Here is a 139,231-nt window from a genome sequence, read left to right on the forward strand (position 1 = left end):
CAGAGCTCTTGTTCAGATTCTATTTCATACTCTGTAAACTTTCTGCCTTCTTCTCTTTTGCTATCACTTAATTCTGTTTTTTAATATTAGTACTACTGTTCTTGGCTTTATTCCACCATTTTCTAGATTCTAAACTGAGACAAGTTTTATCTGGTACTGTAAGGCAAATACCTATGATATGAAGCTAGTAAATTAGCCAACAATTCTCTCTTTTGACACACTTTCCTGAGTTGCCAAAAGACTGTAGCTACACCTTCCATATTGGGCTCTTCCTCAACCTGCATACTTAGGTAGTGCAGATTGAATCAATTCAGTCATGTATAAAAAGAGAGAAAAGTCTTTCTTCCTAATTTATCTGGAAGAAAAAAATATTCCTTTTTCAAAATTATAACTAATGCTTTCCAGCAAGATTTGAGGACTGCTGGGATGGGATAAAAGGAAAGCACTTTTCACAATCATTGTGAAATCTGGAGAAAATACACCCCTTTCTACGAGTTATGACTCTATCTATGCATTCAGAGTAGACCACTTAACTGTACAACTCCTCTCTCCTCAAAGAGAGGAGACTCTATACTGTGTACAATGAACTTTTCACAGACACATCTAGTGATTCTACTTGTTCCCTGGAAACAAGAATGATGAGCAGTCAGAATGTAGAGTTGCACGGAAAATCACGCTGAGGTTGAGTGTTCTTGCTTCAGGCAACTGAATACTGGTGCTGGAAAAGGAAAGGATATGCCCATCTCTGACACAGTCCCCATGGGATATGGAACATTCAAACAAGACCAGAATTTCATACGAGTTAATTCCAAGCACCCACAGCACACCCTTCAGTTCATCTTAAAAATGCCCAGCCTACAGGACTACAAATGAAAATGTAGAAAGCGAGGCATGCTTTGAACATACTGTATAGTAGATATCAGCTTTTTAACATTTAGGCTGTAGGCATCTCAGGCCAGGCACTACAAGTTACCAAAGAGCTTTGACCTTAATTTATCTGTATTTTGATCATCACCTTTAAAGCTAGGGCAATGCCCTTTGCACAGCTCACTTGAGTATCTATGAGAATTAATGTCTGAGGAACAGATAGTGTTCAAAGTACACAGCAGAAATGTCATGAAGATCCTGCCAGCAGGTGTGGCACAATCTGCTGTAAATGAGGTCTAGATTTATGAAGAGAATGGGAATAAGTGAACCTCAGGCAGCTACGTGACAGCTTCCCATATGCCCTGAGTTGCTCAGACACACTTCAATATCTTGCTCTGTATGCCCAAGTCTCTCCTGTCTGATAATGGCCACTGGGAGATACAGCTGGCTCCCATCACCCCACTGTGGCAGCTCCTCGCTCAGACCCCATGGGACCATGGAGAGAGGAGACTGCAAAGTCTGTCAATACACTCATACACCTTACAGGGCCATGTCCCATCCCATAATTTGTCTGGCTATTGAAGAACTCCTTGCATCACTGAGAGATTACTCTGGATGCTGACTTTGTCATCACATCATAGATTCAGTACTGTGAGACTCCTCTTACTGATAAATTCCTCCTTTAGTCTATGGGGCTCAGCTTGATTAAGTTTGATTTAATATAAAGCAATGCATTTTAAAAAAAGTTTTAAACTCCTGGTAGACTGCCATAACTCTCCCTGTTAGTGCTTGCTCCGTTGAAAAGAAGCAGCAGCCTGTCATATTTCCTTTTCAGAACTGGCACACCATAAGACTAACCAGAGAGCCACTCCTCAGCATCAGGCCTATGGCCAGGGTACACCACAGAAAGAAATCACTGTGAACGTGCTCTGGGTGAATGTCTTCTCAAGGGATGAAAGTCTGGCCCAGAAAAGACAACAGGGAGGAACTTTCTGTAGTGAAGCTCCAGAATCAATCATCTGAGTCTCTCCTTCAAGTAGGGAATCAGTTTTCCATTTTGACAGATGTCTCCAGGTTTGAGGACTCTAAGGTTGATACAATCTGATCATGGGCTTAAAAGCCAAATGCACACCCCATCTTGGTTGGAATGAAAAGGAAAAACTTTTCCCAGACAGTGAATAATTTTTTCTAGCCAATGTTTTGGTGTACTTTTAGATAGAGTTAAATGCTTCAGTACAGATGAAAATGCAACACAACAAAATTCTCAAAGTAAAAAAAAAATGATAAATTGTTGTGCATTTTTAAAGTACAAAGAGCCCAGTGTATTATGTTTCCACAGACTTTATGTGTATTAGCCTTAAAATTTTCCCTTCATACAAGAGATTCCAGTCCCACAGTCTTACCACTGCTGTTTGAACGGAAGCCCCGGTCTTACTCAGCATGAGCTGTTTGGTTGTGTTCAGGGGAATAACTCTATCAGAATAACATGCTCCTTGTAGACTCCAGTAACATTACTGCATGTAAGCATCTGAATTTAATTTATATTTTCAAAAAAATTACAAGGGCTTTTTTCTTTTTTTTCAATAGACAGTAAAACACAATGTAAACAGACCTCCAGAATTAAGTAGCTTTTGTGGTATTTTTAAAATTATTACTCTAATGTGAAATATTCATCCTCACTCTTCCTTCCACACCAGCTAGATTGTTGTAGTAATTTCTATAATTAATACAGGTAAAACCAAAGAATTTCAATTTTTTTCATTATAAAGGAATATGAGACTCACAAGTTTTAAGCTTGAAGGCCTTTGTTTTTAAGCCACTGGAAGTTTTTTTTTCACTAAGGCATATTAGTCATGAGCTTCACATCAGCCGTAGAGGATCTGTAACATCTCCTTTTCCTGCCCTGTAAGCCAATATGGTTTCACTACAGGTAACATAAAAAAAGAGAAAATAAGCTTCTGAGGGCTTAAGTCACCTTATGCTGTATAACTCAGGCTCTGATAGGGACTAGCCAGCTAACAATACATAAGAAAGAAACTACAGAATTACAGAATTAATTGAGAACCAGTTTTGGAAGTTTATTATAAATGGTGATATAACTTATTCTTCAGCTGTGCCAGGTAAAGTATGCAGTATGTATTTAAGCTTCCTATCCATCAGCAAGGTAACTAACAACAGTAGCCCATAAACCAGCCTAGAACCAATCCTGCTTCTAAAAGACCTGTAAAGACAGCTATTTTGTGACATTCTGTACCCAAGAAATTCTCTGCTGTCCAGAAATATGCACAGAGCCTGAGAGCACTGTTTCTGGACAATGTTTGCAGAGCACCCAAGCACGCCTGTTCCCTGTGTCAAGGGTAACACAGGCTTGTCAATTTGATCAATTTAGTTCTCTTACAGATGGAGACATTTATAATTTGTTATTGTTACTGTTAAAACAACTGAGGTTTTGAAGGCAGGAAAAACCCTTATGAAATGAGGTTTCTGAAACATGACCAAGCCAAAGCCACCAAAAATAAGTCTGGCCTGTCTGCAAAACAAAATTCTTATTCTGTCTCAGTCCATTCCCTGTGCTGCAGCTATGCTTCTGGCAATACAAACTCACCTTGCCACTTAATCACAAGAGGAAAAACAACCTAGCCAGCATCAGGCCAGTACTTGAAGCCCACATCTTAATATAATTCTCCAAAAAGATAGGAAAATGCTAGAAAAATAAGTTGGTCATTTTATTGTATTCCTCTTCAAAGCAAGTATATACAGAGGACAGGGTTTAGAAACAGAATCAAAAGGCACAAACTGCACAAACATGCACTGACTTCTGTGACTGTACTCTAGGTTTACGTCAGGAGAAGTGGAGGATGTCATGTGGCCGACTGACACTCAGCAAATGTCAAGAGAGATTTCTGAGATAGCAGTTCAAAAATTAGTGTAGCTTCAGACCCTTGTAGTTTCATTTGAAGAGTTAACATCATCCTTTCTTGGAAACCTCCTGTTTCCTCAGTAACTACTGGCTAGAATCTCATCAACAAATTAATTGAACTGCGTAACATAAAACTAATTCTGTTAGGGGACCTTGGAGTGGCACTTGAAAGAAACTCTGAACACAAAACTCTGTCCTCTTTTTCACTTACATCAAAACCACACAAAACAATGTTTTCACAGAAACCATGATAAAGAGAAAAGGAAGAGATCTTCAGTTTTTCTGTGAAGGATCCCACACAGGATATTTACTTGGCCAGTTGATGACTATACTGAGAGAATTCCAGACATGTGGGTCTCAGCTAGGAAAGCCTTCCCTTCCTTTATCCACCCACATATATCCACTTTGTGCTACTCTTAAGGAAGATTCAGGATGAAAAATAAGAATTATGGGTGAACTATTTGACATGAATATACACTCCGTGCTTACTCAGGCCTCTTGATGGATTGTCTTGAGAGTAAATGGGAACCATACAATTTTCCCTGGACAGAAGGAGATGCCAGATGTTTACATAGTGATCAAGTTACCACTGAACTTTGCTGCCTCTACTGAAGAGAGCTGTATATTTGATCCTCCTAGAAGGGGGTTCAATGTCAAAGAGGTCACAGGTTTAAGCTTAAGTAGATTGGATGTTAGTAACCATAAAGAACTCAAAATTTATCTAACAGATCTTATCAGACAATATGCCCTTATTTCTTCTTCCAAACACCGGGAAATAAAAAGTGCTGTCATAAATGAAGACTTCTGATGGCAGTTTCATACTGCTATGACAGTGTTGACCATGATTCTCTCATATCCTCTACAGATATGAAAACTTCACATCAAGCTTCCTTCGTTTTCTTCAAGCTAGTAACTTTGCTTGAACATTAAAAATTGAGTAGAACATAACTAAAAGCACTAGATTGCTACAAAGTCTGTACTCAGAAAAAAAAATACATTCCCATGCTACTTAAGAGCTGATAAAATCTGTCTTCAAAGTATTAAGAGACCATGTGAGGTATACAGCTGTCCAAAGAGACATGACTGCAACAGTTCAAGTCCTTATTCTGAATTGAGATTAAGTGTCTTGTGAACCTAGTGGCCTTTCAGTTGGAAACACAGTGTTTATTCTTTTTGGTGTGAGAAGTCAACATTCATAGCAATTTTCAAATCATGTGACCTTCAGGAGAATAAAGAGCTGATATTCGCACTTTGTCATAAGTCAGGAAGGATGACTTCATTTCCTGATGGCTAAATTTACTGTAACTATCAAAAGTGACTTTGAAAAAAGAAGTTCCAGGAGCCCAGGTCTTCCCGAAAATTTATCACAATGGAAAAATACAGTAATTTACCCTTCCTCCATGCCTACACCTCAAAGAAAAATACTATTCTACCTACTGATCACAGAGCTCTACCAAATGTTCCAGGCACTCTATTGTTCTGGCCTGGTTTACTTTCCTTGCTGGTTTTAGTCTTGGAGAAAATTCATCACTGAAAAAATAATTTAAAAAAAACCCCTTTCACTGTTTTTCAAAGAACATATATGCTTAGGCCAATAGTAAGTTTAGATACGTGACTAAAATTAAAAATGAAAAAACAAAAACCTCTTCAGATGCCAAGCTCAGAAAAGATTATTCTGTCCCACCTGGTCCCCTGATTATGCATCTTACATCACTATCCTTGTGATGATTGCAAGTTATGGAGCTCTTAGGTACAGATCCCACATCCACAGCCACCAAGTAGCTGATTTTCTCAAAGACTTGAAAGGATGGACTACATTTCTAACTATTTTTAATTTGAAAAATTGAGCTTTTAAATTGAATTCTTAAATATATCAATGAGAAAAAAAATTTACTTCCTTTGTTAGAAAGCAATCAATTTAAAATACATTCTTTGCATTTTCAGCATAAATACTCCAGTATTTGATGGTCAGTATCTTTGAAAGCTGCTGGTTTCATCACTCTGGGACAAAAAGTGAAGCACATATGTTTAGTGCTTGCCTGGTTAATCTGCAATAAGATTTCTACAATTATATACATGTTGTAATAGCCACATATCAATCCAGATTCTGTCCCCAGTCACAAGACTGAGGATGCTTGAAGCTTGGTTGAAACCACCCATCAATTCTGGCTAAATAAACAGCTAACTATAGTTGTATGTTGACAACTGATAGATCTGTAAAGGCAGATTTTTGTGGAAAAAAAAAAAATCATTGGAGAAATAAATGTTCAACTTCACTGAGAAAGCATTTACTTAAACTGCAAGCTGTTGACTGTATTTCAGTGTTGAACATTAATGTGTAGATAACAATCATAACCAAATGTATTGCCTTTCTAGAATCTATAAGTCCTATTTTCTTTTTTTTTTTTTTAATACAGAAGGTACCAAAAAAAAAATATTGCAGCTTATTTCAGAATAGCCCTATCATTTCTTACCAAACGTTGATCTTCATAACAGTTACCTCACTGTCTGGGAAGAGACAGAAGGGCACAGTTGTTTTGCATTCTGAAATTTACTGGTACAGAAACCAAGCTTGTAAAGAAGGTGCCATCAGTCACCTAGATTTTAACTCTTGCCTGTTGGTTTCCTTCCTAAAGAATGGAGTTGGGCGATCACGAAAGGACTTCCTGTGTTTTAAAATTAGTATTTGCACAGTCTGATGGAAATGTAATGATGGGTCTTTGCTTCTGGTAATTGTGGGTTACACTGTCACAGCATTTTTCAAAGGCACAAAGGCTGTGGGGGGTAAATGGGGAGGATGTGGCCACCCCATTAAAAAACAAAGTGGTGGGAAGCTGTCAACTTGACTGAGGATGCTTCCCAGAAGGAGCAACAAGCTGCTGAGGTTCACCATAGAGCCCAGTTTATCTCCCACATGGAACTGGTAGGTGTGCAACACCTTCCTCACCCTCTCCCAAATATTTTCACTCCTCTGGTTGAGTGAGTATTCAATGATTAAGAATATAAATAAAGAGAAAATCCACATTTTGAGGGTAGGTGTAATGCCCCACTACGAACAGAAAGGTGTGACTGCATTCTTGATGGCCAGGCTTCCTTATCTCTAGATAATCATCAAGGTGAAGCATGAAGATCAAAAAGGTGATTCAGTGCCTCTCAGCCATACCTTGGAAGTGCCTGTCTCTTTCCTTCACCTAAGAAGAAGGGTACAACAATTTTCTTCTGAAGACAGGCCCTTCAGTGAAGAGGCAGAAGCTGACCTATAACTTTCACACCACAATCAGCCCCAGGCAAGATTCCCTTTCCAATTGCTTTTGAATGTGCGTGCCATGGATACATGAGGTATTTTGGCACAGATGCCACCTGGAACAGTGCTGTTTCGCAAAAAACCCACCTTAAAAACGTTGAAGTTTTGTGCCAGAATGTTTGAAGTATACTGAGAGAGCTAAGGCTTCAACTTCCAGTGAATCCTCTTATTCGGTTAGCAAGGCATTTATTTGTCTAGGTGTTTCCTGTTACTGGAATAAAAAGAAAGAAGCTAAAATATAGAAGACACCCTAAAATGTGCTGTCATTTGACATCACCTGCATGAGTGTAATGCTATTTTTTACTTTGCTGGCAGAATACATAAACTCCATATTTCACAACTGTATAATGGCCCACCTGATTTTAGCTGCAGATGAAAGCACAACACAATTCTGCAACAATTCAGCTGATGACAATTATAAGCTACTTTTAAGGCTTTTAAAGAAAATTGACCAATTATCCTGTCCCAGTAGATTTGTCCTATATCCTCCGAAATATCCTCCCATGTCCTATATCCTCCCATATCCTAAAAAAAAAGGCATTTCTTTTTTTTTTTTTTTTTTTTCTGAGAGATAGCTACATACAGTATAACCCTTGTAATGCTACAATTGTTTTTATAATCACTTTCATGGCTTTGTAATCTGTTGTATTGTTGCTATTTAAATGCATGCTGTCTTTAGCCATTATCTGGGGCAGAAAGCAAAAAATAACTTTCCTTAATTGGTGAGAATTTTCCTACAGACTATCTATCTACCTACCTACCTATCCATCCCACACCTAGAGCTGACAGTCTCTAGACAGATTGCCCAAAACACTGTGAATATGAAGACTTGGCAGTCATGAAATGAATGCTCAGTGTGCTGTTCTTGTTAGAAACAGTGTCTGGCAGAGGGATGAGCACCTTAACTTCACTCACTGACATTGCTTCAGTCAAAATTTTTTATATAGTTTCCCAGAACAAGATATAAGTTCTTTGGATTTGTTCTGAAGAACAGTTTTCCTCTGTATGATCACAAGTGATACATGAAATGATGAAATTGTGGCCACTCTTGTGATGCTCGCAGGTCAATCATAGTTCAGAGGTTTCCCTTTGTTGATGGATCCATTACAAGAGTAGGAGACATTATTAAGTGAAAACTGCTGAGAGATTTCTGAAACTTGCCAGCTTGTTCAAAAATCTCCAAAAGTTTTAAATAGCATTTATGTTGTTAGCACCAACCAATAATGCAAAATCAAACATAAAACCTTCATATTCTTTTCCCAGAAGTTCATTCTCATGTATTCATAAAATCCACCAGCTAGAGTGCAAACCATCTCTTTTTTGGGGCACTTTTCACTACTGGCAAAATGCCATTATGGATGTGAACTGAAAAGTAAAAATTAACTCATTAACTGTAACAGTGCATTAATTCTATGATGTATCTATCATCTTGCAAAGCACAGAGTCAGTTATAGACACCTGCTGCCAGACTCAGGAAAAGAAATCACTGTTAATCTGCTTAATTGCAAGGCTCCTCTAGCTCCCAGCATCCTTTCAGTGCAGGCTCATGGGATCCCTGTGGTGCTATCTCTATGCATAGAGCATACATGCAGCAAATCTTTGCTTCCTTCCGAGGTAAAACAGCAAATCAATTGATTAACAAGATTTGTTCCTACTTAAGCTGTGGAAGTGTAAACAGGATGGCTTAATAGTGATCTGCAAAAAATGAAAAATTAGCATCTCATTTAAATCTCTGTTCAGTTGAAATACATGTAGCCTGTCCAGTAACTAATGAATTTCAGATTTACCTTTGATAAAGCAGTGTCAAGGGGAGAGTCTTGTATCAGAGGTCATCCCAGAGTGTTTGCTCCCCAGACTCAAGTCCAGCAGAGCCGTGGGCTGTCCATCACTAGTGAATGCATTACATTCCACACTGGACCCTGAAAAATTAATATTCTCTCTTATTCTGGGATGTGAAATAACATAATGACCCTCGGTGAATGCCATGTTATAACAAGGGATCTGCCATACTATGACCAGGTACCCGTGCGCATGGTGCAAGAGCAGAGGAAGGCTGCCTGGCCACCTGCACGCCCAGGGGTGGCCACCCTGAAGAAATGCTCAGGAAGCCAAATGTCCTCTCAAGTAAGAAACCTAAAATGCTGCTGCATAAACTGCAGCCAGCAGAAAAATGTTATGTCTCCCTGGCTGAACTTCTTTGCATGCAGGATGGACCCTGGACAGAAATAAAACCAGCAGGGAATTTATGCAGCTGCACTCATCCACTTACCACCTGGATTTAGCTGCTTCAGTCTCTTTATCATGTATCTAAAGTTGTATTACACATATCTGCATTAAGCCTGAGACAAGTGTTGCATATTATTTCCCAATTCCCATGCCTGTTTGCCCTAGAAGCACGACAGGCTTGCCCTGTCTGGTAGTATGTAACAGAACTGACAGACTTTCTTTGTACAGTACAAAATGGTTACAGACCTCATTCAGACCAAGTTTCAACCATGTCAGCAGTTTTAGGGGCCACTTTGTGACTGTAAGGAAAGATCTCCATTCTCAGAAAGCAGAGTGGAGCTCACCTTGGAGGAGCACCCCTACATCCTATGCACTGGACTCCACTACCTTTAAACAAAGCCTATTGCCTGCTTTACTGCAAAAGTGGACAGAAAATTAAGTCCTGTCTGATACTTTGCCAGCACCAACTAAATGGAAGAAAAACTTGGAATTGTTTCAGCTCGTGAAGGACAACCCCAGGTCAAATGTCCTCGTGGCAGTTTTAACAGTCCATGGTGTTTTCCTGGTTGAATGAACAATTTCATGGAATGGAAGAACCACACTTCTTGTGTTGATCCATATCCTGGAAAGATTGCCATCCTTGGTATAGCCAGCCACAAGAGGTCTAGCCTCCAGTCACAGCCAGCATTGCAGCCAAAATTGGAAAATTACTATCATGTGAAATGGGAGAAGAGCTATCACAGAATTTCCCATATGTTACATTAGCAAATGGAAATGCAAATGTATTTAGAATCATAGAATCACAGAATGGTTTAGGTTGGAAGGAGTGTTAAAGATCATCTAGTTCTGATCTCCCTTCATGGGTGTGGGTACTTTCTACTGGACCAGGTTGCTCAAAGTCCTATTCAGCTTTTTATCCTTCAATAAAAGATGTTTGTCCTAGATGTGATACAAATTTAGTAATGAAAAAATAAGTTAATTTAAAAATAGTTTATACTTGGTTATGCTGTAAAAACACTGACAATCAAGGTAACTGCTGATCACAGCAAAATAAAACTTTAATGTTAACAAAGCAAAAGCATCCCGTAGGGGAAAACATGTAAACATCTTCATCTGTATTTTATCATTTAACAATTGCACAGAAAACATGGTTAATTATGTTACTGTTAAGATACCAGAAGTAACAGGAGGAATTACATTCAATACATACATAAAAATAAAAAGAAATATTCTGGATTTTGTTTGTTTATTTCTGCATTCTAAAGGTGTCTAGATGTGCATAAGGGATAATAAAATGTTAGGAAAATATGTCAAGATTTGTTCAATTAATTGTGATAGGACTAGAACTGTCAGACCTATTGAAAAACATACAAGAAAGTTTGGTCAAGCTTCACTTGAAGCATTAATAAAGACTCTTGAACGAAATTTGGTGTCCCTGAGTTACCTAACCAGTTCTGCCTCTGGAAGAAGTGGGAATCCAATCAGGTGAAGAGATTTGGTACAAGTTAGTAAACTTCAAGTACGCTTTTTTCTATTCAAAATCAAGAATTTACAGTCAGTTAATGCAGAACTCTTTATCAGCTTCAGCTGATTTGCTCTTGAAAAGAAAATCTTAAGTACACTATTTTTTAACAACACCTAAAGACAATTTTGCAGAATTATTTAATTAGGGTGGTAAGGGGTTTTGTAACAATAAAAACCTCAGAAAATACATCTTAACTCTGTCTCTTCAAAGCACTTGTATCTCCATTGACCTCAGTGATAATGTGTTATGTACACAAACTGTCCAGGATCAATCATTTTAAAAGTTCAGTATTTGATCCATTCTCCAAAGACACATGCTGCGTTCAAGCAGCAATACAGATAAATACCAAACAACAACTAAACTAGTCCACACTGAACAGTACCATCCGTCAGTATCTGAAAGCAGATTCTGGACATCTGAGCAAGTGATCAGCCCCAAATTTAACATTGCACATAACTGCTTCTCATCAACATAGAAGCTCAGCACAAAGCTAACAGAGGGATTTTTCTGTCACACTAGGGTTAATCAAACAAAGCAAAGATCTGCTGTTTCATAGTGCAGAAAACCCCTTGCCCAAATTAGTCCTTCTTTGCTGTCTAGGAGAAATGCTCAAAGCCTAAAAAAATCTGTGCAAATAGCACCAGAAGAAATACTCACTCTGCTCAGCCTGCCTCCCACTGATGCCACAGAACCCATCAGCAGTGGGACATAAACACATTGTGTTAGAGGAATCCCATAGCACTCCATTACGTTCCTCCATGCCTGATAATTCACACACATGGAAGTGACTCGCACGGTAACTATTAAGTAAATAATCAAATTATTCACTCATGCATTAGAAAAATGCATAATAAGGCAAAAAGTGATTTTTCTATGCTAAAATTTGTGAGCATAAAAAAATAAGATAGCCCCCAGTGGAAGCACACAGCAATTGCTGCCTTGTTGGCAGACAGCTCTTAATTTGTCACTTACTAGCAATACAGTTATCTGCCACTCTCATGCTACAAAAGCAATTATTTTAGCCAAATAAAAAAATTTAATTTAGCATATTTAAACAATATTTTAGGGAAAAAATTATCTCCTTTACATTCTGGAGCTATATAAATATTTAAGATTCAGGCAAATTTGTCAAAATACATAAGTACATCACTCCAAAACATTAAGGACTATGCTTATTCATGCAGTTTCAGTTCAATGCATGTAATAGTAGCTCATCACTTTGCCCAAAGGTTATGTCAAGCCCCACGAGCTCTAAGGAGAGCTGGAAGATCACATGGCAGGAACTGGGAGCTGGGAAATCAACTCATGTTACTTGTAATGTCTCCCACCACCAAAGCCCAGTGTTAAAGGAAGTGTTTGGGCAGCTGACATTCAGCAAATAAAACAATGCTTAAACTTAATAGGGAGAATAATTTTAGGAAAATAGCACTGATTTTGATTTTGTACTCCCAGGGAATACAAGATTCATTACCTAGGTTGTTCCTACATGCCTTTTATCTGCACTAATAAGTCCTAGCAATATGCCTGCATGAATAGTTCATAAAGAGTCATTACAGCTTTAGAAAAATCTACTCTAAATTTTCCATTTTACTTGAGCAAAGTAGGTAGACATGAAATATCCCCCAAAATTAAAACACTTTAGCTATTTTTTTTCATTTTATGAACAAATGACACTTTAAGTCTCAAGGCAGAGTTGTTGAAGGTCATACTTAGCATGAACAAGTGTTTCCTAAGTGCATGAAACAGTTGCACACTTCACTGTTTGTTGGTCAATCCATTCGTGTCCTTGTCTGACACTCTCTAAGCCATCTGACCACCTTCAACTAATTTTTGCCAGAGGAGAAAAAGCCTCAGAAAATCTTCCAAGTTCTCCAAGGATCAGCAGCTAGGCCTCTAATAAACCAAATGTTAACGTCTGGGCATTTGAGAATGACTAATAGCTTCCTGCTTGCAAGAAAACCAGATTTTATTGTGAAAAAACAAGCTTGGAAAAACCTGAAAAAATAACAGCAGATGAGACTAGCATCCTTCAGACTACGTTGGCAAAAATCTTGACCTAGTCTGCCTCTGTCCACAGTGAGTAGCTAGAAAGGTATTCCCTCTTCCGGAAAGACATGCTGAGGAAGGTCTGACTCAGCAGATCTCAGGTGAAGAGGAGATAAATCTGTTGCTTTTGATGGATTTTGGGGTTTGAGGATTTCACCATCTACTCCATCTGGGAAGAAAAGCCTCCATGTGATTCAGACACTGAACAGTAATGTCTGGGATGTCTGCTGTCTATACCGATCAGCATCCATCCTTGCTGGCTGCAGCCACTGCTGGCTATTCCTTAGAGCAACTCCTGCAGTGCTGTACAGCTCTCATGAACAGATTGAGGGCAGATACCATCCTCAGAATCTGTATTTTTCAAAACAGGTAACCTTTGTCATAGAGTCTTTTCCAAGGAAAAAAGCCTTTCCAAGACTAGTAAAACTCTGCCACTTTAAAGCTCAGGCTACAGCAAGCACCACAGCCTCTTTCAGCAAATTTACATCTATTCTTCTCAGAAGGGCTGATCTGAAACAGCAAAGTCCTAAGAAATTACTCACCACCAAGGAAGTCTGACCCACTGCAGATGCTTTCATGTGCTCTTGGATAGATCCCCACCAATGACTTCTCTGTGAGGTGTTGCTGCTCCCTTGTCCTGACAGGTTTCAGGCCTTAAGCCTGATCACCTACTCAGGTTCAACTCCCAGACCCTTAAGAGGCAACTGCATTACATTCAGTAGAGGACACAGTCTCTGGGGAAGATCAAAGATTTACCCTGGTGTCATGCCATAAATTCACAGCCCATTGAGCCAATATTTCCTAAAGCAGAAGTAAAGAAACACAGCACAGGCTGCTTTCACCACCAAGCTCCACCTGCATAGACAGAAGATGATGTTAGCCCACTGATGTCTGACACTGACCACACAAGTCGTGCTCCAACACGTGTCCAGTTCAACACATGTGGTTTCTCTATTACCTCCTTTCAGCTGCTTTTCCCACCAATTCATAGCATGGATGCTGGATGGAAGATGGAGAAAAATCTGTGCTTCCCTCTCACAGGTGACAGCCCTATAGAGTCTCCTAAAGGATGCTGCAACGTCAGAAAGAGCAGTGCATGACCAGCACAGGACAACCTGTTCTTCTTTCCACATACCTGCAGGACCAGGGCAACTTGAAACACCCTCTTCAAGACTAGGTCTTGGCAGCTCAAATTTATTAATTCTGGTTGACGGAGCCCTGATTCAGAGTTGATGTACTTTAAATGGCAACTGTGATGTGGTCTGGATGTGAGAAAGATTGATTACCACTAAGAGATTTTATAAATCTAATCAGCCTTTGTTCAAGGCTGACCCAGCAATAATGCAGTTCTTCTCAAAGTATTTACATATTGTTGGAAGTCTCTTTTCTAGAAAGGAAAAGAAAACTCAGTGATCAGTTGCTGAATATATTGGTGAGTCTGGAGCTTTTATACACCAAGTTTCTTGTGGTTCATCACCAACTGAGATAACACATTAATTAGACAGTTTTAGAAAGGAATCCATTCAGCACACCACTTTTATTTCAACAGTAACTTTAGATATTAATTCTGTTTCATTCCATTATATATGACGAATCTTTCTTGCAATTTAAAATAATAAACTGTCAATTTGAATTTCCATAGCCAGAAAAGACTGCCATAGCATTCTTTTTTTCTGAGCTTGTCTTAGCACAATGTAGTTCAGCTTACAGAGTTTCATTCCACCTGCATGCAAGAAAAAATTATTTGACTATATCCAGATACCAATACAGCTGTTTTAGACAATAAGGATTAATCTAGAGCCTAAGGAGATTGTCAAACAGACAGCACTGCACTCAAAAAATAAGCAGGTGATTGAAAAGTTGTAAAAACTATCTTAAAACATTTAGTTTGTCATGTCTTAGAAAGAATCCTGCTACGGAAATCCCTGAAAGGGAAAGCAAGGAGATTTGAGAGAATCCCACTCAAGATATTTCACATCCACATGAAATAACAGCCAGTTCTGTGCCTAGTCTCTTCTGTCAGTTCATAATAGTGTTTTGTAACTAGAGAAAAAAATGACAACACAAATTTGAGACATGGAAAAATGCCAGTAGTTCTGTTTATTCAGCATCGTCTGTGAAATAAAAGATTTCTACACTCCTTAAACAGGTTTATTGTTGCCTCACATGGGATTTGAATTTAAGTGCATGAAGGTACTTGAGATTTTTTAAAATCTCAAACTCATCTTTATATGTGGGAAGGCATTTGATCTAAATAACGAAATTTATCACTGATAGATCCTCTGTAGAAATGTATGGGCTATGAAGCAATTACAATATTAAAGGTTCACACAAATTGAATTCTTTCATCTTGCCATCACTGCTTCCTTTTTCAAGGGACCTGATAAGCCTGCCTTTTTTGGTAGTTATAAATAGTTATGAAAAGAGAAGGTTTTGTATTGCTGGAGTTGAATTACTCTTCCATTTTTGCCATTTATTTTTTATCAGTCTAACAACTGCCTACATTTGTATAGGCCAGTATACTTTGTCTCTCGAATCAGAGAATGAAAATTATCTAGTATCTGTCCTTCCTTTTCTAAAAGAGATGAACACCTCGCTGGAACAGAGGCACATGACCAAAGGCCAATGCTTTCAGGGGTAAGCATTTTGAAAAGTCACCTAAGACACCCGAGAGGTTGTGAGAGCAGCTTATGTTCTTCTATCAGTTAAACAGGCTGGGCTTTTTGGTTTGGTTTGGTTTGGTTTGGTTTTTAAGTATCCAAAATATCCAGGCCTTGAAGGAAATATTTTCAACTTTCACATGAAGCTGGTTCTTTTTTTGTTTCTTTCCTTTAGTTCTTTGTAAGACAATGATACAACTTTATCTATAAAAGAGCAATAAATGTTTGAGACCTGGGGGAACTACAGACCTGTCAGCCTGACCTCTGTGCTGGGGAAAGCTATGGGGCAAATCATCTTGAGTGCCATGCAGGACAACCAGATGATCAGGTCCAGTCAGCAGGTCCTGCTTGACCAACCTGATCTTCTTCTACAACAAGGTGACCCACTTAGTGGATAGGGAAAGGCTGTGCATGTTGTCTATCTGGACTTCAGTAAAGCCTTTGAAACAATTTAGCCCAGTATTCTCTTGCAGAAACTGTCTTCTCATGGTTTGGCCAGGTGTACACTTCACTGAGTAAAACACTTGTCTGCATGGCTGGGGCCAAAGAGTTGCAGTGAATGGACAGGCTGGAGCAGTGGGCCAAGGCAGACTGTATGAGATTAAGAAGGTCAAGTTCCAGGTTCTGCACTTGGGTCACAACAACCCCATGTAATGCTACAGGCCTGGGGATGAGTGGCTGGAAAGCTGCCCATTGGAGAAGGACTTGGGGGTGTTGGCCTACATCCAGTTGAATATTAGCCAGCAGTGTGCCCACATGGCCAAAAAGGCAAACAGCATCCTGGCTTGTATCAACTATAGTGTGGCCACCAGAGCTAGAGAAATGATTGTGTCCCTGTACTGGGTACTGGTGAGGCTGCACCTTAAGTACTGTATTTAGTTCTGGGTCCCTCACTACAAGGACGTTTGGATGCTGGAGGATGTCCAAAGAGGGGCAGTGAAACCGGTGGAGGGTTTAGAGCACAAGTCTTACAAGGAGCGTTTGAGGGAACTGGGGATGTTTTATTTGGAGAAAAGAAGGCTGAGGGGAGGCCTTATCACAGTCTACATGTACCTGAAAGGAGATTGTACCAAGACATCTTCTTCCAAGTAACAAGAAATATAACAAGAGGAAATGGCCTCAAGTTGTGCCAGGAGAAGTTTAGATTGGATATTAGAAAAAAATTCTTCACTGAAATGGTTGTCAGGCACTGGAACAGGCTGTCCAGGGAAGTGATGGAGCCACTACCCCTGGAAGTTTTTAAAAGATGTGTTGCCATGGTGCTTAGGGACATGGTTTAGTGGGATATCGACAGTGCTCGGTTAGCAGCCAGATTTGATAAACCTAAAGGTGTTTTCCAACCAAAACAATTTGATGGTTATCCACACACAAATAACAGATTTTACATACCCCACTTTAAAGTTCTGCTTGTTATCTAAACTAAACTAAGTAGGAGGATTAGGCTCCCTGTTTGTGAACCAATTGTTTTTCTTTTTTTCTTCATTTAGGTTCAGCTGAAAAACTTTAATAAATTAAAGATTCAAAAGGGTCAGTAACAGGTCCAGAACACGTCCTGCTAACCTCCACAAGCTGTTCATTTCCCTCTGCTTTGCCTATCTGTAAAATACTGTTATTTCTTGCCCTTTGTACTCCCAGTATTGCTGTATGCATCACAAGAGCAACTCAGATTTCTAAAGCACTTTGGGTCTGGCAGGAAGCAAGGACAATTAAAGTGTTGAAAGGTGGGTTTGTAGAGTTTCATAAATAGGCTGCCCTGGCATCATAACATTTTCTTGTATACTCTTGAATAACATCCTTATCAGAAAAGTATGGAATGCTTGTTCCAAAAAGTAAATATTTCTTAAAAGCTCTCAGTGAGCAAGAAGTTATCAACAAAATCACATTTCTCTAAAATAAGTAATTTTTAGCAAATATTGTAGTTAGACTGGCAGACAATAGCAGAGTCTTATAACATCAGTGAGCAGTACTAAACACTTTAAAGATAAAAAATAATGTTACTTTTAAGTTCTAAAGTACTCTTGGAATACTGGTTTTAGGCATGCATATACTATAACATATTAGTCACACAACAGCTAATAAGTAATGCTTATGCATTAGCATATTATGACCTTTTCACAAATATGTTAGATTTCTCATTACTATAGGTGCAGTACAGAGGTTATTTTTACAACTGGTTCAATAGTACAGGAGCCATATATTTGGCAAGACATTTAGGATAGAGTGGCTCCCTTCTGAAGCAAACATGGAGAGGATAAAGTACTGCAAGCTCAGGTGTGAATATTTCTGAAACATTTAAACATTCTCAACAGTTAATCTATTTACAGAGCTCAACATAATAAAAAGACATAGAATACAGGAGTCTGGAAGTCAGATTACCACCAGCACCTCCTACAACTTTTAGTTAAATTCAACTACACTCAACTGCACCAATAATCTCCTCAGACAGCTGAAATGTAACACTGATTACTGTTTTAATGACACACAAAGCCATAAAGACTGACCTTTGCAACTTCACATTATTGGTAATGTTGTTTGCTTGTGACATTTCATGTATAGCACAGAAAGTGATATTCCATGTAGATGTTTTAGTGAGAACCAAACAGCCTGCAGGAAGTCCTACTATGTCTTAATGCTTGGAGCAAAGTTGCCAAACATACATTAAAAATAGATTCTGAATTCCAGGCAAATCAAAGCATATTAAGCATGTAAATACATTTTAATTTGTTACCTAGAAATAAATTCTGGAAAATATTTTAAATTGTTACTTTTCTTTCTTTCAAGAAGCTTGAAGCAGGGAATGACAGATTCACATAACTGGTTGGAAAAGACCTCTAAGATCAATGTATAAGTATAATCACTAAATAAACTGTAATTTAGAAATTAAGGGGGGTGTAAAATCCTACACACAACATAAAAACACACTATGTTTAAAGACTTTAATTTCTCTCATGCTGAGGAAACACAACATTCGTACATATTGTCTTTGATGATGCGAAAGCTTCTTTTCCTCTGATCATGAAACAATGCTAGAGCCTCAGGCCTGATGTGAGGACAATGTAACCCCCGCTCTAGCATGCAGGGTTCATAAGCACCAAAGTCCCTCAGGACAGCAGATAGCACTCTAAAGGCACTTGAAAGAGAGAAATCTTTTAACTCGGGCAGAGGCTGGTCCAGCTAAGCTCCTTCAATGCAGTATTCATATTTACACAGCTCCAACACTAAAAGAAGGAGCTGTTGGGATTAATCTGCTAAGAAATGGCACAGCATTCCCTCAGCAAGTGGAGCTGCAGTTGGGCATCACTTCATATCCTCGCCAGCATCTTGCAGCGTGCGACCAGCTGCTCCCACACTGATTCCAGAGCTGCTGCAGACCAGTATGCCTCACATCATCTCAGAAGGAGAAGATACAGTTCTGGACTCAGAACACAATCCCAGAAGACCAATCAGGCTATTAATTCCATGACTATAAATCATGCATAAAGCTGGGATTACCCTGGTACATGAGCATTGGAGCAGACCCTGCTGTGAAGACAGGGGGTAAAGAGCCAACACTGTTGGATGCCCTGTGGCAGAAGACGTGTTCTGGACTGGTCCTGCTGCAGGTGACCAGAGACAGCACTTCGGTTCTCACCTGAAAAATTAGTCAGGCACTTCTGAGTGACCTGGATCTGACATTCTTTTGATCTTGGTCTGTTAAGCATTAGGAGGAAGCTTCTGCTTCTTCAGCTGGGAAACAGTTTTGCCTGAAGCTGTCAGTGCACATGCTCCAGCCAAAAACGAGACATGGACTTCCTGCGGGGTCACTATCCTTGTTATCTAACTTGACAAGCCAGCTGCAACTGGAGAAGACTGGCCTTAGGGAGAAGACATTGGTTGATTGTAAAGATTATCCTTATTCTTCATGCAGAGCTGTAGGTAGATTGGAATTGGACTCACCAGACACCTGTCTGACTGACAACCCCATTCCTTTGGCTAGTTTCTGATCTTTCAGTTCATCTCTACCCATTCATAGAATAAAACATTATATAAATACACAGACTTTTCCTGCAGCATTCCCATAGTCTTTCCATTAATGGACTGCAATAGCCTAGAACTCACAGCCAATAACACAGTACAGGAATACAGTGCCCCTGGATCCTAAGGCTGATTGATGCATGAGGAGATAAGACAAGGAGAGCTCCACCAACCCATTGAGTTGAAAGTTTTCTGCACAACTCACAATAATTGCAGTAACACAGCCTTAGTTTACACATAAGAAAATGTTGTACATACAGCTTTCCTTTGCCATGCATGAAAAGAAGATGATTATACGTTTTGCCTAGGAGAAAGCTTTCTACTGGAATCTCAGAGGAGGAAGAGGACCTTCAGATAGGTTCTGAAGATTCCTTAGAACTGAATTTTGTTTCTGGTCATTTCCCTGAAATAAGACAGTAGGTAGATTATTTTTGCTTTTTATTACTCAGTACTAAATAGGAATGAGTATTTTTCCACTAAATGCAAAAAGGCCACATTCTGAGCCTTACTGCAGTCACATTAAGTCTTAGTTTGAAGACATTTTCAAATTCCAATCTTATTGTTTTAATTATTGTTGTACAAAGAACCAGAAATATGCATCAGACTCAGATTCAATTTAGAAGTTGTGCCTGGAAGAGACAACTGTTGCACAAGGAGGATTAACTCAAAATACAAGCAGAATATGACTGTGGAGATGTCCTTACGCTTTATCAGGTAACAGTCAGGAAAAGACAGCAGTCATTTGCTCTCTCTCAGCCAGAGGCCATTCAGAGACCAAAATCATTGACCACCCTGTAGCCTGGGAAACCCAGTTCAGCTGTCCTCTCCTGGAGTGATTGACTCAAAAAATTTTGTTATCCACTCATTTTGATTCCTTACAAAAATGAGTGCTTTCCAGTTGTTAAACTGTAAGAAAAAATATGCTAGGTAGAAGATACGGAAGATTTGGAAGGCAGTCAGTAGCTTGAAAAAGCCAGAGGGACAGCTAAATAGCCAACTGGGGATGGAAAGACCAGGCACAGTGATTTAAAAAAAAAAAAAAAAAAAAAAAAAAAAAAAAAAAAAAAAGAAATCAAGCCAGAGACCTGTTTTCTTTATTAGGTAATTAGCAGTAGACTCAACAAGGAAACAGAGGCATCTTTCTGAAGCAAAACAATGCCACAGCAGGGCGCTCCTTAACATTCTCATTGAGTAGTTGTGTGGTGAGGGACCTCTTTAAGCTCAGGAAAGGACTGGGACTCTAACACCTGTTGAAGCTCACATGCTGATCAACATGTTGAATTTCTGGCTGCACAAGCCAAGCTAATGTGCATTGCTCTGATATGATCTGGTACTGGGGACACCTTCAGACTCTGACCCTGTTGCATAAGCAGCAATTAGAGACACATTGCCCTGCCAGGCAGAAGGGAGTTTTCTGGTTTCATCATTTATTCTGTAGCACCTTACAGCACTGTACTTGATTCATATGGGTTTCTCCAGTGACATGCCTCCGTTCAAGATACTCAAGGACTAGGTCATTTTTCTATCAAACACAGAGAGATTATGCCTAATTCTCTCCTGCTGTCCTCTCTCTTTTTCACTCCGTTAAACAAGCAGACAGTGTTTGGTATATGAGTAAGATATGTAGTGTAACAGAAAATATGCTAGAAAGGAAATAATTACTAATCACTGCTTTTTGTCCAAGAGAGCTAAAATGACCTATTCCTCATCTCATAAACTGAGCAAACTACTGACTTCAAGATATGAGAAACTATCCTTGCTCCTTTGTTTCAAACACAGTTTGATTTCTGTAATGAATTTGAGGAGCAAATATGACCTGGGCTGAAAGAGAAGCACACAAGAACTACATTCATTCCATGAGCAGAAGACATGAATGAGAAGCAGACACAAAACCTGAGAACATAGCCTAACAGTTTATTTTAAAAGTTTAATAATTTTTATATACGGGACTCAAGAGAGCATCAGCTAGGTTAACGTTTTCCCTAGACATACCAGAAAGGAAGTAAAATGTAAACTACTCTTAAAATAAAACTGTACTATTGCTTTGGGCAGCAGGAAGATAAAAAGTTAATCAGGGTTCTCAAGTGACCAATAAAATGGAAATTAATTACAGATGTTAGGGGCCTAACATTATCTACCAGAGTTAAGAAGCATCAACAACCTTATGAACACATTAAAAAAAAAAGAAAAAAAAGAAAAAAAAGGATATGCCTTTCTTATACTCCATTAAACCAGTTGGATGTCTCAGTATTTCCAAGGCTGGATATAATTTTGTGACAAAGTAATTAATTGCTATGTATGCTTCATAGTTTGCACTGTGAGCCACACACTCAGTGTTCAAATGTTTTGATTTATGAAGCTTTAATTTTGTGGTGGCCTGCTTTTGCCAGGAATGAAAGGAAGTAATCCTCAAGCGTCAGCTCACCTGAGCAAGTTAACACCATGTATTTAGAAGGGCTTCCCTTTTACTATCCTCTGACTCAGGGGCAGCATTATAGGCTTCTTCCTCCTGAAAATATAACTGAAATAGAACAGGGACACTTTACCATGAAAATTTATTAAAAAAGCAGAGCTGTAAACAATATTCTTCCATAATTCCAGCTATAAATTCATCTCAGATGCAGGGCAGGGAGGAACAGCCTCACTCTAGTCCTGCCAGGAAGAAATTGGTTACTGGCAATACAGTTATCTAAAACAAAATACACTCTCAGGACGGCAGAATTTAATATTGTGCTAATGCTTTGAAATATATCCAGCCTTGTCTTCAGAGGCCAGGAGACTTGCATCAAAGAATGGTACCTACTAGACAGATCTTCTAAAATTGGCACATAAGCATACACACAGGCAATGTCTGAATTGGCAGGTAATCCAACTCAGTGCAAGAGAACAAGTTAAAGAAAAGGCTGCTGGCATAAGGCCTCTGCATCTGCATGACAGCTTCTACTTCAGCCTGACTGTAGTCTGGTTGGTTGGAGATGGAACATTCCCAATTGTGGTCAGCTTGAAGCTGTCCAATGGACTGGTCCATCCAGCAATAATTAGATCTTCCTTAGGACGATGAAGATTTGGTGCTGTTAATTTGAAGACACATTTAGGCAATGACAAATAACTCTTCTCTCCTCAGCGTATTATCCATCACCCCCAGGACAGCATGCCTGTGGCATTTTAAGTGATCTAGAGGATGAAGGCAGGTTTGTACTCTCATAAGCATTTAAGTTTGCTTCTGTGTGCCCACAAGACAAACTCCCAACTAGGAGGGAAAAAACCTCCGGTGACAGCTGGGGCTGACTTTGCCAGGGCACCTCAGCAGCCAGGAACTCTCCCACACCAACCCCACCCCACAGCCTGTTATCTGCCTATTAAGACTTTTCAGAGCTCACCTCCTGTTGACTCTAAAATTGCTGGAATGACATTCAGTCACAGAACATTTTAGTACATTTTAGGAGTCACAGAACATTTTAGGAGCGTGTGGGTTAGGAAGGCTGTCCACCACTCCTCCACTGCACACTGCTCCTCTGAGGATCTGACACAGGTATCTGATTCTCCACAGGACTTTGACTTTCATTAAAAACTTGCCAACCCTCCTTGGAAGCGGCATGGTTGAGGTGACACCCCAAAGCTACATCCCCCCAGAGAAACCCAATCACAATGAAACACTGAAATCCCACTGCAAGCTTGAAAACGTTAAAAAATTTCTACGTGTGCCGAAAGGCTTTGATTTCTCTTTCTCCCCTCACCCTCTGCTCTGACAAGAGCTTCTCCAAGTGTCAGGGCTCTCGGTCAGAGAGCTCTGGGTGCGCCCAGCCAGCGAGGACCCTACTGCCAGCCGTCCCGGGGCCACGAACGCATTCCCTCATCCACGACTCAGTCAGAGACTTTGACAAACGAAGTGGTTGCCTTGGCAAACTCTCACCATTTATTTACTTTGGGTATTTGACCAGAAAAGCCGTGCGTCAGACACCTTGGTTAGCACTTCGTGAAGCCCCCCCACCTTCTCCGTAGCTCCACGACTGCCCCTGCCCTAAAGCCCACTGACAGGAAAAAAACTTCGGCGGCTGCGTGAGGAAGGCGAGGGTCACACAGACGGGGGGTCTGAGGGGGATCCCCACTGCACCCAACGGGACCCAGAAGGGGGCGAGGGTGTCGGACAGGTGTCCCTGCCCTGCCTGTCCGCTGCCCCCCGGCCCCGTGGCGGGCGGGGGTCGCAGAGCGGCGGCTCTGGCGTCAGGAGGAGCCGCTCGGTGCCGCTCTTTCCCCCGCCGCCGCCAGCCCGACCATCTGCCAGCGTGTGTCAAACCCACGTGCTCCGGCAGCCGGAGCCGGCGAGCGGCGCCCCGCAGCCGGGCCCCACCGCACCGCCGCCGGCCCCGCACCACACCTCGCCCACCCGCACAGGTACCTCTGGCGAAGGCTCTCGGCCCCGCACAGCGGCCTGCGCCGGGCCCGCGGCAGCGGCGGGGAAGAGGAGAAGGAAGAGGGCGACGTTTTCCTGCGCGGCGCCGCGGCCGTCGCCCCGCCGCCGGCGAGCGTCAGGAGGGAGGCGGGAGGGGGGGGGGGGGGGGGGGGGGAGGCCCGAGCCCGGCCCTTCCCCTGGCCCCCGCGCCCCGAGGATGGCAGCGCTGCCCGCACGAGTGGCTGGCGGCGGTGTCCCTCCTCTTTTTTTTTCCGGCAGCAGCAGCGGCGGCGGCAGCGGCGGCGGAGGATCATTGTTGTGTGGGAGGAGGGCGGTGGGGATGGACTTGGTCTCCCGGGTCTCCTGCTAAGGCGGCAGCACAGCGCGCCCCGCCGCCCAGCCAGCACCCGCCAGGGCCGAGCCGCGGCGAGCAGGGAGGGACTGGCACCCCACCCGCTACCCCGGCTGCTTTATTTTTAGGGGGCTCTGCTGCTCCTCTCCTTCGCCCTCAACCCCCCCACCCTTCGCCGCTCGCACACACGCACAGGGACACGCACGCACCCTCCTCTTCTGCCCTTTCATCCTTCCCCCCCCGCCGTCCTCCCGCGCCCGTCTCCCGCCGCGGCAGATGCGCTGGGGGTCACCGCGCAGCTGGGACTATGGTGAAATTTCCAGCGCTCACTAACTACTGGCCCCTGATCCGTTTCCTAGTCCCTCTCGGGATCACCAACATCGCCATCGACTTCGGGGAGCAGGTAAGTCAGCGCCTGTCCCGGGAGCGACCCTCGCCCTACCGCAGGGCCGTGCCGGCGGGGCTCGGCGCTTCCGCGGGGAAGGGAAGCAGAAACGGGCTGGGCCCTGCGGGGCTGGGCAGGGCCCCGCCGTCCTCCCCCGGCGCATCGCGGCGTCGTTGGGGTCGCCGAGCGGCCGGTGTTGCCGTGCGTGCCCCGGAGGCGGCCTGAGAGCGGGGGCAGCTCCGCGCCCCGCTGGATGCTCGGGGAAGGACAGCGGGCTAAGGGTTGTTTTTTGGGGTTGGGGTTTTTTTGTGTGTGTTTTTTTCTTTTCCCTTCTTCTTTATTATTATTATTTATATATTCCCCTTGTATTTTAGTATTATATAATATGAAATTACATAATGCATCTGCCTGGGGCTGGTCGTGGTTTATCCCACCCGCTGACAAGGATGCTCAGGTGCAGCAGCAGTGCAGGGCTGCTCCAAGCAGCCCGCAGCCCGCGGCTGGTTCTTCCCGAGGAGCCGGCTTGCCGAAGCGTGGCGCGGATAGGGAGGAGGCCCGGTTACCGCGGGCCGCAGCCGAGGGGCGCCGCGGCTCCCCCGCCCGGAGCCCCCACCCCGCCGCGCTGCCGCAGCGGCCCCCGCCCCGCATCCCTGCCTCCGGCAGCCCCAGTCGCGGCATCCCGGGAAGGGAGCGGCTTGCCGGCGGGGCTGGGGGCAGATGAGCGCCCCATCTTCCTCCGGTGTTTCGTGAGCCGGGAGTTCGCGGTGGTGGCCGCAGGGCAGAAGGCTAGAAAGGTGGGGGTACAGCGGGAAGAGCTGCTGCCACCGTACTTCAGCCGTGAACAAGATGTGTGCGCTTCAGCCCCGAAGACATTTCCCTAGCGGTGCTGGTGACCCGAGGCTGTGTCCCCTGTCCTGGGCAATCAGAACGCGCCCCGGCGTCCCTTGACGCGCAGTCACAGCCCTCCTGCTTCATCCTCTTAATCCCTGCTTGCTGCGTTTGCACCAAAAACATGTTTTGTGCTTCATGTACCCACTCCTTCTTTGCCCGAGGTTTCCACGCAGGGTGCTTGTTTGCCACAGCGCTGTGGTCTGGGGAAAAACTTCCTCTCTGGTTTCACTATTTATGACAGGTAAGGACCAGGTCTTGTGTCAGGCTGCACTATAGACGGCCTGTCATTATGTTTTTAGTGGGGCAGTAGACACTAATAGTTACTCATAGTAGTTAAGACGGGCAGCCACAGTAAGTATTGCATCTCAAATAGCTTTTGCCCTTCTCCTAAGTCGCTCAGTTTTGCTGAGAAGCTCTTGCTTTCTAAGCAAAATAGGTGCTTTGCCCCATGATTCTTGAGCAAAGACAGCAGAAAATTAGTGGATACTTGCCCCCTTTTGTAAAGAAGAAAGTGAAAGGAAAAATACTACAGTGGGAAAAAATAGCTAGCATTAATCATCTGTTTGGCATGGCTCTGTTAATTGCATTTTGCTTCCTAGTCCTTTAAATTTAAATAAGCTGTGATACTAAAATATGTAATTCCATCCTTCTCTAACAACTGCATACTTTCCTAGTAAGTCAGTCTCCTATAAATCACTCGGGGGGGGGGCGGGGAGAGAAGCTAAAGATAGAAATGACAAGGGAAAAGGTGATTTAAATGCTAATAACTGTGTCACATTAGTAGCATACAGCAGAAATTAAATTGAAAGCAGTTCACATAGCGAACTGAGTATGACAGGTGCATGTATACAGTTTGCTTCCTACAAGGTCAGCTCAATTAAAAAAACATGTCAGCTGGTAAAATAACATACCCTTGACTTCAGTCTGTTCTGGACCAGGATTTCAAAAATTAGCAAGCAAGAAATAACAATTTTATAAGTGAGGGGACTTCTGTCTGGCTGGGTACCAGTGACATGCAAGAGATGCTAGCGTGTGGATAATACATGTAAGCGCTTTCCTAATCCACTTTGACAGCATGAGGAACAAATTATCTTAGAAAATGTGTTTTATTTCATAGCAAAATCATAGGATTGGCCCTCCAGGAGAACTGAGGTTATTCCCTTTCTTAGATGGCAGCCTCAGGGGGTGCTTAAATGAAGAGGGAGAAATCTTATTAAACAGACAGGCTCCCGCAGAAGTCCTCGCTCAGGAGTGGGAACTGGAAAGATGGTTTTCTTGTACCAGCATAGTGGGAGACTTGCCTACACTGAAATCAGGAAACTGAGGCAGGAACAAAGTTTGTGCAGGTCTGAAGAGATGCTCTTACAGACAAAAAGACAGGGATTTTATTTTCCTGTACATAATAAAGGAAGTTTTTTTTATTCTTGTAGGGCATTATTATTGGACATATCTTGATGAAAATTGCTGGCTTCTGAGCCAGTAAGCCCCGTTTCTGATCTCCAAAATTGTAATTATTTTAATAAAAGGGCTTAATGAAAACAACATAGAAGAATGTGCCAACAGATAGCTCTGAAAAGGCTGCTGTACCTCCTGTGAATGTATGCTGCAGATAAAATAGATTTCTAAGAATGATAATGCAAGTAAAATTTGCACAAAATCATGTTACCTTCTCTGGGCAATACTGTAAAAGAGACAGGAGAACTACAGGTCAAAAGTAAGAAAGGAATGTGAAAAAATAGCGAGGGAATGGACCTTGTCTCACCAGGAAAGAATACATATTTAAGAAATGCTTTATATGTGTTGTATTCATACATTGCTCTCTCTCAAGTGGGGAGAGTGTTTGGAAGCAGTGTTCAAAACAGTTTTTTAACAAAACCCAGTATTACTAGTTACCTAAAATTGCAAAATGAGAAACAAAGAGAAATATCTATTTTTTTTTTTAAATTACCCTTTTTTTTTTTTTTTAATTTGAGAGGCCTTTCTGGGTGTTGAATAGTTTTATTCAATAGCAAACATCACTAGGAAATTGTCTATTCATCAGTCTCTAGATTTCTTGCTACTTAAAAGGAAATTTACAGTAAGGCTACAAGGTATTTGCAGAACATATTTTATGACTGTCAGCCTTGACTCATATGAGATGTTTTATATGACAAGTCTGTTTGGTCTGTGGTAAGTAAAAAATGCTGGAGTGGTGCTCATGAGAACTAGCGAGGTCATCTTGTGCAGTCACTTCCAGAACTGCTGTAGCCAGAGAAGAGCCTTCTGTTAACCCTTGGGCACTAATGCAATAATGCTTTAGGACAAGTTACTTCAGTCAAATGAGCTAAGCTTATCTGTTCACCTCACAAAACCTTCTTAAGAGAAGTAACTGATTTTTTTTTTCTCACTAAAAAGGTATTTGTGATGTATGACTAGGTAAGTTACCAGATTAGAGAAATGAACCACTTTTAACTTATTTCCATTATTTCCTTCTGCAGCTCATTTACCTTGCAATTTATTTAGAGCACTACATAGTATTATGAAATTAAACGCTGTATAACTTTCTTCGTATATTTTGGCTTAATCAGTTCCTTCTGCACACATGATGTATATATTTTCCTCTGGTATACACATACACATAGAAATACACAACAGAGCATCTTCATGTTAAGAGCTGAACACTTACCACCAGACCAGAAATTCTCCCTTTCATTCTGCTTGTGATAGAATTTGACTCACAATATCTTACCCAAGTAATTCGTGTTTTATGTAGAGCTCAGCTGTTGGAGAGCAGAGTTTCCATTAAAAATCCCAGCTCCCTTGAAAACTCTTGCTGGATGTGCTTGCTTGTAAATAAAAAAAATGCTCCCATGTGATGGAGTGCAGCACAGCTTCAAACAGCTCACCCAGCAAACAATACCACCGCTACCCTGTGAGCTCAAAAATCCATCACCACCCACATTAGTTTTGCTTTTAATGCAGGTTCAGAGCTTCTCACATGTATTGTGGTGGGCCGATTTGTAATGTATGTTTGTATTTGCATTAGCATTACTATAAAGGGGGAAAGCGAGGTGCATGTTAGTTCACTAACTCAGAAGTGCAGAGTCAGCCCTAGATAGCGCTAAATACTATTTGCAGATGTGGCTGGCAGCTCTCACTGCTGCTCACAGAGTGGCAAAGGCCAGGCAGAGAGCAGTATTGTGAAATCTGGGGATGTCTTCAGTAGTCCCTTAATTATCAACTGGAACAGCAGAGGAATATTTTTTCCTTTCTAGCTGTCACATGGCCAGCCCTGAATCATTAGTTTCAATTGCTGTCAGTGGTTGTTGGTTGGACAGTGTTATTTGCCGACATAACTGTTAGGTATGCAGGCATAATATTGCTCAGCCTCTTACAGGTCCTTGGAAACTAAAACCTAGCAAGCAGAGTCCTGCTGATGCTTTCTTTCTCCCGAGGTCACTCGGGTGCTCCAGTCCTGCAGAGACATTGCCCTGAGCTGCGCATGGTATAGTAGTTGGGATCAAATTGCCATAAAGGAAGTGCTAAACGTTTTGGATCCCAAATTATTTTCCAATGACTCCTTGAAAAACAAACTGGTTTTGGGGTTTTTTTGGGTTTTTTAGGTCTTTTGTTGCTGTTTTTGTTGTTGTTGTATGGTTTGTTTTGTTGGTTTTTTTTTCCTTAAGAAGTTTTGCCAGGAAAGGAGAACAAGTCATGAATAATGTATCAAAAAGAATTAGTCCGCTTACCGTTTGCCCCTGCTGCTTGCAAACTTAGTAGGGGGTTAAACATTTTGATTAATGCTTTATGAAGCTCATTTTTGGGGTAAGTATTATTGCCTGGACATTCAGAACAAGCAGTGGGAGAGTTCACATTCCCAGCTGCTCCCTGTGGATTTAGGCCAAGTTGCGCAGCCTTCCCGTGGCACAGTTCCCCTGCCTTTGAAGGGTGCCTAGGCACCTACCTGTGTGTCACAGGGGTGCAATGAAAATTCATGTGTCAGAGCTGCTCCAAGATGAAAGGTGCAAGGATGAGTGCAAAGTACTCTTCTTATTGCTGTTGTGAGAGGTCAGGGACTCTTTCAAATCATGTAGGACTTTAGTACCATATAAATAAGAAAGCTAACAAGGCCTTATAATTAGTATAGACCATGACTGTATGTTATGGCTACAACCCCATTGTTAATATGGAATGTTGATGGAAGTGCCCTCTTTGTTTTAATTTTATGTGAACTATACAGCATTCAAATTTAAATGAAATTGTGTTAAAGAAGCAAGCATCTACTAAGTACGTTATCAAGAATTTTTTTTTTTTTTAACATTTCAGTGGTAATATCTAGAAGGAATTAATTTCTCCTGCAGGATTCACAAACCAAGTAGTCAGGGAAGCAGCTAGGCAACACCAGTGAAATGCACCTAACTTCCCTGTTTGGAAGGAGAAAATCCAAGTGAGACCTAATGTGAAGGACTGGAAACAGAAATGCACCTAAAGTGGTAATTTTCAAGATTTGAGCCTCAATACTGACTGCAGGGACTTTCTTCTAAAGAACATGGCTCTACTGCACTTTGCATGCCAGCCTGAGCCCTGCAGCCTTTACTCTTAAACAGTGGTGCACCAAGCAATGGGGGGGTTTCAAAACTTGTGTTAAGTGGCCTGTAGACCACAGAGACAATTCTTGAGACTCTACAAGTGATTAATTAGGCTTATAGGTCTACGTTGGTTGCAGCAGGTGTTGGATACCAGGCATTGCATTCACCAGTCACCCAGTATTGCTGGAATTTCACAGCGAGCAATACCCACTGACATCTGGGAAGATGTCATAGATCTCATTAAAAAAAAATCTCATCTCATTTGCAGATGAAAGCCAAATCTCAGCAATTTGCTTGTTGTCTTAAAAGTAACAAAGTCACATACAGCGGCTAAGCTAAAATATATTTGCATTTTATACCACATAAGGTGCAAAATAATCAGTTTATGAAGAGCAGCAGGCCTGTCACCACTGAATATTTCAGATGATACTAGAAGTTATGAGGATGAATCTACAAATAAGGAATCCATCACCTGCAGTGTTCCATGTTTCCATGGTGTGAAATGTATTATCTGTGCTGTGCCTCATTTGTCAGCACCTTCTCTTTGTTTTCATCCGACCCTCTCCTTCCTTCACAAACTTCTCCAGTTCCCTGGGTCCCGATCCCATATCCTCCCACCTCCAGTGGCTGTGTCAGCACAGCTGTAGGGACTCCTCCAGACTTTCCTAGGCTTCACTGTTAAGAATTGGCAGGCTTAGAACCAGATGATACCCGTTCAGCATATCTAAAGTAGTTGATTAAATATGTAATTTCAAAGATTATAGCCTATTTCCAGGAAGGGATGGAAGAAATAACCCAACTCTGCACCAACAAGCCACTAATTCTGAAGTATAAGAATATTTTATTCTAATATTTATATTCTTTTTATGAAGACTATTTTAATTCATCTCAGAACTGTGGGTTAAGGTGGTACTTGTCCAGTAGGTAGTTTGAAAATAAAACTTAAAGGTCTGTGGGGTGGAAACAATTCTCCCTACCAGAAGAGTAATTCAGGTGGTAGGAGTCCAGGTGTATTTACAATTTTGCCATGCAGTCCCAAGGCCAAGTGCCTAGGCTGAAGGTCTCCCTCTGAAGATAATCTGGTTCTCACATCACTGGATATTCATTGCAGAAGGGTCGTGTAGAAACTGGGTACTTCCAGTGCTTATTGCAGAGGTGGTGAAATTGGGTTTTCCTCCCTACCCCAGCAGATGAAGACAGCATCAGGAAGGACAGTTGAAAGTACCTGGAGACTAATTTTAAAACATGAGCTTAAAACCAAAATTTTGAAAGGTTTAACCACCATATTCTGCATCATGGAGAGAAGTTCTCAAAGTAGAACATTTGGTTTTTAATTGAACTGACCATCTGATTTGCTTCAGGGGGGTTCTTTTGGTTGCATTTTCACGAAGCCAAGAAAATTGGTTTATCTTTGCATTTGATTTTGTCTGAACTAATTTCTTGTTGATCTTTGCTGATTTTGCTGTCTGGAGAACTTGGTTGTATACAAAAGCTTATATGACATGACCTTATGGCTGTTTGAAGAGAAGTGATTTTTTAAATGCAAAGGCATGCACAAGCTCTGAAAGTGCAGATTCTATCTATTAATTGACTTCCTATCTTGATTCTAGACAAGACATTTACCTCTCTCTCTTTGTGTCAGTTCTAAAATAATGATGTGTTTTGCAAGGAACTTACAAAATTTATTCCTTCATGTTTGTAAAATATGGATATAAGTTGCTGCATAATTAGAAAATTTAAATATATCTTCCAGTTCACGCAGAAACCTCCATGCATAAAACCAAGCAATTCCAAACAGATTTTGCTTTGTAGCTGCTTTCAGAAATCTGTGATGGTTTTAAATAACATATATATTACTGTTGGGCTCAATTTTAGTTTAAATGGGATATCAGAGCATGTGTTTCTTAAATAAACTTATGGAAAATCTATAATTACTTTAGATTTTAACAATCTTTCTGATGTAATGCAGAATAAAAGTGCCTGCATGAAACATTAACCAAGAATAATTCCAGGTGTAAACATATCTTGCTTCCAAAGTGGGTTGAAGTACAACACTGTTATTTGCAAAACCACAACTGATTTTCATACCCTTTCCAAGACCATTATAGAAAAGGACAAAGGAAAAATACTGGAGAGTTAAGAGCAGCTTGTTAAAAAAGTAAGTGCTGCAATGGCATGAAATCTCAAGTGCCAATTTGTTTTCCCAAGATGATGCCAAAAGTTCACCATTTCTTCCGTGGCAGGAATGTCGCTGTTGGGAAAAGAGGGTGGTCACTGTTGCTCAGCATGCTCTTGTTTCTTTACTGCTGTAGTGGTTCAGCAAGAGTTCAGCTTTCAATGTGGGAAGTGAATAAATTGCAAGATGCAATTGGATTGCTAAGGTTAAGGTGCTTGTCTTGATTTTCTGAACCCAGAAAATTTGCCAGTGGAAATGCAGAAAAAAATCACAGTTATTCAAGCTGGGGAGCGTATCTGTGTTAACATTTTGTTGCTGTTGTTACCTTTTTCCAACTCCTTATAAATACTCCCTAAGGTGCAGGGTTCTGTGGGGCAGAAAGCTCACCTCACGGAAGCACATGCCAGTGTGTTTGCTGACAAACACATTTGAAAGGCTTTTGGCAGGGAGTCAATCTGGCTTCTTGGCTTCTTACCTTTGTTTTATACTTAAATTAGTGAATGAAGTCAGATGCAGGCCATAACCTGAGCTTTTGTGTGCTGGCCTTAGATTTTTGTGGCTGTATGGCTTTGATCTTCTCTGGGTGAAGACAATGTTGACTGGAGTGTTTTTCCTTCATTGAGCTACAAGGTCAGTGTGTGTAGGTATAAGGGGTGCAACCACACTGTTCTTTCTGTTTCTTGTTGGGGTTTTTCGTTTGTTTTGTTTGTTTTGTTTTGTAATTACAGTATTTGACATTTACTTCTCTGGAAACGCGGCGTTTATATTTAGATTGTATTAGTCTTTTCCCTGTTTGCTTCCTACTCAGGCTGTGGTTCTTTGTGCTGTGTGTCAGTGACTTATTCCCATAACCTTTGTTAGTGAGCAGCATCTGATGATGAGCTCCTGCAGCCATGGCAGGCTTAAGGTGAGATAGCCATGATCTGCTTCCAGCAGCTCCCTCCTCCTTGCAAAGACTTTTCCTTGCCACAGCATACCAACCATGCTCCAGGAACTTGGCAGCCTTTGATGTCAAATATGCTGCCCTGCAGATGAGAGCCAGACTCTTGCACAAGTCCATCGTTCCCATTTCCTCTGTAAGCATCTTGCCAATTAAAAAGCATTTAGCCTATTTGAGAAGAAAACAAGTAGTTAGCAGCCTTACTGGCCAAGAAGACACTTCTCATTTTCAGTTCTGGTGATAGGGGAAAAAATGTCAGTTATATAAGAGCAAAAACTACAGAAATGAAGCATTTATAGCTTGGACAAAACAGAGAATTTGATAACTGTTTGCAGTCACATGAACTGCAGTGTGGTCATGAAGGAGAGAAAATGGGGTTACTGCTGTGCAGAATGTGGCCAGGGACAGCAAGAGAGGTTGGGGCAGCTAAAGCCAATTTAGACTGAAAAGGTTTTCAGATTATTTTTCCAGATAAAAAGCATGAATTGTTGTTCCCTCTCACACACTGCTTTCTTCTAAAATCTGTTGGCATGAAAAGTGCTGTGCTTTAAATGGTGTTAGGTGGTGGTGGTGTTTTACATAGGCTCCTATTCAGTGAGTCACCAAAAGGAAAGGGTGTTGGGATCAGTGTAAAGTGCTGTACATGGTGGGTCAAACCTGCAAACCACATATTCTGGTGAGGGAGGGAAGCAGCTTGTGAACTATGTTGTCCTCAAAGACTGCACTCTGGAAGGGTAGTGTATTTATGAGCTGTTAGCATGACCTCTTCCTATTAAATTGTACATACTAATGTAAAATACACAAAACCTGCAACTCAGAGGTGCAGGAGTTCTAGTATTAAACAATTGTCTCATAGCCACTCTACTCTTTTCTATATGGTGCCTCCCAGATTCAATGTACAGAGGTCACTTACTGGAGAAAGAAACCAGAGTTACCTAGCTAAGGAAGTACTGATTCCAAAGCCCTTGTCTTGTTCATTTTGGAATCTTAGCACCTGAGTCTCCTCAGCTCTGCTGAAGAGGAAAATCCCAAATGATACACACTTACCAAAATGCAAGGACTTTTCCAGTATGAGAGAAGTAAAGTGCTGAGACTTCCCAGCACAGAAATAAGGAATATCTGAACTCTTCTATTAAACTGGAGTCTTGCTAATTTTTTTTAAAGGGCGTAAAGCCCATAGCTGCCATGAGACGAGACTGCAAGCACAGGAGACATTTCAGGTCCTGTGATGCCATAAATTGCTTGCCCAGCCCTGCATCCTTATTTGTAGATCCTTTGTTATGTCTGGTTGTCTCATGGGGTGTTGGAGTGGTTTAGTTGCACAGGCACCCACAGGGCACTGTCACCAGGTTAAAGCCTGCAAGTGCAGCTTCTGACCCTGCTACCAGGGAGCCCATCCATTTCACCCACACCCTGTTGTAACTTACTCCATTCCACTTTCACCCCAGTGTGGCATTCTGGAGATGGCTTTGAACACTAGGATTATTTTCAATCCCCTGAGCCCAAGCAGTCACGTAAGGAGATGAGTTCAAACCAGTCACCAGCTCTACCTGGCAAGAGTGAACATAGCAGGTGAGGTACTTGGAAGAGCACCTGGTTTTCCCCATTTGCACATGCTGTGGTGTGCCTCTCAGACAGTGGGGAATATATCTTCCACTCTAAGTATCTGGATCATCTTCTTCATGAAATTTTATTAAATTTTATTTTTTGCCCTCTTTTGTTCATGGTTTTTTGAAGCCCACCAAAATGATCCCATTTGTCCTTGGTTTTGCAGTCACAGGGACATCTCTGCTTATTTTTTTTCTGCACTACAGTAATGCAAAACAATTGGTGATGCAGGAGTCCAAATTTAGTAGGATAGCAGTGTCAGCTTCCCCTGTGTTTTTGTTGGGGCTTAATGATTTCACAGTCTTAAGCATTTGTTTAAAAAGGGAAAGGAAGTCAGAACCACAAAACATTTTTTCAGATCTTTAATGCACCAAAGGTAGTCATCCGCAAAAAGCTTTCTGTTTGCCACAGGTAAATACAATTTTCAAGTGCTTCTTTAATACAAAAGGTGCACACCTGCACATGCACACATACATACTGTGCTGTGAGCAGGAGACTGCTTTTATAGGAGAATTATACACTGAGTGGTGCTAAAGTACTGTCTTGATTACTCACTGGCCTACACACAGGGCAAAATGGTTAAGGAAATAAGGACAAGCGCTGTTCATGGGACTGCTTAGGTGACTACACATGCACCATGACTACACATACACATGTCCCTTGTAGTCTGAGCTGCCTCTGGTTAGATGCTGCTCTGGTGACTGCGTGTGCAAATACTGCTTCATTTTTGAATCAGTGATTTTGCACATGGATTTCATCTTTCTGAAATGTAACCTTGCAAGTACTCTGATTAGTGCACTACTGTTCTTTATGTACTTGCGGGCAGTCATCTTACTTCAGAGCTTTTTATTTCAAAGCATGAAAGCATGACGACCTTTCAGCATTCACAGTCTTGCTCTTAAAGGAGCTTTCTGAGATGGAGTCAATGGTCTACTGATTAGAACATGCTCCAGGACTGTAATAGTCTTAGGAAGAGCTTTCTTCAGCAATGCCTTCTGGATCTAATATACAAGTAATGTGGGGTTTTGTCTTCTAATACTATGCAGAAGCCAATGTTTCTCTCTTAAATAAATTTATGAACAATCACAGCAGGTAGCCTGCTTGACATTTTCTTATTGCAGGCTTGACCTGTTGGTGAGCTTTGTGCTGCTGTCTGGAAAAGGCCTGGATAGTTGTAGGCTAGCTTTTCCAAACCCCAGTATGCTTTTTCTGTCAACTCTGTATTCCTACCACACTGTGGGTGGTTGCGTCACTGCGGAGAAAACAGCAAGCAAAGGCACAGTTATTGCCTCAGGACTTTGTCAAGGGAACCTCATGTTAAGTTGCATATTTGTGACTTGAGCTCCAAGGGCTTGGTCATGCTTGCAACAATCTGCAGATGTTTGGAGCCTGTTGTGTTCTGTGTGCACCCACTGGTTCAAAAAGGAGGAGGTTTAGATTAAGGGGGAAGCTTCCTGCAAGGAAGGAGAGCCTGACAATGTTGACTTCAGAAGTACCAGTGCATCCTAGGAGTCCTGGTGCCCAGCAGATGCCTGTCTTGGGTCATGAAAGCTTTTCACTACATTAGAAATGATGAGATGCTTACAGATGAAGCATCTGCATGGCCATAATTTTATCACTGATAGCTTGCTGAATAATGAACTAGATATTTTTTTCTCCCTCTGGAAGTGTATAAAGTAGACAGGGGAGGCATGCCAGTGTAAATTTAGCTTAACAAGAAGGCAATCAGGTTCTCTATGACCAGCACTGAGAAGATTGTTAAAGCAATACTCATCCAGCTGGCAGTAAAGGATAACCCATGCTGAACTGCAGAAAAAAAGGGAGGAAAAGACATGACTCACTAATATTCTTGACCTTTTTTCAAGAGCAGGTAAGAATAGTAGTGGTTTCTGAAGCCATTAGATAGGAATACAGTGATTTCTAGATGAGTTTGCCATGCATCCTGAGAACTCTGCATATGGAGTGTTATGGTAAGAAATAAACAAACTGGGTAGGCAGGGAAATGATTATGTCTACAGCTGAAAGAAAGATTTATTTATTTATTTTTTACTCTTAACATGCTTATAGCATTAGGGACCCTAAGCACTGTTTCACTTTTGTGTTGGCACAGCATAGGGGTTAGGGATGCACAGACAGCTTGGAATGGTTACAAAAGAGGATTAGTAGCTGTTTTGCAATAGGTTATTATCAAAGCTGCTGGGAGTTGATTTCAAAGGCAACTACAAGCATGAGCATCTCATGAGTATCATCCGTAAGGAATAGTGTCTCTGTAGTCTCATGACATTTAGCATCAAGTACCTCTGCACTTTCTTCTTTCAGTTTTGGCCAGATAAGATGCTATAGCCTCAAAACTTCTGTGCATACCCCTCTGTTTTGTGATTCCTTTGTGAAAGAAAGAAAGCATCCCATTGAGAAAGAGAGGAAAGGATAAAAAATAGGGATCTGTGTACAGTTCAATCCTTTTTTCCCTTCCATTGGTCCCCTGCATGTCAGCACACTGACACAGCCCCATTAACCAACAGTCTGGCATCGTCAGCCTGCCAAGCCGAACCCAGAAGGATTGAGCATCATCAATCTCAGCTTTTACCATCTTTTTTTGACTCTTTGTTTGTTTTAAACTGGGTTTTTTTGTTTATTTGGTTTATTTTGTTTTGTTTATTTGGTTTTTATTTTTTTTATTTCAGCCCTGGGTTGGGGTCTCCCATGCTCTCCTGTGGCTTGTGGCCCTGGACAGCTCCTGACTGTACTGACTCTACAGCCTGCACCCTCCTCTTCACCCTGACACCCATTTGACACCCTTTTGTTCTTCTGTAGTAGACTGTAATCTTCTAATATCTGCTTCCCTGCTGGCCTCTCTACTCTTCCTTTTCTGTGCCTGCTCAGGGGCTGCCTCTGGAGCACTTCCCGTTGACATTTGCAGGCAAGCAGCCCACTGTAATCATCCAGAAGGGTTCCTATTGCCTGCCTGCAGCAGATTCCTCCCTTGCAAATGAGGGGCTTGGTTCAGCAAGAGAAATGCTCAACTCAAATCTTTTTGATGTTTGTGGGCTTTAAATGTAGTCCTGAGTTAAGCTCAGGTATTTATCTCATATGAGGCATCCAGGCTTCAAATGAAGAACATGAGCTTTGTAAAGCTGCAAAACTATCTAGCCAAGGTTCCAAGCTCACCTCTTCAGATTCCTCCAGGCATGCAGTTGCTATACCAGATGTACATATATGCTATGTACACCTATGTGTACCAGTATAGTACCATAGAATGTACTGCAAAGCTATTTGTACTCCTCCCTTTGCATGCCCCCATGTCAGGGCCAGCTCCGGGTCAGTCTGGTTCAGTCCTCACCCCAGTGGCTTGGTTTGAACTCCTGCTCAGCAGGATGCTGTGTAGGGCAAGCAGTGAAATTTTTCTTTCTGTTTATTGGTTTCAAATGGCACGTGATAAATGCTTGCTGTCCTCACTGGTGGTTTTTTTAAAGAAACTGCAAACTGAGGTCAACATGATTATTTGCTCACTAAGTCTTAAAACCAATTTCTGGATCACAGACAAGAATAACATTACCTACATTCCTCACATGCTGTTCATCCTGCCATAGAGGTCTCGCTGCTGTAGCTGACCAGTGATGTTTTCTTACCTGCAAGGTCAGAGATAAAGATGTTGGAATGCTGAGAGACTCTAATCTTAGCAAAGCCTCTTTTGGATCAGAGAGCCCTTTCATGTATCCTTTCAAAGGCAATCTTTTGCAGAAACCTGGGAGAAGCATTTCAGGCTCAGTCATTTTACATGGGCATGGATGCATTGTGCAGGCAGTGTGGGTGTTGTGAATCAGGTGCTCAGTGTAGGCTTCAGACAGAAATGTATCCACTGTGAACCTGTGCATCACTTGAGGGACTTCAGAGCTGTTTGTAACCATTCTTAACATCATAAATATTTTTAAAATGCTATATATAGTTTGACTTGAGACATTTTCAGGTCATAATTAAACTCTGAGGCCCTTGCCAAATTGAGGATGGATGGCATGAATAGCACTGTGTGAGTCAGACCTGTCACACGTTCTAAATTAAACTTGTGCTGAGCCAACATTGATCTTAAGACTCTTTTTGAAAATCTTCCTACCTAACAGAAATTGCTGGTAGCATTTCTATAGAGGATCATAATGAACGGGGGAAAAAAAAGCAGAAGATTGGAATAGAGTAAGGAAGCCAACAAGCCAACTGATGTAATAGAAAGAATCAAAGCATGAAACTAAGAGAAAATATTCTGAATAAAAATGTTAGTGAAGCAACAGTTTCAGTCGCAGGTGGATTTTGGCTTGGCTAGCACTTTCAGGAGCATTCAGGTAGTAAATCTCGAAGTCTAGCAAAGCAGGGTTGTCTCCTAACATACAAATAGGTGTTTCCCTTCCTAGGCACTGCAGGCTGCCTGAAGTATTACTACAAAGGGCTTCTGTTCTTTAGGGAAAAAAGTAATACTATGAAATATGTGAGAATGACATAAACATGAGAAGACTGGAAATCTTGGAGGATTTATCTGATGACCTCACTCCCACTGGAGATAATATGTGCCCCAAGTGAGATTTCACTGGGGATACTTTGCTCACTTCTGGCCACTCACACTTACAGCATGTCAATTGAAGCTTGTTCAAAAGATTGGGCAAGAGAAGCCCCAGCTATTAGTTTCTCCATTTTTCCTCCTATTTGAAAGACTAGAAGACCTTTATGTCTGTATCCCGCTAAATAGGGGATGAGCATAGTTTTGCTGTCTGTATATAGAGAAGGATATGTTAGCCTACCAGTAAACAAGAAGTAACTAGGTAGCAATAGCTGACTGAAAAGAACCTGTGAGTACCTTTAAGCTGGAAATAAAGAAGGCTTCATGCTGTCAGAAGAATGAGACTCTAGAAAAAGCAGAGGCAGAAAAGCTAAACTTTTAAGATTGACTGTAATGAAGGTCATCCTATTGCTTGTGTGCCTGGAGCACAGCAAAGTACCAAAGCTTACACCCTTGGAAGTTGTTTTTATTCCATGTGATGGGAAGATAGAAAGCAGAACCAGGATCAGGCAAGCTATTGTTTTGTGTACATACAAATGTGTACATGCCCAGTGGATGGTCAATATATATACAAAAAGGAATGGAACTGAGTTATTTAGCAATGGAGTGGAACTGCTAGAAAGCAGATGATCTGGCTTTAGCTTATTCTGTCCAGTCATCACCTAAGAGAAACTTCTGTTCTGTTCAGGCCTTAATTTCAAATACTTTTCCCTTCTCATAGTAAGTTTTTTAATTTATCTGAATATGTAGTAGTTGTAAAGTACTGTTTTTCAATGTCTTTTCATTTTTTTTTTCCATTTTTTAAAATTATTGCTTACCTGAGACCCGCACAAACCTTCTTGCTGTTTTCTGCAAGGAACAACAGTTCAGTGGGATGCACGATTCCCTGGAACATGAGGCGTCCCCTTGGCCAGGGCCGCAGAGGCAGGGTGGCTGCTTCTGCAGGGCTGACGCTGCTGCTGCTTCTGGCACCAGCAGACAAACAAAGCTCTGTTCATTTCCTGATCCAGCAGAATAAGCTGGGGGTTGGGGATGGTGCAGAAGAGTGATGAGCTTGGAGATGGAGGTTGCTCAGTCAAATGTGGAAAAATGTAAACCAACATATATTCAGGTTCATAAAGAAGTGCTTTCAGTGACAACACACTAAACAAATTTTGCAAGGTTTTGGCAATCACCTCTTAATGCTGTCCACAGGACAGCTTATCTGTTGATTTTTGCTGATTTGCATGCTGATGATAAATCAAAGCTGAGCGTTAGTTTTTGCTTTGTTGTTGCCATTGACCTCAATTTAGGACAATCTCAGAACATGAAATACCTTCCTTTTGTCCCATTGCTTAAGTCTTCTTCCAGCATTCCAAATGGCAGGCTGGTGGCGTGTTTTGCAAATCCTTGTAAACTTTGCTTCTCTGGCATATTCTTAGGGAAAAGCAAGAGTGCCAAAAGTATGCGTCCAGGGAGGGAGGCACCCAGGCTGTGCTGAGAGCACCAGGAGAGAAATCCTAAACTCCTGTTGGCCACTTAGAAAGTCTCAATCTGTACATTTCTGTCCATTTGGCTGTTTTGGTCCTCCTGAAAGCAAAGCAACCATTACTACAGTGATATTAGAAAAAATCTCTCACAGGTTTTATAAGACACGGTACTTTCAGAAACGCGTTTCAGAAGTGCAGACATTATGTTTGTTGGATTCTGAATAAATGCAGCAACAAAGAAGCCATATTAGTGTTGCTCTAGTTAATTAAAAATGTAATCTTAAAATGTTTCCATGATGTGACTACAAAAATGCGTCCTGTAAGAAGAGCCAGCACTGACACATGAGAGGCTTACTTCTGTGTTTGAGAGATGAAGCATTTTCATCTGGCTGAGTAGAGGATGAGGGGAAAAGGAGGTGTATTTGACTTGGGGATTTCTGTAGCCTTTTTAGCTACACCACATACCTGCTGGTGTCTGAGAGATGATTGAGCACGGTCTAATTACAGTGCTGACAGCAGATGAAAGCAAATGGCCAGACCATGAGGTGTGTTGTACCCTCTTTGACCTACAGTCATCCTCTTGGCCTTACTCGTTGTTCAGCCGTGCCAAGGGGGAATGGCCAGACAGAGGGAGGGACAAAAGGCTTGTCTCACTCTGCCCACTGCTGTATGTGCAGAGAGGTAAATCTTCCCACCACCCATCTTCTTAAGGACTATTTTGCAATCCTGTACTTTTGTTGTAAGGGGACATTTGTATGATGGGACTGGCCACAGACCCTGGCCCATGTGCAAGGGGGCTGTGTGGGCCTAGCAGTGAGAGGATTTATTGAATGCATTTGGATTACTTACTACTGGAACTTAAAAGATTTTTGCAAAGTAGTTTTCTTCTCCAGCCATCTCCATCCCTGGGTGTCTCAGGTGCAAGCTGGATTTCTGGTAGTGTACTTGGTTGTGCAGACTCTTCCCACAGGCAGAAGTACCTGCATCTAGCTGCATTCAGACTGTGTCCTCATGAGACAAGCTGTTGACCTTTGTGTTTTTTTGTCAGGGAAGGGTTTATTTTTCCACAAATAGTAGCAGATCTGTTTACTTTGTACTTGCATCTTAGACTTGGAAAGGTTGAAATCTTTCTACAGTGTAGCTGTAAAAAAGTAGTGTAACTTTTCATTACTAATGATGTCTCATTGCTAGAGTAATGCACAGGGAAATGGGTGCAGATTTGGCATTTACCCGAGTATGTTTGATCCCTGAGCAGTCAATATGCTCCTTGTAGGTAGGTAGAAATGTAGAAAGCGGAAAACTTTTTTTTTCCCCTCAGTCTTTTAAAAAGAATGATCTTTTTCAGTCAGTGTTGATAGTGAATTAGAAATTTGCTGTATCATTGTTAACTAAGCAGAATAAAGACAGTCTTTCTGGAAATCTGAATTGCTGCAGCCTGTGCAGAGAGATGTCAGTTGTTCCTCAATGTCATTATGAAACTTGAGAGCCATCAGAAGTGATCCTCACTATGAATGTGAATATTGGGCACAACTGTGGGTTTTCAAACTGAAAATAGAGAGACAGAAGTCTGGGAAAAAGAAAGAAGGGGACTATCACATGACATAATAGCAGCTCCAGTTCTTTTTGGCTTACTGGCTGGTTTTGGCTGCCTGTATTATCGGATACCCACAGAAAAGATACGTGAAGATCCATGACAAATAAGTGTGCTCCTAATCCAAGGAGGTCAGTGAAGTTTCCATGCACTCGGTGGGAACTCTCTGCACACTAACATTGAAGCCATGCAAAAAACATGACCCTTGAAAGTGAACAGGAGGAGGAGATTTAGGAAAGGATAACTTATCTTGTTAATGACACTGAAGAATAAGACACTCAGTAGAAACCCAATAGTATCAGTGGTAAAGGACCCATTACCCCTGTCAAGGATGAAAAAGAAGGCCTTTAAGAAAAAGAGGCAATAAATTTGCTTTCCAACTCCTTTATCACCCATTATATAAAAAGCCTGAGGGAGCGAGATCTTACAATTGGAAAGTCTTAATGTCCCAAAACTCAGCCCAGACCTTGGAACAACAGCTATAGTCATCACATTTCTTTGCTTTCTGGACAAAGAACTTATTATGTAAAAAGCAGAATAAAACTCAAGAGCCTGGGGTATGCCAATAAGCAAATATCCCTTTACTCAGACAATAAAAGATCAAGAGAGAGAAACAAATGCAAGGCTTCTAACAGCACTTCCTTAACCTGTCCGCATAAAGTCATTTTAAGATGCAGGTCCACCAGTTTTTCACCTACAGGGAATACACCACTGGTGCCCTTGTAACATCAAAGGCCATAGTTTTAGTGATGCTATGGTCTCTGTCAGAAGTTTAGGCTGTATCTGCTTTGGGTGGTATCTGCTTCTTCACATAGCACGATATTGCTTTCTCTACTGAAACCAGAGCTGAGTGGTGGATTAGTGGTGTTTCAGAAGAGAGGAAGGGCTAGAGAAAATACTGATTGAATCATTTTTTTACTGCATTACTGCCTCAAAAATAACCTTTTTTTTGTACTAATTGTACTGCTAGGACTTGTTTGCCACAGAGTAAGAACTCAGCAATGAAGGAGTTAGCCAGCACTTATTGACAGAAAAAGAGACAGCAACTGTGTGTGAAAAAGCATCTTTACTTAAGAGCTATTACCAGATAATCCTAATGAGGCTGCAGGATGTGAAATGTAGAAAGCAGTAGCCAAACCTCACAGATTTTAATCACACTAACAAAATGAGGCAAAGGGTATTCTTTTCTTCAAGTGCTCTAAAAGCCTGGTCTTATTCGTAGCTGAAGGGAACTTCTGTGAAGAAATCATTATTTTTGTTCTAGCAAGATGCAGGATTCCCAGAAGAAATAAGGAAACCACTGCATCTGCCTCCACCAGGTACCCAAGGAGCGTTGTTCCCAGTGCCTCCTTCAGAAGAGATCATTTTTGCCCACTGGGGGTCTGGGTAGTGGCTACTGGGAAAGACAAGCTAAGACCTGAGCAAGCAAAAAGCTGATGCTCACTATACAAAAGGGTGAGATATTTTCTAGGAATAAAGCTCAGATAAAGCTGATCCCTCGTAATGTTAATACCATGAAAATTAAATTCAAGGCAGAAATCCTGACAAGCACATAGTTTGTGTTTGAAACTCTAAATCGAGAACTTCTCTACATGAGTAATTCTATTTTCCACAATTTTCTGTACAGATAAATATTTATATTACTTACAGAAGAGCAACAAAAAGTATCTGACTATATCCAGTCTTAACATAGTTAAAACGAAGGAGGAAGGCTAGTTAGGGCCATGAAACAGACTGCTCTAAGGTTACAGCTGCTACATTTCACTTTTCTTTTTGGAAAGTGGGTAAAGAACCAATGTTTCAATATTGTATTTTCTCAATTATATTTATAAAACTAATAGCTGGAACAGAAGACAGCATTAGTCTAGCCAAATTCACTGACAGGTAATGAAGAAACCATAGACAGCTCAAGCTCAGAAAGGCTGTAAAACAGCTGAGGAGAGCAGACAGCATCAGTTACAATATTATCTTTCAAAAAAAAGGTTAAAGAAAAATTTTGAAGATGATGAGATGATACAAACCTGTGCAATGTAAGGTCCCATTAAAAAAAAAAAATCTCCACAGTGAAATTCATCTGTATTTGGGAAGTCTGTCTTTTACTGTAGAATTTCAGTATCTATTAAGTATTGAAAAATGCAGGCTTACAGATACTAAACCAAAGCTCAGTGTTCAAATTCATTGTGCTTATGCAGAGGAGGGATTTCTCATTGTGATATCTTGGCTCACATAATGCATCTGTGTCCAGAGAATTTAGACTCTGAAAACAGGACAGCTTCTGTGTTTAAGTAAGCTTTGCTATAGCCCAGTTACAGCATTCTGTGTTTTAACACCAACTTTCATTCTAGATCACTTAGACAGTGGTTTCTTAGTACCTGAACGCCTGGGATCTTCTGTTTTAAAAAGAACACTAGAAAGTACTAAATGTTTTATTTTAATGTTCTTCCTAGTTTGTGTGACACTGCAACTGTAACCTCGTATTTGCAGTTACAGAATTAGTCAAAAAAGATTGCTTCAGCAACCTGAAGCCTCACCTTTTCCATGTGAGCTCTTCACTTCTGAAGTTCATGCTTTGCCTGCTCGCAAACATCTGCCTCCAATTTCTATGCAGATGCTCTTGATCACATGTATCTGAGTCATGCTTCTTCTAGAAAAATATGTAATTCATTCTCTAAATATCAAGCTGATCTGATGTTATACTGAACTGCCTCCTATTCACTGCTTCCTTTTTCTGGGGTATGACTTATCTGAGTGCTGCTGCTGCAGTCTCAGCTTCAGTGTCAACACTGAGGTAATTCATAGCCCTCTAGTTGGTATAATTTAGGATGAAAAAATTAATAAAATGCGTGTCTCAGAGAACCTCACAATCCTAAGGAAATTCCCTCTTCTGAAAGAAAACCCACTTCATCCCCCCTAGATCTCAGGACTTCTTACCCAAACAGCACCTAACAGTCTTTCCTCCCCTACCCCATCCACCACTAAGGGATGCTTATGCTGCTGACACCACTTGTTCTCACCAGGATCCCAAAGCTTTCTGTGGCATCTTCAATATAATCAGCATGCAGCAAACCAAGCCACAACTTAGCTCATCTGTGAACTGGGGAGCAGTGACAAACAAGATAACTTAGTGACAGTCTCCTGCAGTTAGTTTTAAAACTAATTTCTGCTTACATAATTGGTTTAATTGTGAGGTCATCAGCTGAGGAATCAAAAGTTAGGGACAGAAGTACTGTAAGCAAATATAATTCACTGCTGAATGTTTGTCACAATTAAGAACTCCGCTTTCAGATTTTTCTTCATTTAGTGACTTGTCACCATTTCACCAGCTCTACTTATTATGTGGAGCTGTGTGATGCAAGTCATGTGATATTTTTCTCAAGTTCTTCCTCCCTGTTCAATGAATGCTTACCTGATCTAAGAATAAATCTGAGTTAGTATGTAAATACTTTCCTTTTGCTGCAGGCTGTTAGGAAGATGCAAGTTCAGCCAATTGTTTTGTATGTATGATAATATGAAATCTGTGCATTGATTTTTTTTTTTTTTGCTTGCTTTGAACTCTAGGCCATTTTGTATTTCTAGCTGCTGATAGCAGAATGAGGCTGCATCTGACAACAGAAGCAGACTTTAGAAGGCAAATTATAAATAACATATTTGTATTATGCCCGAAGAGATGATTCTTGCTTTCTCCTTCTTCCCCTCAAGTTTCACTTTACAGTTCATAACGGCCATTCTTCTGCTCTTCACTGAAAAAGTGAGAACTGCCCTTTGCCAAAATTCAGGTTAATGTTTTTGAGCCAAAGGAACAAAGAGAATTGAGAATGTGCCACCTGGAGAACAGATCTGCTATGGATGCAACACTTTAGTAGTTCAAGTTCACTTGGTCATGAATGTTCTGTAGTGAGCAAGGGTTGAGGAGCCTCCCATGGACCCAGGGAGCTGTGCATCTAATGCTGCTGAGATTACTACAGGTCTGGTATACCAGAGGTATAATGAGGTAGCTCTGAAGCCATCATCCAGCATCTGGTGTTACTGCTGAGGTTCTTATTGAGACTAAAGAGAAAACCTGTGAAGTAATTTAAGAGGTTAAAATATCTCCCTTCCCCCTTTCCCCACCACTCAAAAAAAAAAAAAAACCAAACAAACCAAACATTGGCATTTGCATTTCAGAGGCTTGACTGTGGCAGAGGAACGTGGTATTGCACCATTGCTTTTGCTCTGCTTTCCTCATGACAAACACGAGTGCTGGCTACTGCGGAGTGGAGAAAGGATTTCTGACTTGTGGCTTTTGGAGAACAGTGTAACTTGTGAGCTGTGTTTCAGAGATTATGAACTCTCTGTAAGCACCTTTATCATAAAGCAAATTCCATTTTGTTTGTAAGTCCAATCTCCTTTTGCTATCTTAATTACCTCCACAGTCCACATTGGGATTCAGTTGCAATCAGTGATGTTGCAAGAGTATCCATAGAATATCACTAGACCTCGATGGCCCTTAGTTATCAGTAAGAACTTCTCTTGCCAGCTGTTTTCAAGAGAAGAAGAGATACAGAAGGCATCTATGCCAGTGAAGGTCCCTGAATACTTTAAGGCTCCCCAAATTCCCTAACAAACAATGATCAAAAAAAGCTGGGAAATACAGACAGCTCTTCTTGTTTTCTCTAGTTCTGTCAAAATCTCTGTGCTGTACCTTCATTGTATCTGCTTCTGTACTTACAAACTAGAAACCAGAAGTTGCATAAAAAATGTAAAGTCTAGTATTTAAAAAAATGACGATGGTTGTGCCTGTGTGTGTGTATGTAAAGGCAGGCATGTGGGCTTGAACAGGGATGTCTGCCTGGACACTTGAAGCAAGAAGTTCTACTTTCTTATATGTTAACAGACTGAATTTGTGTGAAAGAATTATGTCTTAGAGCTACTGGGGAGAAGGAAAAAGTTCACCCCTATCACTAAGCCAGGACAATGGGAAATAAAAATACACAGGTCTACATGCAAACTCAGTTTTATGGCAAGCATACAACTCTGGAAAAATTATAAGTTTGTCTCATTAGCTAATTAAAAATTGATTAGGTATACATTAGACACACAGAAGCTCCCAGAACAGCAAGCAGATCCAAATTTGAAAGCCTGTTTATACATTCATTTTCCCTTTCACTGATGTTATCAGTGATGGCTGATACTTCAGAATCAGATTTTGGGTTAGTATTTGTCAACACACAAACCTACATATTCAAATAGCAAGTCATTGGTGACAGTTAACAATTAGTATGGCCTGACTTATGAAATGTCAACAGCACTTAGGGATCATCTCTCCTCCCTGCTGTTTCAGGAGATATAGGTGTTATTTACAGTATTTCTTCAATTATACCTTAATTGCCATTCCATCTCAGTGTAAGCTGATTCTCCTAACATCCTGGTTTATCTTTGTCTCTTTAAACTGCTCTGCCAGGAAAGGTTTTGCAATGTTAAGTATTGTGTTAGGGCTCTGAAAACCAAGTTGTTCAGCATAAACGTTAAGAATTTCGGCTCCAAGAATCTGGAAGCTTTCTCTTTTATGAGGTGTTTTGATTTATGCCTCAAAGCCACCACCAGATTTGATGCCACTGGGCATCTCCATTCATGTGTGGAAAAACACTTACAATGGTGGAAATATAACAATATTCAGCTAGAACATACTAATATTGTCAAGCAAGTCTAACTCAATAAATTACAGGTCATTTCTCCCTTTAACTCCCAGCTATCAAGTGCATCCTGCCCCACGTCTCCGTCTGGAGGTTTTTTCCCAGCTTTTCTCTTAGACAGTGTCCTGTGACCTCAGTTGTTTCTTGACAGTTAAGTCTCTCCTTTCAGAAGAACTTTTGGATTTTCCATTTACAAGCAGGAGAAAGCTCTGTCTTCCATGCTACCCCTTAACTTCCTACTTCATGGTAGCTATATTTTTAGGCCTTGTTCTCATATGCCACGTTCCCATCTAAAGATCTGAGGAAGAAGGAAGAAATGGTAAAGAAGAATAAAGTCCTCGCCTCACTTAAGTTCTGGGATCAGACATTATTACACTTTTGAGAGGACACCAAGTTCTCAGTATTAGTATTTTAAAGGGAAATATGCATAGAAATGGTTATGTGACTTGCACACTTGCAAGTATGCACTGAGATAGAAGTGGCTTCCCACTCCTACCAAATATTTTGTACCTCCTCAGTGATTTGAATGAACAGTGGATTAGGTAAACATGTTGAGTTGCATAACAGAACAAGGGAAAGACAAAGATCCTTTGCTTCTATGATTGCCAAACTGTTTGTGAGTGACAGCACAAGTTGAGTTAAACATACAAATTCCTTCGTTCGTAAATATGGATGTTTTTCAGTTAACTTTTTCACTTCCATAGTAGTTCAGAAGGGCATTGGGCTTCACTCTGTGTTACAGCTTTTAGCATGGAGGAAAAGAAGAAAAGTGGAAAGCAAGGTTTGTAATTTCACAGCACAGCAATAAGCTTTCTCTACAGTCTTCATATTTATTTTTGGTTGTCATTTAAAAAGCAACTACGGAGCAAATTTTCTCTTTTACCCCACCTAATAAGTAAGCCATTATTGATTTCAGTAGAAGCCATGAGGTGAAAATAAATACTTCTCGAAGGAGAATCAAGTCCATCAAGTCCACAGCTTTCTGCTTGAAATGAAATAATGGTAAACTTAGAAATTATTTAGATTTGCCATATATTAATTTAAACATCGCCCAAATGTACCATGTACTTGAGTCTGCAAGTAACACTGTCCTGGTCAGTGTCAGCCTGATGCTGGCACATGATGCCTGCAAGCAGATGCTTGTAGTGCTCCACTGACTTCAAAGCAGCTTTGTGCATGCCTCAAGAGATTATTTCATGGTCAGGCATGAAGGCACTCAGTACCAATCAAGTATGGGTGAATGTGGCTCAGAGGTGGAATAGCAAAAGGCACTGAGCGTGGTTTACAGATCCAGTCTCAGGTGAATGCATTCTTGTGTCCCAGCCTGGGATGCCAAAATGCATATTTTGTCCAACATGATCCTGAGTGAGTTTTACTATAAGAATCACCTCTCCTTTTTTCCATGCAGTCTTTCCCACAGTACTTCCTGCTCATCTGTGCTTCTATTCAGCTTCCCTCAGCCCCTTCACCTGCCTGTCCAATTTCCTGATGATCCATGCCTTTCAACTGCTTGACAAGCTGCTGGCCTGCCAGTGCTCTGAACTGCTCATTTTCAAGAGCTGGCATGTCCAATGTATTTAGTTCATGAATAATTTCTTGAATTCACTGTGGGCATCCATTTCATTTCCATGAAATTAATTTCATCATCTACAGCAACTACTCCCTGGTAACGTTTTAAAGCTTCAACTTTCCTTTTACTTTTTTCTGTATTGCACTTTACTGCCCTTTACTGCACTCTTTGTCCCTTGTTGGTCTCCTTCCCAACTGTTGATTATTCATTTTCTGTTTTATTGCAAACACCTCATATCTTGGATTCCTCTTTTAACATTTGCCTTTGCAATCATACCTGTTTTCAAAAGCTTTTTTACTGGTATTATCTCAGATTTACTGTGCATCTGACCTCTCAGCCTTCTACTCAAGATATCTAGCATGTGGTCATTCAAATCTACACAGATTCTATATTTATTACCACCTTCAAAGCAAAAGTTCTCTCCTCAAAACACATATTGTTAAAGAAGAAAAGAGACCAAGTGGGACAGTCAGTAGGAAAAACACATCCAAATGAAAAAATGGTATTTTGCAGCATGACCTGTATATAATTCAAATACTTTTTAGCATATGCAAAAACTGCCCAGGATACATGGCTCTTCTACCTTGCTCTCTGTCCAGCTGACTGTACCCCCCTTGACTGCTTCCCTTCCCCTAGCAACACTATTTTTATTGACATTGCAATGGCAGTGCCTGGTAACTGTATCCTGTATTTCCTTGTACAGCAGCACATGGCTCTTGCCCTGGCCCTGCTCTAGGAGTAGGTTCTCCTGCTCCATACACTGATTCTCTGCAATTATTTATATGATTGATGGAGAGAGTCAAAACCTTGTTGGAAACAGGGCAAGCCAGTCTTAATAGTATTCCCAATCTTCTTTTTGTCAGTAAAAAAACATTCACTCTAGTAGTCTGGGTAGAATTTGTGGGGATAATCAGCAATTACAATCATGATTACTAATTCACTGCAACAGTCCTGGAACATACTGTTTCCACTCCTGGATTGTTGCATTGGCATTTAAATTATTAAAGCTGCATAATAACAAGTCATAAATTCCCCCCAGAGGACCTGAAGCACTCTGACATTTCTATTAATGAAAATACTTTAAAAAATATTTTAAAAATACAGAAAGTTTAAGTGAAGGAGCATGCAGCCATGCTAATAGGTTGACTACATCTCCACTGAATTTAGGAAAAGATTAGCAAGTTTAAAGTGAAGAGAGCTTACAGGAACACCTTCGAGAGCATTTTTCATTTCTTCATTAAGATACGTGTTTATGTAAGCTCCTCAAGCCAAACTCAGCCCTCGTGAGTTACAATTTTTATGGAGCACATTCGTATTGGTTTAGTACAAACTGTACAACGTGGCTCTGCGATGTGTTTTTCCAGTCTTGCTCTTTTACCCCCCCCCACATGACTCAGTTTGGAGCGAAGCAGATGGTGGTGGTTCCATCCTGGGCTGCTTCCTTCCGTCCTGGGCAAGATTGGGTTTGTTGTGCTCGGCTGAAGGTTAGGGAGGGTCGGTGTCTCCCCCCGAGTTCCCTGCCAGGGGTGCCAGGTGGGGGGCAGCTGAGGGGGAGTGAGGGCCCTGCCTGCTTCCTGGTATTTTCCAACTTGAATTTAGGTTTATTGCAGTCACTAATGGCCTCACCTGAAGAAAACACTCAGGTTTGCTCTGTGATAAGAGGACCCAGTCCAACGTTGATCGACAAAGCCAAATAAATGTTTCTGTGGAGAAATAAATGCCCACAGGGGAGGCTGGGCTGTTAGAGGAGGGGGGTGACATGGTGGGGCCCCAGGGCCGGTGGGGTCAGCCCGCTAGTGGCCAGCTTCCAGCATCTCAGCAACCAGAGCTGGGGTTTTTGATCTTTATTTTAAAGAAAAGACCAATGATTGTTCAAATACGGTATTGCAATTTGCCAAAAAAAAAGAAAAATCTTTTGAGCCAGACATGGCATTTTTTTCACAGAGATTTCTTGTCAAAACAGCATACCCAGCAAAACAGAATCCACAGGTAAATACCTCACTGTTGTCCCTTCTTCTGTCAAAACCTGTCTTATTTTTAAGCCTATTCCTGTCAGGTAGTTCCTTGTCCTGAGCTTTCTGGTCTACTTATTCATGCAGTATTTTCATCTACTCTTCCCATGGAAAGTCACTTAAAATTTACACTGGGACCTGATGGGGGAGGTGAACAGAAGTAATGGTAGACAAACTTGGTGGAATGGTTGAATAGCAAATTGCTCCTGAAATGAGAAGTCAGCTTTTTAGGATAAGCCAAAATGACCCCGGTGCTCCTGCTTGCCAGAGGAAAACAACTCACCACTCCTGGGTTCAACAGTATGGTGATAGGGATAAGGTTGGGAAGGTAATAAATATCTTGACCCAGCATCAGCTGAGGGATTTAGACTGCCTGCTGCTGAGAGCCTATAGCAGCTGGGTGCCTCATTCTCTGGAGCATTTTTGAAAAAACAAAAACCTCCCTCTTAATAGCTCTGAGGAAAAACACCGAACATTAAAAAAACAGATCAGTTAGTGATTTATTTGATGTCCATTTATTAACTTCTGTATGCATATTCCAGATATTATTTGCTTGGACACCTCAGAAATTATCTGAAGAGTTACAGATGTAAGAGTGTGACTTGATGTCATTTTTCAAAAAAAACTAACCCTGCAAATGCAGACTGATCTGGTCTTATAATTTGTTTGGTCACCATTCTTTTTAAGCAGACTGGGGTTCCATAGGTATGTTTTCTTCTTTTAAAGGCCTTCAGAGCTCAGAAGGCAGGTTATTTCTTATAAACATATGTGCATGTTTTGTGCATACACCTCTTACCTCAAGGCACACATCAAATATTGGTAAATACATCTTGAAGTTGGTTACTGGAGTGGTGTGACTAAGGAATAAATTTGTTATCAACACCAGAGCAGCCAGTGTTCCTCTGGTTATCCATCAGTGTCCATTCAGTTGTCATCTAGTCTAGCAGCTCCTTCTGGCAGTGTGTCATGTTTGTTAGAAGCTGGTGCTGAAGGGTGTTTGTGGAATAACTTGGTGCACTGGGGAGGTTTTGTCTGTCTTCAGTATTGCCACAGCAGTGGATGGCGGGCTCACATGCCCCATATTGACAAGAAGGATCATCACATTTTTGTCAAAGCTCTCATACTGCTTATATCTTCTTTTATTCTGTCAAACTGAAAAGAATGATTTTTAGAATTCACATCTGAATTTACAGAGCTCCAGTTTCACTAAACTTTTATTTTGTAGAGGCTTGCACAGACCTTGTTTTTTCGGTTGTCTTTCCTCATGGAGGTGCTTTGCTCCTCCTGCCAGAGTGCAAAGCCTCCTATCATTTTCTGAAAGTCCAAGCTTTTACATGCAGAAATCAGATATCCAGATCCATGCAGTTAAGGTCGGCATAGGGTATTTTTTATTTCTATACAACCAGTGCATTTTGCACTCTGTTGTTTAACTCCCAACATATGTTGCTTATACGGAAGGTTGTAGGTGTCCATAACTGGACAAGAAAGGGGACCAACTTACTGCACTTCAGACTGTGTCCTTAAAACTCTAGGATATGTTTTCTCTTCATCAAACAGCTATTCCTTCTACAAGATCTTGTCACTTGCTTATCTTTCTTTTTGTTACAGTGTCTGCTTTTTCCCACTACTGACTGTATATGTGCATTCCTACACATATGCATCTCCCTGTCTATTACACCAGTATTATCTGCAGGCCTGTATTTGAGATTTGTGTTTTTCTCAGCAGTGAAAGAGCTACAAAGTCCTTTACCTTTTAAAACTATTTAAACTAAACCTAAGAGAATCAGATGTCGCTTTCTGATGAAGAACAGGACTTAGATACAGAGTTCTTCTTTTGCATATGGAGCCTAATTTGGTTTATATGATGGTTCCCCTTGTGATATTCAGGATTTGGATCAGTAACCTGGGGACACATCACACTAAAGCTTTTAGCTGTGCAACCTCCACTAGGATACTCTGTGCCTTCCATATACTATTCTGCTTCTAAGCTGTTGCAGTGGATGCAGAAGTGATTTAAGGTGTTTGGCTGAAAGGTGTAGCTCTGTCCTCCGGCATAGCTGTGTCACAGTTGTCATTTATTTTCTCTCCGCCTTTATCATGTTCCCTGTAGCAAGGCTTAGTTAGGCAGCAGCCACTATCTGACTACACATAAATGTTTACCAAGGTAAACAGAGTCTTAACCTCTGCTGTTGGGGGGATGTTTCTGTTAATCTAGGTGCAAAGTAATACATGACAGTGGCAGCTATTTCTAGGCAGAGCTACCTTTAGGGATAAAGTGCATACTCTGAGCAGCTTATGTGAAAGGTGCTGTTGTTTTTTCCATTATACTTTGTATTTCAACTGGTGGTGCTGCTGAATCAATTTTGATTCCCGATTTTCTTTTTTTTCTTTCTATTCTTGCTGTGTCACCTCACTGCTCTCTGTTTTTCAGATATCATGCCAAACTCATAATTAATCCAGTGTCAGAGGAGAGCAGTAAGAATTACCACAAAGGAGACTAAAGCAAGGTACAGTTTGTCAATACTGGCAGCAAAGGAAGCAAATTCTCATCTTCTCCCACTTCAATCTATCTAGCAAGTCTCCTGGGTAAATTATTCATGCCGTTTCCCCCAGGATGTGTTGGAAAATGTGTAGCAACAGCACAGCCTTGCCTGAGAGTTGCTTTCTTCCCATAGCCTTTCACACACACTGCAAGGGATGGCTTCCTAGGAATGATCCTTTTTTAATACTTTGACCTCATTTCATGCAGCTTAGTCCCTGCAGCTGCAACACACACCTGACAGAAAGACTACCATAGTAAATACAGCTTCATCTCTACTGTTACTGGTGTGTACATTATTCCCTCCTTTGCTTTTTCTTTTTCTCAGAAAGAAATCAAAGGATGAAGACCAGCTGGGAAGACTCTCATAATTTCATATCTTTTTTTCTAATTAGCCATTAGGATCCTCCCAGGAGTCTCCACAGGGCTGAGTCTAATCAAAGACAGGAGATGCCGTAGGGAAGCAGTATGCTCATTCAGAGAGCGTGCTTTCCTTCTGACACTGCTGGTACTTCCTTTCAAGTCCTTCTAAGTATCCTTTTAAGTCCCTTTCAAGTATTATTGCTCTTTTAACCTCCCTTTTTTCCTGCTACTATCAAACAGCAAAGGAATAGGAAATCTCAGTAGTTTCTTCAGAAATCACAATACCAAGGGGAAAGACTGGAAAAGAATATCCTCCTGCAGCCCAAGGATGAAATATCTGCCTATTCATCTTTAAAAGCAAACTCCTGAACGACAAACCAAGTTACCAGCCGTTTCTATATACTTAGATTTAAGATGTATCTTTTAAAGTATGTAGGTTCAGTGTAATGCCAGTGGTATGTTATAGTTGGGTCATTTTGTATGAATTCATTAGATAATTTTACAGTCAGACTCTGGTAAGAAACAGCAACAAAGGAGAAAACTACCTATTTTTAACAAAATACAATAAGATAATGACCAACAGAATTAAAGACAAGAATCCTATGTGGACAGTAATAGTAGTAATTTCATATGTATTTGTGTGCCAGTATAGTGAACATCTCTTAATGGAAGTCATCACGCGTGGTCTTACACAACAAGCAGACAGAAGCAGACATTGTGAATTACTTTTTGAGAAGTCATTTATGTGAAAAAACACAGGTTTCTGGGTCTACTGCTGTAGCTGAGTCAGACTTTTTAATTGTGATACAAAGAGAGATTTAATGGCAACTTTTTAATATATATTTTATTTGAGAAAAAAAATTACTAACATGGAACTCTATCCTCCTATAAAATCAATCTGGGTCATTTCTCAGCATCCACTGAAGGTTAAATGTGATGGAGCTATTGGTCAAGGAGCACAATTTCTTTAAAAGCAGATACCATTTACCAAACATCAGCAGGAAAGAGAGATGCTCCTAGTTGTCTAAGCAAGAAGGCACTCCATTTGGTGAAAAGCATCCAGAGATGGGTTTTTTGCCAGTTCAGTAATGAATTCTGGAAGAAATTTGTTTTTTATTTAAAGCAAAAACTTTGGTTTTGCTAACTAAAAAAAAAATGCTAAACTAACAATCACTTTAATTAGAGATTGGGAATCCATTCCCTTCTGTTCTCTGTAAGCAGTTTTTCTACTTCAGTTTCCATCCCACTTGCTTTATTTGTACTTGGTGACTTGGAAGTGAGAAGGTATAGAAGCAGGAGACTTCTTAATAGCAGTCCTCTCTGACTTCCCACTTCTGTAGTACTACTTTCTGAATTGAAGATGAATGAGGAAGGCAGCAGTGTGCACTACAGCTCTTTGCAGAAAATGAAGTCGGTTTTGTGTGTGTGCATAAGTAATCATAATCACAGAATGGTTTGGGTTGGAAGGGACCTTAAAGATAATCCAGCCCCAACCCCCCTGCATGGGCAGGGACACCTCCCTCCAGACCAGGTTGCTCAAAGCCCCATCCAGCCTGGCCTTGAACACTTCCAGGGTTGAGGCAGCCACAACTTCCATGGGCAACCTGTTCCGATATTTCAAATTAAAGAATTTCATCCTAATGTCTAATCCAGGGCTTGCTGGCATTAATTGTATGTTATTTTACTGTTTCACTTTCTCTTGAAGTCTTCAGCCAGTGGGAAGGAGGATGTGAATCTCTTCTCTCTTCCAGAGATTTTATCTTCCCAGGACAGTCATAGGCTCTTCTGCAAATACGTGCCAAGTTTCCTTCACCAACAACAGCAATTCCCTTCCATGTTTTCCCTACAGTTCACTGCATCACAAATGAGCACAGTGGTACTTAATTTCTCTCTCTCTGCCTACAACCACACTCTCATCTCCACTGGATATTTTTATTAGTTAGATGTTCAGTGTTTAGCTGAGGCCCTGTTTTGTAGTCTAGTTTGCTGCAGTAGCCCTAATTGCTGTGTCGGCTCATATGAAATGTAGTTTTTATGCTGGTGAAAGGCAGATTTGGTGTTCCAACAGTAACAATTTTAAATGTGAGAATTCCCCAAAGAAATTCTGACTTTATGCTTACATAGCCCTTCGGAGCTTTTTCACAAAGGATATACACTGTGTGTTTTCATCCTTTTTCTAGATAAACATGGATCCACTGAGCCACATACACTTTCAGTGCAATGGAAAGTTGTTGACAATGTTTTATTTTTTATCAGCAACAAAAAAGACCGAAGCCCAAGTTTTGGCAGGCACAGAAAGAGAGTTTTTTAAATGACCATTTTGGGACATCCTGACATCCTTCTCAGTGTACACTGTCTTCCTGTTTATGCCCTTCACTCCCCCAGAACCCATGGGGAAGGAAAAAAAGGCTACAGCTAATTTCAAGCCAACCTATGGAGTAAAGTGGACGATTGAAAGTAGTTTTGTGGTAAATATACACGTCCTGCTTAAAAATAAATAATTTCTCACAGCAATGCCTTTTCAGCTTGATGAGCTTCCAGAGAATGTTAAGGGCTATGACAAGTTGGCATTGCTGCTTTGGTATCATAGCAACTCAGCAAATCAGGACAGCGCCCTGCAACAATGAATCATTCATTTAGAAAAGATATCTCCTCTTTCCCTTACTTGTGAAAGATCTGTTCCTTTCAAAAGGAAAATTTATATCCACCATAGAGACGTGGGCTGCACAGTACCTCATGAAGCGCATGCAATAGGTTTGGAGGGACTGCTCGGAGCTCTGCCTTCTGCCAAGGCAGTAGGTTCTAAAGAAATCTGAAACAGGCAGAAGCAGTAGCTCTTTGGGTAGCTGCCCCTTCTCAAAGCTGCCTCCCTTCAACCTCTCTTTTTTACCTGTCTTACTGAAGGGAATGAATATCAGATCACTATATCCTTTGGTTTCTCTTCTTCTAGTAAGGTAGGTGAATCACCTAGTGAACCAGCAGCAGAAAGTAATCATACTGCCAGTTAGTTATTAATGACCTGCCTCTAACAAGCAGGGGAAAAAAAAAAAAAAAAAGAATAATTATTTTCTTACTAGGAAATCCCAGCTGGGCACATTACTAAGAAACACATCAAAAGACTCAGCTTAAAACTCAGATTTCCAAAGCTCTATTAGATACCTTTGAAATTAGTCAGGTGGTTGAGAATCTCTGTAAGAAGCCATCTGAACAAGAAGCCTACAAAAAAAGAAAAGTGCCTTTCCAGACCTTATGAGCAGTTGAAAAAGTTAATAATAGCTTGGGAGCCTATGCTTTTGTCTTCATTTGATGTGCAGATTAAAAGAGAAAGTTTTAGACATACTTTAAAAACAGCAGTTGAAAAGTACTTCCTCTGATGCACACAGAACTATTCAGATACATCTCTGGTTACAGGACTATCACTGTCTCAAATACAAATTTTAGTCAGTGCATCTCAGCCCGTAGGTTTATTTTGTCCTCCTTCCATCACCAGAGAAGACTGGTAACAATAGTTTCAGTTATCATTATTTCCTCATTAAAAATAAATATGTGCAGTGGTGCTAAGCAGTGTTCAAATACAGAGGTGGTACACAGTGTACTAAAAAGTCTGGTTCATTGAGAAGCAAGGAGATTAGAAGAATGCAGTATTTATAAAAATTGTGTTGTTTGACTTCCAGATTCTTAAGAGATGCACGGTGTATGTGCATTAATTTTCTGTTCACTATCCTGAAAAAGTTACTGGCTTTCTAGGGAATTGCTTGTACTCTCATCCTTCCTTGGTAAATAAAGGAAGATGGGTTTGAGAGGTTAAACTCTAACAGAAAGGTCTGTGAAGGTTTGAGTGTTTGCTAGGGAAGGAGACAAACCACTTTATTTTCCATTTCAGATTTGCTCCAATTGTTCAATTGAGCTTCAGCCCTAGTTAAACAAAACTTCAAAGTAGTGGTTTAAACACCACAGCTTGGTTTGGCTTCCAGATTAGGACTTTGAAAGTGTTACTAGAATACATAATATAATTCTGGGTTTGAGTTTTTACTTAAATGTGCTTGGTTTTGTGTTGCTTGGTTCTTGGTTTGTTTTTTGTTTGTTTGCTTGTTTTTAAATTAATGCCATCCTTTGTCTCTTGGCTATTAGTACTTCACCGTGCCACCTCTGAACAGAAAACATGTAACACTGAGTTTCTGTCGCCAAAGAGGAAAGCAATTTCTTTCTGTAGAAGCCATGTGACTGCTTAGATTATTTTATCACCTGCAAATGCTCTCTTCTCCAATGCTCTTTCTCTTTGAAAGCTTTTAGGCTTTGCATTTCTAGGGGGCAGGATGTTAAGTTTTCATTCATCTTCTGCCAAATTGGTCATATCAGGTCTGGCATTTAAAGTCATGCCTACCCTCATGCCCATGAAAAACTGAAGACACTTTCATAATTTAAAGGAAATCTTAGTCTTGACGACCTTTTCCTTGTAGCAGATTTTTTTTTTTTTGGACTACAGCCTCTGGCCTTCAAGTGTTGTATCAGATTTTTCCACTCGTGTGCTGTGAATACTTAGTCATCAGGAAATACACTGCCAGACAAATCAAATCATAGTTCTGCCTTTCCTGTTGTCACTTTTTAGTACCATTCTTTGAACTATTCAGGCATTAATGAGTTTTTCAGCAATGAATGCAGGGGAATAGAGTTCATGATTCCCCAATGAACTGCTCATCACTCATCATATTCCTTTAAAGGACTGAAAAAGTGGAGGTGATGCTCTCAGCCTTTAATTACTTTAAAGATGTGCAAGCTTGCTTTTTCTTCTTCCAGACTTTTACAGGATGTTTATCCTCTCTTTATCTGTCATTTGCTCCCTCAGACATGCAGATGAACACCAGTCCAAAAGGGACAAAATGAGTAAACTGGTTCATGGACTGGCCTGTGGTAGGAAGAGAAGAAAACTGTAAGAAACCTTTCCGTCTGGGTCTATTTGGCAAGAGAGGAGAAGGAAAATAATAGAAGAGTTACTATCTTCAGGAATCCAAGCCTTCTGCCCAAGAGTGTATTAAATTTAGAAAACTTATTAACATACCACAAAACCCACAGGACAGATTTCAATTGACTCCACCTAGCTTTTGGTGGCAAAACATCCTGGCCACATAAACCAATGGAGCATTTTGTGTGGAAAGGTTGGCTTCAGCAGTTATTACTCACAAGTCAAAACAGAAAGATTTATTTCATTTTCCATTTCAGTTCTCCTCCATCTTACAACCTCAGGAGGAGCCCTTCCTTCTTTTCAGTTTATCCAGATGCAAATACTTACAGAAAATAGAAGGTGGTGAAGACTCCTCCCTGAAGCTTCCTTCTGATGCAAAAGCCTGTGGGAAGGGATTTCTGAAGTCAGAGAAAATGCTTGGGATTCACCTTTGAAACTTCTGCAGCTGCTTCAGAAAACAAACGCAGCCACTTTTATGACTGAGTATTTGGCCAAGTTTGTCCCACTGTATACACCTTCTAAAAGTAATATTTCAGATCAGGTAAATATATTGGTTTAAGGTGGGCAGGCTCTGGAGCCCATGGAGATCAAGAGTCATACAAAAAACAGAAAGTCAAGCAAAACTGGGGTAAGAATGGTGATAAGGAAAATAAGTATTTCTTTTTGTGTGCTGAAGTAGCAAACTAGCTTGGATCTTTTTAGTTCCTAGCCTATGGAGTGATGTTGAGCAAGCCTCAAACCACTTTGAGGAACTATAGGAGGTTTCATGCCTTTTCTCTGCCATGTACCCACTTAAAGTCTTTCTGAGATTTAAGCAAAAGAAAGACACAGATTTTGCCACATTCTTACTGAAAGAAAGTTCAGAGCCTGCACCCTTCCAAGTCTGAGCACTATATTGAATGCAGACTGTTCATGATATTTTACTTCTAAAAAATACAACAAGAAGTCTTTAATCAAATTCCTCATTAAATTGGCTTGCAGCATACATACAGTTATCTCTGTCCTATCTTTTAATATATATCCATCTGTTCTGTTTGCACATGTAGTCAAGTAAGAACAGTGATACTGATAAAATACTGGTTTAACTGATGCTAAAGGAGATAACCTGGGGGCAAGACTAATAAAAGCTGAAGCTGGCATGATTAAACAGAAAAGGAGGTGATACCAATAAGTGTAACAATATTGAACAGTACTGGAAAGCTGCAATGTGCAATGTGAACACAGTTTACAGAGAAAGAGGAACCTGGTGTTTGATGTAGTGGTTTTAGGGCACAGAGAGGTTGGGATGATGCGATTGTGACTTGTTGCTCCTTTTAAACTTCTGAATTTGTCCTGTTACTTGTTGAGGACAGAGGAAACGAGGAAGCAAAGAAAGAGGGAGCTGCAACCATAGTGTGTGGAGACAGCAAGAAAAAGGTGGAATATGAAAAAAAACCCAACAACTTCCCCCTACATAACTGAGGTACTACACATGCATACGGTGCTCACAGCAGCACTGAAACATGCTGCCTTTTGTGCTAGAAAACAGATGGAGAAGAAGGGGAAAACAACTCTGGGACAGGACTTGGAGTACATACTCCAGAGCCCCCTGCTGCATTTGTCCTAGGGAGCATCTTCCACAAAGGGGTGCAAGCCCTCCTTGGTTAAGAGATGTTTTTTTGGGGTGTTTCCTCATCTTCATGCTGTGTTTTGTACTGAAAGAAGGGGTGAAATTGGACAAGAGACCTAAGTGACATTAGCACCTGTGGAAGTAATTAAAAACTAATATGCAGGCATCCTTTTGGTTTTCCAGGTCATGTTTTCCCTACTTGCAAGCATACGAGTTATATTCTACTGAGAAGAATTATGCCACATATCTTTTTGCCCTTGTTACCTCTGGAGGAAAAGCAGTTTTCTCTTTCAGTGGTTACAGAGCTGCCTTCTAAACTACAGCCAAAATATATCTAAGTCCTCCTTATAAACATTTGTTCAAATGCCAGCACGGTCTTCTGAATTAAATGGCTCTTCTTCCCTGTTTTTTCCATCATGGTTATGTTGAAACAGAGCAGCCTCTCAGCCTTCCCTTTGCTGTGGAAAACAAGCTCTTCTGGTTTCCTCTCACTTGATCAGGTTTCCCAGTACCCCTGGATCAGCTTAGTAACCTTCCACTGAACTGGGGATGCTCTGAAAGCCTCCTTGATTGGGTGTGGAGTTACTCCTGGTGTCGTCTTAACAAGGCCTTCAAATGGCGAAAATATTTCTCAGTCTCTACCAAAAATGCCTCACCAGACCCATTCTCGATTGTATTTGCCTTTTTCCATGGCTGCATCACACTTTCGGTCAGTCACTTGGCAACGTGTTAGTACACCCAGTCTAACCAATGAATTCCTGGCTCCTGGCAGAAAGTCTTGTTATTAGTCCCCAGTATTTGGCTTGGCACTTTCTACTTTTTTTCATCCCATTTTTATTAAATAAGTCTCAAAGTCATTTGTACCAGTGGTGCTTACTAGATTTGCATCCTTAGCATATGTAATCTGCATAGTCAGAGACTTTGTGATATGTTGAATGAAAATTAACTAAAATACTTCAGAATATCAGCTTGATCTTCAGGAGCCCCACCAGTAAATTCCTTTGAGGCTGGTGTTTCTCCTTTCAGCTTTGCTGATTTCATTTCTCTTTGAGCCAGCCCCATAAGCATTTCAGAGGTCCTCTTCTAATCCATGTAATTATTCAGTCTGATGAATCCTCTCCTCTGTGATACCATATCAGATGCTGTTACCTAATCAGATTGTACAAACACCAGCATGACAAATTAATTAAATCCCCTGCAATTTCATGCACTGGTTCTTTCATGCAGTGTGGACTGTCTAGCTGTTGTTGTGTGGACCTGCCATTAAGCATACTGAGTATAGCTTCAGACCTCACCTTTGCCAGTGTTCAACATCACTGTCATTGCTGAAAATTAAGTGGTGAGATACTCATTTAGTTTTGCAGTATTATCATTTGAACCATTTCAGGTAATGATAAAAGGAGAAGAATGTTCTACTTCATTGGACATTTTCTGAACAGTTCAATATGTTTTTCTCCCTTGTAAACACCACTTGAAGATCTCCTACTGGATATTTTTGTTTGTTTGTTTTCAGTGCTGTGATATGCAAGCTTGGTTGTTTATGTGATGTGGGCAAAGTATGTAACAGGGTCAGAATGCACTGGAGTACCAGTGCCAGCAGAACTCCCACAGACCTGTGCAAAGGCATCCACAGCAGACTGGGATTTTTTGTGAGCTGAAACTAGCAGTCCTGCTTCCCACTGACTTGGTAGCATTCCACCATGAAACCCACTGTTGCCTCAAAAATAAAATGTGTGTGTACAGCCATATAGGCTTGTCAAAACAGTGTTTGCAACAGGCGTGCAGCTTTGTTTCTCCCAGTTGACTTCGTTCTCTCCTCTGTCATCACTGCTGTCAGTGCAGAGGTAGAGATGTCTGCTACAGTGAAAAAGAGAAAGATAATGATGCTATGCCAAAGCTATTCCTTGCAAGTATCTTTTGTTCTGAAGTCTTCAAGTCTCCTCCTCAGTAAGCCTAAAAAGACTTTTCTCATGACATCTTCCAAACCTGTCTTCTCCCTCTATTCCACATCTAGTAGTGCAGGCACAACTGCCTGCATGGATGGTTTCCTGCCTCCCTACTAGCAACAAGTTGCTTTGCCATCACAGTCTCCCTGGATGAGCTCACCATGTGTGCTGAGTTCACACTGCTGAGCATCCCAAAGAATTCAGTCTTGGTACCAGATCAGTAAACCTTGAGGTCCAGTAAGGACTGTGATGTTGTGAAGCATAAGGACTTAGACTGTATATGCAAGGCTTAAAAACTGAGAATCCATTCTTGCACTGAAGCTGTGTTTCTCTTTCCTCTTTTAGAATCTATTCCAAACTACTTTGTCTTGATGGGACATCATAATATTCTATGGCATGACATATTACTGGCACTGAAATGACCAATAAATGTGTGATACTGTTAACATCAAGTTTTCTCTAGGAGCAGGAAGAAGAAAAGGCTTGTGGTTGATGGCAAATGACTAAAATGCCCTCTAGTAAATATGATTAAAGGTTTTTTTTGTCTAGATCTGCTATAGGCTTACTTTGCAGTTTATTAATTTGCTGTAGGAAGACAAGTCAGCCTGGAATCAGAAAGTTGGAAAGCTCCTTAGTTTTCAGAGTCAAAGGGATTGTGGCTCGCTCAGCACCCTCTGTGCAGCCCCCTCCTATGGCACCTTGTCTTGCTTCACACTGCATACGGTAGTGTTATGGTAAAAATCCTTTTTTAGTTCCTGTTGCTTTAGTTCTTCTGCTGTCCAGAGAGGAACAGTAATCCTAATCTGAACCAGTATTTTTATGATGTTTTTAAAATTCTTTCATCATAGCACAAAGTAAACTGTGGAATATTCCAAATAAAATTCCTCTGGAATATAAACTTACCTGCAGTTTGCTGTGTTGAGAGTCAACAGCACCCTTTAAAATATACTACCTTGGGAATATTAAAAGCAATATTAAACACAAGAAAGCTAATCTTGGCATCCCGACTTCACGAAGAACTGTACTGCTCCTTCTTATATTTAATTTCATCTGCTTAAGTTTCTGAGGCTAGGCAAGATGAGCGAAGGAGGTCACAACTCATTACTTTTTTTGATGTCTTCTGGTAAGACACCAGGAAGGAGAAGCGTTTAAGGAAAGTTTTTCCTCAATGGAAAAAACACTTTTTGAGTTGCAATGAGTTCAGAGGCTATGGATCAGGTCCTACCATTTGCATAAAATAGAATTTTAAGTACATTTACTTAACATACATGAAACATGAGTTTGAAAAAAGAAGCTTATGTTTCAGATTCTTACCATACTACTGGCTGGAGCCCCATCTTGAAAAGTCCTGATGGCTATTACAAAACTATAACCAAAAAATATAACGGCCTGTTTCAAAGGCTTTCTAATTTTTTTCCCCTTTGTTTTCTACTTCATAACCCTTTTTCTTTCCCTGAAATGCTTCTGACAACATGGCCTGATATTTAATGCATCTCCACTGGCTCCTCCAGAACACTGCCCTTATGCTGTCTGCAAGGGCGGCTGCTTTCCCACCAGACATGGATGTTCCTCAGAGTCACCACCTTTCCATTCCTGAGAAACAAATGTTGACTGATGTTAGTCAGGAGACTCAGATGTACTTCTTTGCATACTCAGCTTCACAGCTAGTTTGGGTTAAAGGCTGTCACCAGGTCTTTCAGGAAGACTTTCAGGAAAGGTGCTCTGTCACTGGCATGCTTGATGCAGGGCTAGTGCTGGGACGGGGTCTGGGTTTAGTGTTTGCATTGTGAGCCTTGTTTACAAGAGCATGCCCCGTGTTCTGTGTCTTTTCATCCCAACACAACCTTCTGGGGTTAAGTAGAAATCTTTGGGCTTTACTGTCATCAACAGTAGATGCATAAATGTTCTAGATCTTTCTCCAAAAGTCTGAGAGCAGCAGGGGAACACAGTTGTGCCAGTCTAGCTGGGGCTCAGGAGTTGATCCCCAAATTGGGGGTCAGATAAATACCATGACTGCAAGATGTTCAAACTTTTCTTCTTTGTTCTATGCTATTTGGCTTTCAAGATAAGTATGCAACAGAACTTCAAAGTTGTCCTTTAATTTTACAATGCCTAAGATTCAAGGTTCTTTGGTTATAAATCGTCCACTTTCAGAGAGAAAAGGCTTAATCCAGTAGATACCACTGTGACAAGCATCTGCTTCCTCAAAGGCATCTATATTAAAAGGAATCAAGATAGTCTTCTGGGGTAAAGACATTACATTTATCGGTAATAAAACGAAAAAAAACTTATTTTCCTCAAAGTCTCTTGATCAACTCTTTTTTACTGGTAGTATTTGAATATGTAGAGTGGGCCTGCCTTTTGTTCAGAGTGAAGTCACATAGCTAAAAAAAAGAATTAGAATTCTTCACCCATATTTTAATGCTATCTATTTAACAGATTGCTAACTGAGTTAAAGAATTATTGCAGCTCAGCTACAGCTATAAAATAAAATTCTTGCACTCTTGCCTGGAGTTGACAAGTAGGTCACACTGGTAGCAATGATAGGAACAGTTCTCCTTCACTGTAACCGCAACAAACCACTTGCTTCAGTATCAAACACTGGAATGAAGTTGAAACGTAAATTCAGGTCTTCCAAAAAGGGAACATAGAAACAGTAAGAGATTTGCCTCTACTTTTCTGTTTCTGAAAATACAGTCTTTTTCTTCTTTTCTTGGGCAGTTTGGTCTTACCCCATGGCAGGACAGGAGATGCTTTTGAAGTTAGTTCAGCTACCTCTCTTAGACCAGAGTCAAGGGAACAGCAGGAGTGCACTGAGGTCTGGCTCAGCCATCAGGCAGGGAGCGTGTGTGTACCTATACCCATGCTGCAGTGAGAGCTGCTGGGGATGCAGCTGAGGATGAAGAGGGTGAGGGAAGGAAAGCATGAAGGTTTGAAGCATCTGAGAGTGGACAGTTGTGAAAAGCTGTTTTCTGATATACCACCTATTCCTCTGTGGTCTAATACAGGATGACCTAAAGAAGGCTGCATCTGTTGCTGTTAAATCAACCCACAATCAAGAAATCCGTTGTGATTTGTATGTTTCCCCCTAGAAATAGGCAAAGAAGTGTATTTTCCTGTGGATAGGGCTCCAGAGCTCACTAGGGGTTAAGAATCCTGCCCTATGCTATTATCATTGTAGAGTAACCATCTTCAGGAGGTTCACTGCCTGCAAAAAATTTAAGGTGCCCCGAGGGAAAGACTTTTTTTTTGGTTCACCTAATGTTCAGGCCAGACTGTTCAATAGAGGGCTCATGGCACCTGCTTTCACTTTGGTCTCCTCACATTCATGTTTTTGACTGTCTGGGACAAAGAGATTCAAATAGAGAGTTTAAAAAGGTACATACTGTGCAGCAATGCAGAAGTCGTTAAATACCTGGAGTTAAAGTTCCAGTAAGCTGCTTTTGAACATCTGTTTCTTTAGGCTCATCATGTCCAAATGACAGTGTTTCGGAGGACCATCCTGCAACATTCGTACGGCTCTTAGGCTGCAATTCCTAAGCTAGAGCACTTACATTCCACCAGAATATAACTTGGGTTTAGCTCCAGTTACAAATTTTCCCTTGTGACCTATGACTAGTATGAACTTACTCTGTCCTGCTCTGAACAAACATTAAATTATCAGGAACATGACCAGGAGGAGTCATGACTAAAACCACCATACTGCATTACTGTAAATAAATTTTCCTTTTTTTTTTTTTTTTTTTTGCAAGTATACCTTCCAGCCTTTGTTGTAAGACATCAACTAGTATGGCCTGCTTCAAAATATTTCAGATGTTGCTCCCACTACCACTCTACAAGGTCTGTTCCTTTCTGCCTGAAAATAATGATTTGTCAAGACCAGCACAGACTAATTTATTCCTGACCTGCAACTGGAGACTTGGTAGTCCTTGTCCTTTCCTGGAACTTACTTCCCAGAAGTGTTCTACAGTGGCTGGGGATATCCTCATCTCAGTTTTTCTACCATGCAAGTAGAAAACCAGAGTTCTGCCAGAATCACTTTGTGCTGTTGGCTTCATTCATACATCTCCAATGTTTATATTCCAGTATTGTGCACCACCCCTACCAGAGTTTCAGCATTATATTTACCCCAAGATGGTACTCCCACTGCAGTCCAACCTGGTGGCCTGAGCATCATCACATATCAGAATCATTTTTGGGAGCACTTAGTGGTTTTGCCTGGCTTCCCTGCAAGCCCGAACAAAGAAAGCCCAGCAGCCTCTAAGTGCCAGAGTTTCACCAGTGCAGAAGCTGGAGTCTGTGGAAGTGTGATGCTGAGCAGACCATCCACTGCTTTCTATCAGTCCATCTCATCATGCCTTAAAATGGAGTATTCACTGTGAATATTACTTTTGGTAGAGAAACAGCTCTTCTAAATAAACAGATCAATGGGCATAGAGGATGTGTGCAAGAAAGGGTTTAAGCCCTGTTGTTAAGCACCAAGGATGAAGCCATTAGAGGTTTCCATGCTGCGCTTCCCTGAGGACCTCCAAATATAACATAAGCTATTTACACATATTACACCCACAGTTTCAGAAAGTAAAGCTGAGCTGAAATATGTTCTTTGTTTCCTTCATCATTGCTAGGCCCTACCACAGTTGTTAATACAGTCAGATAGAACACAGGCAGTTTGGGTATGTTAGCATAGAAGAACACTGGGTTTCAAATTCTGTCCCCCAATGCAAGTTTTCAAGTTTTGTGAAGGCAAAATACTGCTACTTGCAGAGACCATCAGCTTGTCTGTAGTCATGTTGGTCATTTTATTACCTGTGCATTCAATAGGCTGCAATAGAGAATCTTTTCTTTTTTTTCTGTTTTCTTTTCAGCCTTGGACCTTGCTTTGTATTTTGCCCTCTGGCACTGAAGATTTCAGCAAAGGAGAAACTGTAATTGTAGATAGAGAATTGTAGTGAAGAATTAACTGAGTAAGAGTACAGGCCATACTACACGATCAAAGCAAGCCAGCTCAATTTTTCACTCCCCACAATGGCAACTCTGTCCCCCTTGGGAAAAATCTTGGCAGGTTGCCCATCTGAAGCCAATTTTGTCTTTCATATTAAAGCAACCCAGAGATAAATTTTAGCCATGCTGAATTAATGTTTTACTTCCTGCGTACTTCCCTGCTCATCAGCAAGAGGAGAAAAAACAAACAAACAAAAAAGAGGTATGGAGAGGTTAAAAAGAGATTAAGCAAAAGAAGACTGGTTTGGGAGTGGGGAAGCTGTGAAAGGAGGCTGTTCTCCCAGTAAAACCTCAGCACAATGTCGAGTACCTCTGTGAAAGAACAGCAGATAGTCTTTTCATTGCATTGCTTATCACTTTTGTAATCCAGGAGTAAGGAAATCCATTATTTAATCAGTGACTCAGACAGAGAGCCTACTAAGCAAAATTACCCCTTGCACCACAATGTTTCAGCATCAGTTTCACTCAAGCTTCTTGGAATCCCTCAGGTTTTTAATTGAACTTAACAAGTCAAGGTCTAGTGCTTGCATAAAAAAAAATAAAATGAGCTAGTAAGTTTTAACTGTGCAATTTAAGTCAAGGAGTTAGAGGGAGTAGGTTAGTAGAAAAGTGTTCACTGCTGTTCAAAGGATGAGACAGCACTGAGCTTAGATACCAAGTGTCTCATGATGGTAGGTGCTTTGTTGCTGAAGGTGTCTGTAGAGATGCTGTTAGCAGAACTCATTTCGGAACTACTGCAGCACCATTTACAGTTCCTCAGTTAGTGGAGGAATCCATCTAATCCGTGTCTAATCACCAAATACATATATAATTATTTAATAGTGTTTTTAATTTGGATTTTGTGAACCCAGGTGTTAAGTTCTTAAGTTAGATTAAACATCAAATTATACCACATATTTGGCATAACCAAGAACACTTGCAAAGTTACTTGTGACTGCACTTCTGGTTAAGACTCACCCCTGTCAAACACATAGAAATATAAGGCTTGCTCCAACTCCGTGAGTGCTTCCAAGTCTCTTCTTCCCTAAGGAAGAAGGCTATCTAGGTACTGCTTAACAAATTCTGAATAGAAGCATTAGCTAACAGTTTTGGTGAAGATCTAACAGGATTAATTATTGCTAGGCATGTAGGGGTTACTCCAGTGAATCCCTTATTTGGGTTTTTTTTCTCCCAGTGTATTCAGGAATAATAATTTTTTTGTCTCTGTAACTCATGTTCCCAAGGGATACAGAGGAAAAGCTTCAAGCACTGCTATATTTTCCAGTTCTCTCTTTCACTATTGAATCCAGTAAGAACAGAGCATGTCTAGACTGGTTTAATTTCATGTTAATTAGTATTTTACCAGTATTTTCAGTATTGTGGAAAGCTACTGATTGCAGCAGCAGCAATTGGACTCCGAGCTGCCCTGGGATCACATAAGCAGCAGGAATCGGGTTGGCCTCTGTGGCTTCCTGCTCTTTTAGGTCAAAGAGGGTATTTTTAGTCTTGCTTGTGTAGAAATAATATTGTGCTTCCCTTGGTGAAAGATAGGGGGTTTCAGAAAGAATTAATGATTTCAAGAGAAACTTCATAGTTGAATAGTTAAAAACTCCATGCACGTTCCACCTGGAAAAACCCATGTGTAATACTTTCATCGTGAGCTGACTTATTGACTTCATGTCATTGGATACCGAGAGAACTAGTCGAGCTATTTTTAAAAGGAAATGTTAGCCAATTCTGTCAACACCACCTGCAAGAACAGGGAGAGAAGTTCAAGGTTCTCAAAACTTAGGCTGTGGGCATAGAAGATCAGGTTTTCTGAGAGAAAAGATGTACTGTGGAGAATGTCTGCCTGTTGTCCTGTCTTCCTCTACTCCCACATCTTTGTGATTATTTCCCATTTGTTTTAAACAGATACTAGTAGGTCAAATTCTAGACACAGAATTACTGGTTTAGTGAGACCATTGCTTTCTGCAGGTGTTGAAGTACTGGAAAATGCTGTAATAATTGCAAGGTCTCCAGTGCTTTGCAGTGCATTCACCAGCTCTAGAGAAAGGAAATTACTGTCTCTATCCGCAGCTTTTTCCCCATTCGACAGAATAACTTTAGTTGCATCTTAATAAAACTGGTGCAAAGAATAAGAATGGAAGAGAAATAAAAATGGATACAAATGAGAGGTTTTCTTGCAGTGTTAGGGACTTTGTTTACAATGGGTGTCTCCAGCAGCGGAAACTTCAAGTTAGTATTTAGGCTGGTGATCTGGGTGCCCTCTATTTGTTGCTTCTAAGCAATTAAGACATGAGCTAATCTGGCAGCTCTACACTTGCAGTCGCAGGCACTCACACCTAACAAACTCTGCTTTGTGTAGCCCAAACTGTGCCTTGCCTTGCCCAGCCAGCAGCCTGCTGCAGGGAACAGCTGCTTAATGACAGACCTCAGCCAGCCGTGCTCCCTGCTCCTGATGCAGCAGCTGATGAAAATCACAGACCTCAGATATCTTCTGCTCCACTGGAGTTGGGCAAAGCCCTAGAACATAACTAACAAGTCTTTGCTGGGCCACATGGGGAGGTAAATGCTTTAAGAGTAAGCTAATGGACAGGAGATAATTGCATAGTGTACTAAGTACGCAGGTAGGGATGTACTGCACTTTCAGGGATGGTTGAGCAAGCAGGGATGGTTCTCAAGTCAAGCACAGAGGCCTTATTTCATTAATATACATATTTTTTGTAATCACCGTAGCTTTCACTTTACTTTATAGATTGCTCTCTATTTTACTTTTTTTTTGTTCTTTTTTTGACATAGTGCAGTACTGGGGAAGATGAAAAACGAAACTGCAATTATTTGCCTTTCTTCTTCCTATGCCCAGCCACATCACAAGTCAAGAATTCTGTGTGTTTGCTCAGCAGTCTCCTTACCTCTCCTCTCTGCAGTGAGAGAGAACATTTACCTAAGCTTAATGAACAAAACCAGAAGACACTTGCTTCAGTTTGCTATTAGCCTTTCATCACGTACAATTAATGTTCATTAAATGTCAGAGACTTGGTTGCTTTGCATATTTTGCCTAGCAGACACGTGGTGGCACTTCCAGGGAGCTCTGAATGACCAGGAAAACTCCACTAACAACAGAGGGGTTGCGATTTGCAAGCTACACTTATTTTAGTTTGCTGCTGGCTACTGATGAATTTGAACTGCACTGGGAAGTAGGGAGGGAACAAGTGGCAGACAATAAAAGATACCTCCCCTGATTCTGACATTTTCAATTTTTGAGTAAGTAACTTGCACTTTAGTTAAGTCTGAAAGTGGTTTAAGGAAAAAAAACTATTTTTGCACACTTTAGTGTCCTCCCTTACAGTCCCACTGTCCAAAACCATTTTGGTCCCATCCTGCACATTATTACTGAGGCTGAGCTTCACCATCTTCTGCATCTTCACCATCTTCTAACCACTGAGCTAAGTGTCTCATGAGTTTATGTCCCAAAGGGATCAGCTGCTGATTTGCCAGAAGGTTCCCATCACAGGACATACATTCTGGGAAGCTTCCACTTCATTGTTTCACAAAACCCAAAAATACCTGTTTCCATGGCCATACTCCAACAAAGTAACCCTGACTACCAGTTCTGTGTGTAGCAAAATAAGTAACTCTAACCAATAGCAGCAGTAGGGTAATCTCTAGAGCATCCGTGAAGTGGTAGGATAGTATGTGCAATGATACTAAAATATTTTGCTGCAGTATTGAGAGCCTGGAATTTGATTGTTGACTCCTGCAGAGTTTGCTGGCTATAATTATTACATCTCTTAAATTCCGTGTAGGAAGGAAATTGAGAGTAAATGCCAATAATTTGTCTTCCAAGCAGGAGGACATGGGATCTTGATCACTATTAAAAGGTGGAAGGTATACAGGAATAAGCCAGATGAAGGAATAAAAGGGAATTTTACAGATCTGTGCACTTGGGAGTCTAGTGAGAATGTGTCATCATGGAGAGAGCAGCAACCTTAATTTCAGGAGGAGAGAGAAACAAGAAGTATTTCATTAGAGACTGAGTTAATGCTAATAAAAAGGCAATATGCCAGAGTTGTGAGAGACTGACAGGTACAGGACCTGTGTAGATTACATTTGCTGCCTGAATACAATCAAGCCTTATAACAGTCCTCGATGAGATTTAATTTATAAACATTAGAAGAAGTAATATCCTGAAATATGCAACAATAAATCATCTTGCTTTTTAATATGGGGGTAATGTGAGGAAGAGAACAGAGCCTTGCATCTGTGAGAAATGAAAAAGGAAGGAAGGAACACTGCTGCAGATACTGTATCACTTGTGATTAAGGCAAATATTCTTCGTGTATAGGTACACATAGTATATGTTTGGTCCTCCCCAGTGCTTTCTGCCACTTAAAAGTAATCAAAATGGAATTTGGGGAAGAAATGATAGCTATTCCATAGGGCATTTTGAAGAGACAGATAGCCGACCTCCTAGTTTTCTGTGTCTCAATTTATGTCTCAATTTTATTTGTCTGTACTCATAGGCTTAGAAACAAATAGCTTTTGAGAGAAATGAGTCTCTGGCCTCCACATGAAGAAGCTCTGAAGATAAATAAACTCATCCTGGAGTTAGCCATACTTCTGTAACATAATCACAAATGCTTTTTACCTTTGTGGATGAGCTCCCCGGGAAACACTGAACAAAAAGCTTGCACACTGTTTTGAGAGTAAACATCCCTTTGAGTTTTACCTTAAAATACATTTTGGTAAATTGATTAGCATCAGTCAGGGGAAGTTGTATTGCAGTGGAATATCTCTGAGATGTTGATTTTGCCTCTGTCCTGTCACTGTATGAGCACAGCTTGACTAAAAAAGGCCAGGAAAAGTTAACAGCTATGACCCCACCTCAGGGGATGGCTTTGTCTAGAGCTGTCAGTGGGAATGGCAGTGGTTTTAGTTCTCCTTCATACAGTTATCAGCCATCCCCATTCAGTATACCAGTATACAGGGAATGTGTCCTGAAAGGCTTCCCACTGTTATGGCTTATAGCTCTCTTGATCTCAGGATCAGTGTTCCCTACCACTGTGGGGAGGCATCCATCTGCAGGAACTGGTTTGTCCCTCCAGGATTGCTCACCGTCAGAAATATTTTGGTGCTTTGTCAAGAGGAGTTTTAAATGAGGCCTGTTTTGATTTCACTGAGCCTGTTTTCTTTGCCCTGTTCCTGTGCTGTCATCTTCTGCAGCCCCCTGTGGTTTTTTGCATTTTTCTCTGTCTTTTTACCCTGGTTTTAAGCAAGGCAGTAAGTGAAGTAGGGCAGCATCCCATAGCTACTCTTGCAGCTGCCTCAGCACATCCTCATCTGCAATGAGAAGGATTTCCCATTTTCACTGACTTCACTATTGCCACTACTGTTCTAGTTATTCCAACACCCAAGGTCAAGTGAAAGCTGTGAATACTCTTAAAATGTTATTTCTGTGTTAAATTCTTTATTTAAACTTATCCCAGGACACACTTTAATACAGTCTTGATGTTGGAAACTGCATGGATAGTGTCAATAAGTAAAACAGAGGTCCTGATCACGGCCACAGAGAAGCAGGCACTTTGGGTAAGAGCGGGAACCTTGTTCATTCTTGCTTTTCATTGGTGCTCAGGAAGGTGAAAGGAGAAAAAAATTGCAACTGATTGCATTCTAATTGCCATGGCTTGATTTTTTATTCCACTGGATAAATGGGCTTCTTTCCAGGCCATATTCTCATTACTTAAGCAGGCAGAATAAAAGCGATTGAACTTTTGGTACACTGACTTCTTTATTTTTTTAAATAAAACCAAAAGAACTGCATTTGCAATTTCTTTTGAATTACAAAGCAGCAAGAGCCAGAAGAACTTCAGGTCTCATTGTCAGGGAACTCCTAATGCTCTTCCAGCAATGGCCTCCCCAGAGACAGGCCCTATGCAATGGGTGTGTCTCTCTCTCAGGGCAGGCATCACTTCTTCCTTCAGAGGAGGCAAGACTCAGGACTGCTGTCTTGCTTGGAGACTGGAAATGGTTCAGGGCTGAATGCCACCTCAGCACTTGCAGCACTGTGGCCAGGGAAGGCCTGGGGTGATGATCTGCTCTCTCACAGACAGCTTGAGTAAAGGAGTCTGGGGGGGGAAGACAAATGTTTTAATAGTGGGCTAATAGGAACTGACTTCAGATGTCATTGCAGTCTTCTGACACATGACCTACAGCAGATGCTGACCCAAAATTAGAAATGCTGAATTAGGGCAAAAGCGTTGTAAAACAAAACAGAACAAACCCTAACCAACCAACCAAACAAACAGAAAAGCCCAAAGCAATGATCACTCCTCAGTCATCAGCTTCAAGCTACATGGTCAGGCACCCTGCACCCCTTTGGGGCTCTCTCTTCATACACTACATCTGGGCATTCTTGAGCCAGAGAAAAGAAAAATGTATGTGCTATTTTTACAGTGGTTTCTCCCACTTCTGTATTTATGCCCATGGGAGTCTTACACAGACCTGTATCAGAGCAGTAACTGTTTCCTTCTAATTGCCTAAGCAGTGGCTCATGCCTCTATAAAAAAACCCATCCAGAAGCAGAGATGCAGATAGGACAGCACCCAGACAACACCAGCAGGGTGGTCTGATGATGCCATGCATACAGAGCATCACCTGTGTGCAGAGTCCTTCTGGCAGTGCAGTTCCTGCAGCAGTGATGAGGGGAGGCACAGCAGCCAGAACCAGGCTGGTAGATTTAATACTGAAAATTTCAATGTGACAGGATTTAGTAAATGAAAACTCAGCCAACAATCATCAGCAGAGAGATTATTTGACTCATGAGGATGACTGTCGCTTGTGTCAGCTTACTGGTTATTTTGGCTCTACCATTTTCTTAGGGGAGGGCAAATAGGCAGAAAGATGTAGGGGGAGAGGGAACTTGTTACAAATGTTCACCAAACCAAATACACATTTGGCCATGTTACTGTCAAATTGAACAGGTTTTTGATGTCACCTTCAAGTAGATAACTAGTTAGAACAGACTTGAAAACATCTCAGGAAGAATCCCAGGTTCAAACTAGCTATAAGAATGTGCCAGCTTCCAGCAGGTCACAGTCTTCTTTTTCAGGATTAAGCAAAAGGAGGACTGACAAGAATGATATTTCTTGGATTTTACTCGCTTTTCTTTGAAACACATGCGCTAGTCAGATAGTGACTGCATAGTTGATGGTTAGTTTCAAGTGAAGTAGCAAATGTGCCATTCTAGTTAGTTACTGACTACTGAAATTCTGTACAGTATGTAGGTAATAAAACATTTTTAAAACCAGAAGAAAATATATACAACAGGTATGGGTTTTCTCAGTGGATTTTTTTTTTATTGCTTTTCTGTTACATACCCAGTACAAAGTAAAACATCAGTCTCTGGGCAAGGAGAATCATGTGAGAAATTATCAAACTTTATACCAGCTCAAGAGACAGACTTTGAATTTTTGGCAATAGAAGTGTGTAGCTGTAGAGTGGAACTAAACCTTTATTGCCAATGTTACTGACTGGTGCTGAAAGCTCATTCAAAATAGGACAAGCTAGATTCTCCACATTTTTTTCAGAATTGTTGTTTTTTAAATCACTGCCTTTGTATGCGAAAGTTTATTGAATTCATCCGTTATGCACAGCTTAGCAATTTAACAGAGGTCTCCTATGTTCCTTCCACGAGGCTGAAGCCAGCTGCAGTACCCAGCTGTAAAGATGTGGTTACTGGCTTTAAATGTCGTTGAGTGTATCACTTGGTATTGCTCTGACTTGAATCTTTCAAATGGGAATTTAAAAGTGTAAACCTTCTTTCATTTCAGAGAACATTAGAGACAGCTCAAACTTAATAGTTGTTACTGTGTCCTCCAGTAAAGGGTTAATCTTTCTAATGATAACATAATGTTTTATAGAAGACATTACATATAAGTAGCTGCAAATCTTGGTGCCTGTCTTTTTTGGGAAATGTTTTAGGAATATGACTTACTTAAGCTAATCTCTTCATGTACCTATCAGACCATGCTCAGCCTGGAAGTGATGTGTGCTTTTCTATGTTACTTCTAAAAGAAGGGTCAGCAATAGCAGTGGCTTTGTTTGAATCATGTTTAAATGGTGATTTACTGTGACACTTTCACATACTATCATATTAAGTTAGCTGTTCATTGTGAGGTGAAGAAACTCAGAAGAACGTGCCACATTAAATAGTCTTTCTTCCAATACCAGTATTTCTAGTTGTCCATTCATGTTTGATGTGAATAAGCCAGCTGAAAGTAGGCTGGCATCTGAAATATGTATAATCAAGCTAAGTTTTCTTATTGTCAATATTATTACCTAGTTCTGTGTGATTTCCTTGACAAGCTACACAAATCTTTGTAGCAATATGTTCTGCTGTGTGTGAAACAAACACTCAACATAGATGCTACTGATTAAGTTTTATTGATTTTTTTTTTCACACAAGAAATACACAAAATAGAGTCAGATAAAAAATCGAGACCTTACCCTGATTTATATTTTTCTTCCCTTATGAGAGAATTAATTGGAAAACTAACAGGAAATTATACTGGAAGATGGCCAACTGCATGGCTGGCGTGCCATGAAAGATTAAGGGTCTTTGTTTTTCATATTGCACCCAAAGCATCTTTATCAAGTATCTGAGTTTTCTTGTGAATTTAAGGATATCAAATATGACATCAGCAGCTTCAGTAGCAAAAATATTGTAAGGCACATGGAGTGTAAAAGCTACACATGTTCTCATATAGTGCTTGAAAGCTTGAAAGCTTTTGCATTGTCATCTTGAAGTGAAAAAGGAAAGGAAAAAGTGAAAAAGAAAGTGAAAAAGGAAAAAGAAAGCCACAGAAGCAAAACCATCTGTACACAGCCCTGTTGGTTCTTACTTTCCTAAGGAACTTTCCAAAGAAGCATTTAGGAGGACTGCTTGCTCAGGGCTAGCCTCTAGTGTATTTCACCCTGGCAGCCAACCATTCCACGGGAGTATAAATTAATGGCAACATACCTCTTACAGAAGTCCCATTTGGATTTTGTCAGTTTACCTCACCTGGTACACAATGTGTTGCTGGGGAAAATCACTCAGAAGTATCTATTTGGCTGTCATTTGTTCATACAAAAGATCATAGTGCAGCCTTTAAATCAGAGAGGGAGAGAAAGAGGAGTGCTCAAGTCTGTCTGTCCTACTTAAATGGAAAACTTATCCTGGGGCCAAAGTCTAGTTTTACTGGCTTGAGGACTGTACTCAGGAAAGATTTGTCTCTCTGCAGAGGGATCTTAGTGCTCTGGACAGAATCTGATTTCTTAAATCCATATTTATCCCAGAGATCTTGTCGGAAATGGATTACCATCTTCCACAGACCATGGGATTTGGTTGTTGTCCAAACAAGGAAGGAAGCACTTGTGGAAATTATTCAGCTCTTCACATGTGACTAAAACATTTAAACCAGACTATCTCAAATTGGTTAGTCATTTCTTTCTAAATTGAAGTTGCCACTGTTAAGAGTGGCAAAAAAGCCATGATCAAGGAACCCTTGGTATGGCATAATCTAAGACTATTTGCCTGTTGCTGGCAACATCAACAGGGAGATTCAGCAGCTTTAGGAATTTTAAATGAAAATATTATAAATCTGGGTAGATCCTGATATTAATTACATCATCATGAGCACCATCACCAAAAAAACCTGCTAAACTTGACTATTCAGATACTGAAGTCTTTTCCACAATTTTTTTAGTACAGTTTTGTGCACCCACTAGTGGTTTCGACATCTGGAAGTTAAATATATTTTGAACTTTTATCAGTGTGGTAGATAGAGTTATCTATAACCCAGAAAAGGTCACATGTAGCACCTGAGAATACTTCATCTCCAACACGCAGTCTTTTCAGAATGGGCAAATGGGAGCAATACAGATTAAAACATTTGAAGCCTCAGGTGTTCAGGTCAGAGAGATTTGGCAGATATCACAGAAGTTGGTATCGTCTACAGCTCTTGACTGGGTTGACGGTGCAACTTTAGTTTCAAAAATTAAGCATATCTCATAGAAAAAGTGGAAAAGAACAGTGAGAAAAAGTGCTCATTTTTGCTATGGGTGAGGTTTCTTTTGAAGTCAATGGAATTTGCTTTCTTGTATAGTCTTTATAGGGAAAAAAAGGTCAAAAGACTGCAACAAAAAGACTGTGTTTACATTTGAAATGGAAAGACTTCATCATGATTACCTGATGATACCCTGCCTGTTTTGTTCATTCAGAAAAAGCAGTATTAGAACTGTTGTGTAATAAAAAAGTGGATAGATTTAGATTTGGAGGGTGCATTGGAGAGATGTTACTGGTTGGCCTCATTGCCATGGCCTTGTCAGGACACATCAGCTGTAGCCCACAGGAACAAAATACTTATGAAAACAAGTCATATTTCATCCTTCATGCTTTCTGAATCTAATCTTGCATTAACAAGCTGAGTGTATCAGATGATTGATGCTGTCACACTGCAGATAAAATTTGTCATTCTGTCATTTTTATTCAATATATTAGAAGCATTTTGGTGCAAGCTGGAATCTGAAGCAATGTTGCACATTTTTTTCTATGGTTCATTTTATTAAAAAAAATAATCCATCTAATTCTCAGTGCTTCATTGGCAGACATTTTCTCTATGCTGACCTGGAATCGATTAGTAGGAATGTCTTGAAATGCATGTGCTATATTTCTTTTAAAATATGCTACAAGGAGTTATAAGAACATAGGATCAGAAAAATGTGAAATATGTGAAAGGAGAAGAGATATGTATAGTCATGTGCCTGTTTGGCCTAGTTTCATAATAAACATCATGAGACAGTATTAGCTATTCCCAACAGTTACATGAGATGTGGTGAAAAGCCTATTAATCCTGAAAAAAGTTCAAGCTCCTGAAATTTCAGCATATAATAGTGTCAGAGTTTTTACCTGTGCTGGTGGCCTACAAGGACTGTGCTTTGTTCAGTTCAGGGCTAAGGCCCTGAAGTGGCATTTAAATGGTCTTATCTGTGATTACTACCAGGTTAAAAAAACTACTCTAAAAGGAATAAAATTGACTTCAGGTATAGCAAGAGTTTTGTTACATACTCCAGAAATAGGTATTTACTTTTCAATTTTCACTTGAACTTACCATCTGTATGAAATTATGCAGTTTTCTGTGTCACAAGTTACTGCTGTTGAACCCAGAGAAATAAGGTCCATCTCAGAGTGGAAACAGTGAGAACTGAACTTGCTTGTTCCTGTAGCAACTGGATGCAGACCACTGTTTCTGATATGTTCCCACCTGTGATCATGCTACATGATTCTCTCTTTTTGTGTTTCAACAGGCCTTAAACAGGGGCATTGCTGCTGTCAAAGAAGATGCTGTGGAAATGCTGGCCAGCTATGGGCTGGCATACTCCCTGATGAAGTTCTTCACGGGTCCGATGAGTGACTTCAAAAATGTAGGTCTGGTGTTTGTGAACAGCAAGCGAGACAGGACCAAAGCAGTTTTGTGCATGGTTGTGGCAGGCGCTGTAGCTGCTATATTTCATACCTTAATAGGTAAGGTCACATCACAACTAAATAATATGTCATTTCATTTGTTTCCATTGCCTGTTCTTCAAACTGATGAATCTGTAGGCTTACGATTTCATTTGTACATGCAACAGGAGATGCAGAAGAGATTGAATCTCTTGGGCTGGCATCGTGCCCCTCATGCGATTTTTATTACTTTTTAAGAAGGTTGTTAAGCAACAGATTCTTCCTCCAGGGCTTGCCTGCCTAGTTGGTCAACACGCTTCTGATCTCTTTCAGTCAGGTGTGTGAGCAAAACTTTGACAAGGTTGCATGAAGCTGGTAGCTCAGTCTTACTGAGGTAGGGATGTTCAACAGCAGGACTTCAAGGTGTGCTTGGCAGGACTGTTTGTCGGAACTCAGTGGTTGGTCTGCTCCCTCTGCACTTACTCCTTTGCTGCTTATCTCACAGTACAAAACTCTAAGCAAGTAGGTGCCAGTATTGTCATTAAAATACTGGGTATTACTTTACTAGCAGTCATCATTCACCTCTCTTGAATAACTAATCTGTAAGAGAAGCAGTAATTACTAAAAGCAAACTGAGACCAGCTCCATGGGTGTACTCTGAAGCAAAGAATACACAAGCTGGTATGAACTGAACATAAAAGTGAGGCAGCCACAGGATTTGCCAGTTCCTGAGAGCCTGGAGAAATGTGGTATCGACCAAAGCATCAGCCAGTAACTACAACAATAAAAAGGCATGGCATCTGGAAGACTTAAGCCTCATCCCCTCCAAGAACCAGATTCCCTGCACCTTCTGCCTCATTCCACTCAGCTGAAACTTTTGGACCTCAGCAACAAGAAACAGGAGATGCTGGAGGAAGAAGCAGACAGTGCATTGCATTCAACAGGTACAGTCCTAAAAGCTGGTAGCTTTAAGGGATGGGAGGTGGGAGGTAATGCAGCAGCCTGTGGAGGTATGTGTTGGTTGGTTGAGTAGGGCAATCAGCAGTAGGAGAGCATTCTGTCTGAGACAGAATGGAAACTCAAGTGTGATGGTAATATCTAAAATTGCTGTTAAATTATGGAGTGGCCTGGAAGTGGGGTATTGTTCATTATCAAGCTATTAGTATTTCAAGAATACTGCTGGTCAGCATGCAGCTCCTGCCCAAGTTCATACAAGAGCCATCTGGTAAATACAATATACATTTACTCTATGTTATGGTTATGATAAATACAGTAATGGCTCACTAGCCATGGCAAGTTCATGCCAGGGATAAGCTGTTGCTCTTTTCATAAGCAGAATCCATGCATTCAAGTTAAGTTAAGTTAATTCACCTGTATTGATAGGTCACTTCTTCAATATGTTTACGGTTGAGGCCACTTTATTGAGTCAGTGTTATAAATGTGCGGTCATTTGTACATTTGCCTCTAATAATTTCTATGCTTGGAATGTTTCTTCAGCTGCCAGAGCTGCTCTTCTGATTGTTCACTTGTTTTCCTGACAGTGCTGATCAAAGTGTTTGGCTTTGACAGCTGGATAAAGAAATACTTAATAATAACATTCTATTTTAACTTATGATAGATTTTAAGAAAATTTAAAGTATAACTATCAAATTTCCAGGTGAAAGACATAGCTGGATTTTCTATGTGAGACTTCTTACTGAAAGGAGTTGTTTGGGGCAGCTGTTGGAAAAGCTGGCAGCTAAGTTTCTTGCATTTGCCTGGAAGTAAATCCCTGCTGAGTTCAGAACCTCTGAATTGACCTCTGCAGATAATAGGGGGGAAAAAAGAAAAAAGAAGTATTTACCACACTTTAAAGACCTGAATTAAAGGGCTTCACACAATCTTTTAGCTGCTTGTGGTGGCAGATTGCAAAATATTTTATAGTATTTGAATTTGTCTATGCCTGAAAATATGCAAAGGCCACAGCAGAGACTGGCAGAGCGCCCAAGAGAATGGAGTTAGTCAGATTCTAGCACCAATTGCCTGGGTGTTGTTGCCAAGTTTTGTGTTCCAAGTTTCCTCTGAACATGTTTCAAATCCTGATTATTCTTCTCTGACCCACAGATACACAACCTGCCTAGCAGGAGGAAGAGAAGGATTCCAGTGACAGACAGGCAGCCTCCTAGCACCTGCCACTACTCCTCAGCAGCTGCAAGCCTATCACAGGCTATCTACAGGAGACAAAAATACAGGTTACTGATGCTCAGCATATGAAAAACAGAAACAAATAGAACTCAAAGGACTGAATCCCTTTCAATGCCATGTGTATGGGGCTAAGGAACATGGACTATTGAAGCCTGAGAAGAAACAGGGAACAAAAAGCCCAATGAAATAAAGAGGAGTACCGAAAGTCAGAAGGAAGAAAACAAGTGGTGGTAGAAACTGTGACCACAATGAATCACCACATTTCCAACTGTGATAGAGACTATTTGCAGTCTGCACACACAGCTCCTCACAAATAGCAGCCTCTAGTTACTTAAAATATCAAAACAGACCATTTCACCCCCCTGACTCATGCTGCAGTGCTTCAGCACCAAGCTCTACACTACTGCTCCCCCACAGGGGATAACACAGTCCTCTGTGGGAGTGACTGGCTGAACCAAATCACTTGAACTCTCAGTTGCAAGCCTGTGTCCCTAAGTCATCATCACCCCACCACATTCCCATGAATGGCTTCAAAGTCCTCACCAGCATTGCCTAACAATTCCCTGTGCAGGTAACAGTATGAACTAAGAAACAAGTTGACTTCACCAAAGGAATTTGAAACCATATTCTCTTCCCACTTACAATGCTACTGCAAGCATTGGTCAGTACATTGTTTCTGCATTTGCTGTTTCATTTGCCATCTAGAAATGGAAGATAGTATGCTGCCTTCCTTGTCTTGTGCCTGTAGCTGCTGCCACCAGTTGAGGTTTCCCAGTTGGAAGTTTGCTCTGTAGCCAGGGTCTGAAAGATATCTTTATTTCAGAGATTGGCTTTTGGTGGGGATACTGGTCTGTAAGAGGAGGGATTCTTGATGCTAAGCCTGCCTGTGCATATTTTTGACATCTTACTAAATTGTAAGCTTGACAGAGGAGAGAAATTACTTATATAGCACTATTCTAACATAATGCATTTCATGGTGTTGCTGGTAAGCCCTCCATACTAAGTGGGTCCTTTTAACACCATAGTCCTGAAGGACTTGCTCGTTTTATTTGGCAATAAAGAAGCATCACTCAGCCATTCACTACTGAGAAATGGTGTGTGGAGAAATTTTATTTCAGTTTGCATATTAGTATTGCTTTCTACAGCTCCCTGAGGTTCTGTAAATGAAATGGCAGAATTTACTTTGGGGAAATATTCTCTTTGCTTAAGTAGACATCTTCAACTTGTGCCCACTACACCTGATTAAAAACTACATGATAGATCATTTGTCATTACTAGGGGGAAAAAAAGTGTGGAATTTCAGTAACCAGGCAGACCTGTGACAAGCTGGATGGTCCAGATGTGCAAATGGTTTGGTTTGTGCATGTTTATTACTGATAAACTGGCAAGTATAGGCGACCCCCTGCACAGATTTCTCAGGTGAAAATTTTTAGCAGTTGCCAGTATTCTGTATTCAGAATAATTCAGTATTCCACTTACTTTTTTGAACTTCCCACATGGGTGGTCACTGTATGTACATGAAAGATCTGCCTAAGAAGCAAGACATAAATGTAATCCCACCACTTCCAGTGTCACACTAGTGGAATTTTCTAGAGACTAGGAGTTACAGGGTAGCTTATGACAACCTGAGCTATTTTTTCCAGTCTTTCTTCTACATGTCCATTGTTCTGGCTTATGCTAAATGTTCTACCATGGAAAAAGATGATAGAACAGAAACACAAATCAGAATATGACAGGCTTGGTTTTTTTCCTTTTTTTTGGCCATGTGAGCCATCTTTCTGACGACTAGCAAAAAACACCTTAACCCAAAAACATTTTCAGTTTTTTTTTTTTCACCCAGTAAAGCTAATACTGACATCTGTAGCTCTTTCTGGAAGTAAATGGTATCACTTCCTATGAAGCACTTCCTATGAGGGCTTTTTTTGGTTTTGTTTTCTTTATAATGCAAGTATAACATACAGAGTAGTAGACAGCCCCAAAATGACTACAGTACAGCTAATTGTTTTGAGACTGCTCGCATCATTTAGAGGGTGTTGAGTTGTTTTAACAGTCTCTGAAGTTTATGTGGTAGTAATTGTGCCTATAGAGAAATATTCATGTGGGGAAGAAAAGAGATCCAATTAGGTATGCAGTTTCAGTGTCCTTTCTTAAGCTTTTGGTTCCTAAAAATCAAATAGAAATGCTAAAAGCAATTCCAGCTTAAGTTCTGTAGCAAGACTAATCCATAGACATACCAAAATAAATGAGGTATTACAGGACAGTAAACAGGCAGCTTGTCTTTGGGTTGGATTTCCCTGTTTTGGTTGAAATGATGCAAGGAATGGGAACAGCCATCTGCTTTAGATTCGTGTAATATTTTTCAGCTCTGTTGTCTGTGTTGTTAATTTTTGTACTGTGCTTCATAATAAGTTTGTAAGGTTGGCCAAGGTTAAATTCTAATTACATCAGCAGTTGCTTTATTCGTAGCTCAGAGACACATGCCTGTATACTTGTCAGTAAACCTCAGCTTGCTGAGACCATTTTCTGAGGATAGAAACATTCATTGACATTCATCTTAAAAGTGATTATGTGCTTTCACTGACATGGGGAAGAAAATAGTTAATTGTTTTAAAATTAGCTTTTAAGTTTAACCATTAAAATAAAAATCACATTTTTAAAATGCAGTTAGACTTTTTTTTCCATAGGAGAGAGAAAAAAGAATCCTACATCTTACAATGCACAACACTGATATCCTTAGAAATTCTTAAAATGTGGTTCTGTGTGCTGTGGTGGTATAAGTCTCCTGAGACTGCCCTGCCAATAGATCTACAGCCCTGTGGTGAACTATCTGTTCCTAAAAGTCAGTCTTTCATCACCTGACCACTCTCATTCTGTATTTTATCTGGAATGGTAAAATTAAAACAAACAAATAAACAAATACACAAACAAACCAAACATCTCAATGGCTTTTTAGAGCCAAAGAAGTTACTTATATTTCATTTTCTAAACACTAAAAAGTCTCCTCCTGGAGAAGCCCAGTGCATGAAGTATGTGGAGAGCATGGAGGGTGACTTCTTCATCAGGCTGTCTTCCCAGCATTGCTCTGCTGGTGGAGGCCCCTCAGCACCTGAACTTCAGTTTTGTCAGTCCCCATGTGGGGAATAAGACTGGTTGATTTCCAAGTGTTTTATTTCAGGAGAAGTGTGAGGCAACTTGAGCTAGACCTTAAAAGTGCCTCATGTGCTTTCCAAACTTCTCCTTCTCATTCAAATAAGTCGACTCAGAAATATTTCTATACCTCCTTGCTGGAATAGCAGCTTTCCACAAGGACTCACCATGCAAAAATCAATGCATAACAGAGAGTTTTCAAAATACTGAGCATAAATTAATGTATAGATTTTCATGCAAAAATAAAAAGACGTTGTACTTGATGTGTGACTGGATTACAACAAGCATGTGAATACTTAAAGAACTAAATTGGCCTCCCTGGACTCAGATGAGATTGGAATCCTATTTTAAAGATTTTCCCTAAGCCTGTTCAAAAGGAAACAAAGCTTGGAGTGCCTCAGGAGAATAGCTAGGAAACTCTGGTATTAGTCAGTGAACACTAATATTAGACACCACAAGTCATTGTTCAGATGAAAGATATTGAGACAGGGACCAACATGGGGAAAGAGGGAGCTTTTAACATTTTAGCATCTTTTGGCCAATCAGGCTATCCAGAATAAGACTTGTGCCTTTTCCCAGTGCTGTCATAACACCTAATTTTTTACCATGCATGAAAAGGTTAACATTCCTGAAGTACCCCATATGAAGAACTGTACAGTGATAATAGAGTTGTTATAAATGGAAAGTAAGATTTTCACATTTGAAATAGTTATCTTAGGAAGGACACAAGTAGAAGAGAACTGAGATAAGATTAACCAGGCATAAGTAATTATGCCATTACTTGTGTTGGGAGGTTGACTTTGCAACCTTATCATTCTTTTAACAGCTGTTGCAAGAGTTTAGAGGAAACTACATCATATGCAGGTCTGTAACATGAAAGGTTATAAACTGTTTGGATTCTTATACTATTTGCATAGTATGTAAGTCCCCAGAGTTCAAAGTCTCCATCATAGCTCGTACTTCATTATTCCTGGTCATGGGAAGGACTCTGGGATTATTAAAACAGCTGGATAACATGAATGCTAACAAAAATGTAAGCAGTTCTTCAGAGAGAGATGTGGTGAATCCCTGTGTTTGTGCTGTCTTCAACTGAATGCCTTGGGAAGAGGGACCTGGCAAGAAGCAAGTTGCCTTAGACTGAAAAATGTTGTCTTGAAACAGAACAGCAAAATAACATCCTGGTGATCAGAAGTGACAATCCCTGATTTCCAGGGGTGCCCTTTTCTGACTCATAGCTCTTGAGATGCCAGGCCTAGATAAGGAAGGAAATTAAGGCTGGTCAAGGCTGCTCAGAGACTGCACAGTGAACTATACAGTGCCCTGAGAAGTCCCAGCAGAGGTGAACATTAATGTAAGGGAGAGGCATAATGAGTGTGAATTGTTTCATGCTTTGTGATTCTTCGTATCCTTTTAGAGCTTTGGGCAGGTTTAAAGGTAATGTCATGAGAAGGCAGTGGCAACAGATGGTTTCAGAATTTATAAGGTACTGCATCCCATAAAATACACAATACCCAATGAAAAGAGCTTTTCTAACAAAGAGCCTGGAGTTCATGAAAGAGCAGTAGATTTTCTGAAGTACCAGTGTGTTCATTTAGCAAACAGATGTGGCACTTACCATACCCATGTCCCAGCCCAGCCATCTGTTATCACTCCTCTGCCAAAGGTTACTTGAAAAGAACCATGAGGATACAACTTAGTTATAAATAGCAGGTGGTGAGGCTGTGATATTGGGAAAGTCCCTGCAGCTGTTTGCTACCTGGATGCATGTCTGAGCTCCTAGTCTGTCAGGTACTTCTTAATATCTAACTCAGAGTCCATATGTAAACTTATTTTCTTGTTTCTTGTTCTTGTGTCTCTACAGCATATAGCGATTTGGGGTATTATATTATTAATAAGCTGCACCATGTGGATGAATCAGTGGGAAGTAAAACTCGGAGGGCCTTCCTTTATCTTGCTGCCTTCCCTTTTATGGATGCCATGGTAAGCGTAATTCAGAACTCAATTTTAATATAAATTCCTTTTATTACCTTAGTTTGCAAAGTCCATTATCTGGAGGTGTTAAACTGGAGGTGTGCAGAAGGAAGGTGTGTCCTTAGCTCTGGATACAGCTGGACACATCATCTCCTGCACCTGGAAAAAAGCACCTGGGTGGACTTTGAACATCCAGAGATCATGACAAATATAAAAATCTCAGATCCATTGAACTCAGATCATGAAGTTTTCTTTTCCAGATAGGACTCTTATAACTCAGTGAACTGATGCATGTTACCCTTCAGAAGTTCATCGAGCTGGTGGATGACAAGAAACATTTTTTCCGCCGATTATTTTGTTATGACAATCATCTTGTTTTATGAAGAAGGGGCAGCTTCTTATTAGATCTGCTCAGAGATTTCTATACAGTCTGGGCAGCAAAGAATTGCATGCAGGAATAATTTCCCTGCATTACTGACTTAACAGGTTCACACCAGGTCCTACTGGTAGAAAAGAGCTCTATAAATTGTTTGTATTCAATGGAACAACCAGGCAACAGCATTCTGGGTTATGAAATAATTCACAAAAATCATAATCACTTCCTTCCAAACTCTTCTATGCCTTTTTTCAGGCCTGGACCCATGCTGGGATTCTGCTGAAACACAAGTACAGTTTCCTAGTGGGATGTGCCTCCATCTCAGATGTCATAGCTCAGGTAATGACTCCTCTTAGCAGTCACTGTTTCCGTTGTGTTATGGACTAGCTGCTTTCCTAAGCACAGACACTGTCTTCACTTTCTACCATGAGCAGCACACTAGAATAAAAAGTCCTGTGTGCTGTTCTCCAGCTATTTCCTCATCATGGGGAGGCTGTTTACTGACAGCTGAGGTTTAGGCTGGTCTCACTTGCATGGATTGAGTCAGTCCCAAAACAATATCAGGAAAAGGGAACCAGATTATTTGGGCCAGGGTCATGTCTACCAGCATCTCAAAAGTCTTGCTTCATAATGGTTGAGAAAGAAGCTATATATACATATGTACATCTGGGTAAAAGAACAGTCAGGCAAAGAGGCTGGTGGCTGATATTAATCCTGCAAATGACAGACTGCTTTGAAAGAGACCTTTCTCTGCCCTGTGCATTCTCCCCCATTCTTTGCACAGTTGCTGTGAAATCCTGAGTGGGGCTTCTCAGTGGAGAAGTGGAGGCTTGATTCTCCAGATCACCTGTCAGTTTTGTGCATGCTGTCCAGTTCAGTGAAATACAGGAGTGTAACCCATCTTCTGAGTGCCACTATGGCACAGTTCTTATTATTAGGCTGAAAGATGAAAGGCTCAGAACTGCAGCAAAAGGGATCTGTGGTGATAGCCCCTGAGTGATGCAGAGACCAAATGTTGTTTGAACTTTGATTTGTGAGGGAAGTGTTAAGTATCCTCTTGCTTTGTACTATAAACAAGTTAAAAAAACCATCCGTACACATTGCTGATGGGCAGTGTTGTAGTGTTAGCGAATCAATATACAGACCTCTTTTCAAACCATATATAAAAATAGTTTGAAATGGATAGTCCTAGCACCTGTAAAATAGATGATGCACTGCTCCAGTGCCAGCTGAATGGTGTAATGAATAGGTAAGAAGGAGGAAAATAACAGTACAACATGAAAGGAAATATGAAATCACCAGCACTTAGTTCAATTTTCCATAGCATTTTCCTCCCACTAAATATGACCAAACCATAAACCAGGTTGAACCATTCAGTCAGCTGCTATTCTATTTTTGGCAGCTCTGCCCCTCTACAGTACTACACTAAATCCCTGAGGATAATACCAATTACTGTAAATGACTTTAACCCTCAGGATCTGCTCTTGTTCTGATGCGACCTACAAAGTTTGCTGACTGTAGATGCATGTCAGGTCATACACAGCTAAATACAGAAACAAAATCTTATTTCAGCCATGATACAGATGCCCTTTCCACAGTGGATGGTGACTGGGGTGTCAGTGGAGTGTGAGGAATAAGACACCTGTCATCTTCTTTCACTAAAATATTGCATAGAGCAATAGCAAATCCAAAAGCCAAAATGCTGTGACTCTCTGTCCCATAGAACTCTCCACACCTGTAGCTGCTCCCTACACAAGCAATCGGTGTACAAGCAGTAGCATACCCAGTTCTCCTTGGGTAGCTTTGTGTGCACACTTTTTGTGACTTACTTCGTTTCTATTTAATGAAAATCAATTCTTTTATAGATTTCAAAAGAGCCGTTTTGCAAACCTTCATGGACAGGATAGTCTGCCTAATAAACATTTGCACAGTGTGATTTTTCTTAAGTATTTCTTGAACTCTAATGATGAAGGAGAAAATCTATCCCTGAATGATGTGTTTTGTATTTCCTGTAGTTCACTTGAATGCCAGCGTATACCAGCGGTGTTGTCCTTGATTTTGCTGTTCACAGCACCAAACACAGTTGGCTTTCCAATTGTGCCCCTCATCCAGAGACATTTGGAATGCCACTATCAGCTCTGTAGAAAGCTGAGAGAGAGAATAGTGTCATATTAATCAGTTCCTTTGCGTTTTCTGGATTGAGCATTTAATCTTACAAAACTGAATTATGAACTGTTCATTTGCCCAAAAGTTTCCATTTCAGTTACATCGATGTGGCACTTGGATAGCTGGAGAGAGAATGATGAAATGCTGAAATTTCACTCCAAACCAGAAAATTAGGATAACATAAGACTTCCTGCTTCTAAATGCTGACATGACTACTTCAAAACATCTGGCTTTTTAATTGCCACTGCCCTTCCCAGTCCTTCCCCCCCCCCGCAAAAAAAAAAAAAAAAAAAAAAAAAAAAAGTAGGGCTTAGAAGCTGACCCTAGAAGCATGTCTCCAGCCTCAGTGTGTATCAGAATAGCACATTCTCCTGGGGGGGGTGATACTCAGCCACATGCTTGCTGCCAGACCTTGCCAGCTTTTCCTTCTCCTATTTATGGCTCCTAAGATGACACCTGCCTGTCAAGTACTGTTTAATAGAGCTTCTGTATGATGTTAACTCTTGTTCCTTTTATTTGTATGACTGAATGCAGGAAGTGTCCTGACTAAAATTTTAAATGACACAAGCTGATAGGCAGATAGATATTATAGTCACATGTGGTCATTGATCCAGCTCAGAGTCAGACAGGAGATCTATTTGCCCTAAAGAAACACACAGACAAATTACTAATCATTTATTTGTTTGGCCTTCAGGTTGTTTTTGTAGCCATTTTGCTTCACAGTCACTTGGAGTGCAGGGAGCCTCTTCTCATCCCCATCTTGTCCTTATACATGGGAGCACTTGTCCGATGTACCACATTATGCCTCGGATACTACAGGAACATACATGATGCCATTCCTGACAGAAGTGGGCCTGAAATGGGGGTATGTCTTAATACTTGGCTCTTTTTTGGAGTCAATTATTTTAAGCTTGCTTTTTCTGCTATAATACTGTATTAAACTGCTGTGCATGAAGGGCCTTCTGTCTCTGTCTTGCAGGAAAAAAAACCTATTTTTATTTAAAAAGGCATCATAGAAACTATTCTAGCAATGGTGCATATGAGGCAATGCCTCCTGTGATATGGATGTGCTGCCTACTAAGCACTTCTGTGCTGAAGTCTGTATGGAGTTGTAAGACAGCACAGCATGAAATAAGTGGATACCTTATTTCACAGTGAGGAAGGTCTCAAAATTGAATTTTATCCTCTAATGTCATGCTGTATGCATTTCACATATCTTTGTCTGGTAGCCACAACAAATTATGCAGATAGATATATTGTACATTTTTTATTTAGATCAATGACACAGATTCTTTTAAATTAATACCGTGAACATGACTAAAAATATTTTATGTTCCTCATATAGAAAACTAGTGAAATGAATGTACCAAACTGGCAGTGGGAAAAGCAAAAATCCTTTCTCTGTGCTTTTAGTTCAGTTCTGCATATTTTTTCCCAAACCACTTTATAAAAAATTGTTTTCCTGTATGTTGCAGGGAGAGGCTACAATAAGGAAGATGCTGAGTTTCTGGTGGCCTTTGGCATTAATTTTGGCAACTCAGCGAATAAGTAGGCCCATTGTCAACCTTTTTGTCTCCCGCGACCTAGGTGGCAGTTCTGCAGCCACAGAGGTAAGAAAGTCAGTGCTCCCCTTTACTGCAAGTGGCCACTCATACAGTTGCCTCTGTTTTTTTCTTCTCATTTCTGTTAAGTGCTATCTTTATCCTCAGAGATTGCATGAGCTCCTACCACAAGCTGTTCTGCCACGCCCAGTAGAACCTCACTCTCAACATGACCAGTAGAATTTTTTCACTGAAGAGTTCCTATATCCCAAGTTTTCATGGTCCACAAATAGGTCCATATGCCCTAAAGCATTCAGATCCCAGAGGTATAGGACAGTCTGTCAGGGGTCCTATGTTCTGCTTTTTTCCTATGTATTTATGTCTGCTCAGGCCAGTGTGAAACTACTGTTAACTGTAAGTGCACCACACAGAATACAGTAGAGATGTAAGGAATTAAATTTAAAAAATCTGTCTCTGGTTGGGATATGAAATATACCCTGTTTCTTCTGAGGAATTTCAGGTTACTCCAGTACTTTCAAACAGATGACAGGAGATGGATTTCTGATTGTAATGCAGAGCCTTCACCAATGCTCACCATGAGCTGACCTGTTCTCTTAAGAGGTCAGAGGGACCTTTGCTGCCAGTTTCACTGGGTGGTTGTCTATATATATGTAGTTATTAGCAAATATCTCATGTTTTTGCTGTAGGAGAAACAAAGCTGTGAGATACTAAATGGAAAGGAAGATTCAAACAGCTGATTCCCAACACACATTCTCTCAGCACTACTTGTCATAAGCAGTACTGTGTATTTCACTTGCTTGGTAGTTTCCAGTAGCTGCAAATAAACAGCTGTGGAGGCAGAATTTAGGAAATTTAACACTTTTACATGTGTAAATCTGGGATCAGTCTGTGCATTAATAGCAGTCTCGGTGCAAAGGAGTATTCGAGCAGAGATTAGTTTTGCATTTCTTGGTGCCTCTGAGTTTAGATGCATCACATTTCATGGCTAGCCAATACCTTTTATTGCTCTTAGGATGATTCCAAATGCATATCATATCTGGTAGTTTTCTGTCATTTTTACACTAAGAGTGATTGTCACATTTCAACATTCTCTGGTTTCTGAAATAATTGCCTCTGAAAAAGGAGGTGCTGGCAACACAGATAACATCAGTGTCTGGAGCACCAGTATACATGAGAGTTTTATAGGTCAGTAGTGTTATTGAAAAATAACATCAGCAATGTTCAGTGTGGACAGGATATCCCTGTGAAGGCCTAAGGTGTAGCACGTCCATGAGGACAGCAACTTAGCTTGCATTGGTGAACTCCCACTGCTTTTGTTTGGACTGTCAGCATGGTGACCTTTTTTGGGTTTGGCTTTGATGGTGGATTTTTTCTCCTGTCACATACTTCTGTTCTAGTCATTTAGCAAAGCTTTCATGCATGTATTTTGCAATCCTACCAACTGGGGAAAAACAGGACAAGAAAAATCACTGCTGAAAATTTCAATCATTTAATGGTGACTGTCTTAAAATTCTGATTTGCTTTCTTTGAAGCAATTACTTTTTCAAGTTACATTGATCATTATTAAATCTGCAAGAGTATCAGGGAAGAATCTTTCCCTGCTCTTCATCTCTACAGATATGACTGCTTTCCCTCCATCTTTTTAAACAGCACAGAGAAACAATAAGCTTATTACATGCTTCTGTGTTTGTATAGATCTTTAACCAAGCAGTGACAGCAATTACATTTCTAACAGGAAAATGGGGCGAGAGAGCAAATGAAATAGTTTGGGAGCAAAATATACAGCAGTGGTTAAGAAAGATTTTTATTACCACATACTATATTGCTAGAATTGTTATTACAAAATCTGTATTGCTAGATATAAAATTAACCTGAATTTAGGTGAATTTTAACAGATTTGAACCTGCAAACAAAAGGCTTTCAAACACTATGATTTCTGGAATTACTGGAATTCTGGAGGCAGGCAGTTGTCAGTATAGATAGACACTTTGGTTTAAGGACTAGGAAACTTGGGTGACAGTCAATTTTGCAGACGATGCAAGAAGAGCTCCCTAAACATCCTTCCAACATAAGGGACATGAAATACATGTATTTGGACATTTTCTTCAAAAATTTCAGTACAGTCTTGCACACAGGATTATATAGTGGATGGTTTTATGTCTTTCATGTGCCACTTGGACTGTACTTGTGAAAGCACAAAAGGGCCTAGTTTTAAATTGCAAGCAGTATATTATTTCTCATTATATGAAATGGTCATCTGATACTATTTTTGTCTGATTTTCATTGATTACCACCAAAGTGAGGAGAGTATTTGTCTCGCAAGTGCCTCCTGCCCCAGCCCAGTCAGTTTGATGTCTGAAATCAGTCAGTCTCTGAGGCCTACTGTTTTAGGGCCCACTGTTTCACTTATTAATACCCAAGTAAAATGTATATAGAATAAGATTATGAAGTATGACCAAAAGCTACTGTGAGATGTAAGGTGTTCTGATGCTTGGGTGTCTGCAGGTAAAATCACTGGGGAGCAATGCTGGAGGAAGGTATTCAGCTCCCTGTGGGGGATGCAGCAGCTCAGGATAACAACCATCCCAAAGAATCAGAGTGATGGTGAAACAATGACACAGCTTCATGGCACAAAAGGTTCCCTGAGCTTAAAATGTTGGGCTGAATGATGGCCACCTCTGCTGGTCTCCTGAAACAAAGAGCTTCCAGTTGCTTGCCTGATACCTCACTGTGTCAAGATCCATGTGGTGGTATTGATGGGAAATGGCACCCTGTGTTAGTTTGATTGTCCTGTTTTGAGATGTGAAGTTGTGTTTCCTTGTCTCTTTTCATAGGCAGTGGCAATTCTGACAGCAACTTATCCTGTGGGACACATGCCCTATGGCTGGCTGACAGAGATCAGAGCAGTATACCCTGCTTTTGACAAGGTTAGTGCCTACGTTAGAGGTGTAGTAAATACCTCTCGTGTGGTTTCACAGCCATGGGCCTCCTCTTTCCCTAAGTTACATCTTAATTAATGGATGGCTTCAGTAATGTCAGAGGAATTTCTGCCAAATATGAGGAAAGTTAGCACGTGGCTCCACAATCCAGTGTAAAAGATTCCTTAAAAACTAAACCAACCAAAGATTAAATAGGGCTGCATTAATGGCCATCTATTGTTTTGTTTCTTTTGCTTTTTATACCTATTGTTCCTTGTCTTACTGATAAGGTTTTCTTAAAGTCTTAGTTAAAATTAATTGACTTTTTGTGGCTTCAATCTATTTATTTATGATTTTAATCTTAGGTCTATGTTGCAAAGTATTAAGCTATCTTTTGTATAGATATGTGTTATATTTTTAAGGATTAAAACATATCCTTGCTTATTAACTGTGATGTAGCTACTTTGCTATTGGAGTGTCCAGCAGTGAGTGAGTAAGCTCACGTCTCTTCTCCAGATTCTCCAGTATCTCTCAGATGGTTTTGTGTTCATTTGTTTATGTTAATATTTAACAAAGGTTATTTTATTGACTGCCAGTAAAACAGGTAACATACATTATTTTAGTAGTACTGAGTTAGCTGACCAAGACCATGAAGATTTTTGTTGGCAAAACAGGTAATTACCTATGAATTCAAGGGCTGCTCCTGGAACTGAGCCCAGACTAAATATGTATTACTAAAATCAATTTTGTTTAGATTCGTTTTTTGCTCTGTTTTAGAACTGCTATGCACTAGCCCATCTGTTGTGCGAAGAATAGTTGTGTCCTATGACTTTCTAACTCAAATACCAGACTCCTTCCTTGCCTTTATTTACCAATTAGTAACTGAACTTTCTGGTTCCAAATACAGATGAAAATTTTTCTTGCTTCCTCAGGAATGAATTTAACTGAAGCAAGACCCATTTGATATGACCCACCTTATTTCTGAGGAGAGTTTGGCAGAACAAAGGCAATACAGTCATAACTTCCTAACTTGCCTGTGTACAGCTAAACTGACCTGTCAGATAAAATACAACACACAGACTTTTTCAGAGGTCGTGCTGCTGGAGAGAAACTGCAGATGCAAAACCAATAAACTACAAGATAGCAATGATTTGGGACAGGAAACACAGGGGCTCTGCTAACCTCATCTTTTATGAGCTACAATCAAATGCACTATTGCCAAGAAAAATGAACAGCAATTAAGATTCCTAAAACCAGGTCTCATTTAACTTGTGAGAGTTTTGTCAAATTTTAGTAATAGCAGGATTATACCATTATTTGTCTGGTTATTTCAGTTTAGAAGCTTCTTATAGAGCTCTTGTGGAACAAATGTGAAGAAGAAAAACTAGGGTAAGGCACAAATCATTATGATTTATCTAATTGCTGCAGAAGTATATGGTAGGGATTTTAGTTGCATATTTTAAGAGCAGTTTGGCATTAAATGTGCTAAGTGAGGTAGCAGCAGTATAAAGTATATCCCTTCCTGGCAACCATGTGTGCAAATGCCTCCTCTGTTTCTTTCAGACAGTAAATACCAAACCAGAAACTAACACTGTTTTTTTTTTTTAGACTGCTGTGAGAATTGCTTTACCCTTAGTCACGTGTCATCTGTGGTCACCATGCCTTTCAAAAGCTTTGTTTCCCTAAGCTAAGGCTTTCTCAGAAGAGGCCAGACAACCACTTTTGATTTCTGGACTCTGTAAAACCTCCATTGTGATTTTCAGGAAGCTGCCAATGCTGGTGGCCATCAGAAACACACTAACTACATCGCCTTCACTGGCTGATGGGATTTGGGATCCAGAAAGTATTCTCCTCTGTGGTGGCTCTACCAGAGAAGTCAGATTCTTGTCTTCATAGCAAAAAAGTTGTAACTGTTCAAATTTACAAGAGAGATGCAGAGTCCTGCTTCAGTATTTTATGCCACTCTCTCCAGAGCAACCTCATACATGGCCTAGTAGCTAGACTAAGGTTAAGGGTTACTACTGATCTGCTGAAAGAAAACAGACATATCCTAGTTCTCTGATCTCTTTACTGGTTTATATGGCAATAATGCCTTTATTTTTAATGGACTGTGGTGTCTGATTCAGAGCAACAGCACCAACTGTGAGAGGACTTGTGAACACTGTTTATCTGATGAATAGATGGGAATGGATACTCTTTTTGCTCCATAATCTGCACAGTGTTTTGATCCAAAAACCTTACAGTGTTCAGGAGATAGGAATAAAAAGTATGTGGTCAAGAGTTAGAGCAGAGGGCAGAGTAGAGCAAAGGCAGAATCAGCAGCAGCGAGGTAGGAATGAACAAGAGCCTTTTTTCTTTGCAGTCCTTGTGGATGGCTGGATTTCAGTGTGCTTCCCTTCCTCTGTTATTTTAGGCTTGTTAGAAAGTTGAACCATACAGTAGAGTTTGTTTAAACACTTCTGGGTGATGTAAGCAAGGCCTGTCCTCACATACATACAAACAGTAACATAGTATTTCTTCAGAAACATGGGAAATAAGAACAGAATTTACAAAGAGTTTCCATCATCTGTTTCCAGAAAGGGCAGACATGGGAGTAGCTTCCCACTTGAGGGTCTAGGTTGCCTACATGCATCTTCATGCATCCATACTTCCAAGTAGATACTTAGGCAGGAGCACGGGGCTCTCCATGTTACAGCAGTGCACTAATCACCACAAAAAGATATAAAGTTCAAACTCCCATCAACTACTCAAATGTATGTGAAATTGTGTACCCTTCGCAGAGCTCATGTTGGGTTGTTCCACTCCAAATACATCTTTGCATAAGATCCTATTTTTCTTACAAGCGATTTCAGTAAAGGAGGCTGACTGGAACAGATACTGCTGTTCTACCTGAGTTACATCAAGGATAAATAAATGTTGTACTACAACTCATGGTAAAGGTGTTATCAGTGTGAGCACATACTCCCACATCTCAAACAACCCCAGGTTAAGTGCAATAGGTGACCTAACAGCCTGTTGCTATAGGGCTCCTAATGGTGCCCTGCTTTTGGTATCCCATCCTCTCCTTTCACAGACCATTTAGTTTTGGTTTATGTTTTCCCCAAGGGCAATTTTATATCTTCAGCTTCATTTGCTATATTAGACAGTTGGAAGAAAGCTTTTGTTGTTTTAAATAAAACTTTCCTGCCATGTGAGTACAGAGCCCATGTTCAAGGTGGAACATTTAATAGTCCTAATTATGTTCTGTTCATTAAACTGCATTAACAGAGCCAGCTGTTCCAGGAGCTTTGTTTATATTACCTACTTGTCTAATTGGATCAGTAGTGGTGCTTGCATTGGCATATGGATTCAGTACTGCTCTGTGGTAAGAAGGAATGGAATACTGTTTTTCCTGTGAAAACATGCTATAGACTTCAAGGTAAAAAGAATTACCATCTTTTTCAAAGCTGAATTTGTTAAATAGGATATATTCCTTAGAAAATGAGAGAGATTGCTCAGCCCTCAGAGATCACAGAGCAGTTGCTGTCAGTTTGAGTGGAAAGTACTCTGTGGTGGTACAGAGTACTCAGAAAGCTCCAGGTTAAAAGCAAACAAGCAAACACAGACATGCACAAGAACCAACAGTCCAGTCCAGCACATGACCCTGGTGCTGACAGCTTCTCAGTAGTCTGGAGCCAAGCTAATGCTTGTTATCTCTTTTTCTTACCCTAGAATAACCCCAGCAATAAATTGGTGAACACCAACAGCACTGTCACAGCGACACATATCAAGAAGTTCACTTTTGTTTGCATGGCGTTGTCCTTAACGGTAAGAAACCTTTGTTCAATTCTCTCACTTTCATCTAAACCAGAAAATTATCTCCTCTACCTAATGTTCAAAGCACTTGCAGTTCAAGAAAGGTGAGTTGTCTTTTCTTATGAAGCACTGTTGCTTTTATCTTGAGGAGAGAGTATGATTCTGGTACTGGAGTACTAAGAAAATGAGCTATTATTCACTCAGACTTAAGGGCTAGAGTTATTACGTTTAATTCTCATTACTTTTCTTCATGTCTAAGGAGGTATCAGGCACCTGGTTTCATTTTTTCTCTTTTTCTTTGAATGAACTGGCTTTTGGTAGCCAGCATGTCAGGAAAATGAAAAACTGCATTTGTCTTACATGCAGTGGGATGGCAGCCTGTCCCTGGGCATCCTTCATTTACAGTGATTTGTGGGAAGGGCTCAAATGTGTCTGGACTGCTATAGCTGTTTCTTCCCCCTCACATGGCACTTGTCTTCCATGCTGGCAGTACTTTCATGCATGGTGGTTTTGCTTACTCTCAAAATTAACTAAAAAAGGCAACCTCAGGGATGAGGCTGACACTGACAAAAGGCTCTAAGGCCTTCTCTGCACTGGAAAGCATTGCAAAGGGCTCACATTCAAGGGGAAATTTGATGAGCCTGCAAAATGACCAGCTTGCACACATACATAGAGTGCATCTGCCCCAAGAAAACTGTTTCTGTACAAGTCTTTCCAGCAAAAGACAGGAACTTGTGGAGGAAAACTCATGCGAGTGGTGAGGATTATAGCGAATAATGGAGCAGATGACCAGGGTAAATGCAGCTTCTGTTCCTACACAGGATGGATTTACATTAGTGTTGGGAGCTGGTAAAGCCATCCTCTTCCCACTGGAAGAGGACTTGCACAAGCAGCCGTACTGCTGTGACAGACATGAGCAAATTTGTGAGCTGTGCACCATATCCTAAGAAGCTTTGGGCCGGCTCCTGTCAGGGCAGTGCCAGGTGCCAGGATTGCCAGGGTCAGCCATGGCAGGGCCTGGTAGCCCCGGCTCCAGGCACTGGGCACCTCCCAGGGGATAGGCAGAGGCCAGGCTGGGATGGGGTGGCCCTGGCTCAGTGGGGCCCATGGCCAGGCAGGGCAGGGCTGTGAGGAGCTGGAGATCAACCCTGCTGTGGCATCACTGGGGATGACCCTGAGGGGCTGCAATGGGGTCCTGGGCTGTGGGCGGGGTGGGGGAGGTCTTGGGGGGACAGTCCCTGGGACGGATGGTCAGGGCTGGGAGTGCCATCAGGACCATGGCAGCTCCTCTCCTCAGTACCAGCATCAGCAGGACAAAAGCTAAGGACAACCTAGAAAGTAAGTTTCTCCCAGAAAAAAATCCTTCTTCATACTGGAAAAGTAAATGGGAAATGCTGCAATTGGTTTAGGAATGCTCAGAGTCCTAAAATTTAATCTGTTTATATCCCAGACAAGTTTTCTCTTTAGCCCCAGTGCTGTGTACATTGCAATGGGGTAGCTGGCTGCTACGTGACTCCCTTGTCCCCACAAATTTACTGTTGAGTAATGGAAGGCTGACATCATTTCCATCTCTCCTTTATTTTAATGGGGTGCTTTTTGACTAAGGTGCACATGATCTGTGCATGAAGGGAAACTAATTTATATCAAAGGAAACCCTGCAGTATACAAGCCTGCAGTATCTGCAACCATCATCATCCCCTATACCCTCCGCCCTTGTCATAACCTAGGAAAGAAGAATACAGTACTCTATGTCTTATTTCACATTGAAAATGAAGGGACTCAATCCATCAATCCACAACTGAATTTGTAGGTTTTTTTCTGCTCTTTATTTCATGTAATTTTTCCAAAACCTGCTACAACTGGCCACCTTCAAAGACAGAATTGCATGAGCCAATGTGGCATCTCACCTGTCTACTAATTTCCTAGACTTAGCCTTCAACTCTCTTTACTTGTGCTTGGAGACCAACAGCTCTGGCTCTAATTTGGGTTTCTTACAGCATGTAATGGGGTTACAGAGTTATGGCTCCACTGAACTGGCCATTGTCTGGAGGCTTTCCATGGCTCTTATGTTATCTGCCATCACACACCTTGAGGTTTTCTCTTGCGTACTGTGCCAGGCCAGCTTTACAGCTGGAGCCTCCCTTGAAGTCTGTCCATGTTGTTAGAGATGCATAAAAGGGAAAGCTTTCTGCTATAAATCGTTGTGGGAATACTATTTCAATCTCAGATCTTTCTCTGAACTGACTATTTTCTTAACACTTCTGAGCATTTATCAGCTTCCTCAAGTTCTGATAGATCATGAGCTTGTTACATTACTATCACCATACTCTGTAATTTTTAGTTACTGCAGTAGGCTTTTGTTGTGTAACTTCACAATATTTTTTTCCAAAAGTTCTCTAGATTACTTGCAAGGGCAGTTCCTTTATAAGCTCATCATGAGAGATTTTCCTCACTGAAATTCTAAAAACACTTTTGAAGTCCATAGCTTTTCCTCTCCTGTTTCTATTTTTGCCTACTAGTGACAGATTCTTAGGATTGCTTGTCAACAGACAGAGCAGAAAAATAGACACATGAGCTGTAAAGCTCAGTTTGGTTCGAGGGCCTGAGCCTGCAAATGGATCAGCACACAAGCTCAGTAGACATTGGTGTGATTCAAGTTATCATGTGCCACAGGTTCTAAGCAGCTGGAATTCAAATTTGCCTCTGTTGCAGCCAGGTCAGGTAGTCATGCTAGCTGAGCTCCCATTGCTCAGCTAAATTGTGGTGTTTTTCTGGAGGGGCTCTACTGCAACAAATGGCAGTCAGACTGGTAGTGTCTCTGTTGTTAACATCTTGTTCTTCAAGATCAGAGGGAAAAGTGGAAAATGACCTTTTAGTCTGGTCAAGAGATCAAAAGAAGTCATATGCTTAGATATCATGCAAAGTCATTCTCCAGGGGATGGCCTATGGGAGGATTCCAGAAGATGGAAAGGTAAAGGAAGTCTTAACCACTTGAAAAAATAACAGTGAAACTTCTAGTATGAGCAGCAGTCATGTAGTACACTCCTAGTGTAAGGCCCTGGGAGACCTCCCAGTCACTGGACACGTTTTTTCATAGAGCTGGAAAAAAATGTCTTGCTTTGTTCTACAGACCAGTCAGGCCTGCACAAGAAGTGTTGTAAACCTACTAAAACAGCAGAAGCACTCATTTGCCATTGTTGACTGTGGTAGTTTTGCATCAGAGTAGAAAAAGACGTAGTTCTCTTAAGAAACAGAACTTTGGTGGGTTTTTTTAAAATCTTCATAGGATCTGGAAAGTTGCTTTCAAGCCTTCCTGGGCTCACTGGGCAGCATGCAAATGTGTTCTGCCAAGTGTGATCATAAGTACTGTCTTTGAAGCTTTGAAGCATCAGATGGGTATCAAAACTGCTTCTTCAAAAAATGGGAATTAGTTGGCATTACTTAGTGAAAAACATGTAGACAATCTGTTTTATTTAAAGGCTGTAAATAGGAGCCATTAGACTCTCAATATGTAAAAGGGCTGATGTGATTATCTGTATTGATGTCAGTTTGGCTCTAAGTGAGAACTCCTTCCAACAGCCCCGTTTTGTGGCTATGCTACTGAATATAGAATGTATGTAGCAGAGGGGGGGAACTCAGCTGAAGTATTTCACCCATAGAATTAAGGGACTTGTTCTGGTTTTAGAAAATAAGGCATGCTTGGTAATTTAATCTCAGCTTAAAGAGCGTGCATAATGCACGCTTACTTAATGGTGCTTAGTATTATTTGCTACCTCATTGCCATTAGGCATTTTGGACAAAAATACCTCTTTCTGCATATACAGCAAGAGATACTGTTTTAAACACCATTCTTGCTGCCATTGCTGGATGAGGCTGTTGAAGAACTGAGCATTCTGATTCAATGACAGACATGTTCCAGTGACCCTACAAGTCAGGCCTGTGATCTTTGCATGGGTGTAAACTATGTGAAGAAACAGACTCCCAGGAAAGAAAACAGCTGCATTTGTAGTACACATCCATTTGGTTGTGGGATCTGTTAGCTTCTGTAGAGTGCAGAAACCCCCAAATAATATGCCTGGGTGCTAAATTATTGCATTGCTTCATTGCAGCAAAGGTTTGCTGTGTCAGGGGAGAGCATTCCTGAGCTGTGTATGGAGGGGCAGGCTGTGCAAGCAGTGGTTCAAGGCAACCTTGCCTTACCCTGCAGGAGTAATAGCAAATAGGCTGCTCTTCAGAAAGGGTTTTTCTCAGAATAGCAGCCATGTCTTTGAGCTCAGGCAGCAGCGTTTAGAATTCACAAGTTTTCTAAGGCACCCTGAAGGGTGCAGGTACTCAGAAACTACCATTCTTTTTCTTCCTTTGGTTTTTGGTTTTTTTTTAAATATTCTGTCCCCATTTCCCACATGTCATCCACAGTGACACAGAAGTTGCCATCAGCTAAGACCCTTTTCCTTGGCTAATGTTAGCTGCTGGCAGCCACATGATTAGTGCTTGGGAGCAGGTTGCCCAGGGAAATTGTGGATGCCCCCTCCCTGGAAGTGCTCAAAGCCAGGCTGGATGCGGCCTTGAGAAACCTGGTACAGTGGGAGGTGTCCCTGCCTGTGCAGATGGGTCAGAACTGGATCTTTAAGCTCCCTTCCAGCCCTAGCCATTCTATGATTCAATGAACTGCCTCCAAGCTGCAGTGCTTTCCAGGCTGATTTCATGTTAGTGCTTGCTAAGTGAAAGTGATGAGCAGAGGTCACCTTTGGGAAGGCACAGACTTCTGCTGCTGCTCACTCCATGTGGTGGTCATGGCCATGCCCTCACACACACATCTGTGTGCAAACCCAGCACACGTCAGTGAAGTTGCATGCCTTGAGTTGAAAGCAGGCCATCAACTTTGCAAGCAGTGCTAGGGAAAGTGGGACATTTAACTCTCTGAGGGGACTGGGAGTGGTGGCATCTGTGCATGTCTTAGATAAAAATTGGCAGGCAAATGATGTCTTACTTAACAAGAGCTGCAAGCACCCTCCTTTAAATTGCTACCAGTGGGGTAAAAGTTGCAGTACCATTGGGCTGGCTCTGCGTGGCTGAAACAAGATCACTGCGTGAAGAGAATACAACATGCTGATCAGAGAAAGCAGTTTCTCAGAGACCACTGTGAAAGCTCCCTAGCTTACCATCACTGAAAATGTCCTGGAATAGTCTGTACTTACTTTTTTTTTTATACCAGGGAAGGAACAATCAGATCTTACAGCAGTAGTCAGTGAACTGCACCATTGATCAGGTAGCCCCAGCTGGGACAGACCACAGTGCTGCAGGGATACACTTCCAAGCACCACCTCCTGCTAGCTGCATAGGTGACTAATGTGTTAGCAAGACACCAGCCCAGTTGAATCTTCATATTATGTAGTGCTCCATATATTACAGGTTTTCTCTTAGCAATAGGATGAGCTGAGGATGCCAAGGGTGACATACTGTGCTCACCACACCACAGTCATCCATCTGTCACCAGGTTAATGCGCGGTAAGAGAGCTGCACAGTACTCCTCAGTTGTTTTAACATGTGTTCTATTAGAAACAGCTGAAAGCTCTTTCCAGCTTTAATAGCACCAGAGCTACTATAAAAGGAATTTTAGTGCTGCTTTTCTTGTTTCTTAAATGGACATGCAGCTAGAGATAAATAGTAGCATTTTTCATGAATAAACAGACTAAAGGGACGAACTAACTGTGTAGAATGGCTATCTTCTTTTAGTGATCACCACTTATACCAAATTTGATGCTCAGGTTTGCCCTATGATTTTTCATTCCTTTCTATTTGAAAAGGACATTGAAAGATAGAGTGATGGGAAAGCTTTAACATTTATATATGGTTTCATCAAATCTTACAAATTTCAGATGTACTTGTACACTAGTAAAATCTGCAAATTCCTTTTTAGTAAAAAAAAAAAATACCATGAAGTTTCAACTGAAGTGAAAGTTCAGGTGCTTAAGCTGAACAAATTGCTATGCATCAGTTGTGTTGTGGCAAACAAATTTAAATGCCATCTAACCTGCATTAGATTTAAATTTCATGTACTTTACATGAATTAATTTACATTTCATATAATTAGGAGCAAACAGCTGGTCTGTTTACTGGCTCCTAGTTTTGGGCCTGAGAGTTGAGAATGTGTGTGTCAATACATGTCACAGTGTCACCTGCTTTGCAGTCAGATTTTACAGACCAATTAAAGCTTTAAAATGTTTCTAATAATTTAAATATTACCTTCTAATTTTTGTATTTAATTTTTATATTATATTTTTAATGTATCTTTATAAATAGATTGTAATATTTAGATTCATATCTGGAATTATTCATTTGATAGGAATTAAAAAAAACATTGATTTCTAAGGGCCCCAGCTGATGAGCATCTGCAGTTTAAGGAGTTGCTATTGGCAACTGTCTGTTTCTTTCATCAGTTAGAATCTGCAGCCCCTTAGGCAGAGCAGCACACAGGCATTGTGTCAGCTCTCTAGTGCTTACATCTTGTAGCACATCTCAGCATAAGCTACCATCAGTTGGCAGTTATATTTATTGTATGTATTAACATATGGCATATGTAATTATAAATATGTATTTGATAAGTATATAATATAAGTACAGTGCATTTAAATATGTCAGGGGAGTATATTATATTATATTATATTATATTATATTATATTATATTATATTGAGCAGAAGTTTTAAGCTGCAGCATTCAACATGTTTGCCTGTTGATCTCCTATTTCCCCCAACTGTGGGCAGAAAAATGGGACAGACAGCTGGGGACTGTAGGCTCTTTTGCTGATCGTGTAAGATTCAATAGAGGGATCCCATAACAGTCCTAAAACAGCAGAGAGGGCTCCAGAGTCACAGGGTTCCTTTTGCTGGCTCCCTGTGATAGGATAGTTCAGTTTTGGTCTAGAAGAGGGGAGGAGAAAAGTCTCCACCCGTTTTGTCAACAGTTTACAGCAAGCCATCCCATCATTTGCCTAATCACCAGTCATCAACTGCTTGCTTATGTTCTGTAATTAATAATAAAGCACCTAGGAGATAAGAAGAAAGCCCTGATCAGGAGGAAGAAAGCCAGTGTAGCAGGAAAAAATCCTTATATGAGAGAAGTATAGAATACAGGACTCAGTAGGTGCTGCTTTTTACTTACTTCTTAATTCTGTAAGAGCTAGAGCCAGTCACTGTGGAAGAGCAGATGTGTTTCATTCATGCTGAGAAGCCATATCTGTTTAAAAGACAAATCCAGATGCCCAAGCTTTTGTGCTCTGCTATGGGTTTGGTGATGCCAGACTAGGAACTGCCAAATGACAAATGGATGCCATCTGCTGACTCTCCTGTCCTGTTAATCAGCAAGACTTAACCAGCCAGTGAAATACTGGCACTGGAAGATAAAATTGGAGCCCACATGAGTGAAGGCAGAATATTCGTGCCAGTTCACTATATTATTGAAATATTTAGTTTATTGACTTACTCCCACTCTGATTCTATGCATCTACCAAACATTTTTTACTCAGTAGTTGTTTAATTTCCAACTGAACTCAGAAAATTTTGTTATTTCTCCGCCATCAGTCCTGTGTCTAATTTTTCCCATGAAGGTCATCAAAGATCTCAATTTTTCCATCTCTAGTTTAATGAAGATGCCATTTCATATCACTTTCTGCAATAACTAGTAAGTTCATTTTCCATGTGACAAAATATCCTGAGTAAAGCTCTTGCCTACATAAGACATGATTGATGTATTAGATGTTTTCAGCTATGCTGTTCTGGTAAACAATGAGACTTAAAGCCACTGTTGGTAAAGGTCAGAAGTTAAAAATTTCTTTGCAGCAAGACTGACTACATCCTAAGGATGTCCTAATAGGCAACCTTAACTTGCATTCAGGGTAATAAGACTGAGGATTGCATATTTAAAAATGCTGAGGAAACATGTTCCTGTTTCACTGATGAAATCTTTTGAAGGCAGAAAAGGAGTGTCCATAGCATAATTGCAGAGAAGTTTCATATAGTAAGCATATCTTGCTTTGTCAGCTGGTTGGTTTCTGGAGTCCCACACATGCTGACATTTAGCCACTGTGAACATATTTAGTGAGTTGTAATAGCTACAGAAGTATCATGCACTTTGCTTTGTTTTCATCTTTGGAGAACAAACACCTGAAGGGTCTAATTTCAAGGCTGAGAAACACTAAATCACATTTGGTACCTGTCAGGAGATTAGCTTTTATTTTTAGATGCCTCAGGCAGCTTCACTAGCCCCAGGGTGTACAGAGAAGTATTTTAAAATAGAACTTGCCACAAGCAGTGTATATGTGAACATAATTTCACAAAAAATGTAGTTGTTTTTTTCTCCTTTCCAAAAGAAAATAAGGTCAGTTATCACTATTAGTATGAAATCAATATTAGACTTGCAAATTCTAAGGAAATAAAGGGATACTAGAACTTGTGCCCTCACCTTCATGATTTTAGTAGAGTGTGAAGGTTTCCATGTACACACTTGGTTAAGTTTGGTAAAGATCAACCTAGAGTAGAGCAAAGTGATTTCCAAATTCTAAACAGTGCAGGAGACTATCAGAGTTCTTATTCCATTATTTTCACTCTCACTTAAAAGACCTTCATCTAACTATCTGTTGCCTCATCCCCACAGCTTCAAATGATTCCGATGCTGGAAAGGGGAACAAGAAAAAGCAAAGGATACTGTTTCTATTTCCTTGTGACTGTTGCCACAGTTCATCTCTGTGTATTGAGAGTGGGTTGGTATCGCAGCAAATCACCTGCTCATTACAACTTTTCCAGCTTTGATAGCTATATATAGATATTCCAGACTGCTAGTGGTGGTTCTTGGTTCACAAGCTGAAGAAAGCTTGAGTGGTGATTTCTGGGGTCCTTCATTTAGGTGTTCCTCTTTGTGCTTTATGCCTGACCTACATGCAATGATGAAATCTTCCTACTTGAACATCTCAGCTTCAAAAAATTTGTCTACATCTTTCCTGAAAAAGAGGAATGACATACAGTTATAAACCTCATAAATCTCTTCTGTCATGAGGATTTGGCTACTGTAGCATTTCTACCTTACTAGAAGAAACATGGAAAACAGTATTAATCATGAGGATTAATTTCATGTAAACAGTGACATCTGTGAGTTAATCAGTGCTCATGTGCTCAAACTATAGCATTGCACATACTGAGTCATCTGTAAAAATCAAAACATTGAATTCTGTATCAGAAAGGTAACAGGAATTTTGATGGAAATAATGCTTTCCAGTTTTGTGGGTTTTTGATGTTTGTGTTTAACAAACATGTACAAAGACATGAGCTAGTATTTTGGAGCAGTTCCAGCATACTAGTTACCAGCCAGTGCACTAGAATTTATAAATGTCAGATTGCTCAAGAGACAACTTTATAAAGTGGTTTGTGTTTCTACATTAACTAGGGCAAGGATTTGTTTTTTCCTGAAGCTGACCAAGGTTATATGATTTTTTGCGTGGTTTTTTGTTTCTTTTTTTCTTTCTTTCTTTTTGAGGAAGTGTGACTAAGGAACTGTAGAGTCTGATTAGTAATTGGAAATTTTCAATGCATCTCACAATAGCAAATCATAAATTGATGCTGTCTATCTTCATTCTACTTCCACTAAATTTAGAGCAACTCTACTTCATAGTACACTCTCCAGTTCATTGACATTAAAGCAGTGGTTTCTCCTTGTCCATGGTTGTCTTTACAGCTCTCCTCAACAGAAGACTTTCCCTGAATATCTCCTTTTCTGCTTGTGAGAATAATTAATTTCCCCTGTCTAGTGCTGAAGAGCTTACTCAGCAGGCTCAGAGTAACCACTGTGATGTATTCCTCCATTCTTGGTATTAGTTGCTGTCTGGCTTTCAGAATACCTTTTAATAATGAAGAAGAGCTTAGGCATAGCTGGCACTTGGCTTTAAGAAACAGTACAGACTTACGAACTGTAGAGTATTATTTAGTCTCCCATGTAGAGTCTCTTCCCAAGTTTAGCAATGGTTAAAAGGAAATGTGCATGGAAACCCTCTTTTGCTGCCACTGTATGGACCTGTGACATTCAATGTCACATGTCAAAAAGCAGCCAAAAATTTAAGTCATTGCAGAGGCCACTGGATTTGTGTTCATGTTTCATTCATTTTTTCCAGTCTTTTATTGGTTGTCTTTACATTACCTCTATACATTGTTTTAATATCAAAGGTTATAACTGGGCTTCATTAGAGTCATGGGATAATAGACTGAGAGACAGTAAAATCCACAGGAAGAAATGTCATGGCAAGAAACTTGTCCCTCTCAGAGGACATAACCCCAGGTGCCCACGATGCCAGTATCTGCAATTCCTTGGATGACTGAATTCAGTGTCATTACCTCTCATGAGCGTACAAAGAAAGGAATTTTAAAAAGAGGAAAATATTTCCCTTCCATTCCACAATCTTATTTCATCAGTGGCTTCATTACAGCCTCTTTCTGTGAAGGAGGTTTCACAATTCATATCTACATTATTCACATTTAAAAAAACAATGTTGACTTTTAAGACTAAATCCACATTCTTTTGACTTTACTGTCATACACTATATAGATGCCAAGGTCAGCTTTTAGAATAATACCACACATCCAATGGATGAGTTTGTTTTCATTGCTTTGATTTTGCTCCCAAATTGTTTTTTTATCTTCTGGCTGCTGGCACAAAAATTAAAATTTGTAAATGACATACTGGCAGACAGTCGCTTGAGAAGCTTTTAACCTTTTCAAGTTTAGGTTTGGTTCTTGCTCGAGTAAAGATTATTTCAGGCATGAGTGGAAGCATTCGTGCCTGCTCAGGAAGGTGCTGGACCACCAGAGGCTGACTTTATAGAATCCCTATGAGCGCCTTGCCCCATTCATGGTACCGCCCTGAGCCTTTGTCCCAGAACAAGGGATTTCTGTTTGCTTCAGTGAGGTGGAGACTGATGTCTCCTTCATGATTGTTCAGGTTTCAGACAAAGGGTCTATTCTGCATGAGTGGCTGGAGCAAGCAGAAAAGGAAGAGACAAAAATTGTCATTGCAGCATGCTGCTCTTGCCCTCTGAAATCACGATAGGAAGCAGCAAGGGCTGCAGAAAACTCAGAAGTTGTGAACAGTTTTTGAAGAGAGCCTAGGAATCTGCCAGCTTTGGTTTATTGACACTTTTTAAAGTGAGGCTGTACCTAGCTTCTCTTTGAAAAAACAAATCAGTATAGCTCAACAGGGAGATATAATATCTACCTTAATTTGGTGATCTAGCCCAGCCTGACAAATACTAAGTTTTTTCAGCAACTGGGGGCAAAGGAGATGTGGCATCATATTAATGTTATCAAAAAGTCTGAGCATTGTGCAGCTTTATTTCTGAAGAATGCTATGCTCCATCACGCTGAACTATTGGGAAAGCTGAGGGAGGAGGGGGCAGACAGTGCTGTAGAAATCAGTTATTTCAGGAGAAACTGTGAAGTTAAGGAGTTTTCCTGCAGGCAGGCTCTGGTGTCTTTTTCTGTCCCTGCTGCTTGACAAGTTTTATGGCTGCTGTTATCAGCTTTACACCACCACCATTTGCCTTACACAAAGTACACAGAAATCTATACTGGCTTGCATGCACCTGAGGGATAACTGCTATAAGAGAATGCCTTTGTGATTCAAGCCATCAGCATTATAAGAAACCACTTTCAAATACATCTCTAATCTGACATTTTTACTGCACACAGATCCAGGGCTTTTTGCTTCAGTATCATGGAATTATTCAGGTTGGAAGGGCCTCAGGAGTTCATCAGGTCCAGTCTCTGGCTCAGAGCAGAGTCACCTGTGGGATCAGGGCAGGTTCCCTGGGGCTTCGGACAGTCTGGTCTTGAAAACCTTACGTTTCCCACACAAGAAAGGACCCATTTTCAGTCTGCTTCAGAATTACAGGACACATGAGCATATCATGTGTTGACTTGTTCAAGCACAAGTCCTGTGTGAAGGGCTGAGGGAGCTGTTCAGTCTGGAGAGGAGAAGGCTCAGGGGAGACCTCATCACTCCCTACAACTCCCTGAAAGGAAGGGGAAGCCAGGGGGTGGTTGGTCTCTTTTCCCAGGCAGCCATCAGTAAGACAAGAGGGCATGGACTTAAGCTCTGCCTCGGGAGGTTTAGGTTGGATATTAGGAAAAAATTCTTTACAGAGAGGGTGATCAGGCATTGGGATGGGCTGCCCAGGGAGGTGGTGGATTCTCCATCCCTGGAGGTTTTTAAGAAGAGACTGATGTGGCACTCAGTACCATGGTCTGGTAACCATGGCAGAAGTGGGTCAATGGTTTGACTTGATGATCTCAGAGGTCCTTTCCAACCCAGATGATTCTGTGATCATCGTGCTCTATCCCACCACAGCATAAATCTGCAGGAACCTTCACTGTCTCCGTTTGGGCTGATCAAATTTATTTTTTGTTTTGTGTGTTAAAAGCTGTATACCACAAACCCCTCCAACTGGGGTGTCTGTACAATGACCACTCTCTGGCATGATTTACAGCAAAGCTACAAGAATGGATTCTGCAGGTCCATTCTGGTGCTGGCCAGGTTGTGGTATGCAGCAAGCTTCTTTCTATAACAAACCAGCAGTGCTGGACTCTAGTGTCGTACCACACCCAGCAATTCCTACATGAATCATCAGCTTGATGATTGTTTATATCAGGGCACTTTAAAAAAACTAGGAAAAAAACCCAAATCTTGGTCTTTACAGGCAACAAATTTCTTTACTTGAATATTTTTTTGTTAAACTCACATGTGATTTCCTGTCATCAGGGAATACTTTCTTTATGATAAAACCTAGACTTTTTTATTTCTTGGTCCACAGTAAAGCACAAAATTCTTTACTGATGAGTGGCTGGATTGCCTTCCTTTATAAGAACTCATTTGAACATTTTCCATGTTGTTCAACCTCTTGATAGACTGTATAGTGGAATGAGTGCTTCAGGAGATGTTAAGAATTGGTATTCTGTTGCAGTTATATTCAATGCAGAAGCACACTCCCAAGTGTAGTGTGAAAAGGGGTGTAATTAATAAATATTTCTATAGTTTCAGTACAAGCAGTTAACAGTTCAAAATGGTTGTTACTTTTATTCTTCATGAAAATGCAGAAGTTCATTTTCCTTTAACATTAAGATGCTACAGTAAGTTTTTGAGTGACAAGTCCCAGTATTAGGCAGTCATGTGGAGAGCTAAATTTTCAAGGTCAGTGAAGGTATGTATTTAGGTTGGCTGAAAGAAATTAATAACAAATTCAACTTTTTTTTCCCCAACATCTTGCAAAATACAATGTTGCACAGGAATAAAGTGCAGTTTTTCACAGTGATGCAAGTTATAACAAGATATCCTTTCAACATATAAACATATATCTGTGATTTCAGCTCATCTTGGGTCATATGAACTCTGAAAGGAAACAGGACTTCCATAGTTCTATTTGAATAAGAAGGAGCCTGTGGAGATGTTTGGCAAATCAGATCGGACCACATAAGACTCAGACTGCTTTTGATTTGTTTATTGCACTCTTCAAAAGGCAAAATTATATGGCTTATACTCTTCCATATTAATAGAAGTGACAAACATAGCTGATGCTATCCCAAACATCTGAGGTGCAATTAAAAACTGAGATGTCTAATAAGGTGTAAAATAGGTTTCCTCTGCCCTCACTGTGCACCACAAACTGTAAAGAGAAATTGGGAGGACCTGATAAATGCAGGTGTTAAATTAGTGAATCCTTGAGACATACATAGTACAGTATTTTTACAGTAAAACACCTCTCTTGGACAACCATAATTCTGCAGATGTAGTAAGTACAATAAATGGTAGGAAACAGCTGCTGAGATTTGTTTTTCAGGAGAAAAGTGTAAACTGCATTTCATCACAGAAGAACCTTTAACAGGTTAATGGTACCCTTCCCTGTGGTAAAATCCTTTCTTTCAGTCTCATTCCAGGCTGATATACCTAACCTGTTTTTAAAAACATCCATTTTGAATTCCCTGCTTTCTTTTCAAGAGACATAGAGCCATATAGTGTCTTTGTCATCAGGCACCATTTCCTCTAACTGGAGACTGCACTTAAATCTAGAAATGCTGTGCTCCTGTTCGTTCTCACTGGAATACTCTTTTGTGCCTTATATTTATCAATGAATGTCCCAAAAGACAAGCAGCTTTCTACAAATGCTAAAAAGCAGATTAGTATAGACGTGACAATAGCCCTTGTTAGCATAATGCATTATAACAGATTATGTAGTGGGTCTCTGAGGTTTAGTAATCCCTGTCAACAGCCAGAATAGATGGAAATAGCTTTGAGGAGAAGCAGGGCCTATGAAAAGACTGCTAGCTTCCAAGAACTACCAGCATTCAAACACATACATAGAGCCTCTGAAACAAAATCTCACAAAAAGTGTTGAGTCACAGTTATTGGTGAAAGTCAAATGCATGATGTGTACTTGAGAGATAAAGAGAAGTTGAACTGAGTGCTAGCAGATTGATACTTTCCCTACTGAAAGCAAGATTCTCTCAGACTTGTCAACAGTAGAAGTTTTTGGTGTGCAACCTTTTAATTTGCCTGGAAACTGAATTTGCTAGCTGAGGATAGCAAGGTTGCACATGAAGCACACATACTTAGGGAGAGTGTCTAAGCCACAAGTGAGAGAGTTTTAGACTTCTTTTTAGTAGTTTTTTTAAAACGGACACAACTGGATTGAAAAAAAAATCATTAAAATTTTATATGTCAAATACATAACATAACTCTGCATGGGGTGAAGATGCACCATAGTTAGTGAACTCCTGAAGCCATAACAGCCAGTAGCTCAAAACCATGCAGCTGGGGAAGTGACTTTCTCTGCACCTGTGCTATTTTTCATACCATTTTCATTTCTTTCTTTCCTTAGGCAACACCCAGTGCCCAGTAGCAGGGAGATAGCACTAGTGTAGCTGGAGCTTTCATCTGAACTAGTACAGCTGCACCAAATTGCTTATGGTACTGTAAATTATAGACATACTTAGTAAAGTCCTTAAAATTTCAGTACTGTAGATGAGTTCAAGAAGCAACCCTTCAGATGAACTGAAGTGATTAGAACACTTTCAGAAATGCTTAAGCTGCTGTGGTTTATACAGAGATAATACCACCATAATAAATACTACTGTCTTTACTCAGGCCTGCATATTCTCTGTGTATGTTCCACCCCACTGTTTAGCTCTTTATTTATTCCTGTATTTTTAAAGCAGTCACCATTGTTCAGTTGAAGTTTGGTTGAGTGATCAAAGGCTTTAATAAAACTCTCCTTTAATACCATGCTGCACTCATACTGTAAGGTAACAGAAAACAGTATCAAGTCTGTTGCTAGAATTCCACAAGCAAAATCCATACTCCCAAAGCATTAAAATGCTTCAGTCTCAGCAGGGTTCCCAAGTACAATATTCATTACTGGATAAAGCCATTGCAGCCAACTGCAATTGCAGTGTGGAGCTGCAGTGCCATTACACATCTGCATCTCTGTCCTGTGCACAACCTTTTAGTGTTTTATCATCACCTCTTGATTAGATTAAAGGAAGGTATAACTGTAACCTTACCCAAGCCTATTTAATCTATTTTTAACCTTGCAGACATGCAGAAAGATGTAAGGGGGAGGAGGAAAACTGTGTTTAACTAAAACAGCGATAGGATACATGCTATAGAAAACTGTATTTCCGAAAATCTTTCCTGATCTGAGCCCCAGGAAGTTAGCACAGTTTACTCCAGTAGATCCCATTTCTAATGGTGTGTGCCGTGCTCCCAGTTTCACTGGGCTACTTGGATCATTTAATCTGTTGCCGTCTTCTCTCCTTTCTTAACAAAGTAATCACAAACATTATATTCAGCATCATAAAAAAGCTAAGACTTTGTCCTGTTTTCAATAAGCCACATCTGCAATAAAATCAGTAACTGAAATATCTTCTGTCCTTTACATGTTTAGTGTTACTGTTTTCCTGAAATCAAGCATGGTTTTTTCCACTATATTTTGAGTTTGTCTTTGAAATAACATGGAAACTTCACAAGTTGTTAGCTCTCTAAAAGTTAAATGGCAGAGAGATTGCCTGATGTAAAGCAATAGTTGTTTTTTTTCTTGAGGTCTTGTTGCCTGGCAATGAGAGTATCATCTGCTCATAAAGTGACAGAGAAGAATCTTTATGCAGAATTAAACTATATTGCAACTAAAAAGGTGAAAACATGCTAAGCCAGAAATAGAAGGTCCTTCTGCTGCCATGTCTGACCTCCTCAAACTGCTTGTTCTTGAGCTTGGCAATCTCTGCTGTCTTTACCCACCAGCTGCTGTATAAGAAGTACTTTATTGAAGCCATTTATCAGCACTGACTCTGCTGATCTGGGGGGTGGAGAAAGCTAGTTTGCAACAGCTGAGGAGGAAAGACTGTATACCACATGGGTGTAAGTCATTACTCCTGGAGATTGAATCTGTTCTTATTAAGGCCAGAAACAAACTTTGATAACATTATTGGGAGCAATGCTTTGGGTCACTTGCTTGCCTGTCTGACAGTGTTGGAATACTCCTCATTTGAGCTGGAAAAGGAAAGACTGCTCTCTTTGCCTTTTGCTAGCAGCTGGCAGGTTCTCCTGTCTTGTGTGGAAACTTGAAGCAGCAGTAAGTATACTGCTCAGTAGGATGCTGATGGCATTGTGCACTGCAAGCAGCAAAAAGGCCTTTCCTTTCATGAAAACAGCAAATTGTAATTGAGGAGTAGACATCTTTGCATCTTTTTTTTTTTTTTTTTTTTTTAATTGGAATTTGAAGAAAGATTTGAAAAATAAGCCCTTTATGGCTGCTTTGAAGGTCATTTGCTGTAAGAGTAAAAATCACTGCTTAATGGTGTCTGCAACAGTGGAAGAATTTGCTCTGTCAATATAAAGCTGCTTTTTAATAAATGAATTCTCAACCACAGTGCCTTCTCTGCTCTGGATTGACCCCCTCTGCTTCAGTTGTGCCCTGTACAAGTAGTTTGGCAAGGGGAGAGAAGTGAAAAAAGCAGAAAGAAAGCAGAAAAAAAATCCATGCTCAGTGTGTTTGTCTTCTTTTTTACCCTCCTCCACTTACTATTCTCTGTATAGGTAATGGAGAAACACTGCAAGACAACGTCAAGCTAGTCAAGTAAAAAATTAAATTGTGAAAAATAATGATTCCTACCCTAAGAAGTGGAGAAGAAAACTGAAGATTAGCCTTTTTGCAAGAAGGTGAAATGTGTTGTTCACCACACAGGCAGTCAGAGCATCTCCCACAGGCCATTTGGTCATGGACTTTGGGAGGCTTCTGCAGTCTGGGTACTCATAGCTAAATAGGCTAAATAGAAAGGACAATCTCTGGCACAAAACCAAAGAATGAGAGTGAAATCGGAGCTGTCTTGGATGTGGTAGGACTTCAAAGTCTAGTTTTAAAAGTCATCTGAGCATGTAGGGGTGTGACAAGTGGATCAAAGGAGGAGAGAGATACTATAGTACTAGCTTGTAGGCTACATTATAAGAGTTATTACAGACTTTTATAGAGCCATCAGATAGTACTCCCAGTGTGCATAATTCACCTGGTACACTGATTTGTAACCAGACAAGAGGAGTGCAGGAGCATTTTAAGATCCCAAGTTTTACCACTTACTTCCTTAACATCTACTTTACTGTGAAAATAAGAGGAAGAAATAACTTTTTTGATCACAGAAGCAAGTTAAATAACAGAAGAGTTGTACTTGCAAAGATGTCAGGTACCACTTCTTAGAAGAACAGTACTTTAAAGTCTGGTAGCACAGTTCTTCCATGAGTGTCTTCAGCCAAAGCTGGACCTGCCAGCTGCCAGTGGCCCCCACAGCTTGGACTGAAGCCCTTCCTCAGTAATGACTAAAAAATTAAACTGCACATACTACTGCTACGCCATTTCTTGTGGGTTTTTAATGGAAATTTTCCTTTCAGATATGGACTAAACAGCACACTCTTTAATAAAAATAACAAGACAGTGGATTTGGACTCCAGGACTGTGCTGAACACAGGCATATTATATTCCAACAGTACTAGTACCAGCAGGACCAAGTCTTAGATTTAGGTCAGATCTCTGAATCTTGGACTACTTCAGATCTTTAGCTTACTTAAGCGTATGATGATTTCTTTAAAGCAAGTACTGTAAAAATCTAGTTTCTTACTGTTTTCTAACAATTAGACCATGAAAGTACAACCATTTGCAGGCACTATAAAATTTTTTTCCATATGCATCAGTCTTGGTATGTGAAGAAGATGAAGAGTAGATTGTATACTCTGTGTATTTAAATGCAAGCTAAGTAAACAGTATGTATATTTGTTATCAGTAGAGTCAACTACCCATCAGCAGCGTAAACAAATGTTTTAGACAAGGAGGGTCCATTTTTTGTATTTTTTGTTGTGCTTCCCTTCTGAAATATAACCATTTCTTAATTTTGTTCTCCCTAGCTCTGTTTTGTGATGTTTTGGACACCAAATGTGTCAGAGAAGATTTTAGTGGACATAATTGGAGTAGACTTCGCTTTTGCAGAGCTGTGTGTTGTTCCTTTGCGCATCTTCTCTTTCTTTCCACTTCCAGGTAAAAAAAAAAAAAAACCTAAAAATTCTGTAAGCTCAAAAAAAAACCCACCTGTGAGGTGTGGTCATACAGTCTGGCATGGCTGTACCTACAAGATGGCTAAATGCATGCCTAGCATAAGTAACACTATTTTTACTGAAGCTGGTGTAGACGAAAACTATTTACATTGGTAGTCAAGATATGAATGTTGCAGTTAGGGACATTGACACTCAGTCATTAGACAGATTTCTGACAGTCTGAACTTGTAGCTTACCAAGAACACACACATGAATGACAGTAATGATAAAATTTTGCTAGGACTGATATTAACTATTTGGAATAGCATTTACAATCACTTCCACAGTAAAGTCACCTCCATTACTCTCCCCTTCTGCTGCCAGACTGGCTTTTTCAGATATTATCAGAGCATAAACAATATAGAAGAAAAGCTAATTCCCCTATTGAAGAGAGAGACGAGCTTGGCAGCAGTAATCAAAATGTAACCAATAATCAAATCAGCAGTAATAAAAAAATTTCTAACTTCCATAATTAAATGCTTCATCATGTAGTGTTTTCTGCTTATATGACTAGTCAGTTTTGTACTAAGGGTATACTACAAATATTAGAATAGGTACATGTAGATATCCTCTTTTGTGCCTAGCTGTTAAACTGTTTACTGTACAGGACCTAGATGTAAAATTTACCTTGGTATGATTTCTCTTTAGGGAAAGGGTTAGGTTTTTTTCTAATGAGGAAATAGAATGAGACAGCTAATACATTTGTTGTCAGAGAGCAGCTCTTAGGAAGGATTGCTGACCATAACTGGCTTTTTTTTTTTTTTTTTTTTTTTAAAAATCAGTATATTAAAGCAATTTTTATGTAGGATCTCGTTTATTCCTGGTAGGGTTTCCCAGTTGTCAAAGTTACCAGAAACACTTTAAACAGTGCTCTCTGCATGAAAAAGCTTCATATGAGATAACTGACTTTGTCTTACTACTTTTGCCTTCCTTTCTCCCTCCTCCCCATGCCCCCTTTATGAACAGTGACTGTCAGAGCACACTTGACTGGTTGGCTGATGACTCTGAAGAAGACATTTGTGTTGGCACCCAGCTCAGTGCTGCGGATCATCGTCCTCATCGCTAGTCTCATTGTGCTGCCTTACTTAGGGTAAATCATCATTCTCCATAGAGTTGATGGCTTTGTTTTCCTCTTCATTCCTGTTCCCTGCCACTTGATAGCTAAATTTGCATAGTTCTTGAACGTTTTTCCCCCATATAAAGCCTAAGTAGTGTCAGTGTCTGGAAAAGAAACATTTGCAAATTGCCTCTAGGCAGGCATGATAGTGATGTCCCTTTTGAAAAATATGCAAACCTTGAAGAGGAAAAAATATGTCCTAAGGGAAATTTATTTCCATGGTATTAAATGCCCTGTTCAGAAAACTAATGGAAAACTAATGGTTTTAAGTTAAATAGTCTATTCTACAGCACTCTGTACAATACTTTAAAGCCTCAGTCCATAATTCAGAATGAGACTTTTTTACTAAACAGTAAAGCTTTTAAGGAACAAAAAAGTTCTTTACAATATCAGTTATTCTCTTTGCTAGAGTAATTTGTCTTTGAAGGAAATATTTCTAAAAACAGATTGGTTCTATATGCCAGTGCAAATATAACTATGAATCAAGCATATTCACACAACCATGACTACTTTTTTTTATGCCACCCACAGAGTTCATGGAGCCACCCTTGGAGTAGGATCACTTCTAGCTGGTTTTATAGGAGAATCCACCATGGTTGCAATAGCAGCCTGTTATGTCTATCGGAAACAGGTAAGAGGCTCTGCAGGATGAGTATAGTGGACTTTAGATCAAATTGAGAGTACACTTTTGAAATGTAACTCACCAGTATCCCTACTTACTGAATTTGGTTTGTTTCCCTGTGCAGTGTCAAGAGTGTACAACCAGGGAGTTTTGTGTGTTGAACTAAAACCAAAAGGGACCCTTAGGTGCTAGTGGGCATTCAGGCCATGGCACACACTGGTCTGAAGTAAGCCTGTTGCTCCTCAAAACATGGGCATCATGGATATCATGTCCTTGTTACCACCTGTCTTGCACTGTAGATCTGCAACATGCTGTACAGTGGAACACAGCTTCTTTATGTAAGAACTATTCATCCAAGCTTATTATGTATGTATATGTGTATCTCTTTCTGTATCTGTATGTGTGCATATATATAGCTATACATAATCTTTTACTTCTATATAAAACCAGCTCTCCTGAAAATTAACACAAAATACAGTTGTTTGTTGGGGTTTTTTTTGCCATCTAAGTGGCTTAGAACAAGGTATACTCCTGTAGCAGTAGAGGAGAAGAGCTTACAAAACAAGGGGAGGATTTCTCATCTGCGTACTTCTATATGTTTCAAACAGTACAATCCTACACATATGGAGTAGTAGAGATACATGGATTTCAAAGACTATTCCACTAAATGAAGACAAATAATAAATATTGCTTGGGTGACTGGGTAAACAGCAATACCTGCATGTTGTGTCCTTTCACTTACGTGCTCAAGGCACTGTGTTGGGCACCAGGTACAACTCCAAGCAGAAATGGCATGGTGTGTACATTGTTCCATAGTGCAGAAGGACTCTGGATGGGAGGGAACAGAAAATATCATCTATGCATTTTCTTACCTTTTTTTTTTTTTTTTTAATTTGACTTCTTACTAAGCGCCAAGCAAAAATGTCCTAATTTTAGCAAACAAATACAGAAGATAGAATGTCTAAAAGTCTTATGTTGAAACATCCTAAAATCAGTATATTAACTATGTAGGCCATGGCAATGTGTGCAGGGTTTATGTGTAAACAGAAGACCTTGATCTCTGTCATGATTAGTCTGCCAGGGTTTTTTTTGAGAACCAAAGGGTAAAACCTGTGGACACTGAACTGGCTGTTCTTGGCCTGTGGTTTCACAACATACATCTGTTTGGAGTAATCTCCCTACAGCTTGTTTGTTACAGTAGTAGCTCATAGAGTGGTTCTGGCCAGGGACATTATGCTTAACTTGAGTGCAAGTAGTAATAATAACAACTGTGGCAACCAAATGTATTCCCTTACTAGAATTAGTATGCAGTTGACAGCATCATTCCAACAGCCAGTATGACAGTGACAGAGCTGATTGGTAGCTGTATACACCAACTTGTTTTTTACCTACTGTGGTAATAAGTGGATGGTGTTTGAGAGAGGCAAATCAAGTGTGGTGTAGACACCTCTGTGATTTTGAAACTGTAATGTGCCCAACTCGACTGAATCAATAATACCTGTGGGGTATTTTTTGTCAGCTGTACAAGTGTTTTCTGTAAAACTAGTCAGCCTGCTGAGAAATGGATAATAAGGAACAGATGCTTCAACTTGTTTTGTAGTGGGGCTGGATGCTTCTCAGCTTTACTAATCTAGGACATCCTGGATGAATCATAAGACTCTTGAATGCCCTCCTGCTCCTGCTCGCCAAAAATTCCCTAATACTAGTTGGCCTTGGTGGCGTACGGGGTCACAGTGGTTCAGTAATACCAAGACAGAATGCTCACATCTTGTGAAATTCCTGAAGTTTGACATTTGAGAAATTAGGTTGCCAAATCTGTTTCCCCACATAGAGCAGCTTATCTTCTCTTATGTTTTGTTTGTTGGTTTTTTTTTTGGGGGGGGGGGGTTTAAAGAAAAATTGTGTGATGTAAAGGAATCCAGATGCTCTTTTCCCCCCAGGCATGCTGAAGCCTATTTTGGATGTTGGTTAGCATAAAAAATGACTCTGCTTTTGCATCCAAGTTGCAGAGGAGAAAGCTGAGGCCCAGGAAGGTTATGGAAACCTTCTGAGTTAAGCCATCTTATTAGTGACAAGCGACAAATGTGATGCAAATATTCTGGCTTTTATGACCTACTCTAAAAAAAATATCTTTGTTTGCACCTTACTTCAGCCAGTGCCCAAAGTTTGTAGCACTGTGTTCACGCACAAAATACTGATGTGTTTCTTTCTGAATGTTTCTTTCAATCCAGAAGAAGAAGCGGAATGAGAATGAAGCGGCTGCGGAAGGTGAAGACTCTGCAATGACTGACATGCCTCACATAGAGGAAATGACAGACATCGTAGAAATGAGAGAAGAGAATGACTAATAAATGGGATGCAATTGTTCTCTGCAGGGACGATTGGAGTGACACTTCAGCATCTTGTCGTCTCTCATACTTTTTTGTTTGTTCGTTTTTATTTTTGTAATAAAGAGGCCTTGATTTAAAAGGTTTCAGATAAATTCTCTAGCATACTGAGTATGCTCTCACTGATGAGGGACCTAAAAAGAGGTCTTCGCTTGCTTTTCTGTTGTTTTCTTTTTTTTTTCAATTGAATTTGTTTCCTCACTCCATGCAAACATGAAAGATACAATTGCATCACTGTAGAGTCTTCCTTACTTATGCATCCACCTTCTCTGGACAATCTGCATTTGTCAACCAAAGCCCTGCTCTCTGCTCCTGTGTGTGTGCGTGCCTGCACAGCCGCCTTGCACGCTCGCACTCACACACGTGCCACTGGCTCAATGCTACTGCCATAATCCTACTCCCTCCCCTCTTTCCTTTTCCTTCCTTTTCTTTATGAGAAATGTAAAGGAAAAGTTTGGAATACAGAGCTTTATTTTACTTGCTTGAAAATGATTTTGCTACATAAACTAATATACTGTGGCGAACTATATATTTTTGTTTGGCCTCATCACTAGAGCTTATACTGCACAGGGTACAAGACAGAGTGGAACGTGTGAGTCTCCACAACAAAGTGGAGAAAAACAGGTTCCTCTCTCATGTTAAAGTGTGTGGATGTGTACATACACACACAAGTACATCAACAGAGACATACATATATATATTTATATATATATATGCATACAATAAATAAAATACACACAGGACAAGAACTCTGTTTAGTTTTAATTCCATCAGAAAAATGCCAATCTTATGAAAAACATAAAATCCTGGATTTTTTTTTAATTACTAAGTCCCACTTTAAGTATAATTTTCTTTAGAAAAAAGAACATGCACTTTCCTCTTGTGAAGAGGGTGATGGCAACTGATAAGACTTTGACTGTATTTGAATTTAAAAATAATAAATATTGACAAGCTTTACCAAAGTTCTTGTCCACTGATTTAACTTTCAATTTTTAAAGGTTGATTTGCTCTATGTACTTTTTTCTGGTGCCTATATATTTGAAAAAGAAAAAATCAGATAATGTGTGCAGGATACCATGGTATATCTCATTACTACACATAGCTCCATGAAATCTTTTATATAGAGTTGTACACATACTCACACACGTGTGTATATGTATTTATACGTAAATACACACACATATGTGTATGTTTGGTTATAATATATTTACCTACGCAGTAGATCAAAATCTGTATGGTAAAGCTCAAGTACTGATGGTCCTCCAAGTTGTTAATCAGGGACTTTGATCATGTGTTAGCTCTCAAGGCAAGAGTTGTGGGGAAGTGGGGAATTGCTCACATGGGCTGGCAAGTGCTGTGCTAGGGGAAGGCAGCGGGTGCTGTGTGGTTGGGGTTCAAGTGAGCCTTAAATAAGTTTGGGTTGGACTTCTTGTGTCAGGGGGAAATGAAGCCTTTATAAGAGGTGACCAAACCGGAGAGAGTTTGGGTGCCACCAATAATGGCTGCAGCAGCAGCTTGTATTTCTGTGCTTGGCTGCGGGGCAGCGGTACCGGCTCGTAGTAGCTTGGGTTCTTTCAGATTTAATCATGCCAGAGTCTGGAAGTCATTATCCCCCATGCTATATTCATAAATCAGTTTAATTTAAGCCTTATTTAGTAAAAGTATATTTTTCTAAGTTGTGGAAATGATTATTTAATTGTGGACAAATTCCGATTTTAGATTTATTTGCCAGGCAGTCCCAGCACTCAGAGAACTGATCAAAACTAAGCATTGCTTTAAGTGTTATATCAATATATGTGTATGTAGACATACACATGTATATAAACATATATATATTGTATATTATGTACATTAATTTTAAGCTACAATACATTTCCTATTTTTCAAAAAATGTCTCTAAAAAACTAAAGAGTTGGCTAGTAACCAGTTATGGCTGTCAAGAAAGACATTGTATCAATGAACTTTACATTTTCTTGTAAAAATTTGTACCAATTTGTTACATGCACGAATGCAATAAGAAAAAAATGTAGAAATTATTATTCTGAATGACAGATTTGTAAAATATCAGTTAATGAGCAGTGGCACTAGGAGATGTAAGACTAAATCCAGTAACCACACATTTTCTGTGCCACCAGAAAGTTAAAAAAAAAAATTAAAAAAAAATTAAAAATTCAGATTAACTTTGTGCAGTGTGTAGAGTGCACACGTTCAAGAATACAGGCTCTCAAACAGTCATATATATATATATATATATAATGCTTATATACATACAGTATATGAGACTGTTGGAGCACATTGGCCATTTGAGGTCTCTGTACATGTAGTTTTGGTTTCTCCAGTACATTTGTATCCAAGTCCACAAGACAGTTTTTTTCAGAACTGTAGAGATAAAACAAGAAAATATTTTTGTGTAGTATTTCAGGACATGACTAAAATTCAAACTGCAATATTTTTGAAGAATTTTGAGACTCAAAGTAAGAATTTCACCAAAAAAGGAAAAACTTAAAAAAAAACCCACCATAAACAAAACACTGAAGCTTTTGCTTTAGATAGAAGATGAACAAATATTAAAAACTGAATTAGTTGCCATACAGAGCTAAACTAATAGAGCTAAACTAATAATAAAAAATTTTTAGTCATGTGGGTAATATTTAATAGTTCTTTACTTTGCAAGATACTGGATGAGTGCAGGAGTGGTGGAATTTGGGCAAGAATTGCAGGAGTGGCATAAGGACACACGCATCACATCTCTTCCTGCTTCCTGCAGGCCATGTATTTCTTTTCATTGCTCAGATGGATTAATGGAACCTGCTGATGTTTCTGTGCTGAGCAAGTCCCCGCCACCCCTTGGTGCTGGCCGGGCTGCTGGCTGTCCAGGGAACACCCTGTCCCCCCACAGCCTCTGGTTCTGCTGCTGAGCAGCACTGGAAGGAGCTTCAGTAGCCCCACCTGAAACCTCACTGCCCCAGCTCCCAGTTGGTGGCAAATTTAGCTGGGCTGGTGAGGCAGCCAGTCGATGGGTTACAGGCAGCCAGTCGATGGGTTACAGGAAGCCAGTCGATGGGTTACAGGCAACCAGTCGATGGGTTACAGCCACCCTCCTTGGCTGAAGCCCTAGATAGAGTTACAGGTTCCAGCATCTCTGTCAGGCAGGTGCTGCTGCACGCCTTGCCCTGCATCTCTTCCTTCTCAAAAAAAAAAGATTTTCCTGAGTTGTAGTAAAATGGCTTAGCTGCCTCTCTGGTGTTACTGCTTATGAAATGGCTGTCTGTCTCTGTGATAAGTATTTTACAATGGAAACCTGTCGAGTTTCTGTGTCAGAGAGCCGTGGCGCAGTCATCTCGGTGAATTCATGTGAAGTCTTGGCCTTTCAAGACTTGCTCTTGAGAGTTGCTGAATTATGCACTTGAAGTTACTGTAGAGGAATAAAGTTAATCAGCATCCTACATCTTAAATTTCAGAACTGCTCACACAGTGGGAAATAAGAGCAGCACACCAATAAGCTGTGGATTAATGTTCCTTAGCTTTTAAAAAGCACCTAAAATTGCGTTAACTTTTGTCGAGTTTTCCTTTTGCAGGCTGAACAGGAAACCTTGGGGGTTTTTTCTCCCCTCCCTGCCCTAAGCAGCCCTCATGCTTCCCAAGCAGCCAACTGGATGGAAAAGGCTCTGCATTTCCCAGCCAGTGCTTGTGGCCATTTGGGTGCAGCAGCGGGTTCCCAGGCATGGGGCAGCCCCTCTGCCCATCCCCCGGCACCAGGCAGGAGCGCTCGGTTGCCTGCTTGTTAGATAGAGCCACTCTGAGAGGGAGAGGATCGGCTGAGTAACAGAGAAGTCTTTTGTTTTCCACCCATTTTCCTGCTAAATATTTCCTTTGAGCGGGAGAGATTTATATCTGGCTCTTGCTCGGTGTTTTGCCGAATCTGCAGCCAGAGAGGGAGCAGCCCAAGACAGAGGGCGAGCTGATGAATGCAGCTGATTTAGGGCAGGCCACAACGTGCAAACAGAAACCCTTTGAAGGCAAGAGAGCCTTCTTTTGTGGGATGGCGCCTCGTGCTTAAAAAGAAGGGAAAAAAGGATGCTTTCAGGCCTGGGCACTCGGGACTCACTGGGCATAGTTGTGTGTTAGGCTGCAAGGTGGCAACAGGGATGGGATGTCCTACACCTCCAGCATCCTGGCCTGGCCGCCTGTATCCTCGGTGAAATGCAGGGCGGTGCAAGGGATGGTGAGGCAGCAGTATCAGCTGTGTCTCTCACTGAGGTTGTGGCTGTGGTTACAGATTTGAGTGCATTTGGGTGTTAGCTCAGCACAGCTGCAGCATCCATTAGTAGATTGGAAAGCCATACATGCATATGGATATGAGGGTGTATATCAGAGTGTTGGCATTTTTTTTCTGGCCTTTAGTTCATTGGAATAAGGATTCAAGTCTAATCATGATCTTAAAAGTGGGACTAATACTAAGCCATTAGTATTAGTAATACTACTACTAATAAAAATAATTAAAAATTAATTTTTTTTAAATTGCAACTTAAAGCTAGATGAAAGAGTAAATAAAACACCCTTTCAGTAGATCTTATACCACTAAGCTGAAGCATGATTTAGATCATGAATCTGTAATGAGAGAGAAAGGACATATTGAAAAGCTTATGAGTATTCTATATCCATACTAAAGACACCAGCTTGGCATGGAGATGGTTAAACCAGTTCACAGAAAACACCAGCACTGTGGATGCAGCCATTTCCCTTTGAGCTTCCCTAGAAAGGGACTGAAGGGTGAGGAGCATTGCACCTGTAAGATACCACTTCCAAGTATTTTATTTTCTGAGTGGAGGAGCCATCAGAGACAGAAGTTTGAAACATCTTAGAAGATTATTCAAGCAGGAGTAAGCCAATATGTGGGCACAGTAATATGCGAAGAGGAGGCACTGGATAGCTTGATGTTTCTGAGTAACTGGCAGGACTCACTCTGTTGCAGAAATGTCACATAAATGTTACTTAAACAAAAGACAAAATTATCATAAGTTTGGTATCAATTTGACATTTTCCAAGTACCAGCTTAACCATAAAATATTCATATTAGCTTTTTTTTACTAGACTTGAAGTGTAGAATACAGTATATTTTTGCAGGGAGCAAACTCCTGGGGAGGGCAGGAGCAGTGGGTGCAGGCTGTGGGAGCTCATGGCAGGGTCCTGGTGAGAAAAGGAGCTCCAAATTTATTCTGTGCCCTGCAACACTTGGTATTCAATTGCAGCCTGGCAGTGTCACGAAATGAAGCAGAATTGTGAAGCTAGCAGCAAACTCAGTCCAAGCGTGGTCCCGACCTGCGGGAGCGGTGCAGGGCAGTGGGAGGGCACAGGGCACAAGGGGAGCCTGGCTCTCTGCTTGGGTTTGGACAGCTTGGCTGGATTTGCTTTGGAAAGCTGAGTTCAGTTGTCAGTGCATAGATGCACTCCTCAGCAAAACCCCTGCCAGACTTCTCAGTAATTGGCACCTTCTGAACAAAAAGGCCAAAGACAAAATACGGGGGCAGAGACGGAGCTTTAGGCTCAGCTCGCAGCATGCACTCACACAGAGGGCATTTTGGCTGCAGCTTGTTCAATTTAATTGTACTGTTCCAGAGTGAGCTTCAGTCTCAGCATTTCATAATCAAGATACCCACTCTATCTCAGCAAAACAGAAGAACTGTGATAAGATTTTAGGTGCTCCTTTGTCTTTGTAACCCTGAGGGGAAGGTTTTCCTTAGTATTGCCAAGGCTTGTCACTGCTTAAGTCAATTTATTAGCTTTTACTTCATCATTATTTTTTGTCATTCCTAGTTCAGCATCTTCAGATGTTTCCTTATTTTCTTCTGAAGGCTCCTGCTAGGCTTATTATGTCTGTTGGCATTTTGAGAAGGAAAATGTAATTGTAGTGCTGACTGAATGTCAAGTAATGCCATTATTAAAAAGTAGCTTACAACAAAACTCTTCTTTGATGTACTGGTTTTTACTTTTCAGTTGCTAAGATGAAAAGGAGAGTCAAGAAGTAGAAGGAATTGAGGGATGTCTTTATTTAAAAACAAGAATTAAAATAATTAAATCAAATTAATTACTTAAATCCAAACACTTTGTGACTTTGCAGTGATCCCCAAGACCACCACCCACACTGTTCCAGCAAAGTTAGCACTGCATCCCCAGAGCAGCACAGTATAGTTTGAAGTACTGGAAAACACAGGGCTTCCATCTGTTTCACAACTAAATTTATAACATAATGAGTTTGAGAGCCTGATTAATAGAAAGTCCATTAAGTTTAAAATTCAGCTTGACCTGAGGAGCCTGATCCAATGTCTAAGGTGGCCCTACTTTGAGTGAGGGGCTGCCCACAGCCTCTTCCTGACCTAAATTGGTTTTGGATTCAATCAGGAACCTACAGAGGACCCTTCATCTTAAGGAACTTGAGACTCTTTGCCTTTTTTAGGCTTTCAGTTCTGGGTGGAGATACAGTGCCTACTAGGGCTCTGCAATGTAGATATCTGAGCAAAAATCTGAGCTGCACAGATTCTTTAGCTGATGACAAAATTTTCATACTGCAGAGCCAGCTGTAAAGTACCCTCCCACCCTCTGGGAGGCCACAAGAAAGGCAAAGCAAAATAAACTATTGTATCTGCAGATGAAACACTTGAATACAGTTAACCCCCTGAGCAAAAATGCCTGAAACCGGCAAGCAATTGCATCTATTACCTGCTTCCTCCCATCTATCTTCATGTGCATCATTCAGCATTTTGAAAAAAAGGTATCCTTTCTGGTAACTCCCCTTTGTAATCCAGGTAGTGGAAAGTAAATACTTAGATTTACATAATAAATGGCTTGCCCTGTCTTCAAGTAAGCGCATATAATATAAATCACCTCTTAGGAAAGGATGAGTTTTAAAATTGGAACACCAGCTTTATGCATAAATCAGAAAAAGCACAACAGAAGAGCAAAGAAAAAACATAGCAGAATTGAAAAAAAAAATTATTGCATTAACTTTTAGTGACAATACTGCCTGGGTGGAAAGTAAAGTGCATGTACGCATGCAGAAAACAGCAGAGCCTAGAACTAACATGCTTTGCTCAACATTGTAGTTTCCTCTATAAAGCAGTGCTAATGTAATTCTGCTTTTGTGTCCTATTATGGTAAGCAAAAATCCTTCCAAAGCTATAATGAAACAACTGGAAGGTTACAGGCAATAATTTTACTGTTTACTTAGACCAAATGATTTTACCCACAGTTTGCAAGCGCCACAAAATTTCTAAAGCAAAATCACCAAAAAAGTTGAAGGTACATAATTATTTTTGTAGATGACCTGCCCTTATTTATTACCATCAACAAGCTTTTTGAAAATAAATCTGATTAGTCTTTAAATAACCTAGCTCAAAGTGCCCTTCAGCTGCTTTAGGTTTAATTAAAATCTACCTGCAATATCTTCTGTGTTTTTAAAAAGCAAACGCACAAGATGTGAATTCAACCTGTGGTTTTTAAACTGGGCAGAAACCTCTCCCACCATCACAAAGGCAAGCAAGCTGAGATCATGTCTGGTTTTGACCTTTCAGAACATTGCTCTCCCTGCTCCCTTGTTTTAGATCAGCTTTTTGGTCTGCTGCCTCTGCCTTTGCTTCTTAAAGCCAGGAGCCTATGGAGGGCTTGTGGTAAGAGACACAGGCAAGGCTGGGGGACCCCCAGAGTTCATCTGCTGAGATAGAGGATGTCGAGGCATCAAGCACATAATTCCTTTAGAAAGATTCAGTTTGATGGCTTGTCACTGCACTACTGGGCATGACCTGGTGGCAGTGATCCTGCCCAGAGCTGGCTGTTCAGAGGAGGAGAGAAAAGCAAATGTTGCCTGATGTTGGGGGACTTGAAGTTGGCATTGCAGGTGGTGTCAGAGGCCCCTGTGCTGCTTGTGCTATTTGTTCTGCAGAACTGGCAGAGCATGTTACTCCCATGGGCCACAGAAATCCAGACTGGAGTGCAAGGACTCAGCTTTGTATGGTGGAATGAGTGAAATGTGTTTAGTGGTGCTTGGGCAGAGCTTTCCCAAGCTTTGAGACAGCCTTGCTTCATCTGTATTGGAGAGGAAGCTTCTGAGAGTGCTCAAGGAGGAGCACACGTGAGAAAGTGCAGAGGAGTCAGTGTGTGTATGTGAAAAGAGAAGGAGAAATGTCTGCAAATGAATGAGCTGAAGCACCTTTTGCAAGCACCCTGCACTGCATTGCCCTTCAAGGACCATACTGGTGGGCAAAGAGAGCTGTAATCCCTTCTTTTATCATATTCAGTGAAAGGTCCACTCACCTCTAAGGGTTATCAGACAGCATTACCAGATACTAGTTATTAGATAAAGCCAAACTTCATAGGGCTAGGAGCACAGAAGTCAGCAAACTTCACCAGACCTTTTGCAATGGAGAAAGAAGCAAGCTTCACACACCCTGCTCTCTCCATTTTCACACACTTGAGCAGGGCCAGCCACAGGGTCACTCTAGAATGAAACTACAAAGGCTGAGTAAACCTAAAGGGCAAAAGACAAGGATTCTTTTGTCTTCATAGTTGGAAGTCATCATGGAGGAGACCCAAACTGTGTAGAGGTGACCCCCAGAAAGTCTCTCAAAGGTGATGCAGTTCCTGAACAGGAGTTCAAAATAGCTTTGACAACATGTTTATGTCAGACTTCACCATTTGTACAGTAATAGTACAGGGACTGCAGGTTCTCCAGTCTCAGAGAGGTTCTGTAAGGATACAGTTCACTAGTGCTGGTGGAAGATGCTTGGATACTACAGGGAACAGCACCACAGAAATGCTTATAAATACTGAATTCATATTTGCATGTTCTAATTGTGCCTTTCTGTTCTCTAAAACTGACTTGGTATTAGTTTTATGGAAATAGCTTTGAAACTCTGAGTAGGGAGTAGTGCCTGGGAGCAGCATTCCAAAACACAGCAGCCATTAGTCTGAAGGCTCTTGCTGGTGAGAAAGAGGAAATGATGCTTGGGGGGCTCATCTTTTTCCTGCCTGGCACTCTGACCATGGAATATTCTGTGGGACAATATCTTGTTTTGGTCTCATCAGGCTTACAATACTGAAAAAGCCAGGAGCAGTAGCTGGCCACACTTCAGGGCATGCTGCAGTTGCATTGGAATTAAAGTCAAAACACTTGTCTGTAGAGAAGAAGAAAAAAGAAAAACAAAACAGAATCTTGTTCTGCTAATTTCTGCAATTTGAAGGTAAATCTGAGAACTAGGCAAATGCATATTTCACCTGAGAGGTTATCACTCCTTTTTCATTTCTTTCAGAATACCTTTCAGTTACCAGATACAGATGTTTTCCTTCAGGATAAAGCTGTCTTTATGCAAAGCAGTATGCCTAATAGCCATCTGCGACTAATTAAACAAGTTAATTTTGCAATGACTGTAGTTGTCAAGCCGGAGGCACCATTTGGAACTACAGTACAGGGATCCTAGATTCTAAACAAAATGTTACCTCATGCATTGTTTTCTGTCCTACTTGCAGAATTCCAGTTGATTTATCTCAAAATAAACATTGCTTTCTGTAATTTGTACAAGTGCTAAAGCTACCGGTTTGGGTTTTTAATTACTATTTTGCTTTGCTTTAAACATTTGGATTTTCTTTAAACACTAAAGAAGCCAATGAGGGTTAAAACTTTGTATATTTTTAAATTACTCCTAAGGTCAAAAGTATTAAAGTAGGTGTTGCATTAAAATTGAATGCTGTTTATGTATTTAACAGAGATGTATGTTTTTGCATTGTTAAAACAGATGATCTATGATTTCTTTGGGGGGATCTGTACTCCAATATTGTCCAATAGCTTTCATATTCTAATTACTTTAAGTAAACTTCTAACATTTTGCATATGATTCATGATTCTGATTGCTTCTGTTTTATTATTTCTGATAATCTGACATGGTCTAACACTCTCTTCTCATTTGGAACAAGAAAAATATACCTCCTGGTGAGAAATTAATCCAACACGCAAATTGGTTTTGAATTATGAGCATGATGCTGCCAACTGGAAGGACTTAAATTGAAGTTAATGAATTACAAAGGTCTCTATAAAACCATGCAAGACAAGCTCTTTATTTCTACAAAGCCACCAAGTGTTGTCAATATGGAAATACCACAGTCAGAATACCACTTTTTCTACACCAAATCTAAAACTTTTACCATTCCTGTTAAAGAGGCAGGACTTAAAAGGAGAGCATCGTTCTCATCAAGCCAGGCAAGCTCAAACGTCATGAGGAGATCCTTCACCCATCCACCTGGCAAGACACCAAAGCTGTTCTTAGAAAACCGGACAAATTCCATGAACAAAAAAAATATAGTGTTTGCTTTAGAACAACTTATCCCTTGGGTATTCCTGAATGACTGAATCTGAACCACTGAGAGACAGCAGAAGGCTGAATATAGGACCACAGCCTTAGATGTGTCTCCTAGTGTGACACTTCCCCAGCCACTGTTTTTAAAAAGGTGTTGGAGAGATGATGCTCAGGCTTTTTTCACACCTACAAATGACCCCTGGGACTCTGCTTCCCCCATTCTCCTGACACCAGCCCACAGCAGATTCAGACGATGCTCTCAGAAACAAGTCCAACTTCTCCAGACCACAAAATGACAGTCTCACAAAATGTTTTCCATTTCAGGCACCCTGTGTTCTCCAGCATCCCATACCCCTAAAACCTGGCCTGCCTTAGGGCCCCTTAGACCTCGTCAGTGCTTCAATTCCTGCCTGCCTTGTCTCATCTACTCTCTCTGAGGCTCCCCAGCCACTCTGCCCACATCCACCCTACATACAATGCAGGGCTCAGCAGTCCCCTAACCTCCCCAGGGAGTGTCCCATCTTCGCTGTGACAGGGCTGGGAACTGCAGGATTGTTTCTTCTGTCCCCGGGTGCAGCACAGGCGGCCTTTTAGCAACCCCTGAACACAGCTCCTGCCGTGTCCACCTCCCCACCCCCTGCTCTCCAGCTGCCAGCTGGAGAAAGGATGGGCTCATATCAGGGTCACCTTCCTGCCTGAGGCCAGCAGTGCCAGGCAAAGCTGAGGATGTAATTCATGCCTCTGGATCAGCAGAGAGAGGGTGATTCCCGGGACAGCTCACAGGCACACACACTTGGTAGCTGCTGGCACCCACCGCAGCCTTCCCCTGTCTGACCCTGTCCAGCTCTCCCTGCACAGAGCAAAACAACAACAAAACCAAAACCAAAAAACAAACAAAAAAAAAAACCCCACAAAAACAAAAACAAAAAAAACAAAACCAAAAAGAAAAAACAATCACAACAACAAAAAATACCCAAAACAACAATAACAACAGAAGAGAAGGTTACTGCCTTTCTGCCTGCCAGGGACCCACTCATTAGGGCTGGGCCAAGGGAGCCAACATTCCCACAGCTTGGAAGGGTAGAACCTGCTTGAGTACAGGTAGAAGGATTACTGCCATGCTGCCTCATTTTGAGTAGATTAAGCAAGGCAAAAAAAAAAGTTTAAGCAGTCCCGTGTTTTGGGTTTGACTTTTTCAAACTGGGTATTATCTTTCAGGGACTGTGCAGGATTTATTTCTCTTGCCCCAAGCAAGAAAGGGCCATATTTTTAGCTGGTAAAAAGGTGTGCAGTATGGTTGTAAAGAGCATTGTTAATTCACCTTAGTTTGCAGTCTTGAAAGTCTTCTCTCTCTCCCTCCTTCTCTTCATCAGCACATCCTCCTCTAATTGTTCCTCCATCACTAATGAAGACAACTAACTCTTCCCTTCATAAGGTATCCTAATATATACTTTTTACGAGGAAGTGTAGTGATGGGACAAGATGTAAATGGATTTAAGTTGGAAAAGGGTAGATTTGGGTTAGACTTTAGGAAGAAATTCTGTAGTGTGAGGGTGGTGAGACAACGGAACAGGAAGCTGTGGCTGACCCCTTCCCTGGTGTTCAAGGCCAGGTTGGAAGGGACTTTGAGCAATCTGGTCTAGTGGGAAGTGTTTCCCCTGACAGGGGGTTGAAACTAGATGAACTTTAAGGTCTTTTCCAACCCAAACCATTCTATGTTTCTGTGAAATATAATAGAGTTTGTTTTGCCAAAGAGCATAAGATAAGAGAGAGTCCTCAACCACAAACAGAACCCCTCCTGCTCACAGACAGTACTGCACAGCACTTGCTTTTGTGTCTAATATTTAATGATAAGAGGTAGGGGTGTGGAGTGTAGGTGTAGAGACCACAGATCTGTTAGAGGTGTACAGCATACACACTGCTGAAGGAAGGTCTGCTCTGTGCCAAGGAACAGAAAAGGGCTTGTTAGCACAGACAGGCAAAAATAAAATAAAGCCTGAAACTAACAGAGGTACAGCACAGAGGGCAAAATCATCTTTCAACTGTGCTCGTCTGAAACAGCACTTCTGAGCAAGGTGTCAGATGACCACAGCAAATGCTTCCCTGGTCCCTGCAACCTGGCAGAGACTTGCAGGGAGGAAAGCCAAAGCTTAGGAGTCACTTCTGACGGAGATACTTCCCAGAAGCAAGTCAAACATTAATTAACCCTCTACACAGGCTGTCCTGTAGCTGTGAAAAAGCAAGCCTCTTCCCTCTGGGTTACCTAAAATGTGCAGACTCATCCTCTGTTCCATGAGCAGAAGAGTGTTTTCCCAGCAGCTGGAGCCAGTGCTCTCAAACCTACTGCCAAAAGGGACTGTTCCATGTTGAGCCCACCTGCCATGAGTGGGTAGTTAATTCACACACCATTCAGTGCAGCATTTCTTTGAAGAACCAGGTGTTTTGGTGGCAAACTCCACTGATGGAAATGTAGCCACCACAGTGGAACCTTCACAACCACAGCTCTTACACTTTTATCTTAGTTCTGGGAAAGAAATGGGGGGATGTAGCAACACCCAGACCTTTCATCCAGCTGTCTTACAAACTGAGTGATTGTGTAAGCCATCACAGGTTTGCTTTAAACAACCTTAACCATTGTTCCAACTTATATTTTTTATTAATTTCCAATCACCTACTACTTTTAAAAAGGCCCTCAGTTATTTTGGTTAATTACAAGAGGTTTTTAGTTTGTGGCATGGTTTGATGAGACCAAACCCAACTCTTCTGTGTGAGCAGAGCTCTGCAGAGGGCTCATCAGTATATGAACACCATGGAACAACTTGACAGTCTAAAAGTAACATTAATATTATATAATAAAATCATTCAAGCACCATGTGCCAGTCCCCTGTGGTGGTACCTGCAGGAGGTTAAGGAGGTCAGTGATGCTCCAGCTCCAGCTGGGTGTTTTCTGTGGACTTTCTTAGGGGGACTGAATGGAAGACAAGAATCAGAGACCAAGAGAAGACAGCAGGGCCTGCCACAGAGCATAACACAATTTCATGCAAAGGAAATAAGTTGTTAACTACCTGAATTTTTTTTTCTTACTGTTTTGATTGTAAAAGTCCTCTTCCCTCTTTCTTCTCAACCCTATCAGCCACACAGCTCAGTGACAACGCCAGAGAGGAAATTTTATCATTTGTACTTCTGCCCCTCTCAACAATATAAATTCAAAATACAAGCTCAGGTGATGGAACAAAATCTGCTTTTAATTCATGATTGCTGGCTTGCTGAAAGGAACACAGCCCTCCAAAAATGCAAGTGCTCTCTCAGTGCAGTTCATTATACCCTGACAAACTTTGACAACAAGAGGTGAAGCTGCCTAGAATTGACAAGAAGCAGGTTCTCATTTAAGAACTTAATTTCACGTCTGTAGAACCACTCATTGAGCAAAACACCCAGGTCTTCTGCTATAAAACAAAGGCTAAAATGTTGCACAATACTTAAAAGAAAAAAAATCCACACAAGGCAAGAAGCTCTAGAACAAGTTTGAGTGAAAAGGCCCCTGTTTGGCAGACTGTACATCCTCTTTGTTCATAATAATTTCTTCTTTATCTTAACCTTTCATTCTGAAAAAAATATAAATAACTATGCAGAAAACATTGAGAAACATTAAGAGAGTAGCAGTCCATCAAATGCTCTACTTCTAAACACACAGCCTGCTACAGTTACGTCCCTTATGCCATGGATGTGGTGTTTTACACTGAATACACCTGTCTCAGCTAGAAATAATGTTAGTCATTACAGTAATTCAGGAACAACAGTATAGGCAGAACAGAGAATTTTTACCACATTTATTCTCTTTTTCTAAGCACTTTAAAGTCTTTATAAAACATCTATGGGTAGAACTAATTTTTTTTCCCTATATAATAAAGACAGTAAAAATAAAAATGCTCTGCACTCCTGCACATGTGGTTGGAAATTAGCAGATTTATACTTTTTTTAAAGTTACTTGAATTGCTGATGGATAACGTGAGAATCCAACCTCAGCATAAACCTGACACTTTCTGGTTTTATGTCTGTGTAACTAGAGTATGCTACCCTAGAAACACTGCTCAAAATCACATAGCACATCGCAGCTAAGCTTCCATTTCTTACAGAAATTATTCTGGTTACGGGGAGCTAAATCTGTCAATACAACAGCCAAAGGCTTGGATGGATACAGAAACAAAATAAGATACTTGAGAAACAAAAGAGAGGGCTTGCTACAAACTTCAACCCCTGCAGGAAGATTCTTACCCCATACATAAAGAGGTGAACTACTTGAAATTCAAAAAGATAAAAACAAAAATTAAAGAATTTTAAAAAGCTCAAGTTTCTTACCATTTCATTTTATAGTGTTCCATACATCTTCGAAATGTCTTTCATCTACCTATGCACTATCACTTTTAACTCATCTATCCCTCCACAGGAGTCTATGAAGGTAAGTTGATGCTGCTAAACCATGACCTCTTGAGATCACCAGCTTGGAAAGGTAAGTATTTTGGCCATGCTATGTTTACTTAGCATGACAGAGATTTATGTGTAAGTGCACCTTCTCTTTGCTGAAGTGCCAAGGTGCAGTGACAAGTCATCAGACCTGTCTGTGACTTGGGGAGGAAGGTCTCCTGGGGCCACCAGCTGAGCCCGGGCTGTCCCTGAGGGCTGCCTCTGGGGGCAGTCCCTGGGGGTTGTACCCCAGCCTGCAGTGGCACTTGGCAGCAAACACCTGGGTGAACATCATCTCCGGGGCTCATGGTCAAAGCCATGCCAACACCGGGGTCAGCTACGAAGTGAATGTCCTGTGAAACACGAGACCAGAGATATTCAGAGAGATGGATGGAGCACCCCTTCTATTCAGCCTGGAGAGAGGGCTCCAGGAAGACTTTAATAGTGGCCTTCCAGTACTTGAAGAGGCCTACAGGGAAGCTTGGGAGGGACTTTTTAAAAGTGCATTTAGTGACAGGACAAGGGGTAATGGTTTTAAGATGAAAGATGGTAGATTCAGGTTAGACATCAGGAAGAAATTCTTTAGTGTAAGGGTGGCTTACACCCCATCCACAGGGAGGCTGTGAATGTCCCTGAAAGTATTCAAGACCAGGTTGGATGGGGCTTTAAGCAACCTGGTCTAGTGGGAGGTGTCCCTGCCCATGCAAGGGGGCTCCACATTCAGCCTATATAATAGCATTGCCTGTATAAAATGAGGCATGCTTTGGTTTTTTTGTTCTTTTTGTTTTAATGGTTCAGTTGTATGGCCAGACTGAAAGCTTGATGCTGAACAGCATGTGCAGAGGCTACCTGCTACAGCCCCTGTGTCAGCTGTCTGATGCTATAGCTCAAAGGAAATACGTCACATCAAAGACCTGGTGGGCAGGTGTTTAAATAAACAGAAAAGGACAAGTTGGGAAATCCTCTGGAAAAGACAGCTGGCAACCATATTTGCTGTGCCACTCCTTCTTCAGCCACAGTACTCATCTGACAGCTCTGATAAAGCAATTTATAGTCAGTAATGATTAGTTCTTTGATGGCTCAATACATTTTAAGGTGTTTTTTAGCATCCTGTCAACTGTTCATGAATAGAAGTCATGAATAGAAATAAAAGCAACTCATCAGCACTCATGCAGCAAATTAATGCTCTGGGGAAAAGAGAGCTGCCTGTCTTAAGAGGCCTCTACCATGCTAAGCTTTCCCTATTTTACTTGTAACTGTGGAATTAATAACTTTTTATTTCCATTTCTCAGACGCGGAGGTTGTCTTCCTTAAGAAATATATAAATGGAAATATTCTTTGAATCTGTCATGTTTAAAGCACATTAGTCGATGTCACAGGACAATTATTCATCTAGCAGCGAGCTGCCAGAACGTGCCACTTGTTGCCTTCCACTGCTACCAAAAAAGGGAGTATTCATCAAGTGTGTCTGGTCATCTTTGAACATTCTCAGTCCTATCCTGCCAGCTAGTGTACTAGGGGAGCAAGTGCCAAGTGTGTCTACAAAACAAGACGCAGGGGCTGCACAACCAACACTATGAAAAATTAGGGCTGCAAGTTCACAAATCAAGCCCTGCACTTGATAAACACTGCAAGGGCTCCCTCTCCTCAGTTCCTTTAATGCCTGAATGTGTAACCATGCCAGCCATTCCGGTGAAAGACAAGTTCCTACCTTTCTCCCCACCCTCCTCCGCTACTTTTTAATACAGGGCTGTTGCTGTCACACAAAGCCAAACTCAGCAAGGATTTGTTCAAGCTCTGACTCAACTATCTGAATTAAATTACAGTCCTGAACCAAACATACCTGCACCTCCTTTGGGTAGCCAGGTTCAGGGGTGAGCTTCCAGAGAAAACCATCAGGCTGGTTCCAGTACAAACTTTTCAGACCTGTACCCAGCCTGAGCATTGCTACCCTGCCTGCTTGCAGCACCGTGTCAGCACATTTCTCTACCCCCATGCAACTATTCCCACATGATACAAAGGCACTTTTATTCCCCTCCTCCCATTCCAGCAAGATCACCTGAGTCTTTGTGTTCCTTCACACAAAGAATTCTGCTGTACAGATCCACCAGCAGAAAGGAAGATACAGGATCAGTATCCATTAACTCTCCCAGACTGCATCAAAAGCAGCATGACCAGCAGCTCGAGGGAGGTGGTTCTGCCTCTCTGCTCTGCCCCTGTGTGACCCCAACTGGAGTGCTGTGTCCAGTCCTGGAGCCCCCAACACAAGAATGATACGGAGGAATGGACAAACAGACCTTTGAAGCGAGTCCAGAGGGGGACAAGAAAGATGATATTTGTGTCAGAGAGACCTCCTAGCAGCCTTCCAGTGCCTGACAGGGGCTCACAGAAAAGCTGAGGAGGGACTTTTTACAAGGAAACGAAGCAACAGAATGAGGGTAGATCTTCAGGTTAGCCATGAGGAAGAAATTCTGTAGTGTGAGGGTGATGAGACACTGGAACAGGTTGCCCAGGGTGCCCCATCCTTGGCCAGGTTAGGTGGGGCTTTGAGCAACATGGCCTAGTGGGAGGCGTCCCTTCAATTTAACATTGAAGTTAATGTAGGGATTAAAGAATAAATGAGCCTAAAGCGGACGCAGTACTTTTTGCACATACATCACACTAACTACACCTGAGTAGTTTCTTCATCTGTACTAACTCCAAGGAACTCCCATATTACGTATTAAAAACCTGACTGTGCCTAACAAAGCAGACAGGCTGTTGAGTAAAGCATCTGCTCCCTTTAGTACCTTGATCTTCAAGTAGGGCAGCTGTTAATAAACCTAACACGTGAAAAAATTTATAACAAGTAGGGTGGCAAAATTGATTTGACCTCTACTCCTTTTCCATTTCTTGCTTCCATTTCATTTAATTTATTGATTTTTTTTTATGTTTATTCAGCAGAACTCAGGAAGGGGACCCAACATAAAAGCAGTACTTAACCACTGTGTACGTCTAGATGAAAAATTGTCAGCTATTTTATATTTAAAATTTAAATCAATCTACTGCATACCACAGTACTGATTCATGGTGTCTAAAATATGTATGGAAAATACAAGCAACATGAGTTTTTCTACTGTTTCTCAGCTTCTGCAGAGATGTGATTTAAGATGTGAACATATAATTATACACCAAATGCCTGCAAACTCAGTCCTTAAATAGCCTGTGCTTTAGAAGCTTCTGTTATACACAGGTACATTCTAAATGTATGACAAAGATGCCCTTTTCAAAGAGGTGTAAAGTCAATTAAAATGAATCTCAAGAATATATGACAGTATATTAGAAGGCATCAAACCTTAACTCATTTTAGTTACTGAAATCATAACTACAACTTTTTTATCCAAGTTCAGTGAATTCCAAATCTATTTTTCTTTACCCTTCAGTGTTACTTGGGTAACAGTACATCAGGGAAATTTTTTTTTTTTGCTGTCCATGGGCAAGCAGCAAACAGATAATTACTTGTTTTACATACATTTTTACATTTTGCAGTTTTCAAGAAATAACTAACTGAAACAAAGGTTTCACAACTGACAACTCAAAAATATAAAATGCGAGAGAAAACAGAGCATAAAACAAGATACTGCCAGATTAATTGGTTTATTTTTGTTCCCTTGTTGCTCCCCCAAATTTTCAGTAACAGACCAAACTAGTTGTTTTAAAAAGCAGACATCATAAATTTAACACAGAGAACATAACAGACTTCATGAAGATGTGTCTAAATGCATTTTAGAACACAGCGAATACACATTCTTGTTGTTCAACTACCTTTCATAATGAAAGTTAAAATTGTTAAGTGGAACAATACAGGAGAATTTGAAGTTTTCATGCCATTTCCTCCAGATTATTTGAA

At 40.7% G+C, this 139,231-nt stretch overlaps 1 protein-coding gene across 1 annotated transcript; it reads left to right on the forward strand.

Moving 5' to 3' along the window:
- Positions 1–24,125: 24,125 nt before the first annotated feature.
- ANKH (ANKH inorganic pyrophosphate transport regulator) lies at positions 24,126–121,490 on the forward strand. The gene is made up of 12 exons (XM_030444216.1): positions 24,126–24,710; positions 79,485–79,701; positions 86,813–86,931; positions 87,554–87,637; positions 90,159–90,329; positions 90,940–91,074; positions 93,861–93,953; positions 97,656–97,751; positions 116,221–116,350; positions 117,373–117,496; positions 118,055–118,154; positions 120,377–121,490. Exons 1-12 carry the CDS (start codon positions 24,615–24,617, stop codon positions 120,491–120,493), a joined length of 1,482 nt encoding a protein of 493 aa, XP_030300076.1. The 5' UTR covers positions 24,126–24,614; the 3' UTR covers positions 120,494–121,490.
- Positions 121,491–139,231: the final 17,741 nt, after the last annotated feature.

Source organism: Calypte anna, chromosome 2 (genome assembly GCF_003957555.1).
Source record: "Calypte anna isolate BGI_N300 chromosome 2, bCalAnn1_v1.p, whole genome shotgun sequence".
In the NCBI taxonomy this organism is placed as follows: domain Eukaryota; kingdom Metazoa; phylum Chordata; class Aves; order Apodiformes; family Trochilidae; genus Calypte; species Calypte anna.

Bases quoted from the DNA above. Each gene is read 5' to 3' on its own strand.
- ANKH (XM_030444216.1), top strand. From the start codon at position 24,615: ATGGTGAAATTTCCAGCGCTCACTAACTACTGGCCCCTGATCCGTTTC. The intron at 24,711-79,484 runs GTAAGTCAGCGC...GTGTTTCAACAG, and splicing joins CCATCGACTTCGGGGAGCAG to GCCTTAAACAGGGGCATTGC. The intron at 87,638-90,158 runs GTAATGACTCCT...TTTGGCCTTCAG, and splicing joins TCTCAGATGTCATAGCTCAG to GTTGTTTTTGTAGCCATTTT.